Source organism: Dromiciops gliroides, chromosome 2 (genome assembly GCF_019393635.1).
Source record: "Dromiciops gliroides isolate mDroGli1 chromosome 2, mDroGli1.pri, whole genome shotgun sequence".
Lineage (NCBI taxonomy): Eukaryota > Metazoa > Chordata > Mammalia > Microbiotheria > Microbiotheriidae > Dromiciops > Dromiciops gliroides.
Genome location: NC_057862.1, coordinates 158,124,374 through 158,257,872, shown reverse-complemented (window position 1 = coordinate 158,257,872; position 133,499 = coordinate 158,124,374). Strand labels below are relative to the sequence as shown.

The 133,499-nt window shown below is 36.8% G+C and overlaps 1 protein-coding gene across 5 annotated transcripts; it reads left to right on the top strand.

Moving 5' to 3' along the window:
- The first annotated feature begins 50,887 nt into the window (after window positions 1-50,887).
- Window positions 50,888-132,996, top strand: FAM81A (family with sequence similarity 81 member A). 5 transcript variants are annotated; one of them, XM_043988681.1, is made up of 9 exons: window positions 50,888-51,101; window positions 73,332-73,399; window positions 74,036-74,309; window positions 94,822-94,940; window positions 109,026-109,155; window positions 111,680-111,786; window positions 125,930-126,065; window positions 128,978-129,173; window positions 130,266-132,996. In XM_043988681.1, the coding sequence occupies exons 2-9, from the start codon at window positions 73,353-73,355 to the stop codon at window positions 130,388-130,390; spliced, it is 1,134 nt and encodes a 377-aa protein (XP_043844616.1). In that variant the 5' UTR covers window positions 50,888-51,101; window positions 73,332-73,352; the 3' UTR covers window positions 130,391-132,996. The 5 variants fall into 5 exon arrangements, with proteins under 5 accessions (XP_043844616.1, XP_043844615.1, XP_043844614.1 ...); XM_043988680.1 differs by having other exon boundaries at window positions 73,329-73,399; XM_043988679.1 differs by lacking the exon at window positions 50,888-51,101 and adding an exon at window positions 51,702-51,831 and having other exon boundaries at window positions 73,329-73,399.
- The last annotated feature ends 503 nt before the right edge of the window (window positions 132,997-133,499 follow it).

Here is a 133,499-nt window from a genome sequence, read left to right as displayed (position 1 = left end):
TGAGTATTTCAGGAATGAAATGATAAGGACTAAGATTAGTCTGGGACAAGTGAACAGAAAAAGAAATAGATTAAAGACATGTTTGAGAGAAACAATATCAAGACTTGGTAATGTGAGGTTCTTAATCTACCCTGTTTCTTACTCTACTATCCCCAGTAATGGTAATTACAATGAACAAAAGCAGGAAGTCAGGAGAGGAAAATTACTTTGGAGCAAATGTGAGGAATTCTGTTTGGGACCTGATGAGTTTGATATAATGTGAGGATAGATGTGTAAAAATATCCAGTAAGCAATTGAAATATAGGATGAGTTCAGGAGAGAAGTCAGGACTAGAAATATAGATTTGGGAATGATCTGTAGAGTTAAAGCAATGGAGATAAATGAGATCTCTAATGGGCAGAGTGTAGAGAGAGAAAAACAGAAAGCTGAAGTCTGAATCTCAGGTAATGCTCATTTTTAGGAGGAAAAAGAAAGAAGTGGAGCCAGCATGAAAAAAAGAGAATGGTTAGGTTGGTAGGAAGAAAACCAGAAGAATATATCATCCCAGAAGCCAAGGGAAGAGAGAGAAGGGAATTACGGTTGGTCATTGTACTGATCAGAGTTCCTAAGATTTTACAATATTGTTATTATTGTATCTATTATTCTCCTGGTCTGCTCATTTCACTTTATGTCAGTTCATCTCTCTCTCTCTCTCTCTCTCTCTCTCTCTCTCTCTCTGTGGGGCAATGAGAGTTAAGTGACTTGCCCAGAGTCACACAGCTAGTAAGTGTCAAGTGTCTGAGATCGGATTTGAACTCAGGTCCTCCTGAATCCAGGGCTAGTGCTTTATCCACTGCACTACCTAGCTGCCCCGATCAGTACATATATCTTCCCAGATTTCCTTGAAACCATCCCCTCCACCATTTCTTACAACACAATAATATTCCATTACATTCATATGCCATAACTAGCTCAGCCATTTCCCAGTTGATGGGTATCCCCTCAGTTTCCAATTCTTTGACATCACAGAAAGAGCCTCTAGAAATATTTTTGTACATATGTGTTCTTTCCCCCTTTTTTGATACCTTCTTCAGGGTCAATTTGTTGTTGTGTGGCCTTCATTCTCAAAGAGGGCCATGATATTGGGGTGATGTCATGACTTGCAGTGAATTGGATTTAAGTGAGGGAAGGCTGTGCAAAGTCACCAGCCTCACTCCCTCCTTCAGAGCTGTGTCCAGTGGCAAGATATATATCAGGATATCTTAAGATGGCCCAAGATGTTTTTAAGGCAAGTGGAGTTAAGTGATTTGCCCAGAGTCATACAGCTAGTAATTGTCTGAGGTTAGATTTTAATTCAGGTCCTCCCAACTTCAGGGCCAGCGCTCTATCCAGTGCACACCTTATAATTACAATGCATTCACTTTGAATCTTCTTGTTATTCTTTGTTTTTGTTGTAGTAGTCATTGTGTACATTTTATTTGTTTGTTTTGTTTTTTGGGGCAATGAGGGTTAAGTGACTTGCCCAGAGTCACACAGCTAGTAAGTGTTAAGTGTCTGAGGTTGGATTTGAGCTCAGGTCCTCCTGAATCCAGGGCTGGTACTTTATCGACTTTGCCACCTAGCTACCCGCTATTGTGTACATTTTTTTCCTGCTTCTGCTTACTTCACTTTGCATCAGTTCATTTAAGTCTTATTTTGTCTCCTATTCTTCATCTTATTTGTTTCTTATATAAACTGATTTACTGCATTCCATACCACAGCTTTGTTTTTGTTTTTTGCCATTCTCTAATCAATGGGCATTGTTTCTACTTTTTTGCTACTGCAAAAAATGATGCAATAAACATTTTGATGTTCATGGCCCCTTTTCTTTTTAACTTTTTCCTCTTTGGGGGCATGGTCCTAAGAGAAGAATCTCAAGGTTAAAGGGTCACTTTCTAAGCAGAATTCCAAATTGCTTTCCAGAATGATTGGACCAATTCAAAGCTCTACCAAAACCTCATCAACATTGACTTTTCCCATTTTTTTATCATCTGCAGTAATTTTCTGGAAATAAGCTGAAACCTCAAAATTGTTTTGATTTACATGTCTCTTATTATTAACAATTTGGAGCAATTTTTCAAAATTTTAAAAGTTCTGGTATTTAAGTGAGTCATTTATTTATTGAGCAAGTTCAGTTACATAGAATATCTCATTCCACAATGATACTGCTTAAATGAAACATTTGTACATTCCCTGATCCTCAATTTTAGTTTTTGTTTACTTTTTTTTTAACTTTGAGAAAGTGACAGGTTTATATTCCACATAAAGAGTAGGTTGAAACTGGGATAAAGGAAGAAAGAGGGGGAAAAAAATCTTGGAAGGAGAAACAAACATGATTTTGTCAAACTACAGACCACTTGGACAGAAGGAAAAAAAAAGATGAGGAATTTCAGAAAGAGGTTACAATCCTGTCACAGAAGCATAATATTATCTTCACATTTGCTGGAGCTCTTACTCTACCCAAAGCAAATGAGCCAATTACTTCCTAGCTTGTGTTAGTGATAAATTCATCCTTCAAACGATTGAGGAACAAACAAGTGGAAATTCTATTCTGGATCTGATTCCCACTAATAGAAAGGAAGTGGTTGTTGGGTGAAAATGATGAGAACTCTAGGGGGATGTAACCACTAGATACCCTGTAGACCAGGGCTTCTTAAACTTTTTCCACTCCCAACCCCTTTTTATCAGAGAAATTTTTACGTGACTCCAGATATATAGGTATATAAAACAGGTATACAAATCAAACATTTACTGCCAAATTTTTCATGGTCCCCACATTCAGTTATATGACCCCATATGTGGTCACTACCCACAGTTTATAAAGCTTTGCTCTAGACCCACCACAATTCATTCTACTTATCTTCATACTGTCTCACCTTGTTCTGCCCTCCACCTCTGACTAGGCACTCCAGCTCCTGCTCTGGGGTTTTATGCTCTTAACTGTTGAAAGTTCAGTGTCTAGGTAGCATAATGCACTCCTACAAGGGTGGGCCAAAAGTTAGAAAGGGGTCTGATGTCTTAATAACTTTTTGAAAATGATTTTTCTGGGGCAGCTAGGTGGCACAGTGGATAGAGCACTGGCCCTGGATTCAGGAGGACCTGAGTTCAAATCCGGTCTCAGACACTTAACACTTACTAGCTGTGTGACCCTGAGCAAGTCACTTAACCCCAATTGCCTCACCAAAAAAAAAAAAAAAAAAAGGCCTGAAAATTATTTTTCTTTATTTTCTATATGTATATTTCCTATACTATATATGATGCTATGGTATTGTAAATAAACAGAAAATAAAGGAGTTAGCAAATATTGAAACCCCTTTGCAACTTTGTCACTTTTGGCCCATCCTATATAATCTCTATGATTTGCCACTACATTTATTACCATGTTGCCTACCTTTTTCACCCCTTGTTGCCACCCCTCTTGGCTTAGCATATAGTAAGCATTTAATAAATGTTTTTTTCATTCATTCATTCATTTCTTTTTTTTTTTTTTTTGGTGAGGCAATTGGGGTTAAGTGACTTGCCCAGGGTCACACAGCTAGTAAGTGTTAAGTGTCTGAGGTCGAATTTGAACTCAGGTCTTCCTGACTCCAGGGCCGGTGCTTTATCCACTGCGCCACCTAGCTGCCCCATTCATTCATTTCGAACACACTGGATGACAGGATCCTCATTCAAAAGGATCTTAACAGACTAGAGCATTGGGCTGAATCTAATAAAATGAAATCCAATAAATGTGACATCTTTCTCTTGAGTACAAAAAATTAACTTCACAAGTACAAAATAGGCTTGAGACTGATCAGGAAGCAGTGGTTTTGTAAAAGATATGGGGCTTTTAGTAGAGTGCAAGCTCAGTATTGAGTCAGTAGTATGATGAGGAAGTCAAAAGAGCTAGAGCGATATTGTATAGCCTTAAGAGAGGCATAGCTTCCAGGAAGCCGATAATCCACCAAACTGTCTTTATCAGACCTCATCTGGAGTATTGTGGTCAGTTCTGGGTACTATAATTTGAGAAAGACATGGATAAACTTGAGAGTGTTCATATCAAATAGTTGCTTCGTTCTTGTCCTCTGTTCTCAAAGAGGACCAAAATGACATCACTACATTAGAGACAAGTTATGGTTGTGTTTCACTGTGGCTGGTGAGACCAATATGAGCTCAGAATGTTTTACCACAGGTCAGGCACAAATAGGCCAGGTGAACATTTGGGGTGGATTCTCCAAATTTGTGTATCTCATGTTTCTTTTAAGCTACTTCAATTCTGCTTTGCTCATAGAGCATTATGCCGTCTTTGATGGGGTTAGGGCATGCTGGACAGTCCTTTGCCATTGTCTTCCGTGTCACACAATCAATTCCAAAGTTCTTCAGAGAACTTCTTCACCTTGAAGAATGGCCTTGTATTGCTTCTTCTGACCACCATGTGAGTGCTTGCCTTGTGTGAGTTCTTTTTTTTTTAATAAAAGTATTTTATTATTTTCCAGTTACATGTAGATATAGTTTTCAACATTTGTTTATATAAGATTTCCAATTTCAACTTTTTCTCCCTCCCTCACTCCTCCCCTCCCCTAGACAGCAGGTAATCTGATATAGGTTATAAATATACAATAACATCAAACACATTTCTGCATTAGTCACGTTATATGAGAAGAATAAGAGTAAAAAGGAAAAACCTCAAAAAAGAAAAACAACAGCACCAAGAACAAAAGAAATAGTATGATCCAATCAGCATCCATATTCCACAGTTCCTTTTTTTTTTGTGTGAGTTCTTATAAAATAATCTTTTAGGAAAGTGTGTGTATGACATTTGAACAACAACATAGCCTGTTCTTCAGAGTTGCGCTGTCTGCAGTAGAGTTTGAATGCTTGGCAGTTTAGTTCAAGAAAGGACTTCAGTGTCCGGTATCTAATTCTCCCAGATGCTCTTCAGAATCTTCCTAAGACAATTCAAATGTAAGTGATTCAGTTTCCTGGTATAGTGCTGGTGTACCGTCCAGGTTTCACAGGCATATAACAACAATGTAAGCACAATGGCTCTGTAGACCTTCAGTTTGGTAGTCAGTCTAATGTCTCTTCTCTCCTACACTTTCATTCAGAACCTCCCAAACACAGAGCTAGCTCTGGCAATGAGTGTATTGACCTTATTATCAATGTGTATATCCCTGGAAAGAATACTGTCAAGGTAAGCCATGTCATAATAATGATCAATTGAAGGAACTGTTTAAGCTGAAGAAGAGCACACTCAAGGAAGACATGGCAACCATTTACAAGTATTTAAAGGACTAGATCTATTCTGTTTTGCCCCGCGGGTGGGGGTGGGGGCAGAATCAAGAGCAAGTAAACCTTTTTGCCAAGATATCTAGAGCCTTTCACAATCTAACTCTTGCCTACCTTTCCAGACATTTCATATAACTCTTCTCCAAGTACACTACATTCCATCTAAATTGACCCTTGCTGTTTCCCAAACAGCATTCTTTCAACTACCTGTGTTACAGTGGCCAACTCACATAACTTCTTTGTGCCTCAGTTTCTTCACCTTAAAAAAAAATCTGTTTTTCATTCATACTGAACCCACCTTAGGAAAATTGGGCCGAGTCTGGGGAGGAGGCAGGGAGAAATGGTGCAGAGAATTCCAAAAGTCTTAGTTCAGTTTTAAGCTATTAAAGTTTAATCAATACTTAAACTTTAATTATTTAAAAATATTTAAGCTTTAATAGCTTAAAACTACACTATGACCTTTAGAATACTACATGACTAATATGGAAATAGTTTTACATGATTGCACATATATAACCTATATAAAATTGCCTACCATTTTAGGAAGAGAGGTGGGGAGGGAGAAAAATTTGAAACTCAAAATTTTGTTACAGTTGTCTTTACATATAATTGGAAAAAATAAAATACTATTTTAAAAAAGGAATACTCTGTGCTGTCACAGTCCCCTCTAATGTTCTTTCCATGAAATAGTACAGATTCAGCAAAGAAAATGGTATGTACTAATTCATTAAACCAATTATGTTGGGTTTTCTCTATCAATAATGCTCCATTAAAGGTATAGTTTTGGCCTATTATTCCTAATATCCCATTCTTTAATTTTACTTTAACATGTGGTCTTTTAAATTGTTAATTTGATCTAGCCACTCTGGAAAGTAATTTGGAACTATTCCCCCAAAGCTATTAAACTGTGTCTACCCTTTGACCCAGCAATACTTCTAGGTCTATAGGAAAGCAATGTAGATGATGGTTAGAACTACAACAAAAACAAAGAACGATAACTTAACACAATGCAATTATAATGATCAAGTTAGACCCTGAAGAAGAGATATTGGAATACACTTCCCTCCTTTCTTTATAGATAGGTGCTATATGGGGAGGGGAGTGAGTAGGTGGGGCAATGGGTGTGAGTGAATACACACATCTTACTTGATTGATGTGTTAATTAGTTGTGCTGAACTACTTTTATAGTTCCCTAGGTAATGTAGAGGGAAGGACTGGCATACAGAGAAAATAAGGTGTTATAAAAACAAAAGATATGATTAGCATTAATTAAAAAAAAATCTTTGTGAGGATGCAAATAGGTGTGTGGGAAGGGGGATTTGTTCTCCCCTACCCCAACCCAGTCAACACAAAGGATATAATCACAGATGATTAGGTCTTTGTTTTAAGGAGGTGTTAAGACTCTCTTCCCTATAAAGTACAAGCATACCAAATACATACATACGGGCAACACCATTCATTAGACTGAAAATTATTTATGACCCCAAGACAAGTCCATTTGAGCCAGTACATACTGGGAGCTCATTGTAGGGTGGGAGGAAGGAGGTGATTTCTTTCTCTCTCCTCTTTACCTCCTGCTAGGTATCTAGGGGAACCACTCACTCAGATACACCATGGAGCATTTGGAATCAGTTAAAGAATTTAAGGCATAGTTGAGGGAGGAAAGACACACACACACACACACACACACACACACACATGCTAGACAAAGCAGCAGTCACTCAAGGCTGGAAACAGCTCCAAGAAATGGACCCTCCAGCAGCAAAGCAAAGCTATGGATTTGAGAGAGGTTTTTGTTTTTGTTTAGTCATTTTTTTAGTCCTGTCTAACTCTTCATGACTACATTTGAGTTTGTTTGTTTGTTTGTTTGTTTGTTTGTTTTTTTAGCAAAGATACTGGAATAGTTTGCCATTTCTTTCTCCATCTCATTTTACAGAAGAGGAAATTAAGGCAAACAGGGTGAAATGACTTGGCCAGGGTCACACAGATAATAAGTGTCTGAGGCCAGATTTGAACTCGGGAAGATGAGTCTTCCTGACTCCAGGCCCTGCACTCTATCCACTATGGTGTCACCTAGCTGCCCCTGATCAATGAGAGAAGAGAAGAGAAAATGAGGACTCAATCAAGTAGGGCCCAGCAGTAGCACAGTTGTGAGTTACCTTGGCCACATGTATTCCGTACGTATGTGCCTCACTACCATTGTGTTCTAAGTTTGTACATGCTCTTGTGAGAGACATTGAACAAACAGGGTGGGCCAAAAGCCATGCATGAAGGGGTCTGATGTTTTCATAGCTTTTTTTTTTTTTTTGCAGGGCAATGGGGGTTAAGCGACTTGCCCATGGTCACACAGCTAGTAAGTGTCAAGTGTCTGAGGCCAGATCTGAACTCAGGTACTCCTGAATCCAGGGCCGGTGCCTTATCCACTGCGCCACCTAGCCGCCCCCCATAGCTTTTTGAAAATTATTTTTTCTTTTTTTTGCCATTTATGAGATTTTATTTTTCATATGGAATATAAATTTGTTTCCTGTATATGATACTATGTATATGATACTATGGTATTATAAATTAAAAGAAAAAAATAAAGGAGTTATTAAATATTCGTGACTTTTGACCCACCCTATATTTACTATAGAGTATACTCCAGGTTATGGGAGAGAATTTTTTGTAGTTGCTCTTTTTACTATGTCATCTTAGTAAATGCCTTTACAAAGAGCTAATTGTATTAGCTGGCTGACTATTAATTGGAAGCATATAGGTGAGAGCTCACAAATAGTTTTAGGAGTAAGTTCCCATGGAGTACCCCAGAATCCAAGATAGAAGCCAATGGGGGGAGGGGTAACCTGCCAGTGAAAGTGCCAGTTAGGGGAATAGCCCAGAGGGTATATTTGTAAAAATCACTTAGTAAAGTGTCTAGCTCATAGCAGGTACTATATAAATGCTTATTCCCTTCTCTTCCATTTTCTGCTTTACTTCTCCTACACATCTACATTTGACTGGACATGCGATTTCATTGGTGTAGGTAGCTCTTTTCTGCAATCTGAGTCAGACATTCCTCAATTGATAGGCATCTCCCCAATTTTGAATTCAACTTTTTTAAAATCTCTAAAATCCCACCTTTTACAGGAAGCCTTCTCTAACCCCTCTTATTTGTAGCACTTTCCCTCTTTCAATTATTACTTATTTATTCTGCATATAGCTTCCTTTGTATATATTTGTTTGCATGGTTTCTCTCCTATTAAATTATAAGTCCCTTGACAGGAATTCTCTTTTGCCTCTTTTTGTATCCTTATTGCTTAGCACAATCCCTGTCACACAACAGGCCCTTAATAAATGTTTATTGAATGTATGGATCTATAAAATGGGGATATTAATATTTTTTAAATGCAGAATGATATGATGGATAGTGATGCAGCTGGAGTTGATAACCAGGGTTCAAATCCTGTCTCAAAGACTTACTAGCTGTGTGATCCTAGATAAATCATTTGATCTCTCTGTGCCTTGGTTTTCTCATCTGTAAAATGAGGTGGTCATACCTCTAAAGTCTCTTCCAAATTTGGAAGTATAAGTCTATGATTCTAATGTTAGAAAGTTTCCTAATTGGGACTTTGAGCTGCTAGGATTTGATTAATAACATTTTTGTCCAATGTAAACTCTATAAAATAGCACCTGAAGGCCATTATATCACCCCTGGCTAAACATGAGTTAATAGTTATTACAAGGCATTGCTGATATTTGACTGGAATCTGAGAAATCTTGTTTAAGATGCTTTAAACTAAGAAGAGAGAGAGAGAGAGAGAGAGAGAGAGAGAGAGAGAGAGAGAGAGAGAGAGAGGGAGAGAGAGAGAGAGAGAGAGAGAGAGAGAAAACTGGTTATATGTATCTACCAAACCATCGAATAACTACAAAGTAGGCAAAAGAATGATCATAGAGATACCTAGTAATTCACAGGATCAAATACCAAACATGCTTGCCTAAAAGATTATTTTATGGAGAACTCACACAGGGCAAGCACTCACATGGTAGTCTGAAGAATTGACACAATGACACCCTCAAGGTGTCTCTTAAGAACTTTGGAATTGTTTACATGACATGGGAGACACTGGCACAGGACCCCCCCAGCACAGTGTACTCTCATCAGAGAAGGTGCTGTGCTCTATGAGTAAAGCAGAATTGAAGTAGCTCAAAAGAAACACGAAATGAGCAAATTTAGAGAATCCACCCCAAATGTTCACATGGACCATTTGTGCCTGACCTGTGGTAGAGCATTCCAAGCTGATTTGGTCTGATGAGCTACAGTTGGACACACTGTAACTTGACTCTCTCATAGTGATGTCATTTTGATCCTCTTTGAGAATGAAGGACAACCAGGCAACCAATTCACAGGAGGCAAAATAACAAAATAGTCATGAATAAAACTCATGATCTATATACAAATGAATGAAGTCTTAGGTAATACTATGTATTTGTTGGATTGGAGTAGATTGAAATAAGCAAGATGAAGGCGAGATCCTGATTTAAGGATGCAAGTTTAACCTTATAGCTGTCCCTGTGACTTGGTGGGATATGTCTCTTGATCAGAATATGAAGTAGAAGTATGTACGTAATTCAAAGGAACATAATAGATAAAAGGAAGAATGGAAGATATAGTGATGTGAGGAAATCTAGGAGCCAGAGGAGGGAAGCAAGGTAGAGAGTGTTTGGATTATGATTAATGGAGGAAGAAACAGAAATGACATTTTTGTAGAGGTATACCAAAAGCAATCTGGACAGAATTGGGAAATAGATAAGGAGTCTGGGAAATGAATCAAAGCTTGGTATGGAGACACAATAGTGGCAGGAGACTTTAATTATCTGGATGTCTGCTGGATATCACTCTGTCTAAGCCAAAAGAGGAGCAGCTGATACATTTTTAGCTTTCCTTAATGATAATTTTATCCTTCAAAAGGCAGAGGAAATGATGTAGAGATCCGCTCTTCAGGATCTAACTCACTAAAAAGGAAAAACTTCTTAGAGCAGAACAATGGGTCCCTTCCACAGAAGCAACCATTCCACCTTAGGATTTGTTATAAGACCTAGAGAGGGACACATGATCTGCCATATACCCTAGATTTTAGGAAAGCAGATGTCCTAAAAATGATTCAGAGAAAGGGTAGATAGGATCTCATAGCCTAAAACTGGGAAAGGCTAAATAATGATGGAAAGTTCTCAAAAATGAGTTTTTAAAAATGCAAAGAGAAAAAATTCTGATGAAGAAAAGGAGTAATTAAGAAGAAAGATTTGAATGCACAAAGAATTTATCTTCCATTTTAGATTTTACAAAGATATATAGAGAAGGTGAATCAAGGGGAGTAATAGAGAATGAATACACAAGCCTGGCATAATTCTCTAATAAATATCAGAAGCAAAAAGATAAAAAAAGAACACAGTTTGTCTAGAAATGCTACAGACAACAAAATGGTTTTATCAGTAATACAGGGGTAAAAGAGGAGGGTCAAAGAAGAGACAGAACTGCTGCTCAGGTTGATTGTGATCATCATAATGGAAGATCTAGAGAAGGGAGTGCTATTCAAATCTTATTTTGCTTTAGTTTTCTTTGTCAAAAAGAGTTACTTTCTTTTCAAACTAGAAAGAACAGAACAAGAATGGACAAGAGAATAGTTAAAACTCAAAATAGCCCAGGACACAAGAGAGCTCTTAGCTCCTCTTGATGAATTTAAGTCACTAGATCCAGATGAGCTAAGCTGAAAAACTAGGAAATGTGATTTTGTTGAACCACTGTCAGTAATCTTTGAAAAATCATGAAGAACAGGAGAAGTGCTATGGATCTGGAGAAGAGCAAATAGTGTCCCAATTCTTGAAAAAAGAAAGGTACTCTTCAAACTATAAACCAGTGAGCCAGTGAGCATAACTTTAATTCCTTGCAAAAGTCTAACAACTATTTTTTTTCCTTTTTTTTTTTTTTTGGTGAGGCAATTGGGGTTAAGTGACTTGCCTAGGGTCACACAGCTAGTTAAGTGTCAAATGTCTGAGGCCGGATTTCAACTCAGGTCCTCCTGACTCCAGGGCCGGTGCTCTATCCACTGCGCTACCTACCTGCCCCCTAACAACTATTATTAAGGATATGGTTTAGAAAAGACAACAGTTTTCACAAAGAGCTAGCATGACTTCATTAAGAACAGGTCATTTCCTTTTGTTGACAGTATAACCAGATCAAGGGAATACTGAAAACATGTTTTACTTACATTTGAACAAAGCATTTGAAAAAAGTTGTGGATAAGATGGAGATATGTGAGCTAGGCAGCCATAATGTAGAATTCGAATTCCTGAAGCAAATTCAGGTGAGCAGGGTATGAAGGTGGAGGAGGGTCTAGACTAGATACAAAGGTTGACTAGATACAAAAGTCATGGGACTTGAGGATGTAGAAGTAAGGAGGCTAGGATAGTCATTACCTAACTTGTAATAGAATCTCAGTGAATGTTTCTTGAATTCAGTTGAGTTTTTTTTATTCAGTTGAATTTTAAAGGGAAGAAAGAAATATTATTGTGATCTTGGGCTACTTTATAAAAAGGAATAGTTTCTAGGATAAAATGATAATCCATTTGTCCTCTGTTCTGGCTATTACATAGTTGTAATATTGCATTTCATTTTGGGCACCCCTAAAAAGGGGTGCCCAATAAATTGATAAATTGGAAAGTGTCCAGGGGCTGCTAGGTGGTGCGGTGGATAACACACCAGCCCTGGATTCAGGAGGACCTGAGTTCAAATCTGGCCTCGGACACTTGACACTTACTAGCTGTGTGACCCTGGGCAAGTCACTTAACCCCAATTGCCTCACCAAAAAAAAAAAAAAAGAAAAGAAAAAGAAAAAAGAAAGTGTCCAGAAGAGAGGAATGCAGACAATGAAAGGCCTCTAGATAGAAAATTTGAGAAAAATATAATAGCATTTGAAAAGGTCTTAGGTGGAAGAAGGATTAAATTTGTTCTACTTGTTACCAAGGGACAGAACTAAGGGTAGTGAGTAAAATAGAGAGGTAGATTTCAACAGTATATAAGGAAAAATTTTCTAACAATTAGGGATATCCAGAAGTAGAATGAGATGCCTGGAGAGACAATAGGTTCCCCCTTACTGAAGGTTTACTCACACAAAAGCTGAAAGATTTCTTGCTAGAATTGTTGTAGAGGGGATTCTTGCTCAGTTATTTGTTGGACTAGATGACCTCTGAGGCCCCTTTCAACTCCAAGACTCTGATTCTGTCCTAGGAATGTGGAATAAGCTGGAAATAATGTCAAGAATAGCTGAATTACCTAAGCAGTAATGGGAGTTTGGTTATAGTTAGTGAACACTATTGGGAAGACAGGTGAGATCAGAGAAGGGAAACTGGCTGAATGGTGGGTAATTATCCATTGTGGAGATAGGACTTGAAATGGGTCTGGGAATACTGTAAGGATTTTGGAAAAGGTGAGATAGGAGGACATGTATTTAGAACCAAAGCATGATTTGCTGTAGCCTTCAGTCTTTGGTACTCAATGTTCTTCCCTCTCAGCTGAAGTATATTCACAACTACTACTGAGTATGGTTGAGGGAAAGTGTTACTTCCAAGGGATCTATGAAGTGTATAAGTTAAGTCTTTAAGTTCATTCAAGACATTATATTGGTGAGAATGACAAAATATGTGAAATCAACCAACCAACCAATCAACCAACCAACCAACCATAAAGGACTCTTTCCTTTTTAAGACCCTTGAGTTACAGGTATATTAAATTAACTAGGAAAACTTTATCAATCATATGTTCTGGGAGAAAGATACTATGTCAAATGTTCTAAAAGAAAACATGATTTAAATTGGTATACTGTAGAATTTTTATTTATTCAGTTTCTTTGAATATTATATTAGTTTTATGATTGCTTTATACTAATTTGTTTAAGAAGCCCACTTCTTGTTCCCAAGGGTGAGGGAATAGGTTAGGGTAAATTTCAGAGTAAAGTCCTCATGGATTTGCCTGAATTTACAGTTATTTAGTGGCAGCATTGATAGTGGCATCTAGGTAATCTGACTCTAAATCTAGTGAGAGCTAGGGTTTAAGAAACAGCTAATACCTAGTCTGAGAAGAGAGGAAAGATGTTCCAGGATTTCAGGCAAAGGGAATGGAGTGCTCACACACTAACTTGCCACAGGCCAAGAGTCACATTTCCTTCTCCCCAGTCTCTTGTTTCTTTCAACACACTGCTTCATGGTAGGGTTTGCTGATGAGCCGTGAAGGGTAGGTAAGATTTTGTATAAATATTGAGGAGGGGAGAAGGGACATTTCTGGGAAAGGCAGAAAGGTGGGAAAACCAGTGGTACTATAGGAAATAAAAAATATAGTAAATTGAGAAAAATATGAGAAGACTTGTATATAGATTTTTTTTTGGTGAGGCATTAGGGTTAAGTGACTTGCCCAGGGTCACACAGCTAGTAAGTGTCAAGTGTCTGAGGCTGGATTTGAACTCAGGTCCTCCTGACTCCAGGGCTGATGCTCTATCCACTGCCTCACCTAGCTGCCCCTGAGAAGACTTATATAACAATAATAACTGATCCTGGGCTTGTGTTCTAGGGCACTCACCCCTCTCCCTTCTCCACTGTATGCCTTCTCATTATACCCACACATATCGTCATATGGATTCAGTTGTAGGAAAGCCTGGCCTCTAATGAAAAGTGATAGGCTCTCTTTTCTCACATTCTTTGGCTCATCGCATACTTTATCCCAGTGTCCTGGGGGGGAAAATTGCTTAAGGTTTAGTTGTTGACTCCTATCTAGGGTCTCCACAAAATAGAGTAGAAAGATACACACTATATAATATGAACCATTTATGGGATGGGTTAGTTTTTTCCACCCTACACACAAAAGAAACATAAGTGATAGAAAAAGCTCACAGCATGCAAAATTTCTGAGACTTAAATAATCAAGAACTTATCAATCAATTAATAAATAAACATTTAAATACCTTTTATATGCTAAGTACTGTGCTAGATTCTTAGGATATAAATACAAAGAATGACACATAACTTGTAACTACTATTACAATTCATCAGTAGGTTGAGTCTTAAACAGCAGAAAGTGAACACTTTGTGCTCCTATTGAATAGGCATTCCACATTTCATCTCAGCTTTTCACTGTCTCCCTTTATGGAAGGTGTCTTCTAGCAAATGGGTTGGGGAATGGGTTCATCTTCTTGCTGCTAGTCATCTTCTCCAATAACACTGGACTATTTTTAAAAAATAGTATTTTATTTTATTTTTTCCAATTACACCTAAAGATAGTTTTCAACATTCATTTCTGTAAAATATTGAGTTCCAATTTTTTCTCCCTTCCTCCCTTCCCTCCTTCCTCCTCAAGACAGCAAGCAATATGATATAGGTTATACAGTACTATCATGTTAAACATATTTCCACATTAGTCATGTTGTGAAAGAAGAATCAGAACAAAAGGGAAAAACCACAAGAAAGAAAAAACAACAACAAAAAACCAACAACAAAAGTGAAAATAGTATGCTTCAATCTGCATTTAGACTCCATAGTTCTTTTTCTGGATATGGAGAACATTTTCTATCATGAATCTTTTGGAATTATCTTGGATCATTGTATTGCTAAGAAGAGCTTAGTCTTGATCGTCACACAATATTGATATTACTATATACAATATTCTCCTGGTTCTGTTCACTTCACTCAGCATCAGTTCATGTAAGTCTTTCTAGGTTTTTCTGAAATCTTCCTGCTCATCATTTCTTATAGTACAATAGTATTTCATTACATTCATATACCACAACTTATTCAGCCATTCCTAAATTATTGGTCATCTCCACAATTTCTAATTCTTTGCCAAACACTGAACCATTTATGGAGAATTCATGCCTGGAACATAGTCAACTCAACTTGGTGGATCCAGGATCTCTAGATCTCTTGAACTCACAAGATTATATTCAAGTCTAGACAAATCTACCCTGAGATTAATGCTCAATCACCTAAGATTAGGAAAGGCAAGTCAATAACCATTTATTAAAAACTTACTATGTATTAGCCACTATCTCAAGTGTTGGGGATACAAATAAAAGCAAAAAGAAAGATAATTCTTGCCCTCAATGACCTTATATTCTATTAGAGAAGACAATACACAAAAAAGAGCTGAAAAGGAGAGGGTGCGTTGGGGGAAGGAACCCCTTCAGAAGTATGGTTTCTAAGTCCAGAGAACCCATGAGGGGAATCAAAGAAATCTGGCCTGGGACCCACGCCCAAATGGAAGCCGCAGAAGGAACTCACCAGTGAGAGGAGGGGGCCCTCATGGCAGGAGGAGATTAGAAGGTCCAAGATGAAGAGTGAAGTTCCTGAGTGAGATAGCAGCTGAGATATGGAGGTAAAGTCTAGAGTGTCAGAATCAGAGCCAGGAAAGTATGGAAAGAACAAATGTAGGAGACCAGCATCCAGGATCTGATTTTCATGGGCAGAACAGATGAAGTGGAACATAGGGTTACTTATACTTCCTCCACTGCTCACCAAATGCATCTCTAATCATCACAATCTGAAGCTGGAAAGAGAAGAAAGAGGCAGAAATAAATTTATTTCCTTTTAAAAGTTCTGCTGAGGGGGCAGCTAAGTGGTGCAGTAGATAAAGCACCACCCTGGATTCAGGAGGACCTGAGTTCAAACCTAGCCTCAGACACTTGACACTTACTAGCTGTGTGACCCTGGGCAAGTCACTTAACCCTCATTGCCCAGGGTGAGGGGAGGGGGGTAGAGCTCTGCTGAGTCTTAACTCAGAGGTACATTCTTTGTCATCTAAAGGTGAGTCACACCTTCCAATGGGAAACAGCTAGGAAGCCCCTGAAAGTGTTCAAGTGCTGAATCAGCTTATGTGGCTAGAATCAGGAAGGGCAAGTAAGTATGTGCCCTTTTCAAGCCCAGGTTACATTTGTATGAACTGATGAAGAGTGAAATGGAAAGAACCAGGCAAACAGTATGTATAATGACTACAGTAATATGAAGGAAAAGCACCCTGAAAGATATAAAAACTCTGACTAATGGAATGACCAATTATGACTTCAGAAGACTGATGATGTAGCATACTTCTCATCTTTTCATAGACAGGTGATGAATGAGACATGATATGGTGTCAGAAATAGCCAATGTACCAATTAATTTTCTTGATTACACCTTTTAAAAAATTATTATTATTATTTTAGCAAGGGAAGTTCTCTTCTATTTACAGGGATAGAATTGTAATGGGAGAGTTGGTGCAAAAGTAAGGAAGAAAAGAATATCAGTGAAACATTTAAAAATGCAAAGAATAAAACAGAAGGATGTTCAGAGGGGGATGTAGGAAATAGGGTAGTTTTGTTAGTATCATGTTAAATTCAGTATACACTTAAAAAACTCCAATCTCTACATAATAGAAGTTTGCTGTTTTATATACAATCCTCTTTCCTGTTCTTCATAAATGGAAAGTTTCATGCCTGTGAACATTTGGTAGGTTTATAATTAAAAAAGAAAAGTAAGCCCATGGTAGGTCCTGGGACCATACGGAGACCACCTGGATGAAACAGAGGGTTTTATTGGCTGTCCTATATTCCTGGAATATACTTCCTCGTCTACACCTCTTGGAACCTGCAACTCCCTTCAAGTTTCAGGTCAAGTGCCAATTCCTTGAAGAGACATTTATTCATTTTCCCAGTTGTTAGTCTTATCTCCCCAGATTCCCACCACCCAAATCAATTTCTATTTTATTTTGTGTATATCCTATATTTGCTTATTTGTTAACACGTTTTATCCCTAGTAGAATGTAAGCTCCTCAAGGGATAGAACAAGGTCTCGCTTTTATAGTTGTATTGCCAGTATTTAACATATTATACATTAGGTGTTTAATATAAACCCTCAATAACTTTATAATTAAATAGTAGGAAATAAGATTGAATAAAATGGGTGGAGTTGGATTATGGTCTAAGCCCATATAGAAGTATCCATCATTGAAAAAAGTAAAGATGAGCTCAAAAGAGGGAAGATAATAGACTCCAGACCAAAGAATCTGGGTAGGTATTATAGATACTAGCTTCTTAAACTGTGAGTGGAACCCCCATGTGGGATCATGAAAAATTTGGCAATAGTAAAAGGTTATGTATACCTATACATATACCTGGGGTCACATAAAAATTTCTCAGGCGAAAATGGGTCATGAGTGAAGAAAGTTTAAGAAGCCCTGTTATTAAAAAAATAAATAAATAAAAAAAATAAACATCTGAATTCAAGAATAAAAAAAAAAAGAAGCCCTGTTATAGATCATTATACATTTGAATAAGTAGTGGTCAGTAGATCCATTGAATACAAAAATCAATAATCCTGTGCTGTCTATCGCCATCCTTATCCAAAGAGATAGGTCACTGTATCATTCTACAGATTACTCAGCTTTCTGATTCGCCATTGTCAATTCCACGTGATCAAATCTGTTACCTGGACAACCAACTTATTGTCTGACATCTTTTATACATGACTAGCCAAGATTCCTTTTGTGTGAAAGACTTCCTCTAACATATCATTTGCTTTAAACACAGTGATTTCCATATTAAATGATAGAAATGGTTAATGGTTAGTGTATGAACAAAAAGAGAACAAATGAATAGATTAATTTGTCTAATTTAAAAATTTCCCAAATGTCAGAATTGTTGGACTTTCTAAAAAATCATGATTTTTATATGTTTAATAGGTGGTTATTTGATTTAGTTTGGGCTCTGAAACAAGATTAGATTGGCTTTTTGTTTTCTATAATCCTTTACAAAACTTAAATAGAATTTTTTTTCTTTACTCTAAAATCTTACCACAGTTCCAAAAGAATCATTTTCTAAATTGGAACTCTATGAATCTGGAAAAGTCTATGGCTATGTTTTAATGAGAAATGTACTGCCTTAATTGCTTTTTAATTGGTTTAAGCTGATGGCAAAAGCATTCATTGATGCTTGTCTGTTCAAAAATTATTGAAATATATTTAGAACAAATTCCCTAAAATGTAGACCATGGTTTTATGATTTATTGAATAAAATTATTTCTTAATGTTAATGTTGGAAAACATCTAAAATAGAGTTTCATAATAAGTGCCTATAAGACTTTCAGTTTGCAAATCATGCATTTTGAGCATATTTTGATTAAAAATATAATTATTTATGTCTTACAAAGAAAGGCAGCAAAAGATGACAAACTATATGAAGTAAACATTTTCAAAATTTCATATATATGTGAATGTATGTGTATACATATGTGTAATTTGTATTACCTTCATTAGAGTCTTCCTCTGATACCATATGTGGAAGTTACCTTGGGTTCTCATGTCAATAGAATATGAGCTCTATTGAATTTTATCAATGGTGAGGTGGCAGGACAGAGCTTCAAGTATAGTGATATATTGTTTGTCATTTGAAAACCATTCTAAATATGTCAAAGAAGCTCATTAACAAATGTATGGCATTATATATTGAAATTTATTACCTATAGAAATTCATGAAATTGCTTACTAAGGTATGGATAAGTTGCCATCTTCATTAGCAAGGCATGTACCCACAATGAGAAAATCATGGCTACTTAAAATATGGGAGCATTCATTTTATCCATGGTTGTTCTTAAGATCTGGCATTTGTAGGGGCAGCTAGGTGGCACAGTGGATAAAGCACTGGCCCTGGATTCAGGAGGACCTGAGTTCAAATCCGGCCTTAGACATGTGGTAAAAAGTTTTAACAGTCGGTTAGATAATGGAGAGATGCCAGTTTTTTTTAGGACCACCCTTTTGGGGAGGAGACCAACAGCATGAGCTATGCACACCAGTCCGCCTGCGACGCAAGCCAGATTGCCTGCTGAGCACTCGACTTCCGGGGTGCGAGCTTAAAAGGCAAGGAGAGAACGGAAGTGGGCCTTTTTTCCTGCTCCGCTGGTCTCCTGGCTGCGCTGCACAGACAGACGCGGACTGGAGTTTGACTCGGCCCGGCTCTCGGTTAATAGCACTCTCTTGACTCGGTCTCTCTCCCCAAAGGTGGCCTTGGGTTTTGGTGAGTTTTATACAGAATATAGACTAAGCCTAGACTTAAGACGATTTGTATTGTATTTCTACTTTCCTATCCTTCTAATCAACATCACCTTGTGACTACCATACAATAAAAGGTCTATCTAGAAAACCAGAAGTTTCTTCCATTTACTAGTCTGGGAAATAAATTAAGGGAAAGGTTAAGTAGGGTAGATTTATGATCTAATATCCAATTTTAATCTCACAGACACTTGACACTTAATAGCTGTGTGACCCTGGGCAAGTCACTTAACCCATATTGCCCTGCCCCCCCCCAAAAAAAAAGTAAAAACAAATCCAAATAAAGATTTGGCATTTGTATTTTGACAAACAAAAACCTAGCTTTCCTCTACACAAGTATTTAGGGAGCTTAGCAACATCTTTACATTAATTTTTATATGTTTCCTATATAGGGCAAAGTGAATACATATGCAGATTGAGTTCTAGAAACACCTTCAGATATCCCATGTTTCCCAAGTTGTGTGTGTGTGTGTGTTGTGAAGTTTAAAATCTAACTGCGATGTCTAAAAATCTAATGAGTGGTTGCCTTAAATTAGAAGCTCATAGCACCAGTCTTTGGGGCATTAAGCATTTATTAAAGTATTTGGAAGCTAATAAAGAGAACACACGGAGAAAGAAAGAGCCTAGCTCCCTGCACCTGCTGCTCCTACCACCACCTCCAACAGAAAGGAAAAATCCCCCATACTTCCTGACTGGAAGCTCTCTGTGGGCCCACCTAGGTGTGGTCCCCATACACAGCTCTAAGCTAATTGGCTGGTAGCATTGACTGGCATGACTTACAGGCTGTTCTATGAATAGATGTAATGGTTCTATGAATAGATATAACTTCCTGATGCTAGTCACATGCTTTCTCCTCAGGGTGGTGCTGCTCTGGTTCTCACAATGTCTTTCTCAGCAGTGGGGTGGCACTCTGATTCTCACAGTGTGCATGTGCATGTGCAGGTATGTGTATCTGTCTGTGTCCATTGATGTCCCATTGCTGCTTTTCTTATTATACTTCATAGCAAAGTTATTATTATTGTTTTTAACAAAATGTCCATTGAGTAGAGAAAATGTACCAGGTCATGTGGGAAATTGAAATGCCAATAACAGTATCTTGGGGACTTTGGACATTGAAAATATAGAATAGCATGTAACTTATTCTAGGCACTAACTTACTCCTTCCTACTCTCTGGCTGCTTGCAATATTTCCTCCTTGACCTGGGAGCTCTAGAATTTGGCTATAATATTCCTGGAAGTTTTCATTTTGGAATCTCTTTCAGGAGGTGATCAGTGGATTCTTTCAATTTCTATTTTACCTTCTGTTTCTAGAATATCAGGGCAATTTTCTCTGACAATCTCTTGGAAAATAACGTCTAAGCTCTTGTTTTGATCATGGTTTTCAAGTAGTCCAATAATTTTCAAATTATCTCTCCTGAATCTATTTTCCAGGTCATCTATTTTTCCAAGAAGATATTTCACATTTCCCTCTATTGTTTTATTCATTTGTATTTGCTTTATTGTGTCTTAGTTTCTCATAAAGTCACTAGCTTCCATTTGTTCAGTCCTAATTCTTAGGCAATTATTTTCTTCAGAGAGCTTTTCCATTTGGCTTTTCTAACTGTTGACTTTTTTTTATGACTTTCCTGCATCACTCTCATTTTTTCCTCTACCTCTCTTCCTTTATCTTCAAAGTCATTTTTGAGTGCCTCTATGGCCTGAGACCAATTCATATTTTTCTTGGAAGCTTTGGATGTAGGATCCCTGACATTGCTATCCTCTTCTAAGGGTGCACCTCGATCTTTGTCACTAAAGAAACTTTCTATGGTCTGCATCTTTCTCTGTCTGCTCATTTTGCCTGCGTATTTCTTGCCTTTTAACTCCTTCTTAAAGTGGGGCACTGTTTCCAGAATGCACTGTCCCAAGCTTCAGGGGGTCCCAGGTGGTACGATTTAGGGAGGGGCAGGTTCTTTACTCACCTGGCCTGTGCTCTGTTTTGTAAATAACCCCAAGCCTACTTGCTATCCAACCAGGAAAAAAAAATTTGTTTCACTGGGTTAATAGCTCCAGCAAGCCTGTGACCCTTCCCCACTTGGGCTGCCACCATTCAAGATTTCTTCTTGGTTCCCTGTTGGACTAGAACAACTGAATTCTGCCTTAGCTCCAGTGGAGAACCTTGTGTTCTTCCCCCTGGCCAACTGCCCAGCCCTATCACCAGATTGTGAGCTTAGTTCCAGAAGACGCCAATGCTGCAGCTGATTTGGAGGCTCTGGGGGTAAATTTCTCTGGTGCAGCCTGCCTGGGGCTGGATCTGTGTCAGTGTGACCATGGGGTTGGGCTCCACTTCCACCCCAGTCCAGCAGACTCCTTCTGACAAACTTCTAAGCCATCTTTGACTGGAAGATTATCTCAGCCCATCCTTTTGTGGGTTCTGCTGCTCCAGGAATTGTCTTATGGCATTATTTGGAATTTTTTGGAGTGATTGTGTCAGGAGCTCTGAGAGCTTAATGCCTTTCCTCTGCCATCTTGGTTCTGCCCCACTCCTTCCTACTCTCAATCTCATATGCTAAACTAGCTTCACTTGTGTCCCACTGGATCTTTCTTTTCCCTTCATAGGAAATAGAATTAGAAAATATCAATTGAGGAAAGTGACGTAAGACCAAACCTGATGAGCTGATGCTCTTTGTTTCTTAACTTTTTGCACTGCTTAGGGACATCCTTGACTTCTCCAGCTCGACCCAGGAAGCTCATTATTGGGATAACCTTCTCATCCTGCAAGTTCCCATTAACCTTTAGACACTACCTCATTACCACTTCTTCCTCTTATTGAAGGGTGGAACTATGAAGCCTAAAACCTCCATTTAGAGAAGAATCTTAGCTCACATATCACCTCTGTTCTCATCTTGATGCACTGCTTTGGTACTTCTCTGGCTTTGTTTTTTATTTGGTTACTTTCTCTTGCTTCACCCCATCCCACAACCCCCTTTCAGTTTCCTTTTGTGTATTGTCTTCTCCCATTAGATCATAAGGTCTTTGAAGGCAAGGATTGCTTTTTTTAATATATAGATATAGTTGTATCCCCAGTGCTTAGCACAGTGCCTAGCGACATAGTAGGTGTTTAATGAACATTTACTGACTGACTGGCTGTCATTGCTCCCCAACTGGAACTGCTGTGATAGCACTAGGATATAGTGCCTACTCAGTCTTTCTAATGAGCTATACAGGTAAGTTACATACACGTACCTCTGTTGACCACCCCGATCCTCACATGCCTTAAGTTGATGCAGATTCTGTTGCAAACTCCCTATTCTAGAACATCTCAAACTATTGGGCTCCATACTGGCCATGGTCCTTTCTAATTCAGTTACTTCCTCACCCTTTAGTACTGATTTTCTACTTCTACATGGTTGTATCATTAACAAATTACTTTTTTGGTCATTTTACTTCATGCATTATTATGATCATCATTCTCAAAGCAACATATTGACAACTTTAAATGCAATTCTTTCAGAGGCTCTCTCCTGGCAAAAGACTATATGTATACTTTGGAGACTTTTCACTTCTCTGGCTCATTGACAGGTGGGAACTGGATATATTAATATCTGGCATTCCTACAAAGATAGTCACTAGATCCCTTTATAAGTACATATTTACAGGGTTTAAAACAAAGAACAGTTTCATTTATAAAGAACACAGAAAAGACTTGCATTTAAGCCCATCATGACTCAAGAGATTGCCGGATGATCAACACTTTCCCTCAGAGATTTTTATATTCACTCTGATGTAAAGTATTGCTTTTAGTGACTTTCTAGCAAAGATGTGCTTCTTTTATTTCATTGCTCTACTCAGAAGCCCTCATGTCTACTGAACTACCCTTTTAATTTTTTTTTTTAATTTTTAGTGAGGCAATTGGGGTTAAGTGACTTGCCCAGGGTCACACAGCTAGTAAGTGTTAAGTGTCTGAGGCCGGATTTGAACTCAGGTACTCCTGACTCCAGGGCTGGTGCTCTATCCACTGCACCACCTAGCTGCCCCCTGAACTACCTTTTTAAAAAGAAATATTTTATTTTCCCTAACTATATGTAAAAACAAGTTTTAACATTTTTATTAAAGGTTTGAGTTCCAAATTCTATCTTTCCCTGCCTCCACTCCCTCTTTCCTGAGATGGTAAGAAGTCTGATATAGGTTATATATATTTCCATTTTAGCAATTTTGTACAAGAAAACTTGAAAAAAAAAGAAAGTGAAGAATATTATGCTTCAGTCTGAATTCAGTTAACATCAGTTCTTTCTCTGGAAGCAGATAGCATTTTTCATCTTCAGGATTGTCTTGGGTCATTGTATTGTTGAGAATAGCTAAGTTATTAACAGTTGATCATTGTACATACAATATTGCTGCTATTGTGTACAATGTTTTCCTGGTTTTGATGACTTCACTTTATATCAGTTCATGTAACTCTTTCCAGGTTTTTCTGAACTCATCCTGCTTGTCATTTCTTATAGCACAGTAATGTTGCATTATGAACATATACCACAACTTGTTCAGCCATTCTCAAATTGTTGGGCATGCCCATAATTTCCAATTCATAGCTACCATAAAAAGGGCTGTTATAAATACTCTAATTCAGATAAGTTCTTTTATTTAAAAAAACAACTCTTTGGGATACAGACCTAGCAGTGGTATTGCTGAATCAAAGGGTATGCACAGTTTTATAGCCCTTTGGGCACCATTTCAATTGCTCTCCAGAATGGTGAATCAGTTCAAAACTCTACCAACAGTGCACAAGTGTCCCAATTTTCCTAATCCCCTCCAACATTTACCATTTTCCTTTTTTATCATATTAACCAATCTGATGGGTGCTAGGAGGTAACTCAGAATTGTTTTAATTTATATTTCTCTAATCAGTAGTGATTTAGAGCATTTTTTCATATGACTATAGATAGCTTTGATTTCTTTGCTTGAAAACTGCCTGTTCTTATCCTTTGACCATATTTCACTTAGGAAATGGCTTATATTCTTATACATTTAACTCTGTTCTCTATATATTTGAGAAATGAAGCCTCTATCAGATTCTTGCTGTAAATTTTTTCTAGTTTTCTGCTTTCCTTCTAATTTTGGTTGCATTGGTTTTGTTTGTGCAGCCCCTTTTTAATTTAATATTATCAAAATTATCCATTTAACATTTTATAATGCTCTCTCTAGGGTTTGGTCCTAAATTCTTCCCTTATCCATAGATCTGGCCAGTAAATTATTCTATACTCCCCCAATTTGCTTATGGTATCACCTTTTATGTCTAAACCATGTACCCAATTTGACCTTATCTTGGTATATGGTATAAGATGTTGTTCTATTCCTAGTTTCTGTCATACTGTTTTTCAGTTTCCCCAGAGGTTTTTGTCATATAGTGGGTTCTTTTCCCAAAATCTTGGATCTTTGATTGTATCAAATACTATATTACTATGGTCATTTACTACTATATGTTGTATACCTAATCTATTCCACTGATCTGCTACTCAGTTTCTCAGCCAGTACGATATTGTTTTGATAATTACTGCTTTATAATACAGTTTGAGATCTAGTATGGCTAGGTCACCTTCCTTCATATTTTATTTCATTAATTCCCTTGATATTCTTTACCTTTTGTTCTTCCAGAAGACTGTGTTATGCTTTTTTTCTAGCTTCATAATATAATTTTGGTAGTTTAATATGGCACTGAATAAGTTGGTTAATTTAGGTAGAATTGTCATTTTTATTATATTTCTTCAGTATACCCATGAGCAATTAATATTTCTCCAATTGTTTAGATCTAATTTTGTGTGAAGTGTTTTGTAATTGTGTTCACATAGTTCCTGGGTTTGCCTTGGCAGGTAGACTCTCAAGTATTTGATATTTTCTATAATTATTTTAGTTCTTCCAAGGTGGTATGATTTAAGGAGATGTATGTTTACTACTCTCCTGGACTATGCTCTGGTCTGCAAGCAACCACAGGTCTGCTTTTCTGCCCTGGAACTATGAACAGAATCCCACTCCACTGTGGCTGCAAGCTCTTGTGTACTTGTGTTCTTCCCCTGCCTGGGACTGCCACTGAAAATTGTGACCTGGATCTGTGTATGGACAAAAAAACAGAGTCCTGCCTCAGTGCTAGCAGAGAGATCCCTATAATCTTCTGGCCGATTTTTTTACTTCCTTACCATCTGTGGGGTGAGTTCCAGAAGCAGTTGCTGCTGCTGCTGATTCAGAGGCCTGTTCCTGGTTTGCTGGGGCTGGGGCTGGGTCTGCACTGGTGTGGCCTGTACTAGGCTGAGCTCCATTCTCACCTTGGTAAAACAGACCTTTCCTGTTGACCTTCTAAGTTGTTTTTGACTGGAAAATTATTTCACCCTGTGTTTTTGTCAGTTCTGATGCTCCAGAAATTGTCTTATGGCATTATTTGAAGGTATTTGGAGGGGAACGCTCAGGCAAGTCACTGCCCTTCCTCTGCCATTTTGGCTTTGTCCTCTCTACAGTTATTATTTTTTTTCATTTATTAATTTATTTATTCATTCATTCATTGATTCATTTATTGATTGATTGACTGATTGATTGATTGATTGCAGGGCAATGAGGGTTAAGTGACTTGCCCAGGGTCAAGTATCAAATGTGTGAGGCCAGGTCTGAACTCAGGTCCTCCTGAATCCAGGGCCAGTGCTTTATCCACTGCACCACCTAGATGCCCCCTCTACAGTTATTTTAAATGGAATTTCTCTATTTCTTGCTGTTGAGCTTTGTTGGCAATAAATATTTTGTATCCTTCAGCAATGCTAAAGTTGTTAATTATTTCAATTAGTTTTTTAGTTGATTCTCTAGGATTCTCTAAGTACACCATTATATCATCTCCAAAGAGTGATAGTTTTGCCTCCTCATTACTTATTTTAATTTCTTCAATTCTTTTTTCTTCTCTAAGTGCTGTAGCTAGTATTTCTAGCACAATATTGAATAATAGTGGTGATAATGAGCATCCTTGTTGCACCCTTGGGTTTGTTTGGTTTTTTTTGCAGGGCAATGAGGGTTAAGTGACTTGCCCAGAGTCACACAGCTAGTGTCAAGTGTCTGAGGCACAATTTGAACTCAGGTACTCCTGAATCCAGAGCCGGTGCTTTATCCACTGTGCCACCTAGCTGACCCTCACCCTTGATTTTATTGGGAAGGCTTATCCCCATTACAGATAATGCATGCCAGTGGTTTTAGATAGATAGTTCTTATCATTGTAAGGTAAGCTCCTTTTATTTCTGTCCTCCCTATTTTTTAATAGGAATGGGTGTTGTATTTTGTCAAAGGCTTTTTCTGCATCTATTGAGATAATCACCAAAAAAAAAAAAAAAGAGATACTTATATGATTTCTGTTGGTTTTGTTATTGAGATGGTCAATTATGTTGACAATTTTTCTCATATTCGATCAGCCCTGCATTCCTGGTATAAATCTCACTTGGTCATAGCATATCATCCTAGTGATAAATTGCTGTAATCTCCTTGCTAGTATTTTATTTAAAATTTTTTGCACCAATATTCACTAGGGAAATGAATCTATAGTTTTCTTTTTCTGTTTTCACTCTTCCTGGTTTAGGTAGTGTAATGATTGGAATGACGCCACCTACTGGAGACTTGCTGTGGAGAGCTCCACCATGAGGAAAATGCCTCAGAGGCATTGTGGCTTTTCCTTGGCGTCAGGAAATGACGTTTGCTCATGGGTGCTGTCTATCAAGTCTACCAGCCAATCAACTGGAGGAGCCTCCTATGGTCTGGGAGGAGACAGGAAGGAGGAAAGGGAGCCTGCGCAGAGAGCGCTGGCCTTTTTGGCTTCCTGACTTGATGGTGGTGGCGGCAGAGGACTTCACAGGAAATTTGAGGAGAGATAGGAATGCCAGGTTGTTAGAATTCTGTTCTCAATCTTTTTCTTTCTATTTTCCAATAAACCCTTAAAAACCTAAACTCGTTTTATCAGTGATTTTTAGTCAGTTTCCCCCAAACTGGGGGAACACATTAGAATTCACATTTAGAATCTTAAATTACACAGTTGTAACACCATATTTGTGTCATAAAAGAAATTTGATAAGACTCCTTCTTCTATTTTTCCAAATAGTTTATATAGTATTGGGATTTGTTGTTCTTTAAATATTTGGTAGATTTGCTTGTGAATCCATTTGGCCCTGGGGATTTTTTATTAGGAAGTTCACTGATAGCTTGTTCAATTTCTTTTTCTAAGATTGGGCAATTTAAGTATTCTATTTCCTCTTCTGTTAATCTGCATAGCTTCATTTTTTGTGAATATTCAAACATTTCATCTAGATTATCAGATTTATTGGCATCTAATTTGGCAAAATAGCTCCTAATAATTGCTTTAATTTCTACTTCATTGGTGATGAATTCACTCCTTTCATTTTTGACACTGGTAATCTGGTTTTCTTCTTTTCTTTTTTCAATCAAATTAAACAATCATTTATTTTATTGGTCCCCCCCCCCCCAGCATTTAGTCTATTTATTAGTTCAATGGTTTTCTGATCTTCTCTTTCTCTATTTTATTGGTGTAAATGTTTGGAGATATACATTTCCCCCTAAGTACTGCTTTGGCTGCATTCCATAAATTTTGGTATATTGTTTCATGGTTGTCATTCTCTTTAATGAAATTATTGATTATTTTTGTGATTTGTTCTTTGACCCACTTATTCTTTGGGATTAGATTATTTGGTTTCCAATTATTTTTTAATCTATTGTTCCACTGCTCTTGACTGAATTTTTAAAAATTGTATTATGATCTGAAAAGGATGCATTTAACATTTCTGCTTTTCTTCATTTGGTTGTGAGGTTTTTATGCCCTAATACCTGGTCACTTTTTGTGTGGATGCCATGTACTGCTGAGAAAAAGCATATTCCTTTCTATTTCCATTCAATTTTCTCTAGAGCGCTATCATATCTAACTTTTCTAGAATTCTCTTCACTTCCTTAACTTCTTTCTTGTTTATTTTGTGGTTAGATTTATGTAGTTCTGAGAGGGGAAAGTTGAGGTCCCCCACTAGCAAGGTTTTAATGTCTATCTCCCCCTGTAACTCATTTAACTTCTTTAAAAATTTAGATATCATACCATTTAGTACATATATGCTTAGAATTGGTATTACTTCCTTGTCTATTCTACCAAGTTATAGTTTCCTTTCTTATCTCTTTTAACTAGATCTATTTTTTGCTTTTGCTTTGTCTGAGATCATGACTGCTACCCCAGCTTTTTTTTAACTTCAGCTGAAACATAATAGATTCCATTCTAGACTTTACTTTTACTCTTTGTGTGTTTCTGTGCTTTATATGTGTTTCTTGTAAACAGCATATTATAGGATTCTGTTTTTAATCTGTTCTGTTATCACTTCTGTTTTATGGGTGAGTTCATCCCATTCACATTCATAGTTATGATAACTAACTGGGTATTTCCCTCCATCCTATTTTCCCCTTGTTTATTCTTTTCTCTCTCTTACCTTTTGCCCTCTCTCTCCTCACAAGTATTTTACTTCTGATCACCACCTCCCCCAATCTGCCCTTCATTCTATCAGTCTTCTCCCACCCCACTTATTTTATTCCCATCCCTTTTTACTTCCTTTATAGGGTAAAAGAGATTTCCATTTCCAAATAAATGTGTATGTTATTCCCTCTTTGAGTCAATTCTGATGAGAGTAAGGTTAAAGAATTACCCACTACCCTCCTATCTTTCCCCTCCACTGTAATATCTCTGTCATGCCTCTTTTATGTGAGATAATTTATCCCATTCTATCTCCTCCTTCCCCCCTTTCCCAGTATGATGGAATATCATCCCATCATAGTTATCTCACACATACACCCTCTGTCTATGTATACTCCTAATTGCCCTTATAGGGATAAAATTCTTAAGAGTTACAAATATCATCTTGCCATGTTGGAATATAAACAGTTTCATCCTATTGAATCTTTTTTTTTTTTTTTTACATTTTTATGTTTCTCTTGAATCTTTTATTTGAAGATCAATTAAAAAAAATTTCTGGCCTTTTAATTATGAATGCTTGAAAGTCCTCTATTTTAGTAAATATCCACTTTTCCATCTGAAGGATTATCCTTAGTTTTTCTGGGTAGGTGATTCTTGGTTGTAATCCTAACACCTTTGCCTTCTGGAATACCATATTCAAAGATCTCCTTAATGTGGAAGCTGCTAAATCTTGTGGAATCCTGACCGTGGCTCAAAAAAATTTTTTTAAAGGTATTTGAATTGTTTCTTTCTGGATGCTTGCCGTATTTTCTTTTTGACCTGGGAGCTCTGGAATTTGACTATACTATTCCTAGGAGTTTTCATTTTGGAATCTCTTTCAGGTTGTGATCAGTGGATTCTTTTGATTTCCATTTGCCCTTTGGTTTTAGGATATCAGTACAATTTTCCTTGATAATTTCATGAAAATGTCCATACTGAACAACTCTTATATAAGGAAGTCTCTCTAAGCATCACTCATCACTGTTCCACATGACCCCTCCAGGAATTAGCAGCAAAATCAAGTAGATCATTGCAGGCCCTGTTCACTGCCTTACACAGCTCTATTTCCTGTAGCTAAGTGCTGGGAACCATTGTCCTTTGAAACTCTGTCTCTGGTAATTCAGCTCCATTGTTAGCTTCTCAGCTGTGTCACTACAGCAGATGGTGTTCATCACTTTCTTATTTTTCTTTATTATTTTGAACTTAAACACCAAAAAAGAGAGCATTTCCATATACACAGCAGAATGCAAAAAAGATTCTATTTTAAGCTATGAATCTCTATTTCATACTGCTTGCTTTAAAAAATAAAAAGGGTATTATAAATTTAAAATGTTACTTTTAAAGCTGTCCTGACTCTCTAGGCTTCCTTCTGGGCTTGCTTGTTTTTCCTCTTCTGTGCATTAAAAAATGCTCCACTAATACTTCTTTTTGGTTGGTTGGGTGGCTGGGAAACAACACTATTGCTAACTCTTCTGCCTCCTGCCTTCCATTAACTAAGAGAAAGAAAGGGGAGGGAAATCCAACCCATGTAATGAATAATCAAAATTAATTCACATAGTGGCCATATCAAAAAATGTATATCTAGGGGCAGCTAGGTGGTACAGTGGATAAAGCACTGGCCCTGGATTCAGGGGTACCTGACTTCAAATCCGGCCTCAGACACTTGACACTTACTAGCTGTGTGACCCTGGGCAAGTCACTTAACCCTCATTGCCCCACCAAAAAAAGAAAGTATATCTATACCTTTTGTCCATTATCTCCCTGCCAAAATGTGGGTGACATCCTTCATCACAGATCCTTTGGAGACATGGCTAATCATTGTTTTAATCAGAGTTCTTAAATTTGTCAAAGTTGCTTTTCTTTACAATGTTGCTGTCCCTTTTAAAACTGTTCTGATTCTGGTCACTTCACTCTTTGCCAATTCATACTATAAAGGATTTTTTGAAACTGTCTCTTTCATTTCTTATAGAACAATAATGTCCATTATATACAAATATTGCAATTTGTTCATTAATTTTCCAGTTGCCTAAGAAGCAATCTAAAGTACGTCTTATGAGTCTAGTGTTCTTCCCCATTTTTAATTTTTCTTTTAAGTATCAGGAAGTTTGTTTTGCTTATGCCTATTCTTTCCCTGTTATTATTCTCCATTTTAATCTCTTCCTCCCATCCCCATCCATTTCTCTGTTAAGTTTGATACATTCCTATACCAAACTTTCTGGATGTGCTTGTGCTTGAGTGTACAAGACCCTCCTTTTGTCATTTGAGCTAAGAGTGAGGTTCATTTGAGGTCTATTCTCCTTATTCTTTCTTATGAGAAATAGCAAGTCCTATTCTCTTCTGCTGAATCCTTTATACACAAGGGTATTCTTTTTAATCTCACTCCTCCCTCCCTCTTCAGAAAATTAATTATTGTCTGTATGTACTGTAGGTAGCTGCATGTCCCTGTCTTTTCCCCCAAATAGCTATCTACTTTTCAATTTAACATCCACAGAGCTTCACAGTTCAGAATTCAGACTTCCATCAGGTAGTTGTAGCTTTCCTATGTGATGCTTATAATGACAATGATAATGATGATAATTCTAATAACAATAATAGTTCCCATTTATATGTCATTTTAATGTTTACAAAGTACATTACATACATTATCTCATTTGATCCTCATAACAACCTTTAAGGAAGGTATTATTGTTATTATCATCTTCATTATTGTTTTGACTTTAAAAGTCTCAGTAAACTGAGACTCAGAAAGATTAAATAATTATATAGGTTCATATGGTTACTAAGGGTCTGAGGAAGGATTCGAACTTGGGTTCTCCTGACTCCAAGTCTAGCACTCTATCTACTATGCCATGCTGCCATTCCAGAATGTCTGCACAAAGGATTTCTATATGTATGTGACAATTTGCATATATGATCAACTAATTAGATTATAAAATTTAAACTCTACAGGCCATATTTAGCTATTTTGTATAGTGCCTAGCTTCCATTAAAGTCTTGTTTGGTTGGGGGAAGCTAGGTGGTTCAGTGGATAAAGCATTGGCCCTGAATTCAGGAGGACCTGAATTCAAATCCATCCTCAAACACTTGATACTTACTAGTTGTATGACCCTGGGCAAGTCACTTAACCCTCATTGCTCTGCCCAAAAAAAGAAAAAAAAAGTTTTGTTCAGATGCCTCATTATAATCAAATGTGACCCTGAATCCTTAAAGGACATACTCAGGAAGTACAAGTTCTAAAAGGTCTTGTCAGTTTGAAATGGCTTTGAATAGGGGCTGGTGAGAGACTGTTAGCTAGCTAAGCTTACCTAAGACCAGGGAGACCTGATCACCAGAAAGTTGGCTATCAGATGATTTAGTTTGGCCATAGCAACTCTTGAAATTATCTGCTCCAGTGTGACGGGATTGTGATTTGTACTGATGGAGGGAATTCAGGAAATGAACTTATGCATTTGTGAAGTGTTATAGTAATAATCCCTAGCATATAGTCATAAGGAGTTTACTTTAGTTCTAGTCTTTAAAAAAATTACTGAAAGGAAAATCTGAAATTGAAAAGCTTGTATAAACAGAAGTTGAGAACTATCTTTACATGTAACGGGAAAAAAAATAAAATACTTTTATTAAAAAAATTACTGAAATTGCCTAATGTGACAGGAAGGGAAAATAACAAATGCTGTAGGGGGTGTGGAAAAATTGGGACACTAATATACTGTTTATGGAGTTGTGAACTGACTCAACCATTCTGGAGAACAATTTGGAACTATGCCCCAAAGGCAAACTGTGCACACCCTTTGATCTAGCAATACTACTACTAGGTCTGTATCCCAAAGAGATTAAAAAAAGGGCGGGGGTGGGGGGGAAGGACCTATATAGCAGCTCTCTTTGTAGTGGCAAAGAATCAGAAATTGAGGTAGTGCCCATCATTTGGGGAATGGCTGAAAAAGTTGTGGTATATGATTATAATGAAATATTACTGTGCTATAAGAAATAATGAGCAGGTGGATTTCAGAAAAACATGGAAAGACTTACATAAATTGATGCAAAGTTAAGTGAGCAGAACCAGGAGAACATTGTACACAGTAATAGCAATATTGTATGATGATCAACTAACTGTGAATGACTTAGCTATTCTCAGCAATACAGTAGTCCAAGACAATTCTAAAGTACTCATGATGAAAAATACTATCCACCTCCAGAGAAAGAACTGGTATAGTCTAAATGCAGATTGAAGTGTACTATTTTTCACTTTCTGTATTTTTTTGTGTCTTTTTTCCTTTTGGGTTTGTGTCTTCTTTCACAACATGACTTAATATGGTAATATGTTTTGCATGATTGAATATGTATAATCTATAACAAATTGCTTACTGTCTCAGGGAAGGGGGGATGTGAGAGAGAGAGAAAATTTGGAACTCAAAATTTTTTTAAATGAATGTTAAAAGTTGTCTTTACATGTAACGGGGGGAAAATAAAATATCATTTTAAAGAAGAAAAAGAAAAAAGTTACTGAAAATACTCAAAAAAAGACCTCTAGTGCTTTCTTCATCTATAAAATGGGGATAATAATAATATTTGTCCTATCACAGGCCTGTTGTGGGGAAAATGCTTTGTAAATTCTATCATTATGAGCTACCGTTTAATGGAAGAGGGTACTTTGAACAAGATCTTTTCTCTTTATCTGAACTGTTTGGATAATTGTATCATTTTTCTACTTTTACAGTATTGGTTTGGACATACATACTTGGACACTTCTTTAAATGACAGGAAAAGAAGAAAGTAAGGAAATGAGACTGAGGAGGAAGGAAAGGATGAACAATAAAGGTAAGAAAATAGGAGGGAGAATGGGGGAAAGATTAGGTTAATGGTATTCTCCATGACTAATCTGGTTATTGGGTTTATATCTTCATTTGTAAAAAAAAAAAAAATCCATGTCTGCTTATTAGAGACTTAGATGGAATTACTGGGCTGCACTGCTGGCTCTAAAGCCATTTCTAGGACAAATTCTTGCAATAATGAAAATACTGTCACTAAAATTAACTTGAAATTCTGTAATTGCTATTGTACATGGCTTAGATCCCATGATTAGGAACATTCATAGTGTTAGAGAAAAGCACAGCAGGGCTTGGGGGTGGAGAAAGATCAGGGAGAAAATGCATGAATTTTGTATTGGATGCTTGCCAAGAACATTTTACTTCGTCAGGGCTGGGAGGAATAGCTGGGGTGAGTTGTGAACTGATTTCACGAACACTTCTGCCCTGGCCTGAAGTTACCCAGGGCATTGAAAGGAGTCAGGCAGAAGAAATAGGACTGATGTATAATTGAGCAAACTTTACTGTATGTGAGAACAGAAAGTGTGTGGGCACAGAGTAGATAGAAAGGCTACTGAGTTTGAGAGAAGCGGTTCAGTAATATAATGGGAATTTGAGAGCTCCTGGATTTTTCTCTCTTTTGTCTTTGTTGGGGGTGAATATAGGGTTTTTTCAGGGTCTCCCTGGGCCATCTTAGTGAAAAGTAAACTCTTTGCTATAAACTTTTATATAGAACTCTAATGCAAACTTTTAAGGCATCATCTCCTGCCTTATGCATACATTACCTCTTTTATGACATATGTCTTCAAAATTAGATTTTAAGTTCCTTGAGGTTATGGGATTTTTGTATATACTCAGAGCAGAAATGTTAAGTAGTAAATGCCATATGCAAGTGGCAAAGTGTATTGTAAAAATGTTAAAAGGCAACTAGGTAGGGGGCAGCTAGATGGCGCAGTGGTTAAAGCACCGACCCAGGATTCAGGAGTACCTGGAGTTCAAATCCGGCCTCAGACACTTGACACTTACTAGCTGTGTGACCATGGGCAAGTCACTTAACCCCCATTGCCTAAGAAAAAAAAAAGAAAGAAAGAAAGAAAAAAAAAGGCAACTAGGTGGCTCAGTGGATAGTGTGCTGGGCCTGGAGTCAGGAACACCGAGTTCAAATCCAGCTTCTGACACTTACTAGAGGTGTGACCCATGGCAATTCATTTAACCCTGTTTGCCTCAGTTTCCTCATCTGTAAAATGTGCTAGAGAAGGAAATGGCAAACAACTCTAGTATCTTTGCCAAGAAATCCCCAAATGGGGTCACAAAGAGTCAGACATGTTTGAACAACAAAAATACCAACTTTTACTCTTCTGAGGATTGCTAAGACAAGATCCCACTTTATTCTATTTAAATAAACTACAACTGAATTTCCAAAAAGAGAAAGCATAGAATCATGAAGTCAACAAGAGCACCAAACAAGGCTAATTCTGCCCTTACTCTCACACACACACACACACACACACACACACACACACACACACGTAGGTAGGTAGGCAGGCAAGTAGGCAGGTATGTATAGAAACAATTATGTATGATGTCAAAAGGACCAGCAAAAAGACATTCTAATATTTTGTGCTCCCTCTGCTGGTTCTGCAATAATAGTAGCTAGTTTTAAAAATCTTTGAGCAGCTGACATCAATAATCTTTTACACAAACCCAGGTGTCTGACACAATGACACTCCATATAAGGGAAGATGTTAACAAAAACAATTAAGTTTATTTCAACATAAGGAAAAAACAATGCTTTTGAAATGCCAAAAGAAAAAAAACAACGGATATCCTATGTTCTAAGATATTTCTATCAACAACAGAGTTCTAAAAAAGAAAAGCCATCAACAATAACCTATAAGAATGGCAGATTTTTTTTTGATACGTTGATTAATTTACTGAACTCTTTTCTCCTTCATTTGAAAAAAATCTTGATTTTAACAGATGGATCACTACAAAAGGGTGGGAGGGAAAGGTAAATGTAGGTGATGTAAAAATAAAAGATATCAATAAATATTCATCTTAAATGACCTGTTAGGATTTATTGACTTGTCTTAATTTGTTTACTTATAAACCAAAAGCTAGAGTCAAATAGATTGAATCCTAACTTTGCCCAAGGTAAGCTACTCTTATTTGATTAGAATGTCACATACTTAAAAAAATTTCTAAAGAAAAAATAAAGCTCCCAACCACAAAATAAAGAATATTTACATTAATTTATATCAAAGGGAATGTTGACTACTCTCTAATGTAACTGCTACAACATATACTACACATAGTAGTCTTCAAACGTGCACAGGTTTTTCCTATGCCAAAAAACCATAAACTTGATCTTGCTGCATTTTCTAAGCTACTATATTGTTTTTCTCCTTCATTGTACAACCAAACTGTTAGAGTGGTTTACAATCTCCTGCCTCTATTTTCTCAACATCCTCCCTTCTTTAATTTTTTTTGTTATGAACTTGATAAATATCAACAAATATGCATGTTTTAACATGCACAGAAAAACAAAAAAATGAAAGTGTGAATTTCTCTTATGTACAATTTATCTTTTCCCCTTCAGTATGTACAAATTAGTTGGTATGTGTGTGTATGTGTATATGTATGTATGTATGTATGCATATTTGTATGTATGTACATGCGAATGTGTATGTGTGTATGTATGTATAATTCAAATTCAACATGATGGTTTCAGCACTACCCTGTTTGTTTTTATCTCCTTCTGAACTTTATTTTGTTCTTTTCTGTTTATTTTTAAAATAACTGAATGATTCTAATTTTTTAAAAAAGTGTCATTACAATTCCCTTTTATTTCTCTTCCTCTCCACTCTCAATCCTCCCCCTCCAAAAATAACCCTCCTTTGTAACAAATAAATATAGTCATGTAAAATAAATCCACACATTTTATGAGGATAAAAATGTGTCTTACTCTAATACCTCTAGTTCATTACCTTTTCCTAGGAGCTAGAAAACATGACTCATCATTCTTCTGGAGTGATAATTGATCAAATTGTTGAAATAGTTGGTTTGTTTTATTCTGGGGGGCAATGAGGATTAAGTGACTTGCCTAGGGTCACACAGCTAGTGTCAAGTGTCTGGGGTTGAATTTGAACTTAGGTCCTCCTGAATCCAGGACTGATGCTTTACCCACTGAGACACCTAGCTGCCCCCTTGAAATAGTTTTGAAATCCTTCATAATTTTTTTTTGAAGTTTCTTTTATTTAGAATTTTATTTTCCCAAATTACATGTAAAATACAAATTTTGATATTAATTAAAAAAATGTTGTGTTCCAAATTCTCTTCCTCCCTCCCTTCTCATCCCTTCCTAAGAACTCAAGCAATTCAATATAAGCTATTACATGAGCAGTCATGCAATACATTTCCACATAGTTGTTTTTCTTTATAATCATTGTATAAAGTGTTCTCCTGCTCACTTCGCTCTGCATCAGTTCTGAATCTTTTGTCATTTGTTATGGCATGATAATATTCCATTACATTTATATGCCATAATTTGTTCAGCCATTTTCCAGTTAATAGCTTAATCATTTCTTTGCTACAAGGAAAAATGCTGCTATAAATATTTTTGTATGGCTAAGCCCTTTCCCTCTTTCTTTGGTACCTTTTACGGTATAAGCCTAGTAGTGGTATCACTACTATCAAACGCTACATGTCAAAAGGCATCCATTTCCTTTTAAATTCTATGCCTTAGTCACTGTATTGGGACCCTAAAAGCCATCAATAACTTTAACAATAACTTTCTCATTGCCAAATCCAGTAGACTTTTCTCAGTATCCATTCTCTTTGATCTTTCTTTTTACAGAATGTCAAATATCTCTGCTTCTTCAAAGAGCTTCTGTTTTAGGTTCTCCAACATTGTTTTCCTTCACATTCTTCAAGGTTTAGTCTTCAGCCATTTGTACTTCTATGTTTTATCTTTTGGAGAATGTTTATTCCCAAATGTCTAATCTATTACTTTTTTTCAAATCTATCACTTTTTTTTTTTACATATAAGGTATTTTATTTTTTCTGTTACATGTAAAGATAGTTCTCAACTTTTGTTTATACAAGCTTTACAATTTCAGATTTTTCTCCCTCCCTCCCCTCCCTCCCCCCCTCCCCTAGACAGCAGGTAATCTGATATAGGTTATATCTATATATCTATATACATATACATATATATAGATATATATATCTATACACACATATCTATACACATAATAACATTAATCTTATTTCTGCGTTAGTCCTGTTATAAGAGAAAAAATCAGAGCAATGATGAAAAACTTCAAAATAGAAAAAAAACCAACAGCACCAAAAACAAAAGAAATAGTATGGTTCATTCAGCATCTATACTCCACAGTTCTTTTTTTTTTTTTCTTGGATTTGGAGATCCTCTTCTATCATGAGTTCCCTGGAACTCTTCTGTACCATTGCATTGGTGAGAAGAATATAGTCCATCACAGTAGATCAACACTCAATGTTGATGATACTGTGTACAATGTTCTTCTGGTTCTGCTCATCTCATTCATCATCAGCTCACGCAAGACCCTCCAGGTTCCTCCTGCTCATTATTTCTTACAGCACAATAGTATTCCATTGTATTCATATACCACAATTTGTCCAGCCATTCCCCAATTGATGGGCATCCCCTCAACTTCCAATTCCTTGCTACCACATAAAGAGCAGCTATAAATGTTTTTGTACATGTGGGTCCCTTTCCCCTTTCCATGATTTCTTTGGGAAAAAGACCTAAAAGTGGTATTGCTGGGTCAAAGGGTATGCACAGCTTTATTGCCCTTTGGGCATAATTTCAAATTGCTCTCCAGAATGGTTGGATCAGTTCACAGCTCCACCAACAATGAATTAGTGTTCCAATTTTTCCACAGCTTCTCCAACATTTGTTATTTTCCTTTTTTGTCATTTTAGCCAATCTGATAGGTGTCAGGTGGTACCTCAGAGTTGTTTTAATTTGCATCTCTCTAATCATTAGAGATTTAGAGCATTTTTTCATATAGGAATAGATAGCTTTGGTTTCTTCATCAGAAAACTGCCTGTTCATATCCTTTGACCATTTCTCAATTGGGGAATGACTTGGATTCTTATAAATTTGATTTAGTTCCCTATATATTTTAGAGATGAGGCCTTTATCAGAAGTATTGGCCACAAAAATTGTTTCCCAGCTTTCTGCCTCCCTTCTAATTTTGGATGCATTGTTTCTGTTTGTACAAAAATTTTTAAATTTAATATAATCAAAATCATCCATTTTGCATTTTATAATATACTCTATCTCTTGTTTGGTCATAAACTGTTTTCCTTTCCAAAGATCTGATAGGTAGACTATTCCTTTCTCTACCAATTTACCTATGGTATCATCTCTTATGTCTAAATCGTGTATCCATTTTGACCTTATTTTAGTATAAGGTGTAAGATGTTGGTCTATGCCTAATTTCTGCCATACTATCTTCCAGTTTTCCCAGCAGTTTTTGTCAAATACTGAGTTCCTATCCCAGAAGCTCTAGTCTTTGGGTTTATCAAACACTACATTACTAGTGTCATTTACTACTGCATTTACTGAGCCTAGCCTATTCCATTGATCTACCACTCTATTTTTTAGCCAGTAGCAGATAGTTTTGATGACTGCCGCTTTATAGTAGAGCTCCAGGTTTGGTACCACTAACCCACCTTCCTGTGAATTAATCTATCACTTTTGAGTGACCTTTCTTCTCTCCTGAGGAGAGTCCTAAATGCTCAGCGGTTTGCTGGACATTTCAATTTAGATAGATTAACATTAGATCAAAGACAACATGTCTATAAATCAACATTTGCCCTCCAAAGCTTATTGTCTTTCCTGACTCCCATATTCCTTGTTACCACTATTTGCCTATTCATTAGGCTCAAAACCTTTGAATCACCTTTGTCAACTTCCAATTTCTTCATATTAAATCATTCACCATGTCTTTTGTAATGTATTTTGAATCAATCCCTTCCTATTTCCACAGCACTAGTTAGGGTTTTATTTCTTAATTCTTGGACTGTTACAATAGATTTACAGAATTTCAATCTGAAAGGGACCACGAATATCATTTAGTCCAGCACACTCATTTTATACTCAAGGAAACTGAAGACCAGAGTGGCTCTTGGTCACTCAGGCAGTAATTAAGAAAAGCAGAACTGATCCTAGGTCTACTGATGATAAATTCAGTTCTTTCCCCATTATATCATGGTGCGGACTCCTAATTGGCATTCCTGTTTTCAGTTTTTTGGCCTTGTTTCCTGGTCTAACTTCTTTTTAGCATGTTTCCTTTTAGTGATCTCATTAATTCTTATATATTCTGTGACTCTCTATGCAGATAACTCAGATGTCTATATGTCTAGCTCTAGTCTCTACTGCATTTTAATCCCATACTACCAGCATTGGACATCTCCAATTGGATTCCTATAGACATTTCAAACTCTACATGTCCAAAACAGAAATCATTATCCTTTACCCAAACCCACCCCTCTTCCACATTTCCCTATTTCTTTTGAGGGTACCACCAACAATAGCATCCTTCTTGTTACACATATTTGTAATATAGGGGTCATATTCTAGTCTTCATTCTCTATAATCTTTACTTTCCAATATTTAATCAGTTTTCAAGTCTTGCCAATTCTATATCAATAATATCTCTTATAACTATCTCCTTTTCTTTGCTCACATGTCTGCCGCCTCAGTTTAGAGCCCCAAGCTCTTGTGTTTAGTCTATAGCTTTCCAAATGATCTCCTTGCCTCTAATCTTTTTTCTATTCAGTCTATTCTTCTGCCAGCTGCTAGACCAATAATCCTAAAACACAGATCTGATCATGTCACTCTCCTGATCAAGATGTTTCAGTACAAATGTAGAAATATGTTTGATGTGACTGTACATATACAACCTATATCAGACTGCTTTCTGTCTTGGGGAGGAGGGAGGGAAGGGGGGGGGAGAAAAGAACAATTTGGAACTAAAAATCCAGTATAAACAAATGTTGAAAACTATCCTTATGTGTAATATGTAACTGGAAAATAATAAAATAAATTTTTTTAAAAAAGGAAAAAAAAAACATGTTTCAGTCCATCTAGGATAAAAAATAAACTTCTATTTAGAATGAAAAACTCTTCACAATCTGATTCCAATTTATCTTTCCAGACTGATTTTTGCCTTACTCTTCCTCACATACTCTACATTCCAATCAAATTAGTCTACTTGCTTATTCCTGTACATATATTCCATCTCCCACTTCTATACTGATATACAAATTGTTCCCCAAACCTATAAAGCATTCCCTTGATAGCTCTAAACCTTAAGATCCCTAACATCCTTCAAAGTATAGCTCAAGCTCAGTTTCCTATGCGAGTTTTTCTCTAATTAGTATATGCTTAATGTCTTCTCTCAAAGAATTTGTATTCACCTCTTAAATATTTTGTGGGTTTATCTGAGTATGTGTTTGTTTTCTATTAGTAGAATATAAGTTCCTTGAGGGTAGCAATTGTTTTATTTTTGTCTTCATATCCCTAGCACCTAATAAAGTATCTAGGACATGGTTAGGGGGTTAATAAATGCTTTTTGAATGAATGAATAAGAGCTAAATTCCTTAGCCTGAAACTCAAACTCCAGTCCAATCCAACTGGGATGTGTGGCCCCTGATCTTCTTCCCTCCAAATCCTTTAAAACTGAGATCAAATCCCAGTTCTCTGTGAAGCCTTCCAGACTATCCTAACCCAAAATTGGTCTTCTCTTGCCACTGAGCTCCTATAATGCATATTCCTCATTATTAGCTATTTTTTCATATATGTATGTCTTATCTTCACAATTAAGTGATAAGTTACTAGAATCTGTACAGATTCATAAAATTTTAGAGCTGGACAAGACCACTTAGTAAACATTTGTTAACATTGACCAGTAGTAAAGTAATAACTACCAAATTTATTAAATTGGCATATTTGGTGAAGACCTTTCTTTCTTTCTTTTTTTTTTTTTGCAAGGCAGTGGGGGGTTAAGTGACTTGCCCAGGGTCACACAGCTAGTAAGTGTCAAGTTTCTGAGGCCGGATTTGAACTCAGGTACTCCTGAATCCAGGGCTAGTGCTTTATCCACTGAACCACCTACCTGCCCCGAAGACCTTTCTTTAATATATGAAAGTTTGTCCATATAAATGAATTTATAAGATATCGGGGCTCATACATTTAATTAATCCAGCAAAAGTCCATTTTTAAATCGGTTGGGACCAAAGTCATTGTGGAGAAGTAGATAGTCCATTTTTTTTCAAATGTGGAAATTTATTTTAGGAAAACACTGCAAACCCTGGTTGGGGGTAGGGTGAGGAAGAAACCTTGAGGATATTTCCATTTTTTACTTTGAAACTAATTTAGTCAAAGTAACTAGTACTGGTTAGTTGCAAAGGGTACTTCTTTCTGATGCAAATCTAAATGACAAATCACATTCAAAGTTAGAAGTTTGCTTAGCAGAGAGAATTTTGTTAAAATTGGGGTGGGAGTACATTTTCTTTAGTTTCATGTTCTTAGGGGACATTTCTATTAAGCTACAGTAGGCTGGTAATTGCCCTTCTCTACTCTAAGGATATTTTGGGCTTGATAACTGTTATGAGTCATAAGAATCAAAGCACCCACTCTCCTGGACGCTGCTTGAGACACATTGACAAATTATTACATTTTGGCTTTCCTATTTCCAGACTCCATGCAGACTACTCACCCTTCTGTTTGCATTCACCATTCACAAATTACAATTTTCAAAATTACAGTTATTTTACATTAATTACATTGGATCAGTATCTTCTTGATGGGATGTGGGATATAGCCTAATCCTTGATAAGCACGGAGAGACAACCTGCTCTTAAACATTTACATACAGTCTCTTAGAATGGATTGCTTCTGCAGCCAACTAATCTCATCCATTTTCATGTGGATTTTAATTAGCTTGAATTTCACAGAGTGACATTTCTGATCTCATTCCTAAAATCTGGGTTTTTTGGAACATGTATACCTCTAATATACTGACTAAATCATGGTATTTCCTTATCTCTATAACAACAAGCTAGATTCTATTTTTATCTTTATATAAATTTCATATTAGAAGTTCTCTAATTTTTTAGAGTTGTAACCTAATTATAATAATTTGTTTTATTTTGTATGTGTGTGCATGTATTTAAAAAAAATTATTTTTAATTTTTTTTGTGGGGCAATGAGGGTTAAGTGATTTGCCCAGGGTCAAACCCAGCTGTCAAGTGTCAAGTGTCTGAGGCCATATTTGAACTCAGGTCCTCCTGAATCCAGGGCTTTATCCACTGTGCCACCTAGCTGTCCCCCCCCCCCCAATTTGTTTTATTTTACAACAGCCTTCCTGGTTCTAAGAAATGCTATATAGCATGTATTTATTTTAAGTTAAACTAAAGTTAGTTTTTCTCCCTTTTCCTTTATTAGATGTTTTGTAGGTATATCAGGCAGATCTGGTAGTACTCACAATTTATTTTATATTATCTTATATTTCCAATTTTTAAACATTTTTATTTAAAGTTTTGGGTTCCAAATTGCATCCTTTTCTCCCTCTCCTGCCCCTTCCCTGAGAAAGTGAGCAATTATGTAAAATAAAGTTAGTTTTAAAAGACCTTTTCGAGAATTTTATGCTCTTATAATAACCAGGATGTAAGTTATAGAATTCTAATCTCAGATGAACTTGGATTGAAAATTACTGGTTATATTTTTAGTCATATTCTTTAAGAATTTTTCTTACTTTAGGATACCTCACCCACCTTACAATCCTAGTAACTGTCCCCTTACCCCACTAAATTCCAAAATGCCCAGTGTAGTAGAATGAAGCTCACAAAACTAAATATTTTATTTTGTATGCCATCTTTAGATGGCTTGTAAAAATTATTTAATAATTCTATGAAAAACTCAAGAGTAAATTTTTGCTGGTATTAGGACATTTAGAATGGAAAACATAAAAAAAAAACAGGTATTGCTTTTGTTGTTTGTCCTTCATTCTTGAACAGGACCAATGACATCAGGAAGGTGATGTCTTGACTTGCAAGTGAATTGGATTTAAGTGAGGCAGGGCTATGAAAAGTCACTAGCCTCACACTCTCCTCTGGAGCCCTCTGGGCCCAGGAGGCCCAGTGGGTCCTTGGTGGCAAAGTTTCCATCATTTTCATCCTTGAATTTCTAGTTCTTAGGAGAGTGTCTTGCAAATAGTAGATGCTTAACACTTGTTAAATTGTATTAAAGGATATTATCAGCATCTTCAAATATGAAAGTCAGGTATTATTATGAATGACTTTGCATATTCTAAGCACTAAATAAGTTTTCTGAATGAAAAAATGAATATATGCTTAGAGATGCTAGGCTGAGAATATGGAATTCATTTGACATTAATGGGTTCCTAGAATAAACATAGTAGTAACTTCATTTCTAATATTGCCAGTTACACTGAGAATCACAGAATGTCAGAATTCAAAGGCCCCTTGAAGTCCATGTAGTACGTCTGTATCCCAAAGAGATCGTAAAAAAGGGAAAAAGACCCACATGTACAAAAATATTTATAGCAGCTCTCTTTGCAGTGGCAAAGAATTGGAAATTGAGGGGATGCCCATCAATTGGGGAATGACTGAACAAGTTGTGGCATATGAATGTAATGGAATACTATTGTGCTATAAGAAATAATGAGCAGGAGGCAGCTAGGTGGTATAGTGGATAAAGCACTAGCCCTGGATTTAGGAGGACCTGAGTTCAAATGCGGCCTCAGACACTTGACATTTACTAGCTGTGTGACCCTGGGCAAGTCACTTAACCCTCATTGCCCTGCAAAAAAAAAAAAAGAAGAAAAAGAAATAATGAGCTGGCAGATTTCAGAAAAACCTGGAAAGACTTAAGTTGAGTGAAGTAAGCAGAACTAGGAAAACATTGTGCACAGTAATAGCAACATTGTGTGATGATCAGCTATGATAGACTTTGCTTTTCTCAGCAATGCAATGATCCAAGATAGTTCCAAAGGACTCATGATGGGAAATGTTCTCCACATCCAGAAAAAGAACTGTGGAATCTGAATGCAGATTGAATCATAGTATTTTTTATTTTTATTTTTTGAGGTTTTTCACTTTTGTTTCGATTAATCTTTCACAACATGACCAATGAAGAAATATATTTAATGTGACTTACATATATAACCTATATCAGATTGCTTTCTGTCTTGGGGAGGGGAGAGGGAAAGGAGGGAGGGAGAAAAATTTGGAACTCAAAATTTTATAAAAATGAATGTTGGGGGCAGCTAGGTGGCGCAGTGGATAAAGCACTGGCCCTGGATTCAGGAGGACCTGAGTTCAAATCTGGCATCAGACACTTGACACTTACTAGCTGTGTGACTCTGGCCAAGTCACTTAAAGTCCATTGCCCCGCCCCCCCCAAAAAAAAAGAATGTTGAAAAGTACCTTTACATGTAACTGGAAAAATACTATTAAGAAAAAAAATAAAATGAATTGATTGTATTAAAAAAAAAATAAAGTCCATCTTGTCCAACTAATGCTTCAACAGGAATCTTCTGTACAATTTACTTGAGAAATGGTCATCTAGCTTGAGGGTCTCAAGTGATTAAAGCAAACCAAACAAACAATAACTTTTAACTGCCAACAAATTCATTCTCCTTTTGGACAGTTCTAATTCTTAGGAAAATGTTCCTTATATTGAGCTGAGACCAGTCCATGGCACCTTCTATTAATTGCGCCTAGTTCTTGCTGACTAAGCAAAAAAAAAGTATAATCCTTCCACAAGATAGCTGTCTTTATTTTTTTAATTTTTAATTTATTATTTTTTTTGCAGGGCAATGGGGGGTTAAGTGACTTGCCCAGGGTCACACAGCTAGTAAGTGTCAAGTGTCTGAGGCTGGAATTGAACGCAGGAACTCCTGAATCCAGGGCCGGTGCTTTATCCACTGTGCCACCTAGCTGCCCCCAAGATAGCTGTCTTTAAATAATGAAGATAGCTGTCATGCTCCCAAGTTTTTTCTTCATTAGGTTAAACATTTCAAGTTTTTTCAAGTAATCTCCATATAGCATGATTTTTCATCATTTCACCTTCCTGGTCATCTTCTAAATGCAGTATCGTTTGGCAGGGTCTTTCCTAAAGCAGGTTACTATGCTTCTATTAGTGTAGCCTAAGATGTTATTAACTTTTTTTTTTAGTAATCATGTTGAACTTGGGTTCTGTGATTTAACCAGCTTTGAATCCATCTAAAAGTATTGTCTATCACCTAGTGCTCATCTCTAGATATGCAGGGATATCACGAGAGACTTCATTTAATGCCCTCCTAAAATCCAAGTGTACCATGTTTATGACATTCCCCAATATATCGATGTTATAATTGTGTTTTTTAAAAAAAATAATTAGGTTAGTCTGGTTTGACTAGTTTTTGATGAAGTGCTGCTGGCTTTTATTGATCATCACTTCCTTGGCTATGGAAAGATATGATCTAGAATATTACCAAGAATCAAAGTCAAGCTCATCAGTCTATAGTTTGGAGAATCTATCTTCTCTTGTTTGAAAATTAGGACATTTGTAGCAACTCCCTTGTTGGCTATAGTTCTTCAAATACTGGTAGTTTTAAAACCACTTCTGAAGGTTCTTCTACTTCCTTGATATGAGCACTATTTCCCAACATTTTCATCACTTTATTTTGCCAACTATTTCTGCCTTCTTGGGCAAAATAAGGTTTAAAATTCTTCTTGTTCTTTTTCCCACCCATTAAAAATTGAGTTTATTTTTAAAAAAATGAATGTTTTATTAAAAACTCAACATTGAACACAAATACAACCAACTAAACTTATTGAATAGCTATTTACATATAAATTAACTTCAACATAAAATATAAGAATTTTCAGTAATGTCCTCTAAGTAACCATTAAATTTCTTCATTCATTCTAATTCATTTTTCCTCTATATGGTTGTAGTTAGTGTGTAATCCAAACAGTCTCCTAGTTTTGCTTCTTTCATTTTGCATTATTTCATAAAACTTTTTCTAGATTTCTTTGTATTCTTAATACTTGTTAGTTTTGTTACAGTATTTCATTATATCAATGTACCGCTATTTAACAGGTTCCATATTGATGGATGGTTAGGCTGTTTCCAGGTTTTGCAATTACTATGAAAATCTTTGAACAGATACCTTCTTTCGGATAACACGTTTCAGAGGTTTTTTTAAAATATCACCATTGGAATTATTTGATCAAAGGGCATACTTATTTTATTTTATTTTATTTTATTATTATTTATTATTATTTTTTGAGGGGCAATGAGGGTCAAGTGACTTGCCCAGGATCACACAGCTAGTGTCAAGTGTCTGAGGCTGGATTCGAATTCAGGTTCTTCTGAATCCAGGGCTGGTGCTTTATCCACTGTGCCACCTAGCTGCCCCAGGGCATACTTATTTTAATAAGTTTGTATACTTTCAGATTGCTTTTCCTTACCCCCCACTTAATAATATTTTATTTTTTTCCAATTACATGTAGAGATAATTTTCAATATTCATTTTCGTAAGATTTTGAGTTCCAAATTTTTCTCTCTTCTTTCTTACTCCTTTCCCTCCTCTCTTTTCAAGAAAGCAAGCAATCCAATATAGGTTATACAGTTACAATCATGTTAAACATGTTTCCACATTAGTCATGTTATGAAAGAAGAATCAGATTGCCCTCCAAAAAGAATCAAAAAGTTTTCAATAATAGTTGCAATATCATTAAATATCTTGGTATCTATAAGAACTGTGACAAGCAGGATGATTTCAGAAAAACCTGGAAAGTCTTACATGAACTGATGCAAAGTGAAGTGAGCAAAACCAGGAGAACACTGTACACAGTAATAGCAATATTGTACAAGGAACTGTGAATGACTTAGCTATTCTGAGCAATACCATGATCCAAGACAATTCCAAAGGACTCATGATGAAACATGCTATACGCCTCCAGAGAAAGAACTGATGTTGTCTGAATACAAAATGAAGCATACTATTTTCACCTTTTCTTTTTTTATTTGAGTTTTCTTGTACAAAATGAATAATATGGAAAGTTTTTACATGATTACACATAAGCATGGATTGTTTACCAGCTCAGGGAGAGAGGAGGGAGGGATAGAGGGATATAATTTGGAACTCAAAACTTAAAAAAGTTAAAAATTGTTTTAACATGTAATTGGGGAAAAAGAAAATATTATTATTACAAAATGTCTTGGCATCTTTGTTTTTGGTAGCCAGAGTTTCAGCTGATATTCAAATAGGTGACATCTTTCTTTTTTCTCAGTTAAGATTATTACCTTTAGTTGTAAATATTGCCCTCATAATTGCTAATTTACAAGGTGGACCATGAAAGGGACATATGTATATTATATAGATAGATGTATAGAAAGACATGTATAGCATATATATGCAAAGTATAAAATATATATGTGTATATAGTCATGAACTTGGCTTAAACAAATTCTCATTGATGACTGATCCACAAGAAAAAGAGTTAAGATATAATCTAGAGAAAAATGTGTAATTGGAAAAAGAAACGGGTCAATTATGCAGCACGAATGAGGGAAGGGATGGGTGGACAGTCTGAATGTCATACTAGTACTCAAAAAAAATGTAAGAAGACCTAGAGGAATGCCTCTACGGAAGTTCAATGACAAGAATTATGCAAGATAAGAAACCTTGGATATTTTGCAATCTACATCAATGGAGAAAACACCTACAATGATGAGATTGTAGATCCATTGGAACATAAATATGAACTTATAGCAATTTTATACATACATGCATACACATACACCTGCAAATATAGCATAAACAAAATACCCATTACAAAAACCTACCAAAATTAAATTCTTTTTACATAATTTCAAATCTTTTCCAATTATTATATATTCTATTTTTGCTCTTTTAACATTATTTCATATTTTGGTACCAATATTCTCTGAGTGATGTTATATAGCTAATAATTATGGAAAACTCTAGCCTGAAAAGAATTAAAATTTCAGGTAGCCCCAAAATGAAATGGAAATAATGATAAATATAGGTGGGCTTCAGAATATTCATGGATGGACAAATACATACTGGAGTAATAAGTTATTTATTATATTGAGTTCTTTTATGATCAGTCTTTTAAATTTTAACTCTGCTGTATTTAGGTATAATAATAATGCAAGGTTCTAACTTGTAGTATTACTTACTATCTTATGCCTGAAATCTAGCACTGACTATGTTACCAATCATTCATTTGAGAAGTGGCATAACAGACATTATCAAAGTCATGAATGACCAGAAAAAGAGGTGGGTCAATTTTATTTTATTTTTTTGGTGAGGCAATTGGGGTTAAATGACTTGTCCAGGGTCACACAGCTAGTAAGTGTTAAGTGTCTGAGGCCGGATTTGAACTCAGGTCCTCCTGAATACAGGGTCAGTGCCTAGGGTGGGTCAATTCTAAAGCATAAGTGAAGCAGAGCAGGTACTAAGTCTGAGGGGTATGCTTCGAGTCATGAAATATTCAAAAAACCAGAGGAAGACCTTGAAATGCATTGGGTGGATCTTCTCTGGAGAACTTAGAGAATGGAATGAACAAGAATTAAAGAAGATGAAAGGACATAGAGAGGTTAGAACTCAAACAGGAGTATACACAATGATGAAATCTTAGATCCACAGGAATGCTGAAATATTAATTCATATACACATTTACACGTATTGACATAGTACACATACTTGTCATATTAAGAGTTATTCAGTTCCTCTCCCTTCAACCCCCCAAACCTTCATCTCCACTCCACTAGGCCAGTCATATACACAGCCACACCCTAGATCTCTTCATCACTCAGAACTGCTCAAACTTCATCTTCCCCCTCAAAACCTGCTCCTCCCCCTGAATTTCCTATTTCTGTCACCACCTGTGCACTTCCAGCGGCTGTGCTGGCAAGGGTGCAGAGACTACCTATTGAGTGCCAGCTGGCCCCAGGGCAGCAGTCAGTCGGCACTGTGAACTTGGTCATGTCTTCAACCCGATTGTTCTATCTTCACTTTCATTGGTCTGGTTTGTGGCCTTAATGATTCTTGATTGCTCTTTTTGCAAACTTTTGTCATAAAGTGAGAGCTTATTTCTGGACCTAAGAAAGCAAAACCACCATCCTGCCAGATAGCTATACTTGTACTCTGATTCTTCTCTTACTCTCCCCTCACCCTCCCACCCTGTATAATCAGCCTTTAAGTATTCTAGCTTCAACTTCTGCGATCTTTTGCATTGGTATCTTTACATTCCCTTGGTTCCCTCTCTTGCAAAGAGCCTTACTCAGTCTTTGACCATACTTCTGTAAGTGCCTTCAGGATGGGCTTCTTTTCTCCATGGCTCAAAGTAACACGGACGATTTAACATTTTCTGAAGAGCAATCTGGCAACATGTTACATTGCCGCTGCTAGTAGGAGTTAAGGAATCCCATCAGCATTGTATGTGTACCTGTTTCTCCCATCAATATTGGATATTATAATGTTGTTTTTTTTTATTATTCTAACAGGAGTATATCTTAAACTTGTTTTGGTTTTCCTTTCTTTAATTGCCAGTGTGTCTGCACATTATAAAAAACGGTCTTATTATATATACCTTCTGTTAGAAATATTTTTTCACAAACAATTTCTTACATTTTCTTGTTATGTTGTGGTTAACTAATAATGAAACATATCTCTGAAAACAGTACTGCACAGTACTATGCAGTATAGTTAATACTTAATACTTCTGTTAATATTTTATAATAAGCATTATTATTCAGTGGCAATAATTTCTAAAATATAAATGAAAATAATTTTCTTCAGATTCGAAGCTTTGTGAGTGGAGAGGTCTCTAATAAGAAAAAAAAATTGCGCTCTTTCTCTTTTTTAACTGTGTAAGTCACTCAATTTCTCCGGGCCTTAGTCTTTGCCTATAAAATAAGGACTTAAACAGACTTGTAAGATCTCTTCCAGCTCTATATCTCTGATCCTATGGTCTGTGGTGATTGCTGTTTGCAAAAGAAACTGCAGATAGGTGGCATGCCAGTAGAAATTTCCCCCCCAAATGTATAAAGTGGGCTGCCTCGTGCATCACCCTCCGAAGACAAGATACAGACAGAAGTCTGGAAAGGGTTTGGTAGGGGGTGGGGGCATTGGAAGGAGGCAGTTAAAAGAGAGAATGCCTTTGGAAGAGAACCCAAATCCGATAGAGGTGCGAGCAGCTCCTGCTGAAGGGGAGGCAAAGTAAAGGATGAAAACTAAGTGAGGCGCTGTCCAGGGAAGTAACCCACTGGAGCTTCAGAGGCGGATTGAAAGTAATTAACGAAACCCCACTTCCTCCCCCTCGGGTAAGTGCTTTTTCACCTGGCTCAGGTGAGGCGTGACCAGTGCTTCCTAATTGGAGGGTCAGACCTATGGGTTCAATCATGGCAATCCTCCTCCCCCCTCCCCCCGCCCCAGTGTAGGTTGTTGTTGTTGTTTTTAAAGGGCAATAATAATTATTTTTTACGGGCCACGACGCGCAGCATCCTTTGCTGCGACTCAGCCCGCTCCACCCCTGGGATTTATTTTCCAACGGGAGAAATCCCCGCCCCGACAGCTAACGGGAGCTCGGTGGGAAACAACAGCGACGACTACGGGAGCCTATTTTCGGTGTGGGAAAGGGAGGGAGGAGGGGCCGCGCAACTTGTCAGGGGCTGGGGTTGGCGGGGAAAGCCTCCACTTCGGGCTGCCAAGCAACCGCGTCCAGGCAACGGGCTCCCGGAAACCGCTAGGCTCTGGCGCGCGCCGTGGGTCCAGGGCGGGTCTTGAGACGCCTAAGAGCGAACCCGTTTGGGGGGCGGGGGGAGTATTGGGGGGAGGGGGGCTGGCACGCGCTGGTTCTGAGGCCGCGAGACGCGAGCCGATTGGCCGACGCTTCCCGCTGCAGGGGAGGGAGGGGTGCGGCGGGGAGGGGGGGGGTGTCGGCGGCGAGGGGCGCGTGCTTCGCTTGTGGTTCGCCTAGGTTCGGCCGCCGCCGCCGCCCAGCAGGGAGGCAGGAGGAAATGGGTAGCCGCATCCCGCCCGCCCCCAGTGCCGGTGAGTTCTGCTCCCGCTGGGACCCACCCCGGGAGGCGGGTGGGAAGGAAGGAAGGGAGGTTGCTGCTGAGACGGCGGCGGTTTCGGAGATTCCCCCCCCCCCCCTTCCACTCCCCCTCGTCCTCGGACGAGGGGGACATCAGGGAGAGAGGGGTCGAGTAACGCTAGAGCGTCCCCTCTGTGACCGTGACCTTGGGACGGGACGGAGGGCAAAGGGCTGTTGCCAGGGAGAGCGCCTGATGGACGAAGGGACAGAAGTTGGACCCTAAGACGTTGCACTGGGACTTGGGAGTGTTGCATGCTGACAAAACCCCAATAATGATGTTTTACCCCCCAAAGCTATTTCTTTGAGTTATAATAGAGAAGGCATTGACTGGAGATCTGGATTCTAGTTTGGCTCTTACCACTAAGTCATTGTGTGACTTTGGGCTATTCCTTTCACGTATAGGATAGGACGAATAACAACTAGGATTTAGATCGGGACTGTACCTTTAACTCCAGTCCCATCATTTTTGCTGAGCCTCAGCCTCCTTTGCAAAATGAGGTTGGACTAGGAGATCTCTAAGGTCACTTCTATTTTTTATTTAAAAAAAATTTTTCGGGGTAACGGGGGTTAAGTGACTTGCCCAGGGTCACACAGCTAGTGTCAAGTGTCTGAGGCCGGATTTGAACTCAGGTTCTCCTGAATCCAGGGCCGGTGCTCTATCCACTGCGCCACCTAGCTGCCCCCTTCTAAGGTCACTTCTAAACCCTCAGTTTCCTCACCTGCAAAATGAGGGAGGTTGGACTAGATTATCTCTAAAGTCGTCTCTGTTTTAGTTTCCTCATCTGTAAAAATAAATAGCACTTATCTCACAGGGTCGTTGCTAGGACCAAAAAGCACTTTGAAAACCTTAAAGTGATGTATAACTCAGTCGTTATTATTCTAGCTCCACCAAACATCCTTTTATTTTTATTTGCCTTTTTGTTAATGTAATGGGAGTTAAGAGAAAGGACATGTTATTCTGAAAGGAAAAAAACACATTGGAGAGAGAAGGGTTAATTACTTTTTTCACTTAAAAAACATTGGAGACAGAAGGGTTAATTACTTTTCTCACTTGGAAAAATAGATTGGAGAAAGAAAGGTTAATTTTCTCACTTTAGAAAACAGATTGGAGACTGAAGTGTTAATTAGTTATCGAACTTGTTTTTGTGGAATGGATCAGGCGTCCAGAGAAATGCCAATACTTTTATCAAAGATCATTGTGAGAGTAGTCACTTTGACAATTGTCGACTTTTTTGAGCTATCTAGTTGTCTAAAAAATCAACAGCAGAACTGGGAACCTCTTGAGTTCTTGGTTTTCTGGAGTATAAGACCTGAAGGTAACTTTGCATTTTCACAGATAAAATCAAAACCCAATAGTAGATGAGTCTGGGAATGATGTGAGTCATTTCTTCAATATGTATGAGGGTTGGGGTTGGTGTTTTTTTGTGGGTTTTTTTTTTTTGTACTCACTTTAGTCTGTGTAAGGTGATGTTAATGATTTAACATGAATAAACTGAAACTGCTAGCTTGACAAAGGTGGATTCAGTTTTAACAGTTTTCAGAAACAGGTGCACAGATACAATTTAGTTTTAAAAATTCAGGTTTTAGATTTTAAATTCAGATTTAATTATCTGAAAAGGTTTTTTTTATTTTTTTAGTGGGGCAATGAGGGTTAAGTGACTTGCCCAAGGTCACACAGCTAGTAAGTGTTAAGTGTCTGAGGCCGGAATTGAACTCAGGAACTCCTGAATCCAGGGCTGGTGCTCTATCCATTGGGCCACCTAGCTGCCCCCAGAATTGTGTTTTCTAATTAGAGCCATGTCTAGGATATAGAAAATCAGCTTCTGCCTGGTCAGTGACCAGAAGTTAAGGGAAGAGGGTACAGTAGGAAAGAGAGGAGGGAGCGGATATGGAATTAGACTCAGTAAGCTAATACTATGAAAAACTTAAAGAGTTTATTCCACATAATTAGTCCAGTATATATTCCCCATAATCTCATTTTAACCTAGGCAAAACAGGTAACTTTGCCCTTTGCCTTTTTTTTTTTTTGGTGGGGCAATGGGGGGTTAAATGACTTGCCCAGGGTCACACAGCTAGCAAGTGTTAAGTGTCTGAGGCTGGATTTGAACTCAGGCCCTCCTGACTCCAGGGCTGGTGCTCTATCCACTGTGCTACCTAGCTGCCCCCCTTTGCCGTTTTTTCACAAAATTCTTTGGTTTATCTTTTATGATTTTTCTCTGAAGGCAGTATTGTGTAGTGGGAAGAGCATTAGAAGAATTAGGTTCTAGTTGTGTGACCTTGCTTTGTAAATTGGGAAGACTGCTTTTCTTACCTACCTCACAGCTTTGTAGTATGTGGATTTAAGGGCTCTGTAAGTGTGAATTACCCTTACTTACCATTATGTTCATTTTAGCCCATATATATTTATATAAATGTGGGACTGAGGCGTGGGGAGGAGCATTCAGTATGATTTGCCATCTCTCCTAGCCCCTGGGAAATGTACTCTAAGCAAACATAAAAAAAAAAAATCTAAAAGTATGCCAGTTTGGAAAGAAAATATTTATCAATGTAACTATTGCTAAGAGAGGAGCTGTGTTGTATAATGGCTAATCTGACCTCAGAGTTTGGGAAATGTGGATTCGACCTGGGACAACTCACTCTGTTGTTGTTCAGTTGTATTGGACTCTTCATGACCCTATAGCCCATACTGTTCATGGACTTTTCTTGGTAAAGATACTGGAGTGTTTTGCCATCTCCTTCTCCAGGCAATAAAGACAAACAGAGGTTGATTTGGCTAGGGTCACACAGTGTCTGAGGCTTGATTTGAACTCAGGTAGTCCTGACTCCAGGCTCAGGACTCTATCCAATGATCCACCTAGCTGCCTAAGGCAATTTTCTGAGACTATCAGTTGTACCTCTGACTCAGTAGAGGGAATGTCTCACAAGGATGAATCCTCCCCTCTACCTTCTAAGTCTCTGCCTTAGCTTTCCTTCCTCCCCTCAAAAGCTTCTTTTGAAGTAAAAAATCAACTTCCTGGAGGACTGGAAAAGGTAGTACCATCAATTTCCATCGTACTCTTCTACCTACCTTTATATGATTTCAAGCTTTCCTCTCTACCCGGTTTCTTGCCATTATCCTTACTTAGCATCTATGTTAATTACCCATCCAACACTTGGCTTCAGATTTCTTCAGTTCCTATGGTTTCCATCTCTATTCTGCTTCAACCAGTTTGGTCACACCTTGGAGACTTCATCTTTACTCAGAATTGCTCTATTTCTAACATCCCCTGTCTTCTTTTTTTTTTTTTTTTTGGGTGAGGCAAATGGGGTTAAGTGACTTGCCCAGGGTCACACAGCTAGTAAGTGTCAAGTGTCTGAGGCCGGATTTGAACTCAGGTCCTCCTGACTTCAGGGCTGGTGCTCTATCCATTGCCCCACCTAGCTGCCCCGGTCTTCTCCTTTCTTACCATAGTTTGGTTTATTCTTCATATTCCACTTCCTCATGGAACTGAAATTGCTTTTAACTTTCTTTGTGACCTCTCTTCCTTTGACTGTTCTTTTAGTCCATTACTGTTCTTCAGTCTTTCAGTCCTCACTTGGCTTCTAAAGGTAGAGTTGCCATGCATTTCTAACATCCTATAATCTTTTACTTCCTTTACCTTCTTCCAGTACTCCTAGGTTAAACCCCAGTCAAGTGTCTGAGGCCGGATTTGAACTCAGGTCCTCCTGACTTCAGGGCTGGTGCTCTATCCATTGCCCCACCTAGCTGCCCCGGTCTTCTCCTTTCTTACCATAGTTTGGTTTACTCTTCATATTCCACTTCCTCATGGAACTGAAATTGCTTTTAACTTTCTTTGTGACCTCTCTTCCTTTGACTGTTCTTTTAGTCCATTACTGTTCTTCAGTCTTTCAGTCCTCACTTGGCTTCACTTGGCTTCTAAAGGTAGAGTTGCCATGCATTTCTAACATCCTATAATCTTTTACTTCCTTTACCTTCTTCCAGTACTCCTAGGTTAAACCCCAGAACTGGATTATCTCTATTTGGTTGCTCAACTCCTAAACATGTACTGCCAAGCATTACTTTATAGTTAAAAATGGCTGACTGGGTCCCCACAGATTCATGCTACTACTGCCCAACTTTAACTGGACTGTTATTGTTGTTACTTATCCTTTATTTATCTCTTGTTAACTTGTAACAGAGACTGTTCCATACCTTTTTTATACTCCTTTTTCTTCCTTCCATTCTGCCTCCCATCTTTCTTATACTTATAAACTTGCCTCCTACTTTACTGAGATGACCAGGGATGTTCTGCTTGAGCTCTTCCCAAATACTCAATTGGATTTGTAATCTAATTAATCCAGGAGCTCCCTCCAACAATGCATCATCAAAACCCAATCAAATCTTCCAGAAAGTTTGATGCGAAATGTGTTAGAGATCTTCCTCATTTTTTCCCTATGGCATGAGGCTAACCAGTGTAACACTTTAACCATGATGTCTTCTCTTTCTGTCTTACAATTCCTTGATGATATCCTTAGTCAACAGTCAACACACGTTTATTAAGTGCCTACTCTGTGCCAGGTATTGTGATAAGCTGGGAATATGAATAAGAAAAAGACAGTCCTAAGGAATTTACAGCTTAAATGAGGGAAGACAATCACAAAAGAAGACTGAAAAGGGGAGGGGTCCAGCTGGGACATCATATTCATGGAGTGGAAACTAAGTAGAGCAGCTGGTGGGAAATGAAGAATTGACTGGAAGTTCTGAGCCCTCTAAAGAGAGGCTTTGGGAAGAATCCAGCCCCCTAATCTGGAGAGGCCACTGAGAGTGCTGAGTATCAAAAGCTGCATGAAGATGGTATTTCAGGTGATGAGTTTATCTTCAGGGGGAGCATGAGGTTATTATAGTTGAAACCAAGTTGAGCAGCTGGTGGGAAATAAATATCCTTTACTCCGATTCTTAAGAGTTCCTTGTTGGTCATATGCTTATGCCTACCACGCCATTGCTATCTGTGTGATGCTCATCTTTAGTTTTTGACAGGTGTTCCAGGTCTCATTGTCATAAATCAACACTGGCAAAATGTTTGTATTGAAGATATAGATCTTTACTGTTATGGGAAGTTTGGGGTCAGTGAAAGTACTTTGCAATTCACCCAAAACAATCTAGCCTACCTTCCTCTTTCTTTTCAACTTTGGATCCCACTTATTTTCCATCTGCACAATGTGTTCCAGATATGTAAACTTTTAGACAAGAGGGTCAGCTCAGAGACATGTTGAAATCTGGGCAACAGACATTATTTAAGCATTCCATCTTTCCTGTGCATATGGAGAGCCAAACTCCTTTGAGTGCTTCATCATTTCAGAATTTCTCTTGTATTATCAGTCAACTTTTCTTACTTACCTGCCATAGAGGCATAGAGCCTTTTAAAGGCTAAATTGTCTGTTAATGCCCACATAACTACTCCTGTGACTTTTAGAATATTGTTGTAAGTAATTTCCTTTCTCTCTATAACCTCCAAACTCTTCATTGGTTCTTTCCCCACTGTCTACAAAATATGCTATTCTCTCTTATCTTGAAAAAGTAAGGAGAAACGATACCTTTCCACCTATGGAACTATCCTGGGCTGAACAAAATATTTATCCTTAGGTTCTTCAAAGATTTTATCTGTGTGTTTACTTCCTCACCAATCTACTAGATTATAACTTCCTCATGTTTTAGTAATTGGGTTTTGTTACTTGTAGCTAAAATTAATTAATTACCTAGTGACCAGTCCTCTAGAAGAGAGAGTTTTGACAACACTGAATTTAGCAAGGCTGATTTCTGGATGAAAGATGTAGATCATCCTTATTGTGTTATATCAGTGCCTTTCCAAGTTGTAAACTATAAACTACCTGAGGTCCCACTTTTTAATTTGGATCCACTGCAGGTTGGGGCAACTAGGTGATGCAGTGGATAGAGCACTGGCCCTGGAGTTGGAGGATCTGAGTTCAAATTTCACCTTAGACACTTACTAGTTGTGTGACCCTGGGCAAGTCATTTAACCCCAATTGCCTTAAACATCTGAGACCATCTCCACTCATCTTGATCTATATCTTGTCACCGGACACAGATAGCTCTGAAGGAGGGAGTGAGGCTGGTGACTTTGCACAGCCCTCCCTCACTTAAATCCAATTCACTGCAAGTCATGACATCACCCCAATGTCAAGGTCTTCTTGGAGAATGAAGGACAAAAGAGCAACGACAATTGTAGGTAGAACAGTGCCTGGCTCATAGTAGTGTACTTAATAAATAAGCATTTGTTTATTGATGGACTTGCCAGAGCTCCATTTGCAAAGTCTTTGAGAACTTGTCTATATACTAGGATGGGGCCTTAGAGGAGTAATAACACTTTAGTTTAGGAACATTGAACCAAAATATTGATAAGCCAGTTTAACAAAATTGTGTTCTTACTGTGAAGAACTGAATTTAGGATAATTAAAAAAACCTTATTTTTATTTTGTAAATATGAGTGGCTTTTCCTTTTTCTTTTTTTAAAATATGCCCTCTTTGCATATAATAGTAAAAAAAAATTCCCCCCAAAACAAAAACCCAGAGTGCCTGCCGACAGAGTAAAAAACTGCTATAGGAATTTAAAAAAATAGCTGGGTGTGACAAGAACAGTTTCATTCCAGTAAACACATTCACCTTACAGCCTATTGAATCTCTTTTTTTTCTTTCCTTCTTCTTACCCCTCTGACCCTCACTTGTCTTTTCTGTCCTTCCTCTCCTCTTTTTTCATTTTCTTTCTTTGCCTCTTTCTATATCTCTTCCCTTTTCTCCCAAATTGTCATATGTATTAAATAAAGTTTTATGTCCATTTCATGTTTTAATCTGAGTTGAATTTGTTTTTCTTTCTAACCTTTTCCTTCCAAATAGTGAAACTAAGTTGCTGTTGTTTGTATGTGGCAAGCAGTTGGTTTCCTTCTCTTTTCTTTGCTACTCCCCCTCCCCACAATCAGAGGGTTCTTGTTTTTTTAAAAAAAAGCTTATTGTGATCTAAATTGTTTAAGTGAACATTTCTTGTCATCTCTGAGTATGTAAAAAAGCAAATGTAAATAAAATGTTATGTAGAAAAGGGGCAGAATTTTCATTTTTTATTTAGTAGAAATTGTTATATGATGCCTTATAATCAGGTTTTGGTGAACAGTTGCTAAGATCGAAACTTTCAGCATCTCTCAAAATGTTTTTTTGTTCTTGTTATGTAGTGGTCAGCTCTGTTTTATCAAGGAATACTTGGGTGGGAGATTATTTTCTGAATAAGGTAGTTAAAGAAGTTAAATGGGAGAGCCTGCTCTGTTGCTTAGTGTAGCTTCTAAAAAAAATGTGTTTATGTGGGAGAGAATGTGTGGGGGGTTGCTTTCACATTATGGGATTCTTAAAATTGTTTAACTGGGAAGATGTTATTCAGACACTCCTGGTGCCTTAAGCTTGTTTTCTATTGATTTCAGTTTTCTTTATTTTTCTTTTTTAATTATGTAGAGAAGAGTTCATGATCCTTCCCCTTCTCTCTCTCAAGTGGTTATAAGATTAATTTGCCAAACCTAAGTGGTTGCATCAGATAGAAAATATTCACTGTCATAAAATTAAAGGCTTTTTTTGAGTTGGAAGACACTTTAGAGATCATATAGTCGAACCCCTTTACTTTAAAGATGAGTAAACTAACATGAATTTTTCTGTGACACAGTTTAACATGAAGACAGAAGTCACAAATAGCATACCCTATGGGACAATCAACAAAGGCATAGTTCTCAACAGAAATGATTGAGGTTGTAGAAAGATGCTTGTTCCCCCATGTTTGATATACTTAGGATGTAACTTAGGGTATACGCATTAGTTTTTGGACAATATTTTTTCTATGTTAGCTTTTGTATTTGGAAGATACCCTGGCATTTGGGAAATTTTTTTCAAACGTTAGAAAGAAAAGCTGCCAAATATAGTTGCTGCATTATTTTTTAAAAAATGCATCTCACCCTAAAAAGTAATATTTAGACTTTTGTTTTCTACCAAAGGGCCAGATGGAATAGCCTGCCAAACATGCAGGTGGAATGGGACTCTCTTTTGGCAAAGGAAATATCGCTCAAAGAAAAGGAAGGAAACATTTGAAACTATAGATTTAAAGACTCAAAAATCAAACCAATACATATTTACTGTGCATTTATATGTATAGCACAGTTATGCACCATGGAAGATAAAAGATATGCACACACACACACATATGACATTCTCTGCCTTAAGGATTTGCTTATCTATTTGGGAAGTCAAGAAAAAAAGACATTTTTACTCTTTTGCATAAATATAGGATGAAATCAACTTCACTTGATTATAAAAAGTTGATCTAGGGGTTTTGGTGAACTGTGAGCTCAGTATGAGACAACAGTAATATTTGACAGCCAAAAAAAAGCTAATGTAATCTTAGGTTGCATTTATATAAACATGGTCAGCCTACATTTGGAATATTGTGTTCAGTTCTGGGCACTATGACATACAGAACATTTACACATTTACACATATATACATACATACATAGCACTGATAAACTGGAATACACCCAGAAGAAGATGATCTGGATAATGAGAAACCTTAAAACCATGCCATATAAAATCAGTTGGAGATGTTTAGATTGGAGTAAAGAAGATTTAGAGCAAGATCATTGTCTTCAGATGATTGGAGTGTGGTTAGAAGAGGGTTTAGAGTTATTTTGCTTGTCCCAGAAGGCAAAATTAAGGCCACTTGGAAGAAACTACAGAGAGGAAGATTTTGGCTTAAAAATAATTTTCTGAGTATTAGAGATGTCCACAATTGGAATGGGTTATCTTATGTGCTAAGGGGCTCCCTGTCACAGAGGGTCTTCAGGAAGGGGTAAAGATTCCCAAAGTGGGGTGGTCGTAGAGGGAATTCATGTTTCATATAATGAGTCAAACTCGATGACCTCTCTCTGTCCCTTGATTTCTGGCCTTGTCATGGAGAAAATAGGGAAGCCCTCAGGAGGTATTGGCATATCTGTTACTGTACCAGTTATAGAGGAGCAAACATTTTCCTAAAAACCTCAGTCTTTTCTGCAGCCAGCTATGCCTTGTTTACTGTTCCACAGAGTACGGTATTTGTGACTTTTGTCTCTATATGCACTGAATCATCATTGCCCACCCCTTTATTTTACTTAGTGCCAAAAGCCTTCAGCAGTTTGCAGCAGACTTTTTTGCAGGAGGCTTGCCACAGTACACAAACAGACATCGGGTAATCAGACTTGTCACAGCTGTAGTCATCTGCCACAAAGAGTCTCTATAACAATTAACTAACTGTAAGCCAGTTTAAGTAATAGCCATTTGAAGAAGACCTGTGCCTAGGCCTGGACTCTCCCTCTTCCAAGCTGCCTGTAAACTCCTTAGAGTTTGAGAGAGGTTATTAACAGTTTATTGCTTTCCTGATCTTCTAACCAGTTTGTCCTGCCTTCTTACAAGATCATGAAGTGACTTGCTCCAGATCATGGCGGTGGTAAATGACAGAATCTAAAGTTGAACCCAGGTTCTCCCATTGCACACTGTTTCTCAACTGGTTATCCATCATGCTTTGCACCAGGCACTCTGCTGGCAACAAAAAGACAAAAATGAAATGGTCTCTACTTTTAAGGAGATTATCTCCTATTGGGGGAAATATGTGCTCATGTAAGAAGATAACAAAATAAACACAAGGTAGTTTTTGGAGGAAAGGTAGTAGTAAGTGGGGTTGCGGGGAGGAGCAGGAAAGGCCTTACAGGGGAGGTAGCCTGGGCTGAAATCTGAAGTAAGCTAGTGATGGGATTTTCGTCAGAGGAGATGAGGAGGAGGGAGTACAATACAGGCATGGGTGTAGCCTTTGCAAAGGCAGGGAATATTGTGAGTTTGAGGAACAGCAAGTAGGCCAGCTTGGCTAGACTATAGAGTGTGTGAAAGGGAACAATGTGTACTAAATCTAGAAAGATAGACTGGAGTCAGATGGTAAAGAGCTTTAAATGCCAAACAGAGGAGTTTGTACGTAATCCTCCAAGTGACAGACCCATTGGAGCTTCTTGAGCAAGGGTGACATGGTCAGATTTGTTCTTTAGGAATAACCCTTTGTTAGCTATGTGGAATGTAAATGAGAAGAGAAGAATTCAAAGTTAGAAAACCAGATAGGAGATTGTTTTAATAGGCTGGAGGTGTGTGGGGGTTGGGGGTGTGTGATGAGGGCCAAAACTTGGTGACTGTTTGGATATGAGAGATAGTGAGGGCTAGTGAAAAGTAAAGGATGAGTCTCAGGTTGCAAACCTGGGTGGCTGAAAGAATGGTGGTTCCCTTGACAAAAAGAAGGAAATTCAGAAGAGAGATGGGTTTGGGAAAGATAATGAGTTATGTTTTACATACGTTCTGTTTTAGATGCCTATGGGACATTAAGTTGAAAATATCCAATAGACAGGTGGTGATATAGGACTGGAGCTCAGCAAAGAGGGTAGGGCTGGATATAGATATCCATAGAAGCTGACTAAATCACTAAGAGTTATAGAGAGTAGTGCTTAGGACAGAACTTTGGGAATATATGTATAGTTAAGGTATGGAACATGGGTTATAATTCAGGAAAGGAGACCCAGATCAGGCAGGTAGATAAGGGAAATCTGAGAGAGAATTGTCATAAAACCCCAAAGAGGAGAGTATCCATGAAGAGACAGTAGTCAACAGTGTCAAATACTGTTGAGAGATTAAGAAAGATAAGAATTGAGAAAGAGCCCCTTAGGTTTGGCAATTCAGAAATTATTGGTACCTTGGGAATGAGTGAGATTAGAGGATGTAGAGGCAATGTGTATAGACAATTTTTTTTTTCTAGGAGTTTGGTTGTGAAAGGGAGGTTCTTGTTTGTCCTTTATTTTAGAAGAAGACCATGACATTGGGATGATGTCATGACTTGCACTGAATTGGACTTAAGTGAGGGAGGACTGTGCAAAGTTATCAGCCTCACTCACTCCTCTGGATCCATCTGGGTCCAGTGGCAAGATATATATCAGGATGATTGGAGATGGCCCAGGATTTTTTTTTTTTTGGTGAGGCAGTTGGGGTTAAGTGACTTGCCCAGGGTCACACAGCTAGTAAAGTGTCAAGTGTCTGAGGCCGGGTTTGAACTCAGGTCCTCCTGAATCCAGGGCTAGTGCTCTATCCACTGTGCCACCTAGATGCCCCCAGGCCCAGGATTTTTTTTTTTGGTGAGGCAATTGGGGTTGTGACTTGCCCAGGGTCACAATATAATATAATTATAATTATAATCAGACCCCTGAAATCTCAAAGTTTTGAAGTATTTCAAAGACTTTTGTTTTTTTTTTACATTAGTGTAGTTTACTGCATACATTATTCTGCTGGTACTGTTAACTTCACTTTGTCAGTTCATATTATTAGCTTTTAAAAATTTTTTCCTTGTTGTTTATTAAGGTTTAATAATTTTTATTATATTCATATACCACAGTTTATTCAGCCATTCTCCGAATGATAGGACTCACTTTCCTGACTATGTAGCTAAATTTAAAAAAAATGAACTTTTATTTTTTTCAATTAGCAAGCATTTATTTTATATACACCCTCCCTGACATCTCCCTCTCTCCACCCCAATTAAAAAAAGAATAAAAACAAAACTTTTATAACAGTGTGCTTAGTAAAGCAAAACAGTCTTAAGTTGGCCTTAAGGCACAAATGTATTGTTATATTCATATACTTGTTTAGTCATTCTCTAATCAATGGGTACTGCCTTAATTTTTAGTCCTTTGCTGTTACAAAAAGCTGCTACAGTTTTTTGCGGGGATACATATAGGTCCTTTTCCCCTATCTTTGATTTCTTTGGGGTATTGGTGGTGGTATCACTAAGTCAAAGGGTTTATATGGTTTTGTGACTTTGAGGGCACAGTTCCAAATTGCTTTCTAGAATGGTGGTATCAATTCATAGCTACCAACAGTGCATCAATGTGCCTGTTTTTCTGAAGCACCTTTGACTCTTGTCTTTTTCTTGTTCTTTTTGGTCATCTTTACCAATCTGATGAGTGTGAGGTAGAACCTCAGAGCGACTTTAATCTGCATTTCTTTCATTAGTAGTGATTTGGAGCTTCCCCCCTCCCCTCTTAAAACTGTTGTTGTTGTTTTTTGTTTTTTGCAGGGCAGTGACGGTTAAGTGACTTGCCCAGGGTCACACAGCTAGTAAGTGTCAAGTGTCTGAGTCTGGATTTGAACTCAGGTCCTTCTGAATTCAGGGATGGTGCTTTATCCACTGTACCACATAACTGCCCATAAAACTGTTCATAGCCTGGATTTCTTCTTTTGAAATTGCTTGTTCATAATCTTTGACCACTTATCAAGTGGGGAATGAATGGCTCTTTTCCTTATCCTTAAATAAATTACTTCAGAAAACGTATGCTTTCTTACTAAACATGCCATGGACTTTTAGGTTATTGCTCCTGAAGACTGTATTGCCATATTATAATTTACAATTATGCCTCAGTGGTTAACACTGATTCAGAAAATCAAGTTAACTAGATCTCATTCCCTGAGCTTCTTGGGAAACTATATTTTATTGTACTGGTTTATGCTTTTAATCCAAAATTTTTTATTTTTCATGTATGTCTGTAGGTTGGAAAAGATAAACTTTCTTGACTTTTAAATTCCCAAATTATTTTTCAATTTAGAATAAATTTGGCTAGAAGAGTAAGACTTTTTTTATATCAACAGAAAAACTACAGCTGCTTTAAAATTTCAATTTCAATTTCAAATTCTGTTAAAATTTTGTTTTGAGTTTATCTTGTCAGCATTTCTTAATTTAAAAAAATCCACACTTAAAATTATGTTATATGGATTATGGCATATGTTCAGTATATTTTCTAGGTTTTTAAAAGAGTTTCTTTAAAGGGAGGGAACAAGCATTTATTAAGCACCTGTAGTATGCCAGCCAGTTTATTAAGTGCCTTACAAATATTATTTAATTCTTTAATATTACTTTACTGACAAATAATGACTCATTTATGATTATAATATGATTAACCTATTTTAAAAAGTAATTAAAGCTTTGAAGTTCAAGCATACAACCATTGTCTCTAATAGAGGTTTGCCAAGAATGTGCTTCTGGTTAGCCTGATGCTTTGTATTATTCTGAGAGAATATTTTATTGCCAACATGGGAAACAGAATAACTGCTGAATTGCCCAGAGATTATAAGAAGGTGGGCTTCCGGTTCATCCTCTTGACCAGAAATTGACTGTTGGGTCTTGCCTCATATAATCATATTCAGCCCCCTGCTCTAGGAGAATTTCATTTTATAATTTCAACAAATGTTTAAAGATTCTTAATGGAAGGGGACTGACTGTTCATAGACTGCCTCCACCTTGGCCCATCTGGGAACTGATCTATCTCTTCCATTTTTTCAACTTATAGCCTTTTATCCTACTCTGCCTAATCTAAGGCCTATTGGCCAGTAGTCTCTAGTACTAGTCCCTGAATTCATTTTGGTCCTTATACCTGTTGTTCCACAGTCTAAACTGGCAATTGCAAACATCTGCCAGTATTACCATGACCCTGCATATCTTCATGGACCATTCTTAGGGATACCTGTTGAGCACAAATATCTTGCCTTATTCTGGGGCAGCCTAGTCAAGCAGAGGTACTCCCATGGTCCAGTATGGAGCCATTTTCTTACTGAAGCCTCCAAATATGCCACCCAAGATTATCTTACATGTTACTTTTGGCAAGAGTGCCGTGGATTACTGACCCCTTGTTATGTGTTATGTCAGATCTTTTTGGTGATGTGAGCCAGCCCTTATGCTAAAAAGGTATTCAGGAATGAAGAAGAAACACAACTAAGGGAAGGAGAGTAAGAATCACCAAAAACATTTTTTCTTATGCCATCATTTATGGTATCCTGTCTTAGATTCAGCTCCCTCATTATTCATTAGCTACTAAATAATAGAAATATATACTTTATTATTCAACTGTAGCTGACTCAGTAATTTAATTTTAAATATCTTAAACTTATGTCAATATTTACTCTTTGTTCTAATAGATAAACATTAGAGTTCCATAAACACTTCTCTGTATGGTGTATATTTAATTAAAAATTTTTTATGGACATAATTTTTTCTTTTTTGCCACATTAAATATCCCAATAACCTTTCTACAGAAAAGCTAAGCAAGGCATATAACATTAGTGTTTGTCCTTGACACAGTGTGATTTTCTGATGTTAATAGAAAGGAAAGCAGATAGTGTGTTTTAACATGTTACCTGGAATAAACATTGGATGGCCTGAATTTTGTTGTCTGAATTAACATGGTCATAGTCATGTATATATTGTTCTTTTGGTTCTGCTTTATTTGCTTTGCATCAGTTCATACAGATCTTCCCATGTTTCTTTCATTCTTTATATTTTTGTTCTTTATGACCAGAAATGTCTCATTATATTCATGTAGCATAGGGATAGGAATTGAACCCGTGATTTCAATACATACAGGAAATTGCCAGATGAGGAAGTTCCTTCTACCAGTGTAGGTTAGCTCCTTATCAGCAACCAATAGTCTTAGAAAGCTTTCTAGTGATTTGCCCAGGGTCACAAATACAGCAGGCATCAGAAGCAGGACTTGACCTGAGGTCTTCCTGACTTTAAATCTAGCACTCTATTATATACTTGTTGTTAGGCTTCAAGGCCAGCACTATACTACCTCTGCATCTGTATCTGGTGTCATAATTAGGCCTGTGCTTTAGTGCATTGTGCCAACTTGCTGGAGGGATAGCTTCCTCCCTGCAGATGTTCAGAGACTACCCTCCTTTTACCTTATGGTATTTCACCAGCTTGGTTTCCCTTGGGACTGAGGGAAGACCCAGGGAAAGAGAGTAGAATTGCAGGTTAGAGGAGAATGGTTGATTGGGGTGGGGTTGTGACTACACCAGCACTCAGACTATCTGCTCCTTACTCCCTTCTTATTCTCAACACTTCTGTGTTTGCCCTCTCAACTACTTTTGCCCTGGTGAAAAAAATTTGTTATTCTTCTTTCATAACACAATTTACTCAACCATTTCTTAGTCACTGAACACATAATATGTTTCCAGCTTTTAGGTATGACAAATAATGCTGTTGTGAATATTTGGGTGCATATGGAACCTTTCTATCTTTGATCTCCCTATGATATACACCCAGTAGGGAGTTTACTGACTCCAAAGGTATGAACAGCTTAATACTAAATAACTTATAATACTTAATAACTAATATGCTTAATAACTTTTCAGTGACTTCTAGTTTCTCCTTTTATTAAATAATTCACACAGCTACAAGAATAATTTCCCTAAAGCAGTGGCCTAATCATGTCCCATTTTTGCTCAAGAATCATTAATGTCTTCCTATTGCCTCTAAGATGAATGACCAACTTCTCACTTGTCATTTAAAGTCCTCCATAAGATGGTACCATCATACATTTCTAAACTTATTTAACATTTCACCCATTACTCACTTTATTATAGACAAACTGGCATTCTTGTTGTTCCCCAAACTCAGTGTTTTATCTCCTGCTCCATGCCTTTGCACAGGCTATCCTGCACAGACTACCCTCTGTCCCTAGAATCAATTCCTTTCTTTTTAGGCTACTTAGAATCCTTATTTTTCTCCAGGTGCTACTTCTTGTGGTAATGCTTTTCTGTCCCTCACCCCCAATTGTTGGTGCTCTTTCATTCCTTAGATTATCTTGTATTTACATTATCTGTGTAATTGTTGTATTTATCCCAATTTTCTGGAATGGTTGGACCAATTTACAGCCTGTTTCACCAACAGTGTAAGAATGTGTCTGTCTTCCCCAACAATGAAAAAACAGTGGATGAACAATTTCATGTTAAATTGATCATGTTGAAATTTTTTTACTGGTCTGCTTTCATGTACTATGTGTACCATAAATTATTAATATTAACTTTGATATTGAAGGTATCTTTAGGCATAATTTTTAATTTTCATTCATTCTTAAACATATTTACTAGAAAAATGTTTGAATTTTGAAATGTTTACATAAGATATTGGAAAATGATGCTAAAACTATGGTTTTCAGAAAATATTTTAAAAATATAAAAATCTATAGATAAATAAAAAATCTAAGTATGCACAAAGCGCTATAAAATTGTCCATAGTTTTTGCTCCAGCTAAGCTACTACTACTAGGTCTGTATCCCAAAAAGATGAAAAGTACCTCTATATACAAAGTTTATTTATAGCAACTCTATTTTTGTGGTGGCAAAGAACTGGATGTTGAGGGGATGCCCATCAATTGGGGAATGGCTGAACAAGTTGTGGCATATGATTGTGATGGAATACTGTTGTGCTGTAAAAAAAATGATGATGCAAAGTGAAGTGAGCAGAACCAGAACGTACATATTAACAGAAGTATAGTATGATGATTATTTGTGAATGACTTACCTATTCTCAGCAATAGTGATCCCAGGAAATAGTTAAGGACATGATGAAAAATGCTATCCACCTACAGAAAAAGAACTGATGGAATCTGAATGTAGATTGCACTTTTTTGAACTTTATTTTTGTGTTTTCGTTGACATCATGACTAATATGAAATATGCTTTCATGACTGCAAATGTATAACCTATATTAAATTTCTAGCCTTCTTAATAAGGGGGAAGGAGAGGGAGAGGTTTTGAAACTCAAAATTTTTAAAAAAGGATATTAAAATTGTTTTTACATGTAATTGGAAAAATATTTAAACTAGTAAAAATAAATCTCTAAGTTAAGTGAAAACAAATTAAATATCACTAACTAGAAAAGAGTTTGTAGGAAAATTTCATACTAAATTTCATTTCGTAAATGAAAACTAAAAATTTTTGATTTGGTCCTCTTTTTTGTTTGTTGTGATTATGAAATATTTATTATAGCCAAAATGTAATCAGAGTAATTGGTGAGATGGTATAGTATAATGAAAAGAGCACTTGCTTTGAATTACAAAATTATAGAATCACAGAATTTGAGAGTTGGAAGAGACCATAGCAACCAGCTGGTCTAACTAATAGACAAAAGGAATTCCTATTCTATTATACCAGACAAATGGTTCTCCAGCCTTTATTTGAAGACTTCAGAAGATAGGGAATCCAGCACTTCTTGTGGGAGCCCTTTTCAATTTTGTACAGCTTTAATTGTTAGAAAGTTTTTCTTGACATCATGTCTAAACTGTACTCTTGTAGCTTCTACTCATTACTTCTAATTCTGCCTTTGGGGCCAAACAGAATAATTCTAATCCTTTCCCACATGACAGCCTTTCATATACTTTAAAATAGCGAAGTCTTCTCTAGGCTAATCATGCCCATTTCTTTCAACTGATTTCTATATGAAATGGACTTAAGGCCCTTCACCATCCTGATTGCCTTTCTCTAGATGTTCTTTAGCTAATCAACTCTTTCTTAAACTGTGTTCAAATGGGATCCCACCTGAACACAGCATACCAAATAAGGTCTGCTGAGGATAGGGTATAGTGGGATTATTTCCATCTTCCCCCTTGTACTTGTATAGATGATTTTTGCAAAGTATAAGACTTTACATTTATTTCAATTGAATTTAATATTATTAGATCCAACCCAATGCTTTAGTGTTTCAAGATCCTTTTGGATCCTGGTTCTGTGATCCTGTGAGTTGGCTATACTTTTCAGTTTTGTGTCATCTACAAATTTGATGAGTATGTTTTCTATGCCTTTATCCAAGCTGTTGAAAAAAATGTTAACTACTACTGAGCCAAGTACAAATCCCTGGGGCTTTTGTACTAGAGACCTGCTATGTTGAGATTAAACCATTAAGAGCTACTCTGAGTGCAGCCATCCAACCCGTTCTGAATATGGCTATTTGTATAATCATTTAGTCCAGATCCCTCTATCTCATTATCATCCTCCTCTTCTATTACTTGGGAGATTAGAGATGGGGAATGGGCTTGTGATTTCATTGACATAGGGATCCACAATTCTGGGCACATAGTACATGCGTAATAAATATTAATTGATTGAAAATGAGGAAATTCCCTCTACCAATGCAGCTGGCACCTACTTTCCAACTTCCAGTTTTAGATAGTTGTCTAGAGAGGTTGAGTGACTTGTCTAGGGTCACATAGCCAGTAGGTCTTAGGGTCAAGACTTGACCCCAGGTCTTCTTGGGCTACAAGGCCAGCTTTCTGTCTACTATACCATGCTTTCTCTTTTCTTAGTTTGGTAATTCCAACAAAAAAAGGAAACGAAATTATTTTGGCATGCTCTGTTATTGATAAAGCCATGATAGTGTTGTAATCACTGCTTCCCTTTCTAGAAATTCATCAGTCATCTCTGTAATGATCCATTCTGGAATTTTTATAGAATTGAAGTCAAGGTCACAGGCCTATTGTTTACAGACTCTATTTTCTTTCTTTCTTTCTTTCTTTTCCTATTTTCTTACCTTTTTAAAAAACTGGTATTTTTTTCTCCATTTCTAATTTTGTAGCACTTTTCTGGTTTTCCATGTTCTTTCTAATATAATTGACAATGGCTCAGCAAAAATTATCTGCTAGATTTTTCAGTGCCCAACCTTGTGGTTCACCTGGTGGTTCACATCATTGGGTGAATTTATTCCTATTGCTGGTGCCAAGTGGGAACCTTTTCCCCCTTCTACTCTGCAGGACTCCCTGGACCCAGTGGGATTGCTTAGAAGGCCTAAGCTGGAACTGGTGCCAGTTGGGATTGCTTTTCTCCTTCCTTACCTCATACCCCACATCTAATCTTTTTGCCTTTCCTATATTTGAACAAATGTTGACCCTCCCATTCCCACTCCTGCCCAAATACAACCAGAATCCCTATTTTTCTCTGACCCATGGGGCAACTCTCCATTTCCCAGTGATGGGAGGAAGTTATGTTGATGCATCATACAGACTCATGGACTCATGGATCTTTTAATCCTTTCTGTAGCCACTTCCTTAGGACCTTATAGTCTTTTCATCCTCTCTGCAGTATCATCTCTTCCATGTAACATCTTCCACAATTAGAATGTGAGCACTCCCTGAGAACAAGGACTGTCATTTTTTTAACACCCTGTGTTTAGCACTGTGCTTTGGCACATAGTAAATACTTAATAAATACTTTCTCATTTATTTATACAGGGCAGCTAGGTGCCCTCTTGCTATTTTTTTAAACTTATCTGGGTATTAGCTGCTTGTTAGTTTTTTCTTTTTTGTCATTCTGATTGCAAAAGTCATTCTCCTTGGCATGGGATGCAGAAACAAAACAAGAGTAGAATAGCTTTGTTTCTCCATGTTGTCAGTTATCATAGCCCCATTTGCCCCAAACAGACATCTCATTCCTTTTTTGGTATTCTTTCATTCAAAATAGTTTAACTTCTCTCTTGCCCTCCCACCTCTGCCCCCAACAACCAAACTCAACAACCCCTTTCTATTACCTGGCTTCCTTCTTCAACCTCAATTCATTCTGATCTTTTGCATTCCTGATACTTTTTACAGGACTAGGACTTGTTATCTGGTTTTGCAACTTCTGTGATTTTTGCTTAAATCTAAGTTGATTGGTGTATTCACTGAGTATCCATATCACCCAAATTCACCCAAATTTTTCACCTAAATTATATTTTTACTCCTCATTGGAATTGTTTCTCATTTTGTTTTCAGAATTTTGTTCTTGAATATCTCTCCTTCCTCCTGAGCTGACTTCTACTTTAGTCCATGGGCTTGTACCCTGACCCTTTTCTCTGTTCCTTTTTTGTTTGTTTTTGGTGAGGCAATTGGGGTTAAGTGACTTGCCCAGGGTCACACAGCTAGTAAGTGTCAAGTGTCTGAGGCCGGATTTGAACTCAGGTACTCCTGAATCCAGGGCCAGTGCTCTATCTACTGTGCCACCTAGCTGCCTCGTCCTCTGTTCCTTTTCCTTGTTCCTCTGACCCTTTTAATATCTGATTTTCCAAAATCTATAGTGCATGTCTTACTATGCCCATATTGTCTCTCCTCTATTGCAAACTCTAAAAGAGAATGGTCATTTCCCTTTAGGGTTCCCATCATTTTCCACCCCAGAAATCCATTAGTGAAAATCAAATGCAAGATAGAATTTTCCCTTATTTGTTCATTTGTCTCTTTTCTTTTCTTTTCTTTTCTTTTCTTTTCTTTTCTTTTCTTTTCTTTTCTTTTCTTTTCTTTTCTTTTCTTTTCCTTCCTTCCTTCCTTCCTTCCTTCCTTCCTTCCTTCCTTCCTTCCTTCCTTCCTTCCTTCCTTCCTTCCTTCCTTCCTTCCTTCCTTCCTTCCTCTCTCTCTCTCTCTCTCTCTCTCTCTCTCTCTCTCTCTCTCTCTCGCATTGAGGGTTAAGTGACTTACCCAAAGTCACACAGCTAGTAAGTGTCAAGTGTCTGAGGCCATATTTGAACTCAGGTCCTCCTGAATTCAGGGCCACTGCACCACTTAGCTGCCCCGTCTTCCATCTTTCAAAGGATGAAATTCTTTGAGGACCTGGATTCACATCCTAATTCTGTTTTTTTATTTTATATGTAACCCTGTGTTACCCATCTTCCTTTGATGGGTGGGGTTGGACTAAATGATTGCTAAAGACTTATCCAGATCTAAATTCTATGAGCTATTAATAAATGTGCAGCATTAATATGATTGCTGCCAGTAATGGACTCACACAATCATATTATAATGATAACTGATTATTTTATTTAATTTTTAACAAAGACTTATAATTTTCTATGCAATTAGCAAATTTACTAGATGCAAACATATTGGTGAAAAAAGAAAACTTTTTCCTCAAGCTTTGTTATGGTAAAAACTTTTTGATCAGCCTGGTATATATATTAATAATAATAAACATTTTTATTCAAAGTTTTGAGTTCTAAATTCTATCCCTCTTTTCCTCCCTTTCCTCTCCCCTCCCTAAGGTTGTAAGCAATAAGATATAGGTTATACATGTGCAATTATGTAAAACATTATCATATTAGTCACTTTGTACAAAAGAAAGTGAAAAATAGCATGTTTCAGTCTGTGTTCAATTAATATCTATTCTTTCTTTGGAGGTGGATAGTATGCTTCATCATTAGTCCTTTGGGATTGTGTTTGGATCATTGTGTTTCTGAGAATAGTTAAGTCATTCACAGTTCTTCATCAAACAGTATTCCTATCACTGTGCACAACATTCTCCTGGTTCTGCTCACTTGACTATACATCAGTTCATATAAGTCTTTCCACAGTTTGGTATATCTTAAGAAGCTTTTTGGTTTTACCTAAGTTTTCCCTCTACGTTTGTCTTTTGTTGTTTATTTCATATTTAAATAACAACTTCCTTAAAAATAAAGGAATGAAAATTTAGGGATGGATTTTTTGCATATTTTATAGTTCACATTATTATAGATTTATGAAGTTATTTTGGTGGCACATATAAACTATTAAATAATTTGATGTATATTTTTTCAGCAGATGTGAATTATTGAAAAGAAAATGGCACAACGAAGCACTGTACTTCCTTCTCTTGTCACCGAGGAAAGGTATACTACATGAAAAATAGGTATTTTAGGGACTTAATCTTTTTAATGAAAATACTGCTTTTCTTCTATACTAATCCTACATAATTCTACATTATGGGTGTTTAACCTTTGGTTGTTTAAAAGCTTTCTTGAAGGGCAGGGACATTATTGTTCACTCTTCCTCCAGAGTTCTACTCTGTAGGATATAATATCAGAAAATAGTGAGCCATTTTCCCTATGGTTGGAGGAGTAACCACCACTTTTATACTTTTAAAAGGTTAGAAAGAAGAGGCAGTAGCCATTGATTTTTGCTCTTGGAAATTCTGCCTAGTTTTTTGACCCACCCAGCCTCTACTGAGGAGATAGTTGAATCCCCACTGATAAGGTAAACTCAGTAAGTGTTGAGTGATACATTTTCCTACCTAGTTTGACCAGATATTAATATATTTGTTTGCTTCTTCCCCTACTATTCAGGTAGAATGCTAGCTGCTGCCTAGTGCTGGGGAAAAAAAATTGGAGGGGGAAAACCCTGCCCCTTGCCCCTCTTGTGCATAAGGCTTAGAAACATGCTTATATTTGCTTTATGGAATAGTAGACTCAGACTCATGATTTTTTCATGATTGTTAGCAATACACATGAAATTATTACCTTTTGTAGGCGAGTTAGAACCATGCCACGGCATAGCCAGTCTTTGAGTGTGGCTCCATATTCATCTGCAAGCCTGGTGGACCAGTTGGAAGATAGAATTCTGTGCCATGAGAAAACAACTGCTGCACTCGTGGAACATGCTTTCCGTATAAAAGATGACATTGTTAACAGTTTGCAAAAAATGCAAAATAAAGGTGGAGGAGATCGATTGGCTAGACTGTTCTTAGAAGAGCACATCAGAAATATCACGGCAATAGTGAAACAACTTAATCGTGATATTGAGGTAAGATTTTTTTAAGCCAAGAGATTGTATTCTGTTGTTGGCACTGCAGATATACATCCTTGAAGACTTTATGTCATTTTTTTACATATTTTTTCTCCCTCACCTTCTGTATCCTGTCAGTTGCCAAGTCCCTTGTATCCCCATAATATGTCCTGTATCCATTGCCTCCTTTCCATTCCTACCACCATCACTGTGCCTATGGCCCTCATTACTTCTTTCTTTGAATAGTTAAGCAACTCCATTGCTTAAAATTCTTTAATGATTCTCTGTTACATATTAGATAAAGTTCAAAGTCCTCTGCCTGACATTTAGATTTCTCCACAAGTTGGTGCCAGCCTTTGAAGCCTTATCTTACACCATACTCTTTTACATACTTGGTATTCCAGTCAAATTGGACCACTTACTATTCCATGAATATGTCCTGTGTTTTCTTGATACCATGTCTCTACTTAAACTTTTCTGTGTATGAATTTCCCTGTCTCCAGTTTGCACCAGTTAACATCTTATTCATCCTTCAAGACTTCTAATCTTTTTGGTTGAGAAATGATCTTTCTTTTCTCAGTTGGAAATTATTTTCCTTTTAGAACTTAAAACTACCATAGTCAGGCTCTAGTTTGCATATTAGTTGTTCATATACACCTCTTTTCTAGTGGGTTATATGCTACTTGAGGGAGGGAGCCTTTTACTTCAGCACTTTGCACATAGTAGGCACATTAAAATGGTACATTTTAAAATTGATTATTAATATTAATATGATTATTGAATTGTAGAGCTGAAAGGAATTTTAAGAGATTTTGTAGGTAATACTGAACCTAAGCTATCCCAAATAAATATTTTTCTATTATTTTCCTAATGATTTCCAGGAAAGCAGCTTTCACAGCTACCTTTGTATTCATTATTGTATTTGATAATAGAGTCATACATAAGAACTTCACATATATTGAGCCATTCATCACCTTTCATTAGATGAAGTAGTGTCACTTTTCTTAGTCCTGTATCATAGATTTTATTTTCCAACTTTCACTCATTTTTAGTACTTTACTTAGACTCTTCTAATTGTTCCAAATTTCTCTTAAATGAGCATAGTAAAATTGATATTGGCTTGTTATAATCAATAAATATCTATGAAATACCTACTGTATTCAAGGCATGCAGCAGGTACCAAGGTGGTGCAAAGTATGGGACAGTGGCTATTCTCAACTAACTAAAGACTTAAAAATACTAAATGCTAACGTATATTAGTTAAAATACTCTATATAATTGTCAAATATCTGAAAAAAGCTATAAAGAAAATGTTTTAATTGCAGATATCCTATACCTAGAATTCTTTCCAGAATTATTTTTCCTTTTGACCACACTTAATTAGTAGTGCAAATTAAAATTCTATGTGCATGTAAGTTATGATATTAGTTTATTAGTTTATCTTACAAGTAATATAAGCTTTCATTAATCTTTTGAGATTCTCATCTTCATTTACTACATTGCAATTTGTAGCCAAGTTAATTGGCCTCTGGGTTTTGAAAAGGTCTCCCTTCCTTTGCTTCTGATGTCATTTAAACAAAAAGACTGCTTTAGTGTTTACCTGTGAGACAGAAACAGAAAGAATAAACTTCAGATAATTTCAAGTGATTAAAAGGTGACTTTTATATTTAGAATCTTCTTTCCTTTTAAGTTTCAGATTTGAGGCTTAAGCCTTTTTGGTCCAAAAGGAAGAAGAACCAGGCAGCTGCAGCAACCCCAGCTCACTGCTTGCATCCCCTTACAGAGTTGGAGGTGCATTGGGGTACTGATACCCTTGTACCCAAAGACCAAGAGAGGTAGTAGGAAGGATGATTTATAGTTGGTTGAGGGTAAAGGAGTGAGTACTGACAAGCTCTAACTACCCCATCACCAAAACAATGATAAGCAGCGTTCTAATCTCCCCTTTGACTGTGTGCATCACAACAAAATGTGACAAGTTCTCAAAGAGTTAAGAGTACCAGATCATCTTGTACATCATGGGAAATACCAGGCTGGATGAATAAAAAGCTGGAATTAAGGTTGCCAGGAGAAATATCAACAATTTCAGATAAGCAGATGATACCACTCTGATGGCAGAAATTGAAGATGGATTGAGAAGCCTCTTGATGAGGATGAAAGAGTAGAGTGTAAAATCTGGCTTGAAACTTAATATTAAAAAATTAAGATCATGGCAACTGGTCTCATCACTTCCTGGCAAATAGAGGGAGAAGAAGTGAATCAATGTCAGATTTTATATTTTTGGGCTTAAAGATTACTCCAGACGGCAGCTGTAGCCATGAAATTAAAAGATGTTTGCTCTTTGGAAAGACAGCTATGGCAAATCTGGACAGCTTACTAAAAACAGAGACATCACCTTGCTGATAAAGGTCCATATAATCAAAGCTATGGTTTTTCCAGTAGCAATGGAGACTGTGAGAGTTGGACTATAAGGAAAGCTGAATGCTGCAGAAATCGATGCTTTCAAATTGTGGTGCTGTGAGAGATTTTTGAAAGTCCCTTGGACAGCCAGGAAATCAAATCAGCCAATACTCTAAAAATTAATTCATATTACTCATTGGACTGTACAAATACTAAAGCTGAAGCTTAAATATTTTGGCCACATAATAAGAAGATGGGAATCATTGGAAAAGACCCCAATGTTGGGAAAGATTGAAGGCAAAAGGAGATGGGGATGGCAGAGAATGAGATGGATAGACAGTGTCATGGAATCAATGAATATGATCTTAGACAGACTTTGGGAAATAGTGGAGGATAGAAGGACCTGGTGTACTATGGTCCATGGGGTCATGAAGAGTTGAACATGACTGAATGAAAAATAATAACTCTTTATTTAATAACATAATACAAGTGATAACCCAGGAAACTGAGTGCTTCCCACTGTTTTCTTCTTAAACCCCTGATATGACTGTCAACATAAATGAGTCATATACTATTGTGTGATACTTTTGGGAGAATTTTATTAATATATAACTTTGTATATTTTATATACATTGTCTAGTAAGTGAAATGGGGCCTATGAATACATTTGTTGTAAAGGATATTCTCATGCAACAAAATTTGTTGTATTCTCATGCTCATCAATGAAATGGCATAAGAATGTGCTGTTACTGCGGCTGTGAAAACTGCATAGCTCCTGTTACATAAAACTGGATATCATACTGTAATGTCATTTATCAAAATAGAATTCTACCTTTAGAGTGAAAGTCTACTATAACATGCTAGTCTATAAAGTGAGTGTTAATCTCTTCCCTTGACACTTAGGTTTCCATCATATTTTGTTAATTTAAGGGTCAGTCAACTAACATTTATTAATGTTTCAGGCACTGTGCTAAGTGTTGAGGATACAAATACAAGTAGAAAGTTAGACAGTTCCTGCCCTCCAGGAGCTTATATTTGAAGGGAAAACAAAATGAAGCTAAAAAGGGGATGGGGAACAAAGGTACTTGGAGTTAGAGTATGATGGAGGAATTCTGTAGTACAACTTGGAGAGGAATGAGACAAAGCTGACCTGGGCTCTTTCCTTAAATTAAGGTTCTAGAAGGAACCATTTAGTCAGAGGATGATGCTATAGGGGCAAGGGTATTTCCAATGTGTGAATTTTGTGGCTGGAGTGAGGTTTCAGAATAAAGAAGTGGGGCATGGTAGAGGAAATCTAGAATAGTCTGGAGAGGAATGAGTGGAAAAAATTTAGCCTTTAACAATTGATCTTAAGACCTACAGTCATTCTTTCTCTAAATGTGACAAAGGAAAACTCTTTGTAGAATCATTAGTCTTGGGAATTTTCTGAACATTGGAAGTTTTTGACATTCTGGTTTATGATTTTTTTGGCTTGGCCATTCCTATATACATACATACATATATGTATGTCTTCATTGCCTCTATCTCTTATTAGATAGGTAGATAGGAAGGAGAGGAGTATGTCCAGTTGTCTAGTCTACTTTAAATTTAGAGCTGCCCAGAAAAAGCTCTGTGTAAAATGTACAGCATACCATATATATTATATCATAAATAGTATGCTGTACTAATATTGGTGCCACAGTCTGTCTAATATAGTTATTCTATGTGGTTAGCTAGCTGGATGAGTTTTTCATGACTAAAGAAAGAACACTGGCTAATGTTAAGAGACAAGGCAAAGATCCATATCAAAATGGAGAAAAAGAATAGGTATGAGAGTGATCTAAATTATTCAAGATCCTTGAAATTGCCTTTCAGGTACCCCCCCCCATTAAATTCAAATAACATACTATAAAATAGAAGCTAAGTTGGACTATAGCTTCCCACTAAGCATGTTTGGAAATATATTCATAAAGTTATTGCCAAATCCTTCAAAGCCCTGTAGTAAAGTGATTTCAAGGCCAGTAGACAAATAATTTTTCAGAGTAGCTTATTTAAAAAATTTTAAATTGCTGCCTTTTGGTCATGCCATATGAGGATCAGTTGAAGAAACCAGATATGTTTAGAAAAAAGAAGACTACAGAGGGTATTATGATAGCTCTCTTGAAGTGTTTAATAACTCCAGTATTTGCTGATTATTTGTATATGAAAATACAGTATTTTCTTTACCTTGAATCTCTTCTTTCTCTGTCTCTCTCTGTCTCTCTTTCTCTCTCATCATGGCTATATAAGTTATTTGCTGACTTATCATCCATCTCCTGCCTGTAGACTCTGTCCTGTGTCATCTTCCCTTCCTACTCTGTTGGTGATCACATCTATTCCCTTTGATTCAGTTATCATCTATATGTAGGTGAATCTCCAAACCATATATCATTCTCCTGTATTCTAGTCCCACATCACCAACTGCCTGCTGGAGTTTATCTAGGTGTCCCAGCAATATCACAAACTCAGTATGTACAAAGTAGAACTCATAACTTTCACCATTATACCAGCCTCTTTTCTAAATAGTCTTATTTCTGTTGAGACTACCACCATGCTTTTTGTCATATAATTTCTTTCTTTCTTTTTTTTTTTTTTTTTGCGGGGCAATGGGGGTTAAGTGACTTGCCCAGGGTCACACAGCTAGTAAGTGTCAAGTGTCTGAGACCGGATTTGAACTCAGGTACTCCTGAATCCAGGGCCGGTGCTTTATCCACTGCGCCACCTAGCCGCCCCCTTGTCATATAATTTCTAACCTTTGACTCCCTCACCTCTTATATCTAAATCAGTTGATAAGTCTTATTGATCCTGTCTCCACAATATATCTTGCACCTGTTCCTCTTTCTCCACTCATATGGACACCACTGTATTTTAGCCTTTTATTATCTCTCATCTGGACTGTCTGTTTTCAGTCTCATCTATGTACAATTAATCTCATGATATTCCTAAGACACTGTTCTGACAATAACAATGACCTATTAAAAATTTTTTAGTGCTTCCCCGTTCTTCCTAGGATGAAATATAAATTCAGCTAATATTGAAAGCTCTCCATAAACAGTTTGAACAATTTGGCACTTGCTTGTGCAAGGCAATGTTTTAGGTGCTGGGAAATTTTTGGTTTAGCTACATAGTTTCATTTTTATGTAGGAACTTCCCAGACTGATGTAGACTCATCTATCATTTATTGCCCTAGAGAGTTTTCTCAGACATTTAGAACTTGGATAACTTTTTCACGATCATAGAACTAATAGTATATGTCAGAAGGAGAATTCAAAGTTAGGGTATTCCTGATTCTAGGATTGGCCCTTAACTCTTATGCCACTCTACCTCTCAGGCAGTGGGAATATAAAGACGACAATTTAAAATTTTTGCCTTTCCAAGGAACAAAAATCTTATTTCCTCATTGAAAAACTCCCCCCATTGGAAAAATAAAAGAAAAACAAAACCCTTATAATAAATAAGCATAGTAAACAAAACAAATTCCCACATTGACCTTGAAAAAATGCTTTAGGGCAGAGCCAAAATGGTGGAGAAAAGACAGTAACTTTACCTGGGCTCTCCCAAATTCCCCTTCAAACAACTTTGAATAATGCCTCAAAATGAATTCTGGAACAGCAGAACTCACAAAAAGACAGGGTGAAACAAATATCCAGCCCAAGATAACTTAGAACTGCAGTAGCAGTCTGTCTCACTCAGATAAAAGGGGAGAAGCCCAGCACAGACAGTATCTGGGCAAGTTAGTGGGAGGTGCCCAGGCAAGCATAGGTCAACAACTCAGGCCCTGCAGCTCCTGCATAGCAGGCCAGTGGCACAGTAGGTTAGCTCTGAGCCTTGCCCCTAGTGCAACAGATGAGCAGGCAATCATGGTAGGCTGGGTGGCCCTGGTCCAGCAGGGCAGTGTCCAGGCCCCTGGATATTAGTTCAAGAAGCTTGAGACAATGCCTCCTGTACCTCAGGAGCAGAGCTTGACTTTAAAAAGCGAAGAAATAGGATGAACAATGAGCAAAAACCAACTAAACAACAATAACAACAAAAAACCCTGACCATGGAAAGCTACTATGGTGACAGGAAAGATCAAAAAACAAACTCAAAAGAGGACAATGATGACAAAATACCTGCATGTGACGTCTCAAAGGGATATATGAATTGGTATTAGGTCAAAAAGAACATCTGAAGAGCTCAAAAAGTATTTAAAAAGAAAATATGAGAGATAAAAGAAAAATTGTGAAAAAATGAGCATTATGCAAGAGAATCATGAAAAAAGTCAATAGTTTGGTAAAAGAAGCACAAAAACATGGAAAAAGATATATAAAAATTGACGGAAGGTAAGAACCTTTTAAAGAGTAGAATTGGTTAAATGGAGATAGAGGTACAAAAATTGACTGAAGAAAATAAGTCCTTAAAAAGTAGAATTGGCTAAATGCAAAAGAGTGTACAAAAACTAACTGAAGAAAATAATTCCTTAAAAATTAGAATTGGGCAAGTAGAGGCAAATGACTCCATGAGACATCAAGAATCAATCAAACAAAATTATAAAAAAATAGAAGAAAGTGTGAACTATCTCATTGGAGAAACACCTGACCTGGAAAATAGATTGATAAGAGATAATTTAAGAAATATTGTACTACCTGAAAGCCATGATCAAAAAAAGAGCCTGGACATCATCTTTCAAGACATTATTAAGGAAAACTGCCCTGAAGTCCTAGAGCCAGAAAGTAAAATAAAATTGAAAGAATCCACCAATAACCTCCTAAAAAGGATTCCAAAATGAAAACTCCCAGGAATATTATAGTCAAATTCCAGAGCTCTCAGGTTAAAGAGAAAATAGTGAAAACAGCCAGAAAGAAACAATTTCAGATATTAAGGATCTTCAGTCAGAATTACACAGGGTTTAGCAGCTTCCAAGTTAAAGAATTTGAGGGCTTGAAATATGATATTCTGCTCCAATCTTTTTTTATGGTTCTCTAGGGTCTTGTATTTGAAAGTCAAATTTGCCATTCAGTTCAGGTCTTTTCATCCCAAATATCTGAAAGTCTTCTTTTTCATTAAAGTCCCATTTTTTCTGCAGAAAGATAATGCTGAGTTTTGCTGGGTAGGTGATTCTTGGTTGTAATCCCATTTCCTTTGCCCTTTGGAATATCATATTCCATGCCCTCCAGTCCTTTAATGTAGAAGCTGCTAGGTCTTGTGCTATCCTGACTGGGGCTCCACAGTACTTGAATTCTTTCTTTTTGGCAGCTTGCAATATTTTCTCCTTGACCTGAGAGCTCTGGAATTTGGCTATAATATTCTTAGGAGTTTTCTTTTGGGGATCTCTTTCTGGAGGTGATCGGTGGATTCTTTCAACTTCTATTTTAGCTTCTTCTTCTAGAATTTCAGGGCAATTTTCCCTGAGAATATCTTGGAAGATGGTGTCTAAGCTCTTTCCTTGATCATGGTTTTCAGGTAGACCAATAATTTTCAAATTATCTCTCCTGGACCTATTTTCCAGGTCAGCAGTTTTTCCCAGAAGATATTTCACATTGCCCTCTATGTTTTTATTAATTTGGATTTGCTTTATTGTGTCTTGGTTTCTCATAAAGTCACTGGCTTCCATTTGTTCAATCCTAATTCTTAGGCAATTATTTTCATCAGAGAGCTTTTGTACCTCCTTTTCCATTTGACTTTTCAAGCTGTTGACTTTTTTCTCATGTCTTTCCTGCATCACCCTCATTTCTCTTTCCATTTTTCCTCTACCTCTCTAATTTTATCTTCAAAGTCCTTTTTGAGCACCTCTATGGCCTGAGACCAATTCGTATTTTTCTTGGAAGCTTTAGATATAGGGGCCCTGATGTGGACATCTTCCTCTGAGGGTGCCCCTTGGTCTTCCTTGTTAATGAAGAAACTTTCTATGGTCCTCACCTTTCTCTGTTGGCTCATCTTGCCTTTCTTTTAGCTCCTTAAAGTGGGGCACTGTTTCCAGGCTGCAGTATCCCAAGCTTAAGACACCCCAGGTGGTATGATTTAAAGAGAATCAGGTTCTTCCCTCTCCCAGCCTATTTCCTGGTCCTAGATGACCCCAGACCAACTTGCCAATCAACCAGCTTTGTGTGTTGTGGTTGTTAGCTCCGACGAGCCTGTGCCCCTCCCCCACCTGGGCCACTTCTACTTGAGCCTACCACCTGGTTCTCAGTAGGGGTGTAAAATCCAAGTTCTGCTTTAGCACCAGCATAGACCCCTGTAGTCTCTCCCCTGCCCAGGGCTCAGCCCACTCACCAGACCGTGAGCTTAGTTCCAGACGACACTGGTGCTTCAGCTGATTCGGAGGCTCTGGGGGTCTCCTTCTCTGGTGAGGACTTCCTGAGACTGGATCTGTGTCAGGGCGACTGTGGGGTTGGGCCCAACTCCTGTATCAGCACGGCAGCTCCCTCCTTCTGACCTTCCAAGCCATTCTTGGTTAGAAGATGATTTCAGCACATTCTTCTGTGAAATATGATATCTGGAATGCAAAAAAACTTGGTTTAAAATCAAGAATCATGGGGCAGCTAGGTGGCGCAGTAGATAAAGCACTGGCCCTGGATTCAGGAGGACCTGAGTTCAAATATGGCCTCAGACACTTGACACTTACTAGCTGTGTGAGCCTGGGCAAGTCACTTAACCCTCATTGCCCTACGAAAATAAACAAGTAAATAAATAAAAATCAAGAATCACCTACCCAGTAAAACAGCATACTCCTTCAGGGGAAGAAATGGATATTCAGTAACATAGAGGATTTTCTTTTTCTTTTTTCTTTTTTTCTTCATTCATTCATTCATTCATTCATTTAAGTTTTCAACCTTTGTTTAGATAAGATTTCCAATTTCCAATTTTCCTCCCTCCCTCCCCTCTTCCCCCCCTCCCCAGACAGCAGGTAATATGATATATAACATTAAACATATTTCTGCATTAGTCATGTTATGCAAGAAGAATCAGAGCAAGAAGGAAAAACCTCAAAAAAAGAAAAACCAACAGCACCAAAACCAAAAGAGATAGTATGGTCCAATCAGTGTCCATATTCCACAGTTTCTTTTTTTTCTTTTTCTTTTTTTCTGAATTTGGAGAGCCTTTTCCATCATGAGTTCTTTGGAACTTTCTTGTGCCATTGGATTGGTGAGAAGAATCTAGTCTGTCACAGTTGATCAACACACAATGTTGATGATACTGTGCACAATGTTCTCCTGGTTTTGCTCATCTCACTCATCATCAGCCCATGCAAGAGCCTCCAGGTTTCTCTGAACTCCTCCTGCTCATTGTATTGCACAATAGTATTCCATTACATTCATGTACCACAACTTGTCCAGCCATTCCCCAATTGATGGGCATCCCCTCAACTTCCAATTCTTTGCCACCACAAAAAGAGCAGCTATAAATATTTTTGTACATGTGGATTCTTTTTTCTTTTCCATGATCTCTTTGGGGAAAAGACCCAAAAGTGGTATTGCTGGGTCAAAGGGTATGTACAGCTTTATTGCCCTTTGGGCATAATTTCAAATTGCTCTCCAGAATGGTTGGATCAGTTCACAGCTCCACCAATAATGCATTAGTGTTCCAATTTTTCCACAGCTTCTCCAACATTTATTATTTTCCTTTTTTGTCATTTTAGCCAATCTGATAGGTGTCAGGTGGTACCTCAGAGTTGTTTTAATTTGCATCTCTCTAATCAATAGTGATTTAGAGCATTTTTTCATATGGCAATAGATAGCTTTGATTTCTTCATCAGAAAACTACCTGTTCATATCCTTTGACCATTTCTCAATTGGGAAATGACTTGGATTCTTATAAATTTGATTTAGTTCCCTATATATTTTAGAAATGAGGCCTTTATCAGAAGTACTGGCCTAAAAAATTGTTTCCCAGCTTTCTGCCTCCCTTCTAATTTTGGATGCATTGCTTCTGTTTGTACAAAAACTTCTTTTTTTTAATTTTAATTTTTGTTTTTTTTAGTGAGGCAACTGGGGTTAAGTGACTTGCCCAGGGTCACACAGCTAGTAAGTGTTAAGTGTCTGAGGCCAGATTTGAACTCAGGTACTCCAGGGCCGGTGTTCTATCCACTGCGCCACCTAGCTGCCCCTGTACAAAAACTTTTAAATTTAATGTAATCAAAATCATCCATTTTGCATTTCATAATATTCTCTATCTCTTGTTTGGTCATAAACTGTTCTCCTTTCCAAAGATCTGAAAGGTAGACTATTCCTTCCTCTCCTAATTTACCTATGGTATCACCTCTTATGTCTAAATCATGTACCCATTTTGACCTTATTTTAGTGTGAGGTGTAAGATGTTGGTCTATGCCTAATTTCTGCAATACTATCTTCCAGTTTTCCCAGCAGTTTTTGTCAAATACTGAGTTCCTATCCCAGAAGCTGGAGTCTTTGGGTTTATCAAACACTACATTACTAATGTCATTTACTACTGTGTCTTCTGTGCCCAGCCTATTCCATTGATCCTCCACTCTATTTCTTAGCCAGTACCAGATAGTTTTGATGACTGCTGCTTTATAGTAAAGCTCCAGATTTGGTACAGCTAACCCACCTTCCTGTGCATTTTTTTCATTATTTCCCTTGATATTCTTGACTTTTTGTTTTTCCAGATGAATTTTGTTATTTTTTCTAGCTCTATAAAATAATTTTTAGGTAGTCTGATTGGTATGGCACTGAATAAGTAAATTGATTTAGGTAGAATTGTCATTTTTACTATATTAGCTCTGCCTATCCATGAGCAATTGATATCTTTCCAGTTATTTAGATCTGATTTGATTTGTGTGAAAAGTGTTTGGTAATTGTGTTCATAGAGTTCCTGGGTTTGTCTTGGCAAGTAGACTCCCAAGTATTTTATATTATCTACCGTTACTTTAAATGGAATTTCTCTTTCTATCTCTTGCTTCAGGACTTTGTTGGTCATGTATAGAAATGCTGATGATTTATGTGGATTTATTTTATATCCTGCTACTTTGCTAATGTTGTTAATTGTTTCAAGTAACTTTTGAGTTGATTCTCTAAGTATACCATCATATCATCTGCAAAGAGTGATAGTTTTGTTTGCTCCTTGCCTATTCTAATTCCTTTAATTCCTTTTTCTTCTCTGATTGCTAAAGCTAACATTTCTAGTACAATATTAAATAATAGGGGTGATAATGGACATCCCTGTTTTACCCCTGATCTTATTGGGAAGGCCTTTAACTTATCTCTATTACATATAATGCTTGCTGATGGTTTTAGGTAGATACTGCTTATTATTTTAAAGAAAGCTCCACCTATTCCTAAGCTTTCTAGCGTTTTTATTAGGAATGGGTGCTGTATTTTATCAAAAGCTTTCTCTGCATCTATTGAGATAATAACATAGAGGATTTTCATCCTGATGAAAACATCAGAGCTAAACAGAAAATTTGATTTTCAAATACAAGACTCAAAAGAAGGATAAAAAGCTAAACAGGTTAGAGAAAACATAAGGGAATCAATAAGGTTAAGTTGTTTATTTTTCTATGTGGAAAGAATTATATCACTTTTAGGGCAATTAGAAGGAGTATACATAGACAGAGGGGGTGGGTATAAATTGAATTTGATGGGATGATATAAAAAATGTTAAGGGGTTAGAAAGAATTGTACTGAAAGAAGAGAGAGGGAAGAGATTGAATGGGATAAATAATCTCACACAAAGAGGTGCAAAAATATTACAATAAAGGGAAAGAAGGGGGTGAGCATTGCTTGAGCCTTACTGTCATCAGTATTGGCTCAAAGAGGGAATCACATACACTCATTGGATATAGAAATCTATCTTATCCTATAGGGAACTGGAGTAGGATGGGGAAAAGAAAGAGGAGGGGTGATAGAAGGGAGGGCAGATTGAGGGGGGTGGTAGTCAGAAACATAACATTTGAGACAGTGAAAGGGAAGGGGGAAGAGGAGAGGGAAGGAGGGGGAGAGGATGAAAGGGAGGGAGAGAAGAAGAGGAAGGGTGGAAAAGGAGGGAGGAAGAGAGAGGGGAGGGAGAAGTATAATTAGAGAAAAAATAAGATGGAAATAGTAATAATAACTATGACTATGAATGGGATAAACTCACTCATAAAACGGGATAGCAGAGTGGATTAAAAACCAGAATCCTACAATATGTTGTTTACAAGAAACACATTTGGAGCGCGCATGCGCGCGCGCACACACACACACACACACACACACACAGTAAAGGTAAAAGCCTAGAGCAGAATATTTTGCTTCAGCTAAAGTAAAAAAAAGCAGGGGTAGTAATCATGATCTCAGACAAAGCAAAAGCAAAAACAGATCTAATTAAAAGAGATAGGGGGCATCTGGGTGGCGCAGTGGATAAAGCACTGCCCTGGATTCAGGAGGACCTGAGTTCAAATCTGGCCTCAGACACTTGCAAGTCACTTAACCTTCATTGCTCTGCAAAACAAAACAAAACAAAACAAAACAACAAACAACAGCAACAAAAAAGAGATTAAGGAAACAACATCTTTTTAAAGGTACCATATACAATGAAGTAATATCAATACTAAACATATGCACCATATAGTATAGCTTCCATATAGTAAAATTATGCTTGTGGGGGGACCTCAACTTTCCCCTCTCAAAGCTAGATAAATCTAACCACAGAATAAATAAGGAAGAAGTTAAGGAGATGAATAGAATTTTAGAAAAGTTAGATATGATAGACCTCTGGAGAAAATTGAATGGTGATGTAGAAAGGAATATACCTTTTTCTCAGCAGTGCATGATGTCTACACAAAAATTAACCATGTATTAGGGCACAATCAAATGCTGAAAGATAGAAATATTAAATTCATCCTTTTCAGATTTTGATACAAAATTATGCATAATAGAGGACCATGGAAAAATAGATTAAAAATTAGTTAGAAACTACATAATCCTAAAGAATGAGTGGGTCAAAGCACAAATCATAGAAACAATAATTTCATTAAAGAGAATGACAACAATGAGCCAGCATGCCAATATTTATGGGATACAGCCAAATCAATACTTAGGGGAAATGTTATAACTTTAAATGCTTACATCAATAAAAGAGAAAGAACAGATCAATAAATTGGGCATTTAATTAAAAAAATTAGAAAAAATAAATTTAAAATTCCCTATTAAACACCAAAATGGAAATCTTGAAAATCAAAGAAGAGATTAACAAAATTGAAAGTAAAAGAATCATTGAACTAATAAATAAAACTAGAAGCTGGTTTTATGAGAAAACCCCATAAAATATATGAAAAGGTTTTACACCAAAAAAACCAATGTAACCAAGATTAGAAGGAAAGTAAAAAGCTGGGAAACAATTTTTATAGCTAGTTATCTTTGATCATATGAAAAAATTCTCTAAATCACTATTGACTATATAAATGCAAATTAAAACAACTCCGAGGTACCTCCTCATACCTATCATCTTAGCTAATATGACAGAAAGGGAAAATGATACATTTGGAGGGGATATGAAAAAAATTGGGACCACTAATGCACCCTTGGTGGAGTTGTGAACTGATCCTATCATTCTGGAGGGCAATTTGCAACTATCCTGAAAGGGCTATAAAACTGTGAATACTCTGTGACCCAGTAATACCACTACTGGGTTTGTGTCCCAGAGGAAAAGGACCTATTTATACAAAAATATTTATGGCAACTATTTTTTTGGTGGCAGAGAATTGCCAGGGGAAATGGCTGGACAAGTTGTGGTTCATGATTGTGATGGAATACTATTGTGCTGTAAGAAATGATGAGCAGGATAGTTTCAGAAAAACCTGAGAAGACATACATGAACTGATGGAAAGTGAATTGAGTAGAACTAGGAGAACATTAACATAACATCAATATTGTATGATGATCAACTGTGAATGACTATATACTCTGATTAATGCAGTGATCCAAGACAATTTTGAAGGACTTAAGATGAAAAATGCTATTCACTTCCAGAGAGAGAATTGATGGAATCTGAATGCAGCTTAAAACACAATTTTTTCGCTTTCTGTGTTTTCTTTCTTTCTTTTCTTTTCTTTTCTTTTCTTTTTTTTTTGGCAAAATGGTTAATGTGTTAATGTGGTATCATAATGAATAGAGTGATGGACCTGGAGTCAGGAAGACTCATTTTCCTGAGTTCAAGTCTGGTCTCAGACACTAGCTGTGTGACCCTGGGCAAGTCACTTAATCATGTTTGCCTCAGTTTCCTCATCTGTATAATTAGCTGGAGAAGGAAATGGCAAACCACTCCAGTATCTCTGCCAAGAAAACCCCAAATAGGGTCATGAAGAGTCAGACATGACTGAAAACACTCAACAACAATACAGAAATGTTTTTCATGATTTCATATATATATAATTGATGTCATATTTCTTGCCTTTTTAATGGGTGGGGAGGATCAGGAGGGAAGGAGGGAATTTGGAACTCAAAATTTAAAAAATGAATGTGAAAAAAATGTTTAAAAAATGTTAGCAGCTTTTTTACCAGTTTACTTGAATGGCTTTACTTTTGTGTTTGCTACTTTTGGGGGGGGGGACTTAGACTTGTTTTTTCTTATTTGATGTCTCATTTGACTAGTGATAGGTTATACATTAAGTATTCCATAACAGATTGATTTTATTAATAATAGTAATTAATAATAATTAATATTATACTTGACAATTTATAAAGCTCTTTACTAGAGTTATCTTATTTGAGCCTGCCAATGGCTTGACCTCATGAATTTTCTCTTTTCACAGTTTCCAGTTAAAAAATCCAAATTTATCCCATAAAAGACTCATTTAAGGTTTTTTTAAAAAATAGAGATGACAATTTGTTTGTTATGCATTTACTGGAAGATATTTTATTATTTGTCTAGATATAAAGTGAACCACGTTCTTATGAAGTTTTTTATCCACACAGTGTTAGAACTAATAGAGACAGTCTGAACCTTAATTTGAATTTTTGGCTTCCAGTATTTTGCCACCTGCTCTTTTTCCTTTATCTAGTTCTTTGAAGGCAGAGCTACTTAAATGGGCTAGGTTACTTCTGCATTTGCTTATAAGTATCTCTTGTTTGCATTTTTATTTTCTTAATGATTTGAAAAAGCAAAAGACACTAGAGTAGTTAGAGAGAATTGTGACTTGCTGCTGCCATGGCTACTCCTATTAATCTAGCCACCCCCATTCACTTGGCTATCTCTTTTGAAACCTTGTTTCACCATTGCTCTTTTATGAAAGGTAAGGAATTCGAGACCAATTTTACTGGTTGATGGTGGCATATAATAATGTCAGCAGTAACAATGATTAATTACTCACATTATAACTAGTATGGTTTAGATAGTCCATTGTCCCCATCTTTCTGAACTTAGAATACAGTAGGGAGATAGCACAACACAGACATCCACAATAATATATGATAAATGCACTAGAAACCTATATGATTCTATTTGAGGTCAGTGGGAGAAGGACAATATCTATTCAGGGAAAAGTGGGAAAGGCTTCCTGACAGAGATGTCACTTCATTTGGTCTTTAAAGGATTGTCAAAAAGGGAGCATGAGAGCATTTGAGGCATAAGAAACAGCCTGAGCAACATGGAGGTTTGAGAGTATAGCACATGCTCAGGGGCCAGGGGGTAGTCCAGATTGGTTGGAGAGGGGAAGAAATAAGACATAACTAGAAAGGTAGGATCATGTCTAATTGTGTAGGATACAGAATACCAGGTAAAGGAGCTTGAACTTGGTATATAATAGGGAGCCATTGAAGATTTTTGTGTATAAATGTGACATGACTAGAGCTAGGTTAACGGATGACTTTTCTGACAATAGTATGAAGGATGGATTAGAAGCAGAGAGTGTAGGTATGAAAATTTAAGAAGGCAATTGTCCAGATGGATGTTAATAAGAGCCTATGTATTAGGATGATGGCAGTGTGAATAGAGAAGAGGAGACAGATATAACTGATGTTTTGGAGATGGGATGATTGGACCTGGTAACTGATATAAACAAGATATAAGAGAGAAGGGAAAGTCAAAGATAACAGTAAGCTTAGGAATATGGGAGACTTCATGAATGGCAATGCCACAAAGAAATATTGAAGTTAGAAAGAAATTTATGGGGAAAGTTGATGAGTTTGTTTTATATATGTTGAACTTGCGGAGCTATAGCATAACTAGTTGGAGATGTCTCTTGGGGAGCACTATAGATCTAGAGCTCAAAAGTGAGGATTAGTTCTGGAGATGCAAATTTTATAGTTATTTTTAAGTTATAAAACTGAATGAGATTGCCAAGAGAAAGTAGAACAGAAGAGGGCCAAGGACAGACTCTTGAGGAAAACCCACATTAAGAAGCCTTGGCGATGAGGAGCCTCTAAAGGAGGAAAGGAGCAGTTACAGAGGTGGGAGGAGAAACTGGAGAACCAAAAGAAAGGAGTTTATCCCAGTAAGAGGGAGTGGTCAGCAGTGTCAGGAGCTTCAGACAAGGAAGATGAGGACAAAGAAAAGACTTTTGGATTTGGTAATTGGGATTGATTTTGTTTATGAGTAACTTTATGTTGAGTAGTTGGGATTGAAGTCTGATTGTAAGGTGTTAAGGAGAACAAAGTGAAGGTACACTTTAAAAACAATTTAAAAAAATTAATAGTACAGGTAAAGAGATGGGAGAGAAGGGTCAAGGGAAACTTTTTAGGATTAAGGAGAACTGAGCATATCTTTAGGAGGCTGGGATGGATTTAGTGGTAAAGGAGAGTTGAAGACTCATGAGAAAGAATGACTGCTGGAACAAGGTAAAAAAAGATAATTGGTGCAATAGAGGGATTAGGTTTAGTGAATGAAGGTGTGATCTCTTGCATGACCATTGAAATGAAAATTTGAGGAATAGAGGAGGGGAGCTGAGTGAATTTATATGTCTTTTTTTTTTTTTTTTGTGAGTCAGTTGGGGTTAAGTGACTTGCCCAGGGTCACACAGCTAGTAAGTATCAAGTGTCTGAGGCCGGATTTGAACCCAGTTCCTCCTGAATCCAGGACTGGTGCTTTATCTACTGCACCACCTAGCTGCCCCATAGCTGTCCCATGAATTTATATGTCAAATGGGTTCACTCACCTCAGAGAAGAAGTAGCTGGGTAATTTGATGTATATAAAGGGAAAGCAGTGTGTTTCGTGGTGAAAGAAGAAAGGAAAAGTTGTAGAGTTAGGTAAAGGTAGAGTTGAAAGATTTTTGAATAATAGAACTGAAATACTTGAATTTGTTGGGGATGAAATTAACTTGATTTTGTGACTTTCTCCAGTGATACTCATGTCTTCTGGAAAAAGAACAGGGAAATTGGAAGGTGCAGTTACCTGATAATTAGAATTCACAAGTTGGATGACTGATGTGGAAATGTGTTTTATATGATTGCATTGTTTGCTGTCTTGGGGAGGGGGTAGGGAAGGGAGGGAAGGAAAAAATGTGGAATTAAAAATCTTATAAAAATGAATGTTGAAAATTGTCTTTACATGTAATTGGAAAAAATAAGATATTATTTACATAAAAACCCCATAGGGATCATAAAAAAGGGAAAAGGACTCACATGTACAAAAACATTTATAGCTGCTCTTTTTGTGGTGGCAAGGAATTGGAAATTGAAGGGATGCCCATCAATTGAGGAATGGCTGAACAAGTTGTGGTATATGAATGTAATGGAATACTATTGTACTGTAATAAGCTATGAGCAAGAGAAGTTCAGAGAAACCTGGAAGGACTTACATGAACTGATGCTGAGTGAGATGAGCAGAACCAGGAAAATATTGTACACAGTATCAACAACATTGTGTGTTGATCAACTGTGATAGACTTGACTCTTCTCAGCAATACAGTGGTCCAAGATAGTTCCAAAGGACTCATGATGGAAAATGCTCTCCGAATCCAGAAAAAAAAGAACTATGGAATCTAGATGCAGATTGTACCATACTATTTCTATTTTTTTTGTTTTTCTTTTTTGAGGTTTTTCCTTTTTGCTCTGATCCTTCTTTCACAGCATGACTAATGCAGAAATATGTTTAATGTGATTGTACATATATAATCTATATCAGATTGCTAGCTTTCTTGGGGAGAGGACAGTGGGAGGGGAGAGAGGGAAAACTATCTCTACATGTAACTGGAAAATAATAAAATACTTTTATGAAATAAAAAACCTCATAGGTTAGGAAGGGAAGAAAGTCAGAGTGAAAGATTCTAGGGTAATGGCTAGTGAACCATTGAAGTGTCCAGTCACGGGGTCAAGATGGAATTGGAAGCAAGTGAAACCAAAGTGGAGCATGTAGGCTCAAAGAATAGGGAAGTGTGAAGGAATGGAAGTTCACGAGGAAGGTAAAGTATGAATTTAGTGTGAGTGAGAGAAATGAAGACGTACAGGATAGGATATTATGATCAGAAAATGGAATTAAAATTTTATTATCTTGGAAGTAGTGAACTTGAAGGTGCAAATTCAATTCATTTCAGCAGTTTTATTAAGCACCTATATATAAAATAGTGTGCTAGATGCCAAGAATACAAAGAAAAAAAATAGACCTTTCTCGGGAGAGGTAAGCTTGGAACTGAAATGGGGTAGAAAAGGGTGGTGGTTCTTAATGAGGATGATAAATTGACAGTTTTTATGCAAATGGATGGTAACATATACCTATGTGGATTTCTAGAACTGGAAGGAAATTATTACATTTCTGGCTCAGAACCTAGCACCTACCTTGGAGTTGAAAAGACCTGATTCAAATTAAGTCTCTGAAAGTGTATCAGCTGTGTGATCTTTGGCACATCAGTTAACCCCTCAGTGTCTAATGCATATCTCTAAGACTAGAAATTGCAGAAGGGTTATTGACCTGCACTGATAGAGAGGGTTTCCTCCCCTGGTTTGGACCAAAAAATGAATAATAACAGTGGCATCTCACATATATGACACTTGAAATTTTCAAAACACTTTAAATGTATTATCTCATTTAAGCCTCCCAGAATCCTGTGAGGGATTTATTCCAGTTATTCTTGCCTTTATTTTATAGCTGAGTAAGATAAGGCTCAATGAGGTAAAGTGATGTACCAGCAAGTGTCAGAGGCAGTCTATGTTTGAAATGTGGCATTCCTGACCCAGAGTCTGGTTCTGTGTTCACTCTGTGCTGTGCCAGGGTTGTCTTTGGTCTGCAATAGAGAGTTTGTTTTCTTTATGAAGATCTTGTAAGATGGAGACTTAATAATTGCTATACTGGATGGTCAATAAATCCTTCTTTATGTTTGCCTGAAATATTTGTTTTAAATAGGTTTGTGTATATATAGAGATTTTTCACTGTTATGTAGTAGTTATGGAACATATGCAAATTAAAATAACAAGATAGGAAAGAATTTCCTGGGATCACCAAACAGATAGGACAGTATCCTCAAATGTCTCTGTGATCTTTTTATCTTAACTTTAAATCCTTTTCCTATAGGATACTACTTAGTACACTTCTTCCAAGGTTGATAATCTATTGACAACATTTTTGGTCTTCATGTTATTTGCTAACAACAAGCTTTTTTAGGTGATTTTTTCCAATATAATACTGTATCTAACACCTTTTCCAATATACACTGTTTATATTCTTGTTTTTTCTCCTTAGGAAGTCTCCTTGATACACATAAAGTTTTATGCCTAAGATTAAATCTCATGCTAATCTTAACTACGCACAATATTAGCTAACTCTTAAGTCCTCAAAAGAATATGATGAAAAATGATTTTCATTATGGAAAAAATACAAGAAATCATTTAACTCCTCCCTTAGGGGCTATATCTATTAAGTTGCAAAAGATTATTTCATGTGAAGCCATGGCAGGCAGGACCACTGGATTAGAAGTCAGGAAAACTGGGTTCTGGTTTGGGCCTTTGACCAACTTTCTGGATGATCTGGAACAAGCTACTTCATCTCTGTTTCAGTTTCTTCATCTGTGAAATGGGGGAAGAGTGGTCTTTGAGATATCTTGATGTTTAAAAAAATTCCATCATTTTTTATGTACTTTTATATCAGGTTAATGGTTCAAATGCATGCTCTTGCCATTGATGAGAAAATATTTCTATTAACACAAGAAGTTTAAAACTTTTTTTCCTACAAGTTCAAGTGACTTTGTTGGTATTTTCTTGTTGCATGTAGGTCCTACAAGAACAGATACGTGCCAGGGATAACATTAGCTATGGAACGAATTCTGCCTTAAAAAGTCTGGAGATGCGCCAACTCTCTGGTTTGGGAGATCTTCGGGGAAGAGTAGCAAGGTAAAGCTTCAAGTGTTGGTATATTTATTTTAATAAACAGTTATTTAGAAATATTCCATATTATGTACATTTTCAAGAAACATAAAATCCAATATTACATTGCTTTTAGGGAAGTACTGTGGGTTGAGTACACAGGATGGGGGTAAGAAACAAAGTTCCTTCATAGGAATTGTGGTTGTGTTACTGAAGGTTCCCTCAGATCTTGTTGTTTGGGGTCTATGAACAGATGTACAGGCTTTCCTTTCTTTGGTTAACAGATTAATGCAGAATTTTTAGAATAAATTCAAAGTGTGTCCAACTGTTGTAGATAGCCTTCTTAGGGAGTTTAGCTACAAATGGCAGAAGAGACATTCAAGTGCATGGTTAGTTGGGTGGCACTAAATTGGCCCTGTCCTCTTAACACAAATTCTAGGTAGGGGCCGCTACGTGGTGCAGTGGAGAGAGCACTAGCCCTAGAGTCAGGAGGACCCGAGTTGAAATCTGGCCTCAGACACTTGGTACTTACTAGCTGTGTGACCCTGGGCAAGTCACTTAACCCCAATTCCCTCACCCACAAAACAAACAAATAAATAAACAAAGAAACAAATAAATAAATTCCAGTTAATAAATGAACAGAGTACAGTAGTTTAGAATCATTGTTTTTCTTCTTTCTTTCTTTTTTGTTCGGGGCAATGAAGGTTAAATGATTTGCCCAGGGCCACACAGCTAGTAAGTATCAAATGTCTGAAGTTGAATTTGAACTCAGGTCCTCCTGAATCCAGGGCTGGTGCTTTATCCACTATGCCACCTAGCTGCCCCTTTGAATCATTAAAATTTTTTTTTCTGGAATTTTTTCTATTTCTTAGGTCCATCTCTATCCTAACTTGCAATAGAATTATATGCTACAAATATGTAGTATTTCTGCTTTGATTAGGTTCTGTTTTTTTCTTTCCTTTTTAAAACATTTTAAACTGGCTGATGAACTCTTTAGGTTCTTTTAGAAAACAAAGTCTCCCTGTAATGCTAATGTGAATATAATTATAAAGACTCTAGTGAAATAAAGTTTTTTTGGGCAATTTTGACTTTGGTATTTAACTATGAAATGATATGGAAAAGGGCATACTCTCAAAGTATAGGCTGCTCTACTATTTAAGTGAGGAAAATTAATATTTCATTAATATAGCTTACATGCCTTTTCCCAAGTAGTAGAATAAACAGGAAACCTGGCACTCTTACATTTTGCAGGGATTTGCATGTGCTGAAAGCATGAGTAAGTCTTTTTTTAAAAAAAATTCATTTATTGAAATCTAAGAACAATACACTACAACTTTAAAAGTTTCTTTGGTTCATATATACAGATATTACCTTTTTGTCTTTTAAATTTTACTTTAAAATTTTGACTTAATGTAGTCACTTGGAGCTGATATCAACTAATTTAAGACAAGATAAATAATCATTTCTTTTAGAGAAAATTATACCAAAGAACAAGCAAGAAGTAATAGCAGGGATGATAGCATCATAGATTTAGAGCTTGGAGGGATCTAAGATCATCAAATATAACCCCGTCATTTTACAGATAAGGAAACTGAAGGCTAGAGATAAAAAATGGGATTACATAGTAGTAAGTACCAGAGATGAGATTAGAGTCCAGGTCCTTGAACTCCAAATCCAGGGCTCTTTCTTCTGTACCATTCTGCTTCTCATTCTTTATAAATATTTGTTACCAAAGTATTGCTCTTTGCCAGGGTTTGTTTTTTCCTCCATTAGATTGTGAGCTTCTTAAGAGCGAGGCCTGGTTTTTTTTTTTGCTTTTTTTTGGTACCTGAGCATTTAACACAGTTCCTGGCATATAGTAGGTGCTTGGCTGACCAGTGTTTGAAAACATGTTTCCTCCATTTCCTTCAGGTACAGTGTTTTAATCTTTAAGTTGATTGATATTCTTTTGAAACAATGTGAAGTACAAATCTTACGCTGATTCCTTGTAATATTGTGTTAGTGACCAATTCATATTCCTAAAATTCTACATGACTCTCTAGGACTTGTAGTCATGGTCTCACCAGATGAGCTATTTATGACCTTCACTGTCTACTGAATTCATTTTTTCAAAGTGTTTAGTGCCTTTCTCTTCAGAAGTCAGCTTTTCCTTTGCATGAGGCTTTTCAGAAGAAAAAGATCATAACTATGTGCAGGTGATGTCTTTAAAGTAATTACATCATTACTCCTCACATGGAAACCAGTTTCATTGCTTGTATTTATATTTTATACTTTCCTTGTTTCCTAATATGGCTTTCCTAGAAGTGATCTAGGAAGTAGATTTTCTTCAGTCTCACTGCATCTCTTCCCTATATGTGTGTGTATTTTCAAGTCAGACCTTGTTTAAATATCAATTTTCATGATACCTAACCACATTAGCTAATAAATAATGGTGTCCTTAGCAGTATTTTCTTTTCTTTTTAATTGTTCAATTACATGTAAAGATATTTTTTGAGTTCCAAATTTTTCTCCCATCCTTTCTTCCCTCCCCACTCCCCAGGACAGCAACAAGCAGTTTTATATAGGTTATACATTATTAAAATGTTAAACATACTTCCACATTAATCAGAACAATAGGGAAAATGCAAGAAAGAATAAACAAGAACAATAAGAAAAACAACAAAATTGATGTATTATGCTTCAGTTTTCCCTAGCAGTCTTTTCTTTTTTTAAAAAAATTAATTAATTAATTTTTTGGTGGGGCAATTGGGGTTAAGTGACTTGCCCAGGGTCACACAACTAGTAAGTGTCAAGTGTCTAAGGCTGGATTTGAACTCAGGTACTCCTGACTCCAGGGCCGATGCTCTATCCACTGCGCCACCTAGCTGCCCCTCTAGCAGTCTTTTCAAAAGTTCACGCCTCAATTTGATTCTGGCTTTAAAGAGACTATGACATTTATTATAATTTAATTGGTTTGGGTTGTCAAGTCTATCCTTGCCGACTTGGGCTATATAGACCAAATGTTTAGCCTTACTTCAGGGCCAAACAAGTAAGAGATCCAGTCACATTTCTTACATGAAGTTTTACTATCCAACTTTACTAAAGTTTACTTTTAATCTATAAGAATAAACATAAGAAAATTAAGCACAATTAAGACAAAGTTTAAAGAAATTTAAACACCTAGGGATTGTGTAGTAACTCTGACTAATACTCTGTTATTAATCAGCACTTAATCTAATTTTGGTTTTTCTTGTTATGTCGTAAGGGACAACTGTAACTTTATTTTTCTTGTATTTATGAACATTGAGATCCTTTATGACCATATCTCCTTATACATTGTTACTGGGCCTTTTACCTGTTTTCTGATGTGAACTTAGAATTGTTGATGACACATTGTTATTTTGTGTTAGCCCTCCTGAGAGGGAAATCTCTTGATAATTTCAAGAAAAGACTTAACCACTATTATTTTTTCTGATCTGAATGATGTAAGGTAGAAGAAAACTGGAGAAAGCACATGGCTTTGATCCTGGTCTATATAAATTTCTAAGATAACTTTTTTTCTCATTAGGAGAGAAATTTCTTAGCATTCAATTTACAGTTATTCCTCTCAGCTTCTTCTCTCCTTAATGAACATCTGATTTATACATAATAATTTCCTCTTGATTAGTGATTAACCAATTTTCATTAATTAGCATTTATAAAAGGGTATTTACTAAGAAGACATAGCAAAAACAGAAGTCTAAAACATCCTTCTGAATCATTGGCACACTTTCCTCTATGCTACTTTGGTCCTTGGGGAAAATGGGCTCAAACTTAAAGCATTTCTTAATATGCATTAACTGCACCATACTGACAGGGTGGCACTGTTAATGAATGAAGTTGCACCAGAAAATGATATCTTGGTTGGTGGATCTACTGGGCTGGGTCCCATAAATTACTACTTGTAGTTGCCCTGGTTGAGATATCAGGAGACTGTATCCTGTACCATTCCATCTCCAATAATCATTCACCTAAGAAGAGTAAAGAACAAATGCAAAGAATCAACAAATAGGGACCCTGTGTTTAGAATTAGGCACCTGTCAGTGGAAGGCCACTGGTACGATAACTCCCTACCCAGAGAAGCTTACAAAAGCCTTTTGCCTTGTTTACCACCAGGAAAAAAGAGCAAAGTCTATTTTATAGGGGCTTTTGATGCATGTTCAATGCCAGCTCTGAGGCCAATCTAAAAGCCTCTCCTCTCTGTGTAGTCAGCAGACCTGAAATAGTTATAAACTAACTGAATTCTCCAAAGTCCACATAGGCAATTGCATAAGGCACTCCACAGTCATTGCTTTTGCCCTTGTACTATTTTACTTCCATTCAATCAATGAACATTTATTTACTAGTTCTTAAAAAACTTGAATGCTGTTATTATATTCCCTTTTGTCTTTTCTTCTCTAGCCTAAATAATGCCTCGTTCCTCAATAATTCTGATATGATGCAGTTTTCAGATCCCTTACCATCTTAGTTATCTTTCATTAGGTGCTTTCTACTTTGCTGCTGTCCTTCTTCAGGAGTGGTGCAAAGAATTGAGTGTTAAACTCCTGGAGTATTCTTACCAGCTTAGACGGTGGGGGGATAGTTGCTCCTTTTGAGCTGTGCACTCCACCTTGCATTAGTTTTTTTGTTTTGTTTTGTTTTGTTTTGTTTAGTAACCACTTCATATTGTTGACTTCTTTTGAGCATGTGATCGACTAAAAGACACTGATTTTTTTCCACATAAACTGCTGTCAAGTCAGTTCTACTGCATCCGTTACTTGCTATCTTTTTTTCTATAGATATTGTATTTATTTTATCCCTTCCAATTTAAAGATCATTTTCCTTGCTGATGAAGATGGAGGCAAAATAAAATTGAATAATTTGCTTTTACTCTGTCATTAGTTAGCATTTTGCCTTCTATGGGCATATACTTTCCTTCTGTATCCAGTTGCTTGGATTATGACTTCAAAAAGGTCTTTGTTTTTAGCATTTTTTCACATATATCAGTTCATTGCACTTTCTGTGGAATACTGGAACACTGGAGAAGGATTGCCTAATGCACAAATACCCCAAATTAGGAGAAATTGCCAGCTACATTGGGCCAGAACTATGATGCTTCAGGATCTCTTATTGGGTTACTTTTGGATAAGGAAAGTGGATCTACTGGTCTCCCAGACAGATGAGGACGTCCCTTTTAGTTGATGCTAGCAGATGACTTTATGGACTATAGCTCATACTACTCTTACATCTGCTAATCTTTGTCATAGTTGAGAGACTAATCAGTCAATCAGTAGACATTTATTAAGCACCTACTATGTGCCAGGCACTGTCTTTGCTTTTGTTTTTGTTTTTGTTTTTGTTTTTTTTTTTTGGTAAGGCAGTTGGGGTTAAGTGACTTGCCTAGGGTCACACAGCCAGTGTTCAGTATCTGAGGCCAGATTTGAACTCAGGTCCTCCTGACTCCAGGGCTGGTGCTCTATCCACTGTGCCATCTAGTTGCCCCTGCCAGGCATTGTCTTATCCTGTCCTTGAAACTACATACATACATACATAACATTAAACATATTTCTGCATTAGTCATGTTATAGGAGAAAAATCAGAGAAATGACGAAAAACCTCAAAATAGAAAAACAACAGCACCAAAAACAAAAGAAATAGTATGGTTTGGGGGCAGCTAGGTGGCGCAGTGGATAGAGCACCGGCCCTGGATTCAGGAGTACCTGAGTTCAAATCCGGCCTCAGACACTTGACACTTACTAGCTGTGTGACCCTGGGCAAGTCACTTAACCCTCATTGCCCAGAAAAAAAAAAAAAAAAGAAATAGTATGGTTCATTCAGCATGTATACTCCACAGTTTTAATCTTCTTTTAATATTATTAGATTTTTTTTCAGATACCTGATAAACATGGCTTACTGTCAGAAGTCATATGAGTTTCTTCAATACCTTTCTCAGGACCTAGGATTTAAAGAAATGCTAGTAGGAGGGCATTAAAGGGGGCCTTTTGACCTTTCAGGCAGTATTGTGATGCTATTAATATTATTAATACTGCCCCACCAAAAAAAAAGTCTATTGTGTGCTGGGCACTGATCTAAGTACTAGGCAGTATTGTGATAGATCATAATGTATCTATATGTCTCATTGGCATGTTTGATTTTTTTTTTGTGGGTAATGAGGGTTAAGTGACTTGCCCAAGGTCCCACAGCTGGTAAGTGCCAATCAAGTGTCTGAGGCCGGATTTGAACTCAGGTCCTCCTGAATCCAGGGCCAGTACTTTATCCACTGTGCCACCTAGCTGCCCCTGGCATGTTTGATTTTGATTGACTTTGACTAAGGTCCTAAAACCTTTTTGTTTGGTGGCAGAGTCCTTTTCAGGGACAGCATAGTGTAGTTCAAAGAATGCTGGATTTGGAGTTAGAGGAACGAGGCTTCATCTTGGCTGTGCTCAATTCACTTCCCATCTCCTGACCTTAGCTTCTCCATGAAATGGGGTTAAACGGCTTGTTGGTTTTCCCCCACTCTCCCTAAATTTGTCACAGAAAGCAAAGGGCAGACACCAGAAGTATTGAAGTATTACTATGTTAACAAGGTATTAAACTAAATGTAAAAATACAGCTCCCCTGTGATCTTTTTATAAAATGTGAACAAGTTCTTTGATTGAATTGCAAGGGGAGTTTAGTATTGGTTGGCTGAAAATTTGCCATACCCCTGGAGGCCTTTAAATCATTGAGTCTGCTAGCCCTGGATTTTAATTCTCAAACTAAATAAATGGACTCAAGGCCAGTCCTAAGATTCCCTACCAGTTCAATTTAAAAACTTGTTTGCTATGTAAATATCAAATTATATAAAGGAAAGATATTGGATTAGATGATGCCTGAGGTACCTTTCCACTCTGAACCTATTCCTCTGAGATGCCCATTTCACAATTACACTTAGAAATGGATAAGTTGGAAGTCAAACAAAATTTGTTTATATTTGGGTGTGGGTTTTTTTTTTGGTGGGGCAATGAGGATTAAGTGACTTGCCCAGGGTCACACAGATAATAAGTGTCAAATGTTTGAGGCCCGACTTGAACTCAGGTCCTCCTGAATCTAGGGCTGGTGCTCTATCCACTGTGCCACCTAGATGCCCCCTGGATATATTCTTTCTTTGTTTTTTTTTATTGTTTAGAATCTTAATTTTCCAAATTACATGTAGAAACAAATTTTGACATCAATTTTTTAAAACTTTGTGTTCCAACTTCTCTTTCTCCCTCCCTTCCCACTCCCCACCCCAAGAACTCAAGCAGTTCATTATAAGTTTACATGGGTAGTCATGGAAAACATCTCCACATTCACTAGGTTGTGAGAGAAAACAGATAAAAACAAAACTTCAGATTAAGGAATTATCAAAAAAAAAGTGTTTCAATCTGTTTTCAGATACCATCAGTTCTTTCTCTGTAGATGGATTGCAATTTTCTTAAGTCCTTCAGAGTTATATTGGATCATTGCCTTGCTGAAAATAACCACATGCTTCCCAGCAGATCATCTTACACTATTGCTGTTCTTTTGTATACAGTACATTTCATTCTGCTTTAGTTCATGTAGGTCTTTCCAAGCTTTTCTGATAGCTGCTTGTTCATCATAACTTTTATATAGTACCTTAAACTTGACAAAGAATTTTCTTCACAATAGCCCAGCTGAGTAGGTACCATACGTTTTGCCATTATAGTCAATCATTGTAACTATTTCCTTCCATCCTATTCCCTTCCCATGATATTTACTCTATTTTCTATCTTCTTTTACCCTATTCCTCCTCAAAAGTGTTTTACTTCTGACTGCCCCCTCCCCCCACTCTGCCCTCCCTTCTTTCGCCCTTCCCTCTTAATCCTCTTCCCCTCCTACTTTCCTGTAGGGTTAATTAGATTATTCCTCTTAATTGGGTGCGTATGTTATTCCCTCCTTGAGTCCACTTTGATGAGGTTAAAGTCTTTGAGCTACTTCTGTGTTCTAAATTTTTCTTCCTCCCTCCCTCCTCAAACTTCCCTATGAAATCAAGCAATTCAATATAAGTCATACATGTGCAGTTATGCAGAACATCTTTACCTTCCTCAGAAGAATTTTGCTGGGGGGCAGCTAGGTGGTGCACCAGCCCTGGATTCAGAAGGACCTGAGTTCAAATCCAGCTTCAGACACTTGACACTTACTAGCTGTGTGACCCTGGCCAAGTCACTTAACCTTCATTGCCCCACCCCCCCAAAAATTAAAAGTGTTTTGTTTTTTACTGTTCCCTCCCCCAATCTGCCCTTCCCTCCTTCCCCTCTTTTCCACCCCCATCTCCTTCCCCTCCCATTTTCCCTCAGTGCAAAAATATAGTACTATACCCACTTGAGTATGTATGTTATTCCCTCTTTGAGCCAATTCTGATGATAGTAAGGTTTACTCACTCCCCCACTCCTTCCCTTTCTTCCCCTCTCCTCCATGAGCTTTTTTCTTGTTTCTTTCATGTGAGCTACTTCTCCCCAGTCCACCTCTCCCCTTTCCCCTTCCCCAGTGCATTCCTCCTACCCCTCAACCCTATTTAAAAGATGTCATCATGGGTTAGGTAGGTGGCACAGTGGACAAAGCACCAGCCCTGGACCCAGGAGGTCCCAAGCCCAAATCTGTCCCCAGACATAAGACACCCCACCCTGCCTACCCTACAAAGAACAAGGATAAACAAAAAATAAATGCTTTACAGATATAATCCCTTCATATTCAGTTCAGACCTGTGTCCTCTGTCTAAGTGTATTCCTTTCAGCTGCCCTAATGCTGAGAAAGTTCTTATGAGTTCAAAGTATTATCTTCCCATGTAGGAATGTAAACAGTTTAATCTTTTAATATCCCTCATGATTTCTTTTTCTTGTTTACCTTTTTATGCTTCTCCAGGGTCTTGTATTTGAAAGTCAAATTTTCTATTCAGTTGAGGCCTTTTCATCACAAATGCCTGAAAGTCCTCTTTTTCATTGAAGTCCCATTTTTTTCCTCTGAAAGATTATATTCAGTTTTGCTGGGTATGTGATTCTTGGCCTATTGTTTACTAATTTACTTATATTGTCTCCCTGTTTATCTAGGTCATGTATCCATTTTGATCATATCTTGGTAAATGGCATAAGATATTGTTCTATATCCCATTTCTACCATGCTGCTTTCCAGTTTTTGCAACAATTTTTACCAAATAGTGAATTTTTATTCCCAAAGCTTAAATCTTTATATTTGTCAAACATAAGGTTACTATAATCATTTGCTACTGTATATTGTATTTTTACTCTGTCCCACTGATCTACCTTTCTATTTCTTAGCCAGTACTAGATAGGTTTGATGGTTACTACCTTATAATATAGTTTAAGATCTGGTACTGCTAAACCTCCAATGTTAAATCTTTTTTAGTTCTTTTGATATTCTTGACTTTTTGTTCTTCCAAATGAATTTTACTTTTTTTTCTAGCTCAGATTTTTTTCTTTGTAATTTAATTGGGATGGCATTGAATAAGTAGATTAGTTTATGTAGTATTTTCATTTTTATTATATTGGCTCTGTCTACCCATGAACAATGAATATTTTTCTAATTATTTAAATCAGAATTTATATGAAAAGTGTTTTATAATTATGTTTATGTAGTTCCTGGGTTTTCTTGGTAGTTATACTCCCAGGTATTTTATGCTGTCTACGGTTATTTCAAATGGTATAGCTGTCTTTTTTTTTCTTTTTTGTTGTTGTTGGGGAATGAGGGTTAAGTGACTTACTTAGGGTCACACAGTTAGTGTCAAGTGTCTGAGACTAGATTTGAACTCGGGTCCTCTTGAATCCAGGGCCAGTGCTTTATCCACTGTGCCACCTACCTGCCCTCGGTATAGCTGTCTTTTTCAGAGAGAGATAATATATAAATATGTATGAATTCATTAATGGGTTCATAAAGAAAGTTCACATTTTCCATCATCGTATCCCCACTACCTTACATGAGCAGGTGCTTCAGAACTTTAAAAAATGGAGCTGAATTTGAAGTGTGGTTTTGTTTAATTCATATAGAGTAGTTACTGTTACCACTAGAAAATGCTTGAATTAAGAATTAAGAGCAGTAAGACTAGTATTTCGTTTAGGGCAATTTGCTATTAACTTAAAATATAGTATCTTCATACATAGCTAACATCAATTTAGCCAATTTTTATTCTGGTTTCTAAGAGCTGTGGAATGTTCACTATAACTATTCTTTAGATCTCTAAAGCAAATGAGCAATTCAGGAAATTCTTAAAAATGTGTCATTAACTGTTAGAGTTTCACTGCAATACTTTACCAAAATCTTGTCAGTTGTTGGGCTTATTGATTATACCAGATTCTCCTGGAACCTGGCTCCTGGCTGTTATCTTTCTTTTTGGAAAGAGATTAGAATCTCTCTGCTCCTTTATGACTGAGCATAGCAAATGAGCCAGGCAGAAAATAGAGATCTGTACAGTTTGAAAAGGGTCAGCACAGGGAAAATTTGGAATGATTAGTACAATATTGGTTTATCTACATTTTATAATACTAAAGTCTATAAAAGAGATCTGATAAGATTCTGAGTCAAGTAAAGATATCAAGTAATGCCGTAACATCTATATACTAAGTCAAAATCCATAAATGATGTTTTAAATGAATTTTTTTTGTGTGTGTGAATAAGTCAGAGAATGCCCACATCTCTAGTCTAGCATTAGGATCCAAGACATAATTGGTGAAAGCTAATCCAATAGCCATAAAACTTAAGAACTATCCAGAAAGTTCACTGATGAATACAATCTATCACTTGAAAAGTTTCACAATATTTCATTTGTTGTATCTCTTTCCTTACCTGTACTACTCATTTTTCATTCTTGGCTTCCGTTCTACCCACTGGGTTTTTTCATCCTCATTCTGTGAGGCCTCTCTGCAGCTTTTTAAAACTTGATGTACACAGCCAGCATTTGAGAGAGATAGGGATGGGATTAAATCTGTGGTATAGGGAACTTCTGCTTGGGGAAACTCCTACTGACATAGGTTGGAATGTTCTGTGCTACTTAGAGAAATGTTTAGGGCCCTGAGTGGTTAAGTGACTTTCCTGGTAGCTAATATGTGTCAGAGATGGGACTCGAACCTAGATTTTCATGACTTTGAGGTCAACTTTCTACAGTACCCCATGACTTCTCAATTGAGGGAGGTATTAAAAAGAGCTTGAGGATCAAAGGTGTTAAGTGACTTGCCCATAATTAGTTTGTCAGAGGTGAAATTTGAACCTTAATCTTCCTGATTCCATGTTTAGCACTCTTTACTCCCTCGTTCTGGTTGGGGTTGGACATCTGGGAGTATCTCCTGATCCTCAGCCATTTAAGGAGGATATCCAGGGAATTCTCATTTCCCTCCCTGCCATGTTACTAGACTTTGTCATCTCTAGAAACTCATCATTCTGTAAGATGAAATCCACTCTGAAACTTTCACTTCCTCAGATAATTTCCTAACCCTGGCTACAGGACTTCATCATGTCCTGGCATCAGGTAACTCTTTTCCCCTGTGACCCCCTTTTCAGCTTCTTTTTTTTTAATGAGTTGTCTTTCTCTATTAGATTGTGAGTTCCTTGAAGGCAGGGACTTTTTTTATGCCTTTCTTTGTATCCCTAGTACTTAGATCAGTGCCCAGCACACAATAGACTTTTTTTTTTGGTGGGGCAGTGAATGTTAAGTGACTTGCCCAAGGTCACACAGCTGGTAAGTGTCAAGTATCTGAGGCCAGATTTGAACTCAGGTCCTCCTGAATCCAGGGTCAGCACTTTTTCACTGCACCACCTAGCTGCCCCCACAAAGTAGACTTTTAATAAATGTTTATTGAAACCATACAACTTTGCCTCTCTGCTTTAAAAGTCAGATATTGAAGAGAAAGTGAATAAAATCAAATTTGGGGCAGAAGGCATGAACACCCAGAGTGGGGATAGGGGCATGGAGTTCAGGAAAGGCTTCATATAGATCGTAGTGTTTGAGCTGAGTTGATTCTCAGACTCTGTGGTAAAGTAGGGGTATATTCCCAAATATGAGGGATAACCAATGCCAAGACCTTGGGTAGAGTGCCATGTAGAAGGAACAATCAGGCCGATTTGGTGGGACCATAGTGTGCATGAAGTGGGGAGTAATATATAATCAAGACTAGAAAAGTAGGTTGGGGTTTAGGTTGTAAAGGGCTTTAAATACCAAACAGAAGAATTGATATTGGATCCTAGATATAATAGTAAACTGTTGGAGTTTATTGAGCAGGGGAGTGACATAGTCAGGCCTTCACTTTAGCAAAATCACTTTGGAAGCTGTGTGGCTGATAGTTTGGGATGGAATGAGACAGGGGGAGACTAAATTGGTAGACTATTGCCATATAATAGGCGAGAGTTTAATGTTTGGAGATTTCTATAAAATCTTGAGTTTACTTTCTGAATCAGTGGAAAAGAGCAGAAAGTTTTAAAATATAATTAAAACTTAATAACATCTCAACTAGTGTAGGATAGCATTAATTTAAAATCTTTTTATTCTTTGACAGGGGATTATAGGAGAATTCCAAAGCCACCTTTTCCCAGATTTTGTTTTAAATCTTTCTCTCTCTAATCCATTTTAGAATCATAGGACTTTTGTGCTGGAAGACACCTTTGAGATCAGATAGTCCCATCTTCCTTTCTGTGGATGATGAAAGTAAGGCTCAGGAAGTGTCCAAAGTCACAGAGACTTAGTAGGAGAACCGGGATTAGATCCCACAGCTCTACAATACATAATATACTATCGTAGATGTCTATCTGATTTCTTACTATAGCTCTTAAACTCTGACCTAATGTTAGAGCACTACCATTATTCCAGTTCTGCCATGTGAAGTTCACATGATAATAAGACATGGCATTGTTACTTAGAGTTTAAAATTCTCTCTATTCAGATCCACTTAATCACAACAAAGTATCTGATTGGTAAGCAGTATTAGAAATTGTGTTGTTATACTATAATCTTATATTTCAAGTTTTTAAAATTTCAGTAGGCATAATAAAAACTTTGCTCCTAATAAGAGTCCTTGATTTGTGTTGAGAAGTACACTGCTTAATTGTATGTTATTTGGATGAAATAAATTTATTCTGAGGAGAGTTGTTCAGTTCATTTATTCAAAGGAAAACTTTGTAGAACATGCTATTTATAATTGAAAAAAAATTTTTTTTAATTAACAAGCATTTATTTTTTCTCCTTCTCACCTGCCTACCTGCAACTTCATTTGAAAAAAAAAAGATGAAAAACACTTGTAACATATGTCTAGTCAAGTAAAGCAGATTTCCACATTGGCCATGTCCAAAAATGTATATCCCATTGTGTATCTCTTCTATCACATCACTGGCTTAGGGTAGTTAGCATGTTTCATCTCCATTCTTCTGGAATCCTTGCTGGTCATCACATTGATTAGAGCTTTCAAGTCTTTACAAGTTATTTTTCTTTATGATATTGTTGTTGTAGAAATTGTTCTATTGGTTCTATGAACTTCGTTTTGCATCAGGTCTTCTCAATTTTCTCTGAAACCATCTATTCTATTAAATTCCAATCCCATAATTTGTTTAGCCATTCCTATGTAGATGGTTTCCAGGATTTTGCTTTTACAAAAAGAGTCACTATAAATATTTTTGTATATATGGGTCCTTTTCCTCTTTTTAAAATCTATTTGTTGTATAGACCTAGTAGTACTATTGCTAGGTCAAAGGGTATGTACAATTTAGTAACTTTGGGGACATAATTCCAAACTGCTGTCCAGAATCATTGGACTAATTCACAGCTCTTTCAGTAGCGTTATTAACATTTTCTTATAGCTCATCCTATGATTGTCATTTTCTTTTTTTTTTTGGTCATCCTTGACAATATCATTGGTGTGAGGTAGAATCTCAGAGCTACTTTATTTTATATTTCTCTCCATAAGTGATTTGGAGCCTTTTTTCATATGTTTATTTATAGCTTGGATATCTTCCTTTGAAAACTGCCAGAACATATTGTTATTTTAGTGGAAACAATGTCTTATGATATTTTAAATAAAATTTTGATTCATTTGTTTTAAATTTCATTGTTTTAAATTTTGATCTTTGCCCGAACAGATGTGATGCTAGCATAGCTAGATTGTCTGCAGAGCATAAAACAACATATGAAGGCCTTCAGCACTTGAACAAAGAACAGCAGGCTGCCAAACTTATTTTGGAAACTAAAATCAAAGATGCAGAAGGACAGGTATGATTTTTTAAAAAATAATTTTAAAAAATTTTAAAATGTTTCTAAAATGGTTGATTTGCAGTTAGCACAAATACCTTGAGGTTGATAGTTTCTTTCCTTTTTTTGTGGGGCCCTGAGGGTAAGTGTCAAGTGTCTGAGGTCAGATTTGAACTCAGGTCCTCCTGAATCCAGGGCTGGTGCCTTGTCCACTGCTCCACCTAGCTGCCCCCAAGATTATTAGTTTCTTGAAACAGATGAGCCAGTTTTTGTTGTTGTTTGTTTTTAATATTGGGGCTGGGTTTATGTAGAATTGGAAGAATTTTTTTTTTTACTTCTCACTTCTTCCTTCCCTTTGTCATCTCGAGTATATTAGCAGAGCAGTCTTTCATATCATCCTATTTTCTTATATATTGCATACATGAAATGAAACAGCCAATGTTATCGTGTGACAGGTAGTCAAAAGAACCTAGGCATATTCCTGAGTGTATTGGGTGGTCTGGCAGTATAGTTCAGCCCCTGGTGGGAAGAGTTCCAGATGGTCTATTCTAAGAAATCTGGCTCAGTCCCAGGTAATTTCTAATTCCTAAAACCCTTAAAAACCCAAGTTGAGTTCAGGGACATCGTGGAGGTTCAATTTCCCCCAGGGTGGGCATGAGTTTATTCTCTTCTGGGAATTTTCTATACTGAGGCTCAGCCATGTCTCTTCAGAGAAACCCAAACTAGAGGCTACCTCCCATCTCTCCTCTTCACCTAGCCCTCTCCTCTGCCTTTGGCTTACCATTATTTAAGTTCCTATCCTTGGGCATTTACCAACAATAGGTCAACTTTCTAAAAGTGTGGAGGTTAGGCGATCTATTTGCCTAGGCATTCACCCAGGTGCATTTGACTCTATTTCAGACTTCATTAGACTTTAAAATGAACTTATTTTCTACCAGACAATTTGGGATGACTTGGCAGGCCCAGGAGGTAGGCAGCATGGGCTCAGAATAGAGCTGCTTTGCCTTCTTCTACAGTCTTTATCCCGAGCCTTAGCTTGATTATAGTGACTGGGGAGGAATCTTTGAGAATTTAGCAAGGCAGAAGGACGCCAAATGGTTAAGCAGTTGTTTATTATGGGAGGGGAAGGGAATGAGCATTTATATAGCACCTACTGTGTACCATGCACTGTGCTAAGTGTGGGTAATTCACAGTGCAGCCTCATCAATTTTGTTAAACATGGCTATTCATGTCAATATCAGAGCAAAGCACAAAATACAAAAGCTATAGCCTTTCACAAGTTCTTTATTGCTACAGTCTGGGACCCCTTGTCTCCTGAATAGAGCCTATTCAGAACTTGCCAGAAAACCTGCCCACATAGTACATGTCATCAAAATTAGGATTGTCACAGTTACATTATTAAAATGGGCAAAAGATTGGCGCACTCTCAGTCACACAGATGGTACAGAGACCGCAGTAAAATGTCTATTTTATTAGCCAGCCGGTTGTAAAAAAGACCTTAAGTTTGGACTCATAGGAAGAGATGAGGTGGGATGGCAAATGAATGAAAGCATTTCCTCTCCTTTCACTACAACTCAGCTCCATGATTGTGGCTGCGATCATGGAAAAGAGGCACCAGATAATCCTGGCCTAGGGTAGTTTCTTCTAGCAAAAAAAGGTCGTCTACTTTTATAATAATTGAGTCATGGAGTAGATATTTATTTAGTATCTTCATGTGTATAGTGCTGTGTCAGGCACTGTAGGGAATACAAAGAAGTCAAAGAAGTGGTCTCAATTGTCAAAAACATTCTAATCTAGTTGGAGAGAAAGATGAATGTCCATGAAAATTTAAATAGCGACACAAGGTATTATATGTTTTGTGGCTTTTCCTTCACTAGAACTCTTCCAGCCCAGGTTGGAAGAAAAAGAACTGGTTATAGCTTACATGCCAATCAGTATAAGGAGCAGGCACTTCTCGCCTGGAGGAGGAGGAGGCACGAGGAGGAAGACTCTTCCTCTTTTTCCTTCTCCTCCCCCTCTTCCTCTTCTGTTTGAGTTCTTCTTCCATTGATACATATGGAATACTTTCCATGCTTTAATAGAAAATCTTCATGAATTGCTGAGACACTCTCCCTCCCCCACCCCGCCCCAAATAATCATTACTTTGTGGCTGGTGATGAGTATCTCCTAATGTAGAAGCTAGGCTGAGCTTAGGACAATGAACCCCAGCCCATTACTGGGCTAGTATAAAAGCCTTTCCAGCTTGATAGTATCTGCTAGAACTTGTACTTCACTGGAATAGACCTCAAGAACTTTCTTACATTCCCACTTTGATGAGGCATTGTGAGTAGGATTTTAGTGTAAGGTTTATAACAAAGCTAAAAATGCTAAACAAGATTAGTGATTACTCTTAAAATTCTTGGTATACTTAATGAATTTCTATTTTCTAATGTTACTTTTATGTAAAGGTTTGTATAGATGATGGCCTTTAAAGTTCCTTGTTAGTTTAAATCTATAATTCTGTAATCTCATAGGTAATTTTAAAGTGTGAATTACTTTTTTTCAGATTTCTCAGCTTTTAAGCAGAGTTGACCTGTCAATATCAGAGCAAAGCACAAAGCTGAAAATGACCCACAGAGATAGCAACCATCAGCTTCACCTTTTGGATATTAAGTGAGTACCATTGCATTAAGAAATAATTTTTTTTGGTTCAGAAATTTAACTCAGTAAACATTTATTAAATGCTTACGACGTATGATATATTTTGCTAGCAGCATAGCTGCACCAAGTGGGGGCGATTTGTGAGTTTCTGCAGTGCTATTCATTCCTAGTTGCTATGCTATTCATATACTACAATTCCCAGTCTGCTTCTTAAATTTTTTTAACAGTTACAAGAAAGAATATGTTATAGCCCATTTGGAGTGAAGTGCTCATTTGCTAGTCGAAATTCTCTTCTTAGATTGGATAAAGAGGGAAAGAATTCATATGTATAAAAATATTTATAACTGCACTTTTTTGTTGTAGCAAAGAGCTAGAAATGAAGTGAGTATCATTTGGGGAATGGCTGAACAAATTATGTTTTATGAATGTAATGGAGTATTACTGCATTATAAGAAATGATGAAAGGGACAGATTCAGAGAAATGTGGGAAAGCTTGTATGAACTGATGCCAAGTAAAATATAGAAGTAGAACTGTTTTATACAGTGCCCATAATAGCATAAAGATGAATACTTTTTTTTGTTTTTGTTTGTTTGTTTTGCAGAGCAATGGGGGTTAAGTGACTTGCCCAGGGTCACACAGCTAGTAAGTGTCAAGTGTCTGTGGCTGGATTTGAACTCAGGTCTTCTTGAATCCAGGACCGGTGCTTTATCCTCTGCGCCACCTAGCTGCCCCAAGACGAATACTTTTGAAAGACAGGAACTTTAATCAATTCTGTGACCAATAACAGTTCCAAAAGATTGATGCTCTCACCTCTTGTTGGAGAGATAATAAACTATAGATACAGAATAGGAATACATTTCCATATACAACCATTCAACAAAAAGGGAGGGCTTTTATTTCAAGAGTTCTAGTTGGGGAAGGAGGGAAGGTAGCATTTAGTGATAGTGTTATTTAAAAAAAAAAGGAGGGGCAGCTAGGTGGTGCAGTGGATAGAGCACTGACCTCAGACACTTAACACTTACTAGCTGTGTGACCCTGGGCAAGTCACTTAACCCCAATTGCCTCACTAAAAAAAAAAAAAAAAAAAAAGGCATCCATGAAGCTTTTCAGTGAATACACAGATGACTCCAGAGAGGAGGTTCTGAAGGGGACAAAGACAGACAGTGTAATGTTGGTACTACCATGTTGTTCTGGGCTGGGCTTGACTCAAGTCAGTCTCCTGGTAGTTCAGGTTTTATATTGGAATCACATGTGACACTCATAGATCATCCCAGTGTTAACAAAAGGAAATTTCCTTAGAGCTAGAGAAGGTTTTTCAACAAAAATAGAAATTCAGAACCCCTTGAGTTGATTCACGTGGGTGAAACTCCCACTCTAAACCTCTCCCCTCCCATATAAGCTTCTGAAGGCCCCTTCAGATCCTCAAGTATAAGCCCTTACTTCTCTGAGCTAACCAAGTCTAGAGGAATGTCTCAGTGTTCTTTAAGGAAAACTACCCTAACTTGCATGGATAGATGGATCAGGATATTACTACTCTCACACTTGTTAAAATTTATATATACATATATATTCATTATTACTTCTAATTACATATTTTTACATTTTAAAAAAAAAATTTGAGTTCTAAATTCTTTTGCTTCCTTTCCTTCCCCCTTCTTGAGAAGGCAAGTAATTTGATATAGGTTATACAGGTGCAGTTATGCAAAACATATTTCTGTATTAGTCATGTCAAGAAAGAAAACAGACAAAAACCCCACCAAAAATAAAGTAAAAAAAAAAAAGTATGCCTCGATTTGCATTCAGACTCCATCAGTTCATTTTCTGGAGGTGGATAGCATTTTCATCATAGAGCCCTTCCTCTTGTCTTAGATCATTGTATTGCTGAGAATAGCTAAGTCATTCACAGTTGATCATTGTACAATATTGCTTACTGTGTGCAATGTTCTCCTGGTTCTGCCCACTTCACTTTGCATCAATTAATGTAAGTCTTTCCAGGTTTTTCTGAAAGCATCTTACTTGTCATTTCTTATAGCATAATAGTATTCCATCACAATTATATACCACAGCCATTCCCCAATTAATGGGCACCCTTTCAATTTCCAATTTTTTTCTTTTACAAAAAGTGCTGCTATAAATATTTTTGTGCATATAGACCCTTTTCCTTTTCCTTTTTTTGAATCTCTTTGGGATACAACTTAGTAATGGTACTGCTGGGTCAAAGGTGTAAGGGGCTAAAATTCTAGCTATACTCTCTAAAATCTAATGAGTGGTCACCAATAAATTATAAGCTTTAGCAAGAGTATTTAAATGTTTAAGTATTTATTAAAGAGTATTAGGATCAGAGAGAAAGGTAAAAATCTAATTATTTCTAAGAGACCCCATCATCTGACCTGCCATGGTGAGGTCAGGAACCAAAAGAGGCAAAAGCCCTCTGCCAGCATCCACTTCCTACTTTGGGTCCTCCTCCCAGAAATGGGAGGCTCCTCAAATTGATTGGCTGGTAGCCTTGATAGACAGTACCCACGAGCAAACGTCACTTCCTGACGCCAAGGACCTTGACCACATGGCTTGCCCTCAGATGCCTTCTCCTCATGGCAGAGCTTTCCTACAGTAGCTCTCCAGCAGGTGGCATCATTCCAGTTGTTAACAAAGGGTGTGCACAGTTTTATAGCCTTTGGGGCATAGTTCCAAATTGCTGTCCAGAATATTTGGATCAGTTCACAACACTGCCAACAGTGCATCAGTGTCCTAGTCTTTCTACAGTCCCTCCAACATTTGTCATTTTCCTTTTCTGCCATATTAGTCAATCTTATAGGTGTGAGTTGGTACCCTTAGAGTTGTTTCAATTTGCGTTTCTCTAATCAATAGTGGTTTAGAGCACTTTTCTTATATGACTTTAGATAGCTTTGATTTCTTCTGAACAGTATTTGACCATTTATCATTTGGGGAATGACTTGTAATCTTATAAATTTGACTCAGTTATTTATATATCTCAGAAACTTGCTGTAAAATCCCTTCCCCCCAGTTTTCTGCTTTCCCTCTAATCTGTCTGAGTTAGTTTTGTTTGTGCAACCCTTTTTAAATTTAATATAATGAAAATTATCCATTTTATATCCCATAATACTCTCTCTTGTTTGGTCATACATTCTTCTCTTATCTGTATATCTGACAGGTAAACTATTAAATGCTCCCCTATTTTGCTTATGGTAGCTTCCTTTATTTCCAAATCATGTAATCCACTCTACTGTCCACTTATGTTTTATGGGTAACTTCATCCTATTCACATTAACAGTTATGATTACTAACTGTTTATTTCCCTCCATCTTAATCCTCCCTCCATCCTTTTCCTCTATTCTTTCACTCTTTCCTCCTCAAAAGTGTTTTGCTTCTGGCCACTGCCTCCCCTGCAGTTCAGATGTTTTTCTAATGAGATATTTAACATTTTCTTCTTTTTTTCTTTTCTTTGATTTTGTTTGATTGTTTCTTGATGTCTTCTGGAGTCATTAGCTTCCATTCACCCAATTCTAATTTTTAAGGAATTATTTTCTTCAGTGAGCTTTTTTTACCCCTTTTCCATTTGGCCAATTCTACTTCTTAAGTTCTTTTATTCAGTGAACTTTTAAAAAACATCTTTTTCCATTTGATCAGTTCTGATTTTTAAGGAGTTCTACTCTTTAGTAGATTTTTATGACTCTTTTACCATTTAACCTATTCTGTTTTTAAGGAGCTATTTTCTTCTGTATTTTTTTTTTGTGCCTCCTTTACTAAGCTGTTGGCTTTTTCTTCATGACTTGCTTGTATAACACTCATTTCTTTTCCCAATCCCACCCCCAACCCTCTTATTTGATTCTTCAAACACTTTTTGAGCTCTTCCAGGAATTCCTTTTGGACCTGACTTCAATTCACATTTTTCTTTCAGGTTTATGTGTAGATATTTTGATTTTGTTGTCTTCTTCTGAGTTTATGTTTTGAGCTACCTAGTTTTCCTAGTAACTTTCTCTGTTCAGATTATTTTTTTTTGTTGTTTGCTTATTTTCCTAACCCATTTTTTGACTTTAAACCTTATATTAAAGTTAGACTCTGCTTTTGGGAAGTAGGGAGCATTGTCCTAAGCTTTAGCTTTTTTGTGCCTCTATTTTCAGAGGTAGTTCTTGGGGTCTGTAAGTTTTCAGTTCTTCTAAGGTGTCATGATTTAAGGAGAGATGTGGTCACTGTTCTCCTGGCCTATATTCTGGTTTATGAGTGTCCACAGGCACTCTTTTCTGCCTTGGAACCATGACCAAAGTCCTCCTCTTTGCAGTGCACTGTAACAATTGGAACTACGCCACCTGCTGGAGACTTACTGTAGAAAAGCTCTGCCCATGAGGTGAAGGTCTTTGAGGGCAAGACCATGCATCTTTTCTTTGGTGTCAGGAAGTGACGTTTGCTTTTGGGAGGAAGAAGGGTGAGCCTGGAGCTCTGACTCTCGCTCTTTCCTGTGGACTCTGGTGGAGAGGGGAGTGAGAAATGCATTCTCCCTTTAATAGATAGATGAATGTAGGCCTTTCTCTCTCTCTTTACCAAATTCTTATTCTCCTTAATAAATGCTTAAAAGCCTAACTCTTGCTAAAGCTTATAATTTATTGGTGACCACTCATTAGATATTTTAGACAGACTAGCTAGAATTTTAGCCTTTAACAGCACCCTGGGACTTTGACCCAGAACCACATATGGGCAATACAACAGACTCCAGTTTCCAGTGACATCAGAGGATTTCCTGTAGTTTCATTCTGACTAGTTGTCTGACTCCCTTATTTTCTCGGGGCTAAGAGCTCCAGCAGCTATCAACTATCAGTGCCAATTGAGTAGCCCCCAAGGCCTGCTGATGGCTTCAGTTCATTTTATTTTATTTTTGTGGGGCAATGAGGGTTAAGTGACTTGCCCAGGGTCACACAGCTAGTAAGTGTCAAGTGTCTGAGCCTGGATTTTGAACTCAGGTCTTCTTGAATCTAGGTCCAGTGCTTTATCCTCTCCTAGCTGCTCCTGTTCATTATATTTTAAAAAGAACAAACAGTGTACAGTAGATCCATGGATTTACATGTAATCTCAATTTTCTGATCTTTGTGTATAGAAATGTTCATGTTTGTTGATGGTTTTCTAGTTGATAATAAAAAAAAACAATTAAAATGGACCTCTCTTGAGCTTACCTATTTGTCATTTTGCAAACAAGCAGAAGAGATATAGGCTTGCTAAACTGCTTTTTGTGTTCCTTTCATTTCTTTCATTAGTTTTGCTGCATCAGCATGACAGTGAAATTATTTCCTTGTTTTCAATAAACTTTTGGAATGATTTTCTCAAAGTTTGCCAAATACTTTGTATTTTGTCTTTCATTATTCCAGTAGCTGGTATGGGAGATCTTGCAAGGGTATGGCTTGCTTTGGTAAATTAATTTTGAATTTTTTCTTTTGCAGTATTTGGGTGAAATAAATGAGGGAACAGAGGCAGTAAGGAAGAACAGTTATGGTCTAATTGGAGGAAAATTATATTAACTCATAGATAGCATTTATCACTACCCATAGTTTATAATTAGTCTGTACTAGAGTCCAGAGTAGTAAAGATTTTGGCTTTCCTGACTTTCTTTATTCCATAATAGAGTTCCAAATGGTTAAATCTTAATAAAGAATGTCCATGCACACACACCAAAGTCCATCTTATTTTTAAGAACTTAAAAAATGCATTATTGAGCCAAACTCAAGTGGACTTTCATTCCTAGAATTTTGTTTAATAGAAACTCTGAAAAATGTATTGTAAGGTTAGAATAGTCATTCTTGGAACTAACCATGAAGGTAAGGAAAGTGTACCATGACATTCCATTTTTTGGGAAGTCTATAATGTACCTATTTTAAAAAATATACATTTGGGCAGCTAGATGGCGCAGTGGATAGAGCACCAGCCCTGGAGTCAGGAGTACCTGAGTTTAAATCCGGCCTCAGACACTTAACATTTACTAGCTGTGTGACACTGGGCAAGTCACTTAACCTCAATTGCCTCACTATATATATATATATATATATATATATATATATATATATATATATCTTTACTCTAAAAAAGAAGCCTACATAAGTTTCTGTGCCTCTTGAGAAATGAATGCTATAAATGTCAAGCATGAAGGGGTACCTATTGATTCTAGTCTTCTTTCATTTGGTGAACAAATCTATTTTCACCCTACCCCTATTCCTCAGGATTCTACAAATGTCAATTATCAACCTTCATCACTCTTTAGTTCCCACTAGACCATAAAGTATTTCTCTAGGGTTTCTGCTTATGATCTTTCTTATGAATATGAGTCACACTAGCAATTTGGAAGTATTTTAGTACTGTTGTCATTGTAGCAATTACTTACACATGTTAGTTTAATAGCTTAACAATTTTATGCTTTAGTTATTTTAGATCATTTTCCCCCTTCTAAAGACCAAGGTAAATAACTTAGTTTCTCCTTTTAATCCCTAAACCCATCTTTTGTACTGTCATCAAATAATCCCAATTGTCTTCTACCTTGCTTTCTCCCTTTGATACATTTTAAAGAACTTGTTATTATAGTCTCTAGAATCCTTTGTAAAAGGTTTTATTTGGCCCACCTAATTTATGATTTTCCCATGACATGTTAAATTTTCTGGGATTCCCTATACTCCTCAATTAGATTATTGTATTATTTTTTAAAAAGATGCCCCTTTCCCCTGTGATAGCTTCTTTTACTTTGTCTGTCATGTGGGGATCCTTCTCCTCTCAAGTTTCAAAAGCATGTCAACACTATATTCTACTAAGTCTCCAAAATGAATTTTTAAATGTCTGATTTGTTTTTGCTTTTTGTCTTTAACACAGATTTTTATCCTGGGCTTTCAGTGAATTCTTTAAATAGTCTCCAGACTTCCTGTGAATTAGTCACTTTAACTCTTCCTTTTATTTCCTTCCCTAATTATTGTATTTGCTAAAAATGAATAACTATGTGATAGATTTTTTGGTTTTGCTTCTCTTGTATAAATGGTGAATTGTGCTGTGATTGTTCAGTGGTTCACTTTTAACTACCGGTTCTTTGGCCCTATTCAGGACCAAATCCATTATATTTATCTTGAGTTCTAAAAGTGATTTTCCTGGGAAAGGCCACTTTGCTATCTCAAAGTTGTTCTCTATATCTCTTTGGATAAAGCCTTGTACCATTTCATTTTTGGTATTTGAATTTGTAATTGAAGTTTTCCTGTGTTTCTGTCTGACTTAAATTTGCAGCTTCTTCAGTTTTTAACATTTACAACTCAATTTCATTAAATATAGATGATCCTATTTTTGTCACATATTTTTTATAAAAATATGGAAGTTCCATCAATAGAATTTCCATAGGGCTTTTTTAGACTTGTAAGATTTCTACACTATTCCTTTTTTAGAAGATCTGTGAATTAGTTAATGTAGGAACTTCCTCTATTGACACAAATTGCAAACTATCTATAACCTATATAGCCTTATGAAGTTGCCTGAAGATCTAAGAAGTGGTCAAATACCTAGTAAGTATTAAGAGGTAGGACATCCTGACTTCTTCAAGCACTGCTACTTAACTGTGGCAATAACATCATAATAGCTAAAATTCTACATGAGGCAGTAGAAATGACCCAGAAGAAAACAAAGATGTGAAGAACAGCTGGGCTAGTCCAAGCATACACAGAGAAAGTCTGTGCTAAGGGTGAAATAATTTTATGAGCATTAACACATTGATTCTAAAGGTATCTCAAAGTGGGGAGTATACCAAAGAAAACAATTTGACTTTATTGTTACCTTTAAAAAATGATGATCAAAAGATTATTAATAACCACCCATATTCCTATTTTTCCATCTCTAGAACAATTTTATGATACACACATCACCAGCATCCTTGATAAAAAAAATGAGAAGGGAACTGCCAGTGCTTTTGCAAGTAATATTCTATAGCAGACTTTATCTTACAGTCACACAACTGACTGAATGAAAGATATTGGGAATACAAGATTCCATTGCTTGTTGGTTATAAAAAGGCATTGATTTAATAGACTAACACCTCTTCTAATAAGGCATTACTACCTATGAATGTGTCAGAATCACACAAAATTCCTTGAAAGAAGTAGCAGCTGAAATAATTTTATTTGACCCTGTGTTAATACCAAGCCAGGCATAAAATAGGAAGGCAGACTTACCAAAGATGTTTGCTACTATTATTGAGGATATCCAGAGTAGAGTACAAATGGAAGAAGGATTCCCTATGAGTGTGGAAGGTCTTCACATGTTCCTCTTTGCAAATGCCATTATGTTGATTTCATCTACACTGGAACATCTCAGGGTTTTCTAAATGAGTTCTACAGTGACTCGAAAGAGTTCAGTCTACTCACCCATTAAATGGAAATGGATAGCAGAATGGATCAAAAACGAAAATTCTACAATGTTGTTTATAAGAAGCACATTTGAAGCAGAGAGATATACACAGGGTGAAGGTAAGAGGCTAGAGCAGAATTTTTTATGCTTCAGCTGAAGCAAAGAAAGCAGGGGTAGCAATCATGACTTCAGAGAAAGCAAACGCAAAATTAGATCTAATTAAAAGAGATAATGAAGGAAACTATATCTTGCTGAAGGGTACCATAGATAATGAAGTCATATCAATACTTAACGTATGTACCAAATGGTATGGCATCTAAATATTTGAAGAAGTTGAATGAGTTACAGATTATGAGTTATAGATAATAAAACTATACTAGTGGGGGAACCTTAACTTTCCCCTCTCAGAGCTGGATAAATCTAATAAATAAACAAAGAAGAAGTTAAGGAGGTGAACAAAATTCTGGAAAGGTTAGCTATGATAGATCTCTGGGGAAAAGTAAATGGGAATAGAAAGAAATATGCCTTCTTTTCAGCAGTACATGGCACCTACACAAAAACTGATCATGAATTAGGACATAAAAACCTCACAACCAAATATAGAAAAGCAGAAATAGTAAACACATCCTTCCTAGATTATAATGCAATAAAAATAACATTCAATAATAGATAATGGAAAAAGAGATTAAATTAATTGGAAATTAAATAATCTGATCTTAAAAAGCAAGTGGGTCAAAAAACAAATCATAGAAACAATAGACAATTTCATTAAAGAAAATGACAACAATGAGACAACATATCAGAATTTATGGGATGCAGCCAAAGTGGTACTTAAGGGAAAATTTATATCTCTAATTGGTTACATCAATAAAATAGAGAAAAAGTAGATCAATGAATTGGGCATGCAACTAAAAAAAACCCTAGAAAATGAACAAATTAAAAATCCCCAATTAAAAACCAAATTGGAAATCCTGCAAAATCAAAAGATTTAAAAAATTGAAAGTGAGAAAACCTTTGAACTTATAAATAAAACTAGAAGCTGATTTTATGAAGAAAAATCCAGCAAAATTGATAAATAATTGGTTAATTTGATTAAAAAAAGGAAAGAAGAAAACCAAATTACTAGTATCCAAAATTAAAGAGGTGAACTCACCACCAATGAAGAAGAAATTAAGACAATCATTAGGAGCTATTTTGCCCAATTATATGCCAATAATTTTGACAATCTAAATGAAATGGTTGAATTCCTTTCTTTCTTTCTTTTTTTTGGTGAGGCAGTTGGGGTTAAGTGACTTGCCCAGGGTCATACAGTTAGTAAGTGTCAAGTGTCTGAGTTCGGATTTGAACTCAGGTCCTCCTAACTCCAGGCCGGTGCTCTATCCACTGCACCACCTAGCAGCCCCTGATGAATATCTATAAAAATATAAACTATCCATATTAATTGAAGAAGAAATAAAATGCTTAAATAATACAATCTTAGAAAAAGATAGTGAACAAGCCATCAATGAATTTCCTAAGAAAAAAACCCCCAGGACCAGATGGATTCAATTCTACCAAACATTTAAAGAACAATTAATCCCAATACTATATAAACTAAATAAGTGAAACAGTGCTATCAAATTCCTTTTATGACACAAATATGGTGCTGATACCTAAACCAGGAAGAGCCAAAACAGAGAAAGAAAATCAAAGACCAATTCCCCTAATTTATGTTGATGCAAAAATTGTAAATAAAATACTATTAAAGAGATTACAGCAATATATCATAAGGTGGCATTTTATAACAGGAATGTAGGGCTGGTTCAACATTAGGAAAATTATCAGCATAATTGACCATGTAAATAACAAAACCAACAAGAAAAAATACAATTATCTCAATAGATGCAAAAAAAGCTTTTGATAAAATGCAGCACACATTCCTATTAAAAACACTAGAGAGCATAGGAATGAATGGAGTTACCTTAAAATGATAAGTAATATTTATCTAAAAGAGTTCAGCCTAACTCTTCACACTGGCAAAAACTAGTTGATAGAGTATGCTTCTTGTTCAGACTCTGATTTATAGTTGGATAGACAATCCATTAGCACATGTGCTTTGGACAGACACTAAAATGGACAAGGAGTTGGGAAATAGCATAGTACCTTTTTTTGGGGGGGGCAATGAGGGTTAAGTGACTTGCCCAGGGTCACACAGCTAGTAAGTGTCAAGTGTCTGAGGTCAGATTTGAACTCGGGTCCTCCTGAATCCAGAGCCAGTGCTTTATGCACTGCACCACCTAGCTGTCCCCAGTACCTTTTTTTTTTTTTTTTAATGAGTAACAATTTCTCCCTAAGAATTTTTAACAATATTCTTCTGGCGAGGCTGTATGTCTCTGAGTTTTAGTCCATAGTCACTGAGGTATTAAAGTTAAGGTGGCTTCTCTGATGTATTGAAGCTTGCAAGACATTACCAAGCAAGAATTGTGCAAGAGGATGTCGTCAAAAGAGATGAGTGACTTGAAAAGAAGATGGTCCAGTCATATGATAAGAGTGAGAGATGACTAATGTGTGGTTCACTGGTATTCATATGATGTCATGGGATTTAGAGGAAAGTCCCTGTGGAGGATATATGGAAGGATAGTGATAGGATGAGACACCACAGGCGGTTGTAATCTCTGTTGTTAGAGGGTACATCCACATTGATGAGATTACAGGTTCACAGAAGTAGTACTAGCTAATTATATCTTAGGTGGAATGTCTTATCCTCTCCCATTTGTCTTTCTAATGAAGTGATCCTCCCACCAGGCTTCTGAGATACTAAGCAAATCAGGCTAACTCACTGGTTTGCAAACCACTGTCTTTCCCCCCCCCCCTTCTATCAAGATAGAAGCATTTATTCCATTTTGAATCTATTGTTGCAAATGGTATAGATTTCCTTCAAACCAAAGTCATATGAATTTTATCTAAACTTCTGTTATCTGGAGGAAAAACAACTCTTCTCTAAATCAAGATTCAAATTAGTAACCTTAGGTTTTCAGAAAAAATCTGCACATTCTGAGGGACAGCAGGCAGCTCATAGATTAACTTCTTTAATTTGTAGTATATCGCCTCCCACCTCTTTCCAGGCAACTAAAAGAAGAACAAAATTTAAAATGAGTCTATCAAAGCAAGCACTCTGCCAAAGTCTTCCCTACTGATTTGCCAAAGAAGATACCTCAGATAATTACTGAAACTTTACAAAAGGAAGCAAATAAATCTACTTCTTTATACTGACACGAATAAAACCACTGGGCTATAGCAACATTTGGATGAATTGTTTTTGCTTATTTGAAAAGAGACAAATCCAGGTGTGAATAGGAGACATTGGTATAGGACTCTGAAAATGGACTTTAACAAATACATAGATGCTTCTAAGTAAAATTCAATTAATAACATATGCAGTTAGCTCAGCATTGGTGACAAAAGACCTGAGATGAAGTCCCAGCTTTATCACTGTCCATCATTTATTAACTGTGTAACCCTATGTAAGTTATTTGATGGCCCTGTGCCTCAGTTTCCATATTTGGAAAATGGCCATAAGATATTTTCACTACCTTTCACCATAACCTACCTCATATGGTTGTGGAAAAAATATATAAGACCATAAGGTCCAAAGAAAATGTGAACTATTTCTCCCAGTTTCTATCTTTCCCTTGCCACAGTTTTTTCTTCTTTTCCCTTGGAGGAGTGGAGGTTTTTTGGTCTCATAGTATGAAGCAGTGTGGAATGTGGCTTTGCAACTTTGTTGGTTATGTAAATACCCTTTGGTCTGTATAGACCTATAGCTCCCACTGGTGAGGGGAAAAGCTACTTCAGCATCTGGGGGGCATGCTATTCAAAGACAAATGTAATTTATACAACATTTGCACGCATTTTGTGTAAATCTGTGCAGGTTTGTCAATGTTTAAAGTCATTAGCCATAACAGCATTTAACTTCTGAGCTATAACATGGCTTGTTGCTCATTCCAGCTGCCTGATCTCAAGCTACCTTTCCTTCTGCCAAGTGCAATGGGTTAGAATTGTCTCTGAAACTGCAGCCAAAACAGTTTAACCTTTTGTTATCGTATCATCGTTTTGGAGCTATAAGGGAACACAAAGCCCATCTACTCCAAATTCAGCCCATTTATTCTGAACTTCTCATCTTACAGATAAGGATATGGAGGCCCAAAGAGAAAATGACTTGTCTACAGACATGCAAGTACTGTAATGATTGGTAGAGCCAGGCTTTTGGAACTCAGATCATCTGACTCCAAAATTACAGTGCTTTCCCCGCACTGTACCACAATTCTTTCGTGTATTTTCTCTATTGGTCTGGTTCTTTTTTTTTTTTTTTGATGGTTAAGATTACAAAATGTATAGTGACTATAATGACACATTTAAGTAAGAAAACAGACTTGAGCAATAAGTGTTGACCATTCTTCATGAGTAAAGATATAAAACCTTAAACGAGTATCATGATTCATATTTTCTTTAGAAACATTTTGGCTATAGAAATATATCAGATATTTTCATATTTCTCTGTATGTCTTTTATTTTACCTTCTTACATCTAAGTTAAAAACCACTTAATACTTAACCCTCCAAATCCTCCAAAGCTCTGTGGTTCTTTTTAACATTTGGAAAAGTTAAAATCATTTTCTTTTCTATTTTGTCGATTTAAATCTTGTATCTTATAAAAATTACACACAGGTGCATGTGCACGCGCACACACACAGACCCAGAGCCAAATTCTTTTTTCTAGGTGTACTGGATGGAGCAGAACACTCCTTGATGATGGAAAGGAGGAAAATTTCTTTCATTTCCGTCACTGGTTTCTTTGCTCTAATAGTTCTCCTTTTAGTTGGTGCACAGCTTCTGGGTAACACAGTTTCATTAGCTGCTTTGGAAGCAGCATCAGGATGGTAGGAGTTTGTCCTGAAGGAAACCGGCAGGCACATCACCAGCTTTATTCTGGTTATGGTCTTTGGTAGTGACTCTAAACAAGCAGTACAATTCTCCATCCTGTTTGTAAGCCCTTCAAGGGCATCAGTACAGGAATTTCCTCCATCAATGCATACTGCAACTGCAACCCTCTTCTTTGTCTTCCTCACACAATTCAGATAGTATCTCACGAATTTCTGTGATCAAAAAATCATGCACCGGGGCCCAACCCTCTGGTGATGAACCTTTATAAGCTTAGACCATTCCTCAGGTGATAGATGTAGAGTCTGTTGGAGCTTATGTTCTGCTGGTATTGCTTTTGAGACTCCAGAGTCACCTCCCTGCCATGATGGGAGGTGGGAGGTCCTTTTTCAATTTGACTATAACCCCATTTCCAATCTGACTCACAGAGAGGAATGTACTAATGCTACCTAAGGATGAAATTTCTTTCTTTTTGAGGATGAAATAACTTTAAAATTTGGGGAGCTTTTCTCATTGTTTGAAAAGGAATGTGATTTATATAATGCTTTCTCCCCTTTCTAATCTGCCGTAGCACACATTGCTATACCACATATAATGGTGCTTGATTATATTCTATTTCTTATTGTTCTCTAATTGTTTCAATGTTAAGTCTTATCACCTAAATTGGCTCCTTAAGAGCAAGTAGCATATTTTATTCTTTTCTGTTGTTGGTCTTTTCTATTCTCTGTATCTTAGAATAGTTCAGAACACTAATTGGTATATGATAAGTACTTGTTGAACACTGATATTTGTATAGAGTTATAAGTGAGAGAGTTTGGAGTTGATTTCCATTTTCAATTCATTAACTTTCTTTTCTTAGATTTAAAGGCACAGTGGAAGAACTTAGCAGCCAGATTTTGTCTGCACGGAATTGGCTGCAACAGGAACAAGAACGGATAGAAAAAGAACTTTTACAGAAGATTGATCAACTTGCCTTGGTTGTTAAGGAAAATAGCGTAGGTATCTGTTATTATGTTTGTATTACGTAATGAAATGACATTTAAAAACCATATTAGGGGCTGTTTTGGTCATGCATAGCAATTGACTGTCAATTTATTTAATTTTATGTACATTTTTTAGGGTTTTAAAATCAGTCTTTTTCTGTATTTTGTTTTACTTCATGCTTTAAAGAGACAAAAGGACTTGGATTTGTTTGGGCTTATTTAGGTTGTATGGACAGATAAATTTAGGGACTTTGGACTAAATAATAAATTTAATTTAGTGCTATCCAAATCGATCATCTCCATTAAACAAATAAACCAAGTAATACCAATTAATATCCTTTGACATTAGGCTTTGTAGATGCCTAACCTCAGAAATCTAGTTTTGGCGATTCTATTATCATTGAATAATTTTGTTTGTCCTGAAATCAAATATATCTGAAGAAGTCATATTTCTTTTTTTTAAGTAATAAACATTTTTATTTATAGTTTTGGGTTCCAATTTTTATCCCTTCTTTCCTCCCTCCCTTTCCCCCTCCCCAAGGCAGTAAGCAATCAGAGATAGGTTATACATGTATGATTATGTAAAATATTACTATATTAGTCATTTTGCATAAAACTTGAATAAAAGAAAAAATTAAAGTAAAAAATGCTTCAGCATGCTTCAGTCTGTGTTCCATTAATATCAGTTCTTTCTTTGGAGGTGGATAGTATGTTCCACTAATATTCCTTTGGGATTGTCTCAGATCATTGTATTGCTGAGAATAGTTAAGTCATTCACAGTTCTTCATCAAACAATATTGCTGCCTCTGTGCACAAGATTCTCTTGGTTCTGCTCACTTCACTATACATCAGTTCATACAAGTCTTTCTAGGCCTTTCTGAAATCATCCTCACCATCACCATCATATACTACAGCTTGTTTAGCTATTCCCCAATTGAGGGGCATTCCTTTGATATCCATTTCTCAGCTACTACAAAAAGAGCTGCTATCAATATTTTTATACAAATAGGTCTTTTTCTCTTTTTGGGGATATGAAGAAGTTACATTTCCAAAAAAATAAAGACAAAATTATAGCTGCCATTATCTTCCTCATTTGTCTTTGTGCTTAAGGACTCCTAGTAACTGCTCAGAGTTCCACAGACTAATTGGAAAATTTGGTGTACAACAAATCATGCATATATTGGGGTTCAAAGAAAATGATGATTATTGGGATAGCTACCAAGGTGTTGCAGGTAGTTGTGAATTCCTAAGCTGGCTTTACACGGACTTGGTTCTGTTTTAGGGGATATCCTTCCTCTCTTGCTCTTTGGTTCTTTATGTCCCACCCAGAGTTTACTCCATGAAACTTCTAATATAATCCAGATGTATTCCAGGTTTCTACAGATATGGAGAAGATAACTCCAGTCAGGGAACCCAGCTTCCCTCTTAGCTCTTACGTACTTCTAGGACCTTTTTGGAAGAAAAGGAAAAAGGACTGAGAAGGTTTGATGACACCCTTTCATAGGCCAACACAAATTGGGTTGTTTCTCCCTCAACACTCACTGTAACAGATTATAGCCAACTAATTCATCTTCTTTAAATTAAATCCAGCCTCCATGGAGCATGTCTGTACCCTCTCTAGGAAGATACAAAGTCCCCAACAAAGACTAAATACTCCAGAGCTCAAGTTGATCAGGGAACTCCCTTGATCAACCAGCTATACTTTCCATATTCAGAAGTTATTGGGCAGCAAAACTCTTTGGTTGACTCATTTTTATTAGTTTTTAACCTCAGGTAGTGTGGCACAGTGAATTTGTAGTTATAGGCTCGGTGTTTGAATTGCAACTTTGTAATATACTTCATTGACCTTGGCTAATTTCTTTTATCTTTCTAGGCCTATATTTCCTAAATTTCTGTAAAACAAGGGGGTTGTGTTAAATCATTGATATGATTCTGTGATCACTTAACAACACTATCCCTCCTTCCCCTAGCCAAACCATTCTCCTTCTGTTTAGTTTGTGTTTTGTTTTGTTTTTTATTAAGCTAAGAAAAAATAAGTGTTTGCTTGCTAGAAATACACTGAACTCATGTTTATAAATTCCTGGCATTTGTGTATTGAGATATATGCTTGTTGATTGATGGTTGAATTGGTTAGAATAGTTTGCCTGGAATCTCTGTTCTCCCCAGATTCAGTGCTCCTGAATTGACCATGCATGAATCTGGGATAGTAATGAAGAAAGTAATTAATGACTGGTTCCTTCTAATTTTGCCATACCACAGCCAGTATATTTTGGACTCAGACATGGCTTCCATGAATCAACTCTTAAAGGAAGACAAATAGTGAAAAAGATTTATCAAGTTTCCTTCAGATCATCTGCCAGAATCCAACTGGCCCATAGTTTGACATGCATTTGATTCACATTGATTTCTTTAGACTTTGGGTCTGTGGGACTCATACTCCTTACTCTCTCTCTCCCTCTGTGGAATCAAGTCCTGTTGCTGAGTCTGTCTCCACAATAGCTCATAGGTTTCATCATTTCTAATCATACTGCCATTACTCCAGTTCCTGACTTGGACTAGTCCTCCCCGCTCCAGCCCATCCTTCACATGGCTGCCAAAATAACTTTCCCTAATACACACATCTCATTATGGTGAATCCCCTTATTGGAAAACCTCCAGTGGCTCCTTAATGCTTGGAGGAAAAAAGACTCCTTAGGCTGGTTTTCAAGGCCTTCCATTCCCGGGTGCTGGACTTATCTCACAAGACATGAATTTCTTTTTTTTTTGTGACTGGCTTTCTTTTTTATGGCTGAAAAGTACTCTATCTCTAACTTTTGAAATCTTTGGTTCCCTATGTATTAACTCATTTGCCATTTCTTTCATTCCCTGATCCCTTCTAGTTGAAAAAGAGTGTGATTAAGTGCATTTATTTTCATCCATCCTAGGAAATCAGTGAAAGGACCATCGAGAAGAAGTTCAGTCAGATGTCAGCAAAGCTTGATAAAATAGAAGAGATACAAAAGAAAAATATGGAAGCACAGAGACTGAAGTCTGATGATGAGAAGATCAGTATTCGAATCAGCAAGATTGAATTGCAGATGAATGAAGAAATGAAAGAAATGAAAGCAGAAGTCAATGCTGGTAGGGCAAAAAAATATAAACATAGTTTATGTTCTCTTTGATGTAAAAACAAAATGATTTGTAAAATTCTCTACAATTTTCTAGAAACTATGTTAATAATAAAAATAAGTACACCATAGTGTCCCAAAAGTGTCCCAAGCCACTTTTCTGAATAGTTATGCTGTATTAATATATAAAAATGGTTTTGAAATTCCCCACAAATGATTACCCTTTGTTGGCCAAAGTGAGCTATAACCAGTACTCTGTAAAGGGAACCAAACTGTGGTGCTTGAAACTTAACTTGTCTCATTAGGGTTCATCCGTTACCCAAACAGACAGTGAGTAAATTGCTAGCATAATATCTAAGGTCTCATTATGATACAAAAATCAGTATACACCTTTGCCTACCTTTTAGGGTATAAGGAATTTAGTCTTTCATGCTTCTGCGGAAGTTTACAATATTTTCAATGTATTTCACATACCTGCTTTTGCTACTTGTGCTGCTCTTACCCTATGTATATGAAGGAATGACTTCTCCATATGTGTTAATTTGCTTTTCTTTTGTCAGGTGGAAATTAAAATAGCTTGTTAGCTTAGGAATGACTTGGTTGAAAATATTAAAGATTTAATACTATTTTGAAAGGTAAAAACTGACACTCAATGTATAAATTAGAAAATTACTTGGTAATATAATTCTGTAGAAACTACTTTCCTGGTCTATATTACTGTCCAAATGGGTTATTGAATTACTTAGGGAAATAGCTATTGGATTATATCACAGTATAATTAATTCTTGTTGGAATATTTTATTAACATTTAATTTTATATAATTTCATGAATTAGTTTATGGGCATATTTTTAATATACCACTGAGGAAATTAATATTAAGAAATGGCACAGGGAATGTTAACGTATCTTTCCCTAACCATTTCCTAAAAACTTACTTTCAGTGTCAGGGTTTTTTTTAAATATAGGGTTGAAACTTCATTTTGAACTTGTTCCTGCAATCAGTAGGGATTGTATTTTAATTTAAAATTTTATTTTGATATAGAATTTAGCCTTGACAAAGCATTTGAAATTTTTAACTCTTGTGAAATTTATGTCTTTCTAAAGGGTTTGCAGCTATCTATGAAAGCATAGGATCACTCAGACAAGTTCTTGAAGCCAAAATGAAACTTGATAAAGACCAGATACTGAAGCAAATTCATCAGCTAAAGAAACAAGAGGGTCCCATGTAAAGAGGTTTGGGACAGTGATAAAAAAAGAAGAATTTGTCACTGGGGCTAGGAAACTGGATGTTTGTGCAGTATGGTTTGCTCTCTCCAGGATGTGCATGTACCAAACAATGTGACATGGGCTTAAATTTTTAACTCGAGTTGGGAAGACAATCTTTAGGTAAGAAGAGTAAGTACATTTTTTATAACTTAATTTCACTTATAAATATAAATTCTATGGAATTTGTTCCATTTTGGAAAGGCTTTTATTCATTTTAGGACTGAAAACTCTTCAAAATATTTTTCTTCTTTGAATTAAAATTTTAATTTATTGTAGTGATGCTTTAGCTAAGACTGTTCATCATTTAAAAAATGTCAGTGTGGAGGTTTATGTTAGTAAGCTAATGAATTTGTTAGAGCAGTTGGTATGCAAAATATATCCCTTCACAGAAGAGATAATTCAATGTTTAAGTCCATGTTTGGATTTTATTGTTGTTTGTAATTTCCTGCTTTGTTTGCTTCCTTTAATTTTTCTTTCCCCTTCACTTGGAGTTTCCATGATAATTTGAGTTTTCAGTTTTTAAAAAATTGTAATTTATTTATTTGGATTCAATACTATTTGATTCCAATTCAGATAGTATAAGGGATTCATAATGCTTCTTCAACTGCCATATCGATTATTATCTACTTGAAAATAAAGTAGACAATCAAGATACTTTTCTGGAAACTGTAGAGCCAAAAATTGCTTAAATTATCTGGATATTTCAGATATTTAAAATAAAACATGAATTACCTGAATACTTTTCAGCTCTCCACAGCTTGTGTGATAAGAATCATATTCTGTATAATGGAATTATGGTTCACGGTAAGCTATTAATGCAGAATTGCACATTAACTACAATATGATGTGAACATTTTTCATGATTTTTATGAACCATTTCCTAAATGTTCCCAAAATGAAGATTAAAAATCTAGAAAAATACTTTGTATATTATTATTATTATTGTAAGTGTATTATTTTGCCTTGTTTTTATTATGTTGATGCACTGTACACTGAAGGTTTTGTTGACAAAATAGAAGGCATGATAATTCAAAATGTGATGTAAAAATGAGATGCTATGTATTTTAAAGTTGTATAATGTACTAGAAATTTTATCATTGTTAAAATACGATATTTCAGTATATTCTTTAATGAAATAAATAATTCATACTTTTGTATGGACAGGGATTCAAGCTGGCATTGAATTTATAACATTGTTAAGATATTTTCATCCACATGAATGGAATTTTTATGTTATAGGTGTATTTTTTTCAATTGCTACCTTTAATTATAAATTGAAAATTAACACCTATGCTGTAATCTAATCTAGATGCTTATAAATCTATGGATGTAAGATCTATACTGAGAAAACCGTTCTAAACTGTGAGGGTGCTGTAAAAAAATAAAAATAGGATTATTTTAAATGTAAAATTTTTTTGTTACTTTTTTCCCTAAGGACTCAGGAAAAGAAGCACCTTCTGTTTTTAAGATTAGTCATAAATGAATCATTTAACTGGCTACTACTGTTTACCCTTTTAAAATATGCTACTAAAACACATACTTTTTTTTCCTCCTTGCCTTGGCAAATGTTAAAAAAAGCCCCTAAGATTAGATAGATGACATTTGACCACCAACCTGTATTTTCTTTAATTTGATTTTAGCATCTGAATGAGTGTCTATGGCTAAGACAGCATTCTCCTCCACAAACCCCAGAGCTGTTTCTTCTTTTGAGGTAGAAGCCAATCCTACCGTAGAGAACTTGGGCCTCTCTATAGGAACATGGTAATTGGGAACAGCTGGCTGAGATGTGGTATGGGATGCTATAGTCCCTCCTCTATTAAGGGGTATGCAAGATCTTAGCCTGTCAGGCTTGTTGGAGCAGGCTTTATGGAATATGTATAAGTTGGCCAGATAGATGATAAGGACCTTGTATTATTGTGGAGTCCAGGATCCTATGGTCCTAGTTCTTTTTATATCCTTGGATCCAGGATCCAGGATCCAGGGATGGGATTGGCCTTCTGGGGAAATGGGTTAGTCTGTTAGGGCTTCATTTGGGCAGCACATCTTTACATTGACATAAGCCGAGCAAGGAGAAATAACACCATTCACCACAAAGAAAACAATGTTCTTTGGAAGTATAAAATTAGTTTATCTCTTTGGCATTGCAGTCATTTGGGCCAATTCCCTTTCAAGTCTAGTACACAGGGTGCATGACTGTGGGAACTTTCCTTAGCTTTTGATCTGTCCATGCTTGAGGAGGGAGCATTAGTATCCATGAACTTCTTTAAAAGAAGTGATCAATGCCAAATTAGGTTCTTAATGAAGGAGAGCCCATATGAAAGCAGGTGATAATCATCTGTGTGCTGAATTTCTCAGGTGCTTCTGATGTTATGGTCCTTCATGTAATGAGCTATATTGTATTCTTATCACCAAAGTTTAAATGTAAAGCATCTCCAGTGTCATTTTCCCTTATCAGAAATTTGTAATAAACAGTGCCATAAAACCCCACATGTAAATGCTGTGTTTGGTTTTAATAAAAAATGGTTAAATTTGGTGTGTGGACTTAATTCTGTAGAATGCTGTAGGAAATGATGTTACTGAAGCTGTTTCCATGGATGCTATATGTTCATTGAACTGCCTGACTACATGGATTCCTCAGTGGGATGAAATTCTCTCTGTATTCTCTACACTGTCATAGTGTCTGTGTTGCATGGTTGTCTTGTTACAAAACTCTTCTAGTATTTTTAAATCATTAAACTCCTTCAGTGCAAAATAGATTGAGATAAGTTTTCCCAAATACCACTCTATAGATGTCACAGTGAACTTTTGGATGTAGAGGGGATTTATAGTGGATTTATCAGGGACATTTTTTTAAATTAAAAAAAAATTTCAGCAAGACTGGATATTCTTTTCTTTTTTTGCAGGGCAATGGGGGTTAAGTGACTTGCCCAGGGTCATACAGCTAGTAAGTGTCAAGTGTCTGAGGCTGGATTTGAACTCAGGTACTCCTGAATCCAGGGCCAGTGCTTTATCCACTGCGCCACCTAGCGACCCCCTATTCTTTTATTTTCAATAGCTTCTTGTGCTTGGAGC

Coding starts and splice junctions, on each gene's coding strand:
- FAM81A (XM_043988681.1), top strand. CDS start 73,353: ATGGCACAACGAAGCACTGTACTTCCTTCTCTTGTCACCGAGGAAAG. Junction 74,310..94,821: donor AACTTAATCGTGATATTGAG/GTAAGATTTTTT, acceptor TGTTGCATGTAG/GTCCTACAAGAACAGATACG. Junction 94,941..109,025: donor CTTCGGGGAAGAGTAGCAAG/GTAAAGCTTCAA, acceptor TTGCCCGAACAG/ATGTGATGCTAGCATAGCTA.